Consider the following 128,986-nt stretch of genomic DNA (forward strand, 5'->3'; position numbering starts at 1 on the left):
CAAATGATCTGCTCGAACGTGAGACATAATCTGATATATCACAACCCCCCAGAGCAAAGCATGATATACAGATTACAAGCACATAACATTGAACGTTCAGTTACATGATTTAAGATATCACATATCCATAGAACACAGAACAATCTGTAAACAATACATATTAACATGAGAAACTACATTTTACGGGAGGAGGCTGCTGGGGGGGTGGTGGGATTTTTTAACCCTTACAGCTGCACAACCAGTAGTAACAGCTCAACACCTAGAATGAACATAGAACAGAAGCTGCTTAAATAGACTGCTTGAGATACATTGTGGGTAAGCGGGCGTATGAGAATTAAAATCATAGTGTGTTGCCATTTATTTGGGGGCGCACCACCTGCAATATCCTCACAACTCCACCAGTGGACTTCAACGTTTGACCCCTTATCTGCGAGAGAGATGAAGCTAGGACCCCCCTACATATTGTATTCATGTTAAATGTGTGTTTTTAGACATTTAACCGCTTAACCCACCAATACTTTGAAAACTTGATCGTGGCCTGGAACTTGGTCTGCTCTTTTTTTTCCCCCTCTACACCAAACCTCTTTGCTGAAAATCCCTCTCAGATCGTCTATTTTTGGATATTTTCGGCTAACGTTCGCCAAGAATACAGGGGAAAATAGCGTCCCTATATCACACAAGGATTTGGCGGGCCCCCCTGCAGTATCACTGAGGAGGACCCCCCTGTTGAAGACCCCCTGGCGTAAGGAGTCATATGAGCGAGTCTCTTGCAGAGATGATTCAGAGCTGCCTGCAGCCATGAAGACGGGAAAGTGTCTGTGACAGCCTCGCGGTGCAGGAGGTCTCTCTCTCTACTGTAGGTCTCTCCTCCTCCTCCTCCTGCCACACCGAGCACATCCTCAGTTCTCTCACAGCAGGCGACAGGCAGACGACAGCTCCTTGCACTGACACCATCGCTCATAACACACTGTACATCTGCCCCGGATCATCAGCACACCTCTCATTCACTTCACACAGTGAGCCTATACATAGCCTGCATGCATGGGCCCGGCCTCACAGTCTGTCTACAAACACACTAGAAATAGGACCGGATGTGATGAAGATGATGAACATCGTTGCTGTCAGGCAGAAACCTCCTATTTCCATTGTGTTTTTTTTTTCGTGAATTAACGGCCTACTTGATCTCACTACACCGTCACACAAAAGCATCAAAAGAAGCAGGTCCGCAAGTTCAAAACGCGGTTCGTAGCGACACGTTTTCAGCTTGAATTTGAATCCTGAAAAGTAAGTAAAGTTTCCACCCGACAGAGGTGATTAGACTGTATACTAACTTAGCAATACGTTTCACTTACAGTAACTCATTTACTGCCATTAAAAAACTGTGAATTTTGGGGTTGCTGCCACGATTTTCTTACCTTTTAACGTGGACGCGTGCGTGTCCATCGTGCACGACGTGATCCACTCACATCCACAAAAGACCTCATGTTAATCCATGGCACCATTGATTGCTGCACTAGCTAGCTAGCTGCGTAACAAGGAAGTGAATGCAGCAGGCAGTGTCACAGAGGAACATGTTGTCCCGCCCACCGAAATAGCATATGAGCTTCCGTTTCCGGTCCCAAACCGGAAGCACTGTCTTGGATTGTTTTATATAAATTAAATCAAATAAAATTATCTGGTTTCTCAGGCGCGGTGGCCATGTTGATATTGCGATGACGATACATTTTCGATGCGCTTCAGCCGCTCAGCTGACCACTTAACACGGTAAGTGGTCAGATGGGTGGGCCAATAGTCAACGATGATGACTATTTCTGTTTCCTGCAATCGAAGATGAAGTTTGAGATGTATTAACACTGCAATACATTCTACAGCATAATGTTTCTTTGTGTGGCTCTTAAATATGGTACAGTGTGCAAACGTCAGTTTTGTGGCTGTCGGTATGTTTTTCCCACAGGGGGAGAGGTGGGGGAGAGAGAGAGAGATTTTATGCATCTGTCTGTCTGTCTGTCTGTCTGTCTGTCTGTCTGTCGGTCTGTCTAAAAAGTGCAAGCAAAAGATTCAACCATACTTACAAAGACACCCTGCAATAAAGGTAAGTCATCTAAATTAGCGGAACACGATCACTGTGAAGCAGTAATAATAAGTCACTACACGCAGCCGGCAGTAATGCGACCTCTCTCCAGTGCGTGATCCTCTAATCAATTGCCCAACATACAGTAAGTACAGCCTTCTCCAGGAGTGTGCAGGCTGGTGGCGGGCCCAGCCCATGCCCGGGGCCCGCCAGAAAAGCCTCAGGGCGGAGCGGCGGCCGGCTGGGCTGTGGCCAGGGGCGTCACAACTGGGGGAAAAGTGGGACTGAGTCACTAGGGCCCAAGGTGGAGGGGCCTTAATCATTTTATACTTGGCTATTAGCTTAGCTATTGAAAAATAGCAGATCTACAAGCTCACAGCGCGGCACCGAGTGCCGCACTGGAAGCTTGTAGATGTGCTATTTTTGAAAAGTCGTGAAAAAATGTGTGCAAATCTTTGAATAATATGTATTTTTTATGCGAACGTTTGTAACTCAAATTTTGCTTCTGGGGGGTCCCTGGAGATGGGGGGTCTGTGGCCAAATACATATTATTTTGGGGGTCCTTCATATGAAAAAGTTTGAGCACCACTGACATAGAAACCTCGTTTTTTTTTTCTTCAAAAAAACCTTATAGGATTTGAACAATACAATAATCTTTCAAGATTTTTCAAAAATAGCAGATCTACAAGAGTGCCGTGCTGTGAGCTTGTAGATCTGCTATTTTTCATTAGTTAAAGCACAAAATAGTCTAAATTCCCATGCAGTTCCCAGTCTAAATAAACCCCTCCCCTATGAAGAACATTCATGGGGGCCCCGCAAGTGAACCCTTGTACCCATGGGGCCCAGAATATGGTGTGACACCCCTGCCCGGGGCCCACCAGAAAAGCCTCAGGGCGGAGCGGCGGCCGGGTTGGACAACAAGCTGTGCCTTCTCTTCTGAGGGCAACACTTCAGACGGCTGCAGCCTGCAGCAGCCATGATGGAAAGGAACAGAGAAGGAGGAGGAGAAAGAGAAAAGTGGGGGGGACAAAAATATCCCAAGAAAGTTGGTTCTATAATTGGCCTGGTGTCTCAGGCATTTCTTTCCTTTCTTTCTTTCTTTCTTTCTTTGTGTGTCTGAGCTGAGAGAGGAGACCAGCCCACATGGCAGACAGACAGTAATGAAGTACATTTACTTGAGTAGCCTATACTGTTATTTGAGGTGATTTTACTTTCTTCCATTTACTTTGTATCTCAGAGGCAAATATTATTAATTTCGTAAAGAAAAATGTAAGTGCACTTTTGGTACTAAAGTATATTTTGATTCCATTCATTTTTTTACTTCTACATTGTGCTATTTGTACTTTTTTTTACTTAAAAAAAGTACTTCTTCCACCACTGAGACCAGGCCAGCAGAAGAACCGCACGCACACACACGCACGCACGCACGCACGCACGCACGCACGCACGCACGCACGCACACACACGCACGCACACACACGCACACACACACACACACACAGAGACCACAGTGAAACCTTACACTCTTCCCCCGTCAGGTCACTCCCACTCCAAACCAACACCATCCAAGAAGGCTTCTGAAGTCTCTCACCTCACTCACACTTTTTGAACAAACAGCCGCACACACGGGACTGACTGGCACCCCCTGGATTATAACCCTTTAACTGGTCCCCTGATTCCTCCTCCTGCATGTTCCCCCCTGCTGCCGTACAGGACATTATTGGATTAATAGCACCTGAAGAAAAGATGCTGGCCCCTCCAACGCTGCTGATCTGACAGGGGCCCCCGAGTGTACGAGAGGCTGGGTGTCACAGAGAGGAGCAGAGGTGACCTTCGGTGACATTACTTGATAAGCCAGGTAAGGATGGAAATCAAGGCGTATAAAGGAATTCCATCTGTGTGAATGGCATGGTTCTTTGGAAAGATTTCTTTTTGAACAATGCAATAATTTTTCACGATTTTTCAAAAATAGCAGATCTACAAGCTTGCAGCGCGGCACTCGGTGCCGTGAGTATATTGGAGAAGTGCTCTGTAGTCACAAGCTGTTAAGACCTGAGGGTTCATTTAACACTGAGAGTGCACAGACGTACCCTTCTGGGTCAGAAATGAACCCTCACAGGGGTTTTTACTGTGCATGCTGTTTAGATAGATTAGATGACCACAATGTTAAAATGCAATTTACATAGCATGTAATTGTGTCCTGTAGTTTATACAGATTAGTATTTCGAGAGTGTATTGTTTTTTTTAGACTGATGCTATGGGTTCCTGGCTTACCTGCGATACCTAATTTACTGAGGCACTACACTGTACTCTCTGCATTTGATGTGTGTGATTATACCTTGCTTATTGTACTGTAAATCACTGTGGATTTGAGCATCTGCTAAATGCCTATAATTGTACATTGTAAATTGTAAATTGTGCATGTCCCATCAGAGAAGGAGAAACGTTTGGATTGCATGTCGGAAACAAACCGCCTCTGTTTTTCCCATTTTGGTGGATGATGAACGGAGGGGGGGTCGGGGGGTGGGTTTCTGGTAGAGACATCTAGATGGCGGTCCCAGGTGGTCTACCGTTGAGAGAGAGAGAGAGGAAATGGAAACAGGGCCTGGGGTTCGAGACCTCCCGTTTGTAGAGGAGGAAGGGAAACTTAATGCAGCTTTGTTATGAAGGCAAATTGATTTGATTTCTTCTTTTTTTGTACCTTGAATCAAAGTAGTGTTGTACACAGTAACAGCTACATGACCTTAAATCCCCTCCCCTCAGAGGATTCAATTGCAGTCGATGATTACGATCAGTGAGGGAAGAAGGTCCTCACATGTTTTACTTAAGTAAAAGTATCAAATACTGCAATGTCGATATACTCTGGTACAAGTCCTGTATTCAAAATGTACTTGAGTAGTAGTAAGTAGTACTGTAAGTACAAAAGTATCAGCATCAAAATATAAATTAAGGTACCAAAATGATAAAGTATCCTACTCATTGTGTAGATTGTCATGATTCACAACACAAGTTTAAAATCTATTAAATAAATCGTTTGAAAATTGCCGATCTACAGCTTGTGAGCTTGTAGAACTGCTATTTTTAAATGGCTGAAAATAGGGCTGAGGTGGTTAGTCTGTTTTGTAATAATAATCAAAATCTAAGTAACTGGTAACTAAGTTTTCATATGATTGTAGTGGAGTAAAAGTACAATATCTTCCACTGAGATGTAGTGCAGTAGAAGTAAAAGTATTGACATTTTTAAATACTTTTTTAAGTAAAAAATAACTCCAAATTGTGTACACTACTTTAGTACATGTACTTAGTTACACCATTGATTACAATGAATGGCCTTTATCTGGTCGGAAAGCGTAAAACTGTTCATTGTAATTATAGAAAAAGAGAAATCAGGGCTATGTGACAAGTGTGCTAAGTTGAATAATTAAAACAGAAACAACAAGGCACTAAACCGGCTTCTCTTCAGTTGCTTTCAGTAGGGGCAGTGAAGAGGTATTTTCATTGAATCTGTGGCCGGGGTGAAAGCGCTAAAATAAATGTACTCTCATTACAGGCAATTACAGTCGTTCAGCCCTGTTAGTAGCCCTGTTAATAGCACGGGCGAAACCACGTGGCTAAAATAGCCTGCTGGAATATCAGATAAGGTCACTTTGCAACGAGGGACAAAGATTACAATAACCACCGAACAAAACACTCTTTCTGTATTTTACAGGCTTCAAATTGTAAAACACAGGCCTACTGTAGGCATTCATTCAAGAGTCAGCCTAACTAACACGTTTATTAAATTTGACATATAAAGTCAGGCTATAGCTCCTTGTAATAACTCAAGACAGGAGGATGGGAGGAATACTGTGTAAGGCCTGGCTCATATACTTTGTCCTACGACGGTGTAATTGCATGCCAAAAATAGCAGGTCAACAAGCTCACAATGCACTGCGGTGTGGACACGTTGTGAGCCTGTAGATCTGCTATTTTTGGCGTGCGACACCATCGTGCAATGAAGTATAAATGAAGCAGTGGTGGAAAGTAACTAAGTACATTTACTCTGAATCAGAATCAAATTCAATTGTTATCACATTACTTGGTGGATAAAACATTTTTTTGATTGATTGATTGAAGGCTTTATTAGAAGTTTGCATAGGAAAATGTACAGATTCATGACGGTACAGTTCACTGGTACAAGGTCTACTAAAAGGAGATCCATGAAAAGACTAAGCTTATTTCAACAGGAAACCATTTAAGTATCTCATATAGCATTGAATGACAGACAAATAGAACACAGTACTATGCAGTAGATATAAAGAAAAGAAAAAGATAACAGTAAGTCTAAACAAACAGTAAGTATATACAAGGAAGGGGCAGGGGATATATAACATTGAATGACAGACAAATAGAACACAGTACTATGCAGTAGATATAAAGAAAAGAAAAAGATAACAGTAAGTCTAAACAAACAGTAAGTATATACAAGGAAGGGGCAGGGGAGGGCAGGGGAGGGTAGGGTTGGGCTAGGTTTTTACCAGTTGCGAACGGCTGCTGCCTGTAAGTGGTTTTTCAGGGCAATTTTAAAGGATGCTAGTGATCCTTTTGTTGTGAAGGGGCTCATCATGGCAGTTAAAAGATAGAGGAGAGGCATAAAGTGATTACAGTAGTAAAATGACTAGCTTCGGAAACCCAGCCTTTATTTGGTGATTTGTAGAAAAATAAAGCCTGGGCGATCGCGTTAAAATCACTGATGTAGGAAGTTTAGAATTTCCCTAACCAATCAGAGTGGAGGCGTTGCACCGAATTTGTTGACGTCATGACGCAGCAGTGTTCTCTGGGCTGAGCAGAGGGGGGTGGGGGGAGGAGAACACATGCTATTGGCCGGAGACTCCCGGTGAGATTCGCTGGGTTGTGTATCCCCGCCCATCTACCAGCATAGACTGTCCGCGTTACTATAAAATTACTAATCTGCATGATACAATTAATGTGACTAAAGTGCATTATAAATAAGTCAATGAATGTATGTTTTACTTTACTGGAGTATTAACAATTTTCAGTAGGCCTACTTTTACTTCTACTCCACTAGGCCTATACCTCAGAGGCAAATATTATACTTTTACACTACTACAATTATTTTAAAACATTAGTTACTAGTTACTTTGTAGATTTCTTATTACAAAACATACATCATTAGCCACTTCAGCCCTAATATACACATTGTGAGCTTGTAGATATGCTATTTTCAAAATATCTTTTACACATTGTATACATTTTAAAATTTGTGAAATGGAACAATCTGCATAGTGAGTACTTTTGGTACTTTAAGTACATTTTGATACCAATACTTTTGTACTTTACTTCCGGACTTTACTTCCATACTTTACTTCTGGACCACTGAAATTACGCTAGCCAAGGAAATAATAAGAGCCTTCATAGAGATAAGATATCTCAATGAAGAACAATTATACACAACAGTGTATAGTGTCTGAATCCTTTATTTATTGTCACTCTAATTCACACAGTCCTCTACTCCCTCCATGTGAGCTGTGAAGCTGTTGACAGCGTGACTACTCTGTTTGGAAACCAATCCTTGTGGGTTCACGCTTTGAAAATAAACCAATTCAATTCAACTGTAAATATCAAACGCGATAACAAATTTAGGAGGGTGTATAAATGTTTCACATGCTGTGCATAACAGACTCTGTGCAGCCCTCCACAGACATCCAGTGTGAGTAACTGCAAGCTGTAATTTAGGACCCGAGGCAAAGAGAAGAGACAGTGTTCTGCTTCATAAGGATGAGTTCCCGTTGTGTCTGAGGTCGATGACACATCCGTCCTAATGCCAAGGCTGCACAATCACTACTGTACAATACATAGAACAATAGTAATGTTTGAGCAAAAAAGGAAAAATGTGCCACAGAGGCACAAAATTCCAGATTCAGGCACTCAGGTGGATTGAGAAATAAAAAGCCTTTATTTGGGCAACAGCTAGAACATTAGAAGAAGAATTTACCTACGTCCTCCCACAAGGGAAATTCAGTTTTCAGCTTAACCCAGCTGACCCCCAGTGCTTCGCACAAGGCGCGCAGGGGGAGGGAGTAGTGATAGCTGGAGCGGGGAATCGTATCTGCGACCTCTGGGACCTCCGGAGTCCTAGGTGTGGACACTAACCACTCAGCTATCACTGCTTAAAAGACACCAACGCGTTTCTGCAAAGACCTTCTTCAGGGTGTTACTGAATAGTAATGTTTACAATATATCCGTCTAAAATGAAAAAATATAGATACATTATACAACAATGGCCAAAGAATATACATTTGGGCAATCATGATATATATATATTTTCAGTGGCAAAGAATGCATTTACTGTAAACTATCTGTGAATACTAGCCAGGTTCCAGACCCTGAATTGCTATAGCCACTCCCATTAAAACATTTGTTTATGGAGTGAAACGAAAATTGTAAATTCAGTCTGAGTGTGAATACCTTTTCAGGGGCCAAAATATATATTGCATGAGGAAGGTAGTGCACTCAAATCCGTGGACCAGGTGCTAGACAAGCCAGACAGACAGACAGACAGACAGACAGACAGACAGACAGACAGACAGACAGACAGACAGACAGACAGACAGACAGATAGATACCAATACAAATACAGCAGAGCTTTTTCAGCATTAGCACACAGAGTGCAGACTATTTTCTTTTGCCAAATGATATTGTATATTATTTTCCAAAACATATGTTGCTGTGTGTGAGAAGAATCTGAAGTATTTGTATTGGCAGACTTGTATTATTCAATAGTACTGTAGAATAAAGCCTGTAGTCGTATATTACTACAAGTTTCCTGCACTGCATAAATCGCTTCCTGCCTCGTTGGACAGAAATGATAAGCAATAAAAAACATTGTTATCTTTGCTTTCTTAGAGAGGAAACATAGATGAAATCAAACAATTGAGAACACATTAACCATGTATTCCAATATGCCTGTACTGTACATATCAGCTTTACATTTCGAAGACGATTATACGATTATTAGACTATAGTTTCTGACAGAAAGCTTAAGATCAAACTTTAGATTTTCAAGGATATCTCGTACAAAAAGTAAGGGTCCCTTTACGGGTCCATTTAGTTCCATTTGTACGCTCTAAGGGTCCATTTGGAACCCCCTTCGAGTCAAGGAACTTTGGGGGTCCCTGGACCCGACTATGAAAACCACGTACTCTGCTCAACACAAAATGCTTGCAGGCAGCATTGCTTGAAAACCTTTGGGCAACTGTACAGCGGTTATAAACTTGACTGAGAACCTGCGATGGTAAATCACTGATTATTTCCAATGACATCTCCACAGCGTGGAAAACTTGATGGTGGTCGCAGCCTGAGGGAACAGGAGCTACTGACCCGAGGCCAAAACCATGGAAGTACGACTGGGATTTAGGGTTAGCCTGGTCTTGATCATTCTGGCCGTAACTCTTTTAGGAGAGAGAGCAGAGGCGCAGAGCAGGGCAGGTAAGACCATTGATTCTGCATGAATGAACATTACTGAACACACACAAACTAAAGGTGCCAACCCAAACTGGTTCTTTGGAGTGATGCCATAGAATAACAATTGTTGGTTCTAGAAAGAACCTTTCATACCAAGGTTGTTTATACTTTTTATTTTAATTGTTCTATCCACATGTTTCCAAGTGAGCTTACTGGGGGGAAATGTGTGCTCCACTTCCTCCACACAGCCGATTCAACAATGCAGCAAGTAATCAACTTGCAGTGATTCAGGTGTGACAGGCTCACAGCGGTCAGAATGAAATGGCTGAGGAGCAGGAAGTGATGCCCACCTTTCACAAAAGGGCTCATGGGACAATGTCCCATGAGCCCTTTTGTGAAAGGTGGGCATCATAGGAAACTTGTGGATACAGGAACTGTAACATCTCTTAAAACCATATATACTTCATTGACCAGTGCCTCCCAGGGCTCTGTATCTAAAATAATAACCCATCCACAAGCTCACAACACATCTCAGTGCAACACGTTCGTTGTGAGCTTGTAGACTGGCTATTTTAGGTGAATGTTTGCGAATGTTCTTATTAAGACAGGGCCAAAATTGGAGTTTGGCCACAAAGAACTTTGATTTAAAAAATAATAATCTCCTGTACCAGAGGAACACAAATAACCATTCGCTAAATAAATTGGTTGTTTGGTGATGGTTCTTCATGGAACCATAGCCTTGTAAAGTACTGGCCTCCTGTCCAACTGGAAACCTCTTTAACCAAACTTCTTCATTAACCACGTGAAGAGTGAAAACATCAGGGGCCCTAGTATAAAGTCCTGATTGACTCCGGTCAACTAAGTATAGGGATTAAGTGGATAAAATAAAAATGTGCTTTTTGCTTTTCCCCAGGGTGTAAAAATGTCCACTACGACCTGGCCTTCATCCTGGACACCTCCTCCAGCGTCGGGAAAGAGAACTTCGAGAAGATCCGGCAATGGGTTTCCAACCTGGTGGAGTCTTTCGACGTGGCGGCCGACAAGACGCGCGTGGCCGTGGTGCGTTACAGCGACCGGCCCACCACCGAGTTCAACCTGGGCCGGCACAAGACCCTGGCGGAGGTGAAGCAGGCCGCCCGCAACATACGCTACCTGGGGGGGAACACCATGACCGGGGACGCCATCAGCTACACCACCACCAACATCTTCAACGAGAGGAACGGCGCCAGGCCCCCGGCCCGGGGCATCCAGAAGGTGGCCATCCTCCTCACGGACGGCCGAAGCCAGGATTACGTGCTGGAGCCCTCCAAGGCGGCCGCTAAGGCCGGGATCAGGATGTTCGCCGTGGGCATCGGGGAGGCGCTGCGGGTGGAGCTGGAGGAGATAGCCGCGGAGCCCAAGAGCGCGCACGTCTTCCACGTGCAGGATTTCAACGCCATCGACCAGCTGAGGGCCCGGCTGAGGAGGAGACTCTGCGAGAGTGAGTATAACCCCATCAAGATGGCATTCTATTAGCGAGTTGTTCTCAAAGAGGGGTTCTGTTAGGGTGGTCCAAATCAGTGGTTCTCAACCTTTTCAGGCTGCGACCCCCAAAAATAATCATAATTTGAACTGGGGACCCGATCTATTCCATTGTGAAAATAGAAGATCTAAATGCTCAAAACGCCTCTAATATTTGATAATTTGACCAATGTTTGACCAGAGGTACTAAAAAGTCCTAAAATTTTCACTTTAGAAATGTGCAGATAACCTCTATACACTTAAATGTTATGTTGGTTTGTTTACTGTTGAGTGAGAAAACAATGTTTCGATCATCTGGGGACCCCCCAAGATTATTTGGGGATCCCCCTGGGGGTCCCGACCCACAGGTTGAGAACCACTGTATTAGCAAGTTGTTCTCAAAGAGGGGTTCTTTTAGGGACCAAATGGACCCTTACATGCCTCGGACAATTACATTTGAGTGTGTTGGGGCACAAACAAAGCTTATTGCGTGGATTCGGCAACTTTTTGTGGCTCGGTAGCTTGGAAGAACAAATATTTGGACGTCCTGTGTTAATTTTCCATGTTGACGGTCCCTGTGCGCAGCCATATTTTTTCTGTCAGGACAGGAAAAGATAATATCACCATACCGGTACATACAATCCGTCTCACAAGCTCAATGCTGACGCATATTGTTTGCACTTGCACCTCAGATACAGTATACGGATGTGCCATTTAAAAACTTCAGACGTCCTGCCATTGGCAAGACAGTAGATTTTCAGGGGATTTGCAGAACATTGAGCTTGTATCAGCTGATCAGCTATTTTTGCTATTTTTATGGCCTTCTCTGACTTAAATAGAAAGGCAAAACAAGTTAAAATACTGAAGAGTTGAAACGGCTTACAGATACAAAGACAATACAGAGGGAAGAAATAGCATTACAGAAGCACCATCAATAATGAACAACATGATGTAGTATATGCCTATGCAAATAGCCTGCACTATGCAGAATAAAAAAAAAAAAACAAGGTCACAGTGTCATCGTATCCAGCCCAACGTGCAAACAAATACGTGAGCAAAAGGTATTCGGGTTATCAGTCTACAGTAGTTGTGAACTCTCTCCCTGTGGATCAGTGGGTTATCACCAGTCTAGCTGTGAACTCTCTCTCAGTGGATCAGTGGGTTATCATGTCTAGCTGTGAACTCTCTCTGCACTAATCCTTCCTCTGCCGTGTCAAACTCAACATCAGAGCCAGAAGTTGAGAGCAGTGTCACTGCTTATCGGTGCGCTAAACCATGCAATCATGCCGTTTCCTCTTTCCTCTTTATTTAGTGTTTGTGGCGAGGAGTGGCGAGGCATCCTTTGCTTTTCTGTCCGGCTAATTTTAGTCAGGAATTCGAAGCGCTGGCGTGTAGAGCATCCATCTCCTTCAAGAGAACGCAAACACACACACACACACACACACACACACACACACACACACACACACACACACACACACACACACACACACACACACACACACACACACTTTGCCACTTCCCCACACACACTTTGTCACTTCCCCACACAGCTATTTGAGAACCAAAAAAATCCACGTTTGTCTTTTTCTCTTTTCTTATTATTTCCAGTTAGCAGTGATGGGCAAGCTACTTGGAAAATGTAGTTACCTAAGCTACAAGTTACACTCGATTAAATATAGCTAAAGCTACAGCGAAGCTATCCCCAAAGAAATGTAGTTGCCTAAGCTACAAGCAACTGTACATGGCAAAAGTTGCTAACCTATAATCGACACTACTTTTATTTATTTATTTCTGTATTATTAAAATGTCTTAAGTCCTTAACTTGTCACCCTGGGGAGGGGGGTCAGACGTCTTGAATGTCCCCTCACTATTAGGGACATTTATTTATTTTTCCCATCCATGAGGGCAAGCTATTTGGAAAATGTAGTAAGCTACATAGTTACTCTGATTAAATATAGCTAACTATACACTACAAGCTATCCCCAGAGAAATGTAGTACATTTCTGTTAAGCTACTTAGAAATGTAGTTAAGCTATGTAGCTTAGCTACTTGTACAGTAGCTAGCTACTGCCCATCACTGGCAATTAGCACCTGTAATGGCCAATGCGAGCACCGTTGGCTCATTGTTCTGACAGTGTGTGTCTCTGTGCGGTAACAGATCCTTTCGCCCGTTTGGCCGTTCGCCCAAATCTTTTCCGCCGGTCTCACGCTCACCGCGCTGGTGGGAAGGTGGGGCTGTACTGTACTTAACTGTACAAAAGTACAATTTTGAGGTATTTTTCTTTTACTTTACTTGAGTATTTCCAATTTGCAATACTTTCACTTTGACTCCACTAAATCTCGGATCCAGATATTGTACTTTTACTCCATTTATATAAAAGCGTAGGTTTTATGTTAACGTTTTAACATTACGCCGGATAGACGCCCTGGGCGAACGGCCAAACGGGCGAACGGATTGGTATTCCTCTGTGCTGAGAGGTGGTTCTTGGTGCAGTGCTCTCTGGAGAAAACAAGAAGGTTGAGGTTACAGTATAACTGAGGCTTTCCAGTGTTTCACACCTCCGCACCAGACGCACAGGGGCAAGCTCATACCACAGCAATGTCCCCGCTTTAGAAAACTGTCATTTACAAGGCACTTTTGTGTGTGTCTGTGTATCCCACCACCCTCCTCATACAATTCATCTCTTGGCAGCAAATAAGCATGGGAGCAGCAGCGGGGACCAGGGGCGTCACAAGGGGGGGGGGGGGGGGGGGGGGGGGAGTGGGGCTGAGTTACTAGGGCCCAAGGTGGAGGGGCCTGGAATTATGTTGTACTTTAGCTATTGAAAAATAGCAGATCTACAAGCTCACAGCGAAAGGGACTGGCATTAGAGAATAAGCTCACAGGCTACAAGCTCACAGCGCGGTTTTTGAAAAGTCGTGAACATTTTTGCAAATCTATATTTTGATATGGGGGTCCGTGGACAAATACATATCATTTTGGGGGTCCTTCACATGAAAAGGTTTGAGCACCACTGACATAGAAACCCAAAAACCTTAGAAGGATTTGAAACATTCAAAGACTTGCACACATTTTCAAGATTTTTCAAAAATAGCAGATCTACAAGCTCGCAGCGCGGCACTCGGTGCCGCGCTGCGAGCTTACAGATCTGCTATTTTTCAATAGTTAAAGTACCCAGGCCCCAGAATTTGGTGCGACACCCCTGCTTGTCAGCAGAGCATGGGAGCAGCAGCGGGGAAAGAGACGCTCCAGTCGAGAGGAGGAAGCCCATGTGCGCTCATGCATGTGCAACACCACCTCTTTCGGGGTGGGGTGGGGTTTCGTGGTTAGGCTCGGTCGGTGGTTGAGGGGTAAAATAAGAGTCAAACTCAATTACATGTTTGCTCTGAGCCATCTGCCCACTTCACAAAAAAAACGCTGTGAGCGATGCCACCGTACGATGCTTTGAGGCGCGCATGCGGGGGGCGTGGCCGACTCCGCCATTGTGGGTTGTTTTTGTTCTGCAGTGCAGGCTACAGTATCGGGGTGTGTTCTATAGATTGATAACCCACACTGGTTCGTAATCTGTGGTTCAGGACCCACAGGGGGATCCCCACATGACTCTTGGGGGTGGGAGGTCCCCAGATGACTGTGAAGTGAAAATGTTAGGACTTTGAAGAGCTTTTTAATACCTCAAAAAGACGGAAATGAAAAAGACCATTCATTATATCAAAAGTAATCAACAAAGTATAGCCTACTATAAAAACTTTTAAAACATAAGAAAGAGGCACAAATTGTGAGAATAGACCATCTAAAGCTTGTGAACTTCTGCTATTCACAATATTTACTGTATCTGATTCTGAGGAACCGAAAAATGGAATGCCTCAACTCCAAAATTCCAAGTGCTTATCATCAGGGTGGGGGGTCCCCATTTCAAATATGATTATTTGGGGGGGGGGGGGGGGGGGGGGGTCATGGCCAGAAAAGGTTGAAAACCACTGTGAAAACCCACTGATCCACTGGAGAGACACTTCTCAACCTGACTGATAACACACTGTACCAGTGGAACTCCACGAGGAGAGTTTAGTCACTGATGAACCTCAAGAGTCACTTGAGCTGCACGAGGTGCTCGTGTATTCATTTGAAAGCCCTTAACCTTTGACGCTGCCCTTTGACACCATAGATTCCAATCCAGTACCAAGGGCTCAATAAAGCAGCTTGTTCTTTATTTATAGTGACATGATGTGTAGAGGAAGCCTTTGCGCATATAGGGAGCTGTGTTAAAGCACTGGTTCACAATGTGGGGTCCGGGGATCCCCTTGGGAAGCGGGGGGGAGGGGGTTCAAGGTGGTCCCCAGCAAAATTAGGAACAGTTAAGTCCTACTTAAACCTTCTTAAAGACTTGAGCGATTTTTTCAGATATTTTTGGAAATGTATTTTAAAGATCCTTGACAAATCTTCTCTTATCGGGGTCCCTGGCACAACATCTTTTCAAGTGGGGGTCCACGACTAAAAGGTTTTAGATCCTCTGGTAGGGGTGGGCGATATGGTGATAATTATCGTTGAGACGATACAATGTCTCCACGATATGCCTTTTTAGATGTATCGTATATATCGTGATACAAATGAGGGAGCCTTGTAAAAAATCCTGTTAATACAGAGGTTCATTGCAGAATTCAATTTAAACCTGCTTTTTGGTCTAAATCAGAAGTTCTCAAACTTTAAAATGTCAAGGTCTCCACTTAACTCTGACCGTATACAAATGAAACCAAATGGACCCGTAAGGGGACCCGTATACTGTCAGAGTTACATACTTGTAAAGTTCAATTTAGACCTCCCAAAAGGAACACAGAGAGTCTAGTTTTTGTCAAGTAACTTGAAAAATAACCATAAAAACCAATGTGAAAAAGAATTGTGATAAAATTGTGTATCGTGATACGGAGCTTCGGAAAATATCGTGATATTGTATTTTTCCATATCGCACACCCCTATCCTCTGGTGTAAAGTGATCCACGGCTTCAAAATACATTCTCTGAATGAGCAAAACGAAAAAAGCTTCATGGTCATCTCAGTGTTTTCCTTCTGTAAATGTGTAATCTCTAAGATCACCATGTTTTGAGTGTATTTCTAAGTACGTCGGTGGTCAATGTAAGTCTAGCTGGCTCGCCAAGCAATGCTGGTTATTTTTGCTCCCAGGAAAATTACAGCTCTAATGTTTCAAGTGGGTCTTCTTAACATCCAGCCAGCTCCATGTCCAAATGCTTTTCACTTTTTAATCAAACGTTTTTAAGTACAGGCCTCTATTTACTCAGTCCTATACACACTGACCGGTGCCTTTCAGAGAGCTAGCTGGCTTAGCATCACAAAACTAGGTCATAAACTAGACATATTTGACCCTATATAACCCGGAATGATGCCAGTTGCCACATGCTAGCGGCACAACAGATGCAGCAGTTGTCCAGCGCTGACTTCATTCATACTAAATCCAGGGGTGTTGCACCAAATTCTGGTATATATATATATATATATATATATATATATGTTTCTATGTCAGTGGTGCTCAAACTTTTTCATGTGAAGGACCCCCAAAATGATATGTATTTGACCACGGACCCCCATCTCAAAATATTTAGTTCCAAGGACCCCCAGAAGCAAAATTTTTGTTACAAATGTTCGCTTAAAAATACAAATATTCAAAGATCTGCACACATTTTCACGACTTTTCAAAAATAGCAGATCTACAAGCTCAGGCACTCCGCGCTGTGAGCGCTGTGAGCTTGTATATCTGCTATTTTTCTATAGTTAAAGTATAAAACATAAGGCCCCTCCACCTTGGGCCCTAGTAACTCAGTCCCACTCCCCCCCCTTGTGACGCCCCTGGATGGGGATATCAGAAGCAGAAGCATGGATCCACATCCCCCTTCAGCGAGTCCAATGCTGGACCTGTTCAACTCATCCAGCATGGCTTTACGTTGCGTCCATTTTAACTCCGGGGCACATTCGTAAATTATAGCTTCAGGGCCACAAGAGCAGGGAGTTGCTCAGCTATGCAGCATGCTTTGCTATGTAAGTCTCAGTGTTCAGCCTATAAGCACTGTCTTTAAAAAAAAAGAGTGACGCACTCGCACCCATTCACGGAAGTGTAATTTTCGGTAAAACTTTGGCTTTATAAACAATACAGACCAAGAATCCCTACAGTGTTCTTCCCGAAAGCCTGCCATTATCTCTTTTAAAGGACTTTAAAGGGACGTAAAAGGGTTATACGCAGACAGAGGAGGAAGAAGGAAAAAAGAGCACACCTTCAATTTCAGTTATAAGTAGACCGAAAATTCTGCACAAAACAAACAAAATATCACAATAGATGTCAGGGACAATGAAATGTACGTACAGTACAAAAAAAATATAACATCTCAACCGCTTCACCAAAGTCAGCCTGTGAATATAATACAGACACTTTAAGGCTGCAGTGAAATGCCTGTTTGGATTCTCTGGAAATAGACACAGCAGGAGAGTTCGCGTGTCACAGGAAAACAAGCCGTATCAACAGAATCTTCCCCATAAAACGGATCACCGCAAAGGTTGAAGGCTTCAAACTTGACACATTTTACACAGCTGTGATTTATGGAAATTACAGGGTTTGACGGCACATATTTTGGCAGATACATGATCCACTACAGAACTTTTGAGTGTCTGAGTATTTGATTTCAACAATAGACACTATAGAGTATAGACAAAATGTTGGGCCTACATTGAATGAGACTATTATGAACATGCCTATGCTGTACTTTAGGTATGTAATAGGCCTACTGTAATGACAGTTGTGTTCAGGTTTTGTGACATCGCCCATCCCACCTTGTGCATGTTAAAATAACCTTGAATCATTCTTGTATACGTTAAAAAACACAGAAGGCCTAGTGCATTGGCTGAAGGGGAACTGAATGACGGGGACCAGGAAGATCACTGTTGTTATGTTACTGTACTTTGTCCATCAACGTGTTAACAGACTATTCTGTGGCGAACAGTTGGTGAAAATGGTTTATCGTGTGATGCAGTGTGAGCCTTGTAGATATGCCATTTTTGGGGAAGAGATAGTTTAGAGGTAAAGTGAGACCTACAGTTAAAGACTCTCTGATTAAGTGGCATGTGTTTCTGGTTCAAGACAAAACCAATCAAATGAATTTACATTATGGGAGAAATAACCTGGAAAAGGAAACGGATATGGATATGGACACCACCTCCTTGGACTCCAGTTATGCACACGCAGAGACTGTTTCTAATTCAAGTTAATAGGCACTAAAGCTAGAGTAACAATCTCATTTGAAGTCTCTCTAAGGCTTAAGCAGTTGTTCAAAAGTGTCTTTAGCCATAAAAGTGGCATGCACCTTGACACAAATAGACAGAAAAGAAAAGGCGCCGCCAAACATAAACTTGACCCACAAGGCATCTCATGGTTTTGCCTTTCTCACTGTCACCACCAGCATCGCTTGGACAGCAGAGCCAAGCTTTTGAAACATGTCTGACTGTGTGGTGGGAGATCTAAAAGTGTTACCTCCAGGGGTCTGTGGCCTCAGCTCCCAGGGGGACAGTCTCTCAGTCTGTCTGGGCCGCGCTGGGTCGGATCACATGACACTCCTCCAAGTGGGACACCTGCTTCCTAAAACCATCAAAACATTGGGTGAAAACCTCATATGACCGAAATACACGCGCGCGCGCGCGCGTACACACACACACACACACACACACACACACGCACACGCACACGCACACACACACACACACACACACACACACACACACACACACACACACACACACACACACATATACACACACATATATATCGTCGTTGTCGGGTGAAAACCTTGTATGTCCAAAACCATTCGTTTTTTATTATCATTTAAAAAAATGAACTACACTAATGAAAACAGCCGATCTACAAGCACAGGCTTTGTGTGCTTGTAGATCTGCTGTTTTCACTACTTTTGTGTGACGGCCTTGCCTGATGAAGCAGGGCTTTACTTTGCGAAAAAACGTACACATTTGAAACTTGGAGATACAAGGTTTCCGCCTGACAGTGACGATATATAACAATTACAATATAGAAGACTACTATGCATTTATAGGCTATAGCGCCTTTATTCAAGGTGCTTTGCAAAGATTCTTTGCATTACATGCATTACAATCACCCATTCACACACACATTCATTCACCGACAGCGGAGGAAACCATGCAAGGCACCAACCTGCTCATGGGGAGCAATTCACCCTTTGTCAGCCTTCTAATTGGTCCCTGACAGACCAACCAGCAGGCTCTTTCTGCCTTGTCCCGCCCTGGTTCCGCCTTTTTTTATGTTGAATTTGCTAAAACATTTAATTTTTGGAACAAACTGGGCACCTTCCGGTTCACAAGCCGGACACTACCCCTGTGCCACTGCCGCCCCATGATGAACTATAGGCCATTCATTTAAGAACAAAACTAAAAAGTTGAAATATGGAGATACAGTACAAGGTTTCTGCCCCGACAGAGAACCGTCAGTCAAACTGCTCGTAAACACTTTCAAGAGCTTGTTTGCGTATTGTAAAACAGTCCTAGTATACTTTCAAAAGCACATGCAAGCTATAAAGATGTAACAACCGCACTTTTGTTCGCCACCCTATAGAGTATACTGTACTTCATTGCTTGGAGTTCCCCAGGGGGCCAAGCTAGGCCCTCTATTTTTTTCCGTCTACACCAAATCTCTGCCGAATGTTTGCTCAGTTTACAGTTTAGGCATTTAGCAGACGCTTTTAATCCAAAGTGACTTACAATAAGCAGATAACATCACAATAATAAACAAGATAATATGTCAGTACATCATCAACAATATAACAAATGCAAATGGATATCTATCTAGAAAAAACACAATATTATCAAAGTTCTAAAAAACCTAAAAAAAATAAAATAAAATAAAAAATGCTAACTAGCTTCATGTATGGTCATTGATTTTTTCTGTAGTGCTAAGGGTTTAGGTGGAGTCTGAAAAGGTGAGTCTTCAGTCCACGGCGAAGAATAGGGATGCTGCTGAGGCTCTTGCTATTAAGAAAGCATCATTCTAATCGTGCTGTATAATCGTGTTTATTTCCTGATGGATGGATTGCCACTCGGGGCTTGTTTTTGCTAAACTATTTTCCTTTTTGCTCCCCTCAGATGTGCTGTGTCCAAACATGAAGGTGCAAGCAGATCGCTTTAAGCCCGGCAGTACCAGTTATGGTCTTGAAGAGGTTCCAGGTATGTGAAAATGGCCGCTTATTTCTCCAAACATTTTCCACAGCCCCCCCTTTTTGTACGTATGCAGAACAACAGCGATACGAATTGCTGAGGACAAGCATGATTCAGGCAACACAAACTGATGTGCACAGTCCAGATGCTGGACAGGTTATTATTCTTTTGGAGGGCAGAGAATAACACAGAAGAAATAAGAAAACATTACTCACAGAATCTTCTAAATGATTTAAGGACACTCATGCACATTCATTAAGTTTGTTTAACTGATGTGTCGAATCTGTCATCAGAGTAAAGAAATGCTGAAGAATTCTTGTAAATGCGTGCAAAGACTTTGGGAAAACAAATTGGGGACGTCCTCGGGTGATACATCATGACAATAGATGGGGATACTAGAACCTTTCAAATTCTGTGACTTCCACATGCAGTGTTAAGATCAGTGGTGGAAAAATAACTACGGTACTTTCACTCGAGTACTGTACTTACAGTACCATAAGTACAATTTGGAGATACATTGAGAATTTTCCATTTTGTCTTACTTTATACACTTCTACTCCACTACATCTCATCTCAGAGACAAATTTGTACTTGTTACACTACTACTACTACTGTATGATTATTTGACAGCTTTGGTTACTAGTTACTTTGCTATTCAAAAACAGCAAAGAAAATTGCAAAGAAAATAGCAACGCATCATAAGCTTGTAGATCTGCTATTTTCACTATAGTTTAGGCCCCCAGGGAGACATCAAATTTCTCTTTTGGGTCTTAAGCTAAAAGGTGTGGGAACCACTGCTTCACAGCATAGCTACTGCAGCACACTCTCTTTTTACCGTAGATCGCATCATGCTTCTTCTGTGTTCATGAGTTTCTCAGAAATCTTTAGTAGCACAGCCAGATAGGTAGAATGTTGTCATAAGAATGTCTATGGGGATGTGGGTTCCTGTCTGTACCTCCCACACACATTCATCACGCTAAGAGGGAAAACAGACGCACGCACGCCACGCACACACGCGCACACACACGCGCTCACACACACACGGTGCACTTACGCATGCACGCACGCATGCACAGACACACACAGCTGCTTGACTCCTCTGCTACTGCGGACTTCATGGAATTGACAACAGTCAATACAGTAAATAATGTTTTACAATGTGCAGGTATATCTCTTCAAGTATAGACTTTAGTCTGCACATATGCTACCTATACAACCTATAAGACTGCTTCATCTGGGTCACTTACACAGCTATCTTAGACAGACAGACAGACACACACACACACACCTTAGATAAATGGACAGACACAAGGACGCACGGACAGACGGTTAAATTGCTATTGGTGGCCAAAGGGAAGTTTTGAGTGTAACACCAGAAACCGTATAGGTTCCGAACGGAACCATGTTTATTTAATACCGGAGGACAAGGTCCCCCATTGGGATATCAGCGCCATCTGGCGCTGCAACAGAGTAAAACTCATAAGCTCCCGTACGAGAAATATCATTTGTCGGTAGGGCTGTCAATCACAAACGAGGGCACCGCCCCCGAGTGTATATAAGCCCTGCGGGCTATCATAACTTCCTCTAAAGCCGCACCTCTGCGCCCGCAACTAGCGAACCGAGGGGCTTTATTCTGGGGGACCTTGTCCTCCGGTATTAAATAAACATGGTTCCGTTCGGAACCTATACGTTTATTGTCATACCTCCAGACAAGGTCCCCCATTGGGACTCATATACTCCCCGAGAAGTCATGAACCGACAAGACTGTCGTGCACACCGACCACACCCGGAAAGGAGGTCCTGTCAACCGACGTGACCCCTTTCAGGACTGATCCGACCCAGACCCACAGGGCCTGGGCGTGTTCAGACAGAAAAAGACCCTGACAGACCGAGGCCTGCCTTATGCACTAAGGGCAGACACAGGTCCACCTTATAAAATTGCAATAATATAAGGGAAAAACTCAGGGTCCCCCCACGTATTCTAGAGACAGCAACATGCTATCTCAGGAAGGGGAGAGAGCCGCCCCACTACATAGTAGGAAGGGCAGCAGCACCCAGAACCGTATGCGCCATAGCAGAAGGCGCAACGTCCAGGTGATAGTAGGTCGCAAAGGTAGACGGCGAAGACCAATTCGCCGCTGCACAAATCTCCTCAATGGAGACACCTTTGGACAAAGCCCAAGAGGTAGACACACCCCTAGTACTGTGGGCCTTAAGTGCTTCCGGCACTTCAGACCCAGACCGGGTGTAAGCCAACCTAATAGCATCCACAAGCCATCTCGACAGAGTGGGTTTGGACACCGCTTTTCGTTGACGGGCATTCATGACCACGAAAAGCTGAGAAGTAGACCTGCTGTCCACCGTCCTATCACAGTAGGCCTTCAGGGCCCTAACTGGACAAAGACAATGAAGACGCCTATCCTCCTCTGATGCAAACGGAGGAGGATGGAAAGCCGTCAAAACAACAGGTTCCTTCGGGACCACTCGGTTCTTAGGAATAAAACTCAAATGAGGTTTAAGAAGAACCTTGGAGTCATTATTGAGAAACCTCATACAATCAGGGCTCACAGAGAGCGCATGAAGGTCGCTCACACGCTTAGCCGTAGACAAGGCAAGCAAAAGAGCTGTTTTGAAACTTAAATGTTTCAAAGAGGTCCTCCCAATCGGTTCAAAAGGTGCCTTGCAAAGGCCCTCAAGAACCACTTGTAGATCCCAAACAGGAAACAAGGCTCTGGTCACAGGTCTCAAATGGTCCACACCATGCATGAACTGGACCACCTCAGGGATTTTAGAAAGGCCTTTGCCTGCCACCCCCAGGTGGCAGGCATCAATAGCCGCTAAATAACCCCTCAGTGTAGAGAACGCCAGACCAAGGTCCAGGCGGTCCTGCAGGAAATCTAACACCTTCTGGGCCGAAGCTATATGAGCCACCACAGGTGGCTCCTGTAGCTCACACCAGTCCAAAAAGGCATTCCATCTTCCATCATACACAGCCCTAGTAGAGGGGGCTCTAGCACTCTGAATAGTGGCTACAACCATCGGTGAGAAGCCTGCTGCAAGCAGGTTCTCCCTCTCACGGGCCAAACCCACAGGTCTAGGCCCCGTGGGTCTGGATGGAAGATCTCGTCCCCTGCCTGGCGCAGCAGATCCCTGAGCAAGGGAAGCCGCCAAGGGGGTTGAGAGAGCAGTGGGGTGATCAGAGACCTCCACACTCCCCTGGATGGTGTCACCAGAAGAACCTCCTGGTTGGAACATCTGATCCTCTCCAGAGTGGGAAGAATCAGTTCCAGGGGTGGAAACGCGTAGAGAAGACCTTGTGGCCATTCGTAAGCAAACGCGTCCATCCCCAGAGGAGAAGGTCCCCTCACTGAAAAGTAAAGGGGGCACTTCGCGTTCTCCTGGGAGGCAAAGAGGTCGACTCGCGGTCGACCGAACCTGGAGAAAATCTGCCTCACCACCGCAGGGTGGAGAGACCAATCCTCGTAACGAGGCTCCCCCCTGGACAACAGATCGGCGCCGCCGTTCTGAAGGCCCGGGACATGGGAGGCTCTGATGGACCTCAACCGAGGCAAGCACCAGAGGGTCATCTCGCGCGCCAGCTGATCCAGCGTCCGCGAGGAGAGGCCGCCCTGTTTGTTGAGATAATACAGGGCCGCCGTGTTGTCCGTCCTGACCAGGACATGGCAACCCCGGAGAAATGGTTCGAAATGCTTGAGCGCCAAGTAGATCGCCATTAATTCCAGATAGTTGATGTGGTACTCCAACATGGCCTGGGTCCAAAGACCCCTGGCTGAGCGCCCCTCGTGGGTGGCGCCCCACCCCGAGCGGCTGGCGTCTGTGGTGATCACCTTGCGTGACACCACTTCGCCCATGGAGACCCCACTTGTCAACAACGCCTGGTCCCTCCATGGGACCAGAGCGTCCATGCAGACCTGGCTGACTGTCACCTTCCTGTACCCTTGCAGGGAAGGAATCCTGAGCGCCAGTGACCACCGCTGGAAAGGTCTCATATGAAACCTGCCCAGACGCAGAAGTTGCACTGCTGAAGCCATCAGCCCAGTCAACTTCATGCACTCCTTGTACCTGACCACCTGGTTCAGTCGGAAGGAGCCCAGACAAGCCAGAAACCTGTCCACCCTCTCCGGGGAGAGGCGAGCGGACATGGTGGCCGAGTCCAGAGATATTCCTATAAAGGAAATCTGCTGGGAGGGTAACAACATACTTTTGCCAAAGTTGACGTTGAAACCCAAGGCCTTCAGGTGTGACAACACCAGATTGGTATGGCGCGCCGCTTCTGAGCAGGAGGCGGCGGATATCATCCAATCGTCTATGTAGTTCGCCAGCCTGACTCCCTGATGCCTCAGTGGAGCAATGGCTGCCTCGGTCACTTTCACGAAAACCCGAGGGCTCAGAGAAAGACCGAAAGGGAGGACCGTGTACTCGTACAGGCGCCCCTCGAAGGCGAACCGCAGGAACTTCCTGTGTGGGGGATAAATGAGGACGTGCTGATAAGCGTCCTTCAGGTCCACTGAACAGTGGAAATCCCCCTGTCTCACTGATTTCATCAGTGACTCTGACGTCAACATCCTGAATTTGAACTTTTTCAAGTGCTTGTTCAGAGCACGTAAGTCCATAATCGGACGCAGCCCCCCTCCTTTTTTCTGAACCAGAAAATAACGGCTCCAGAAGCCTAAACGGCTCTGGTCGCGTGATAACTCCACTATAGCGCCCTTGCGCAATAGTGAGCTTATCTCCTCCCTCAAGGCATCGGCCTTCAAGCCGCGGGCTCGAGTATAAATAACCTTGCTGGATAGGGAGGGTTTTTTCGCGAACTGTAGTCTGTAACCCCGTGTCACCGTCCGAAACACCCAGTGATTCGGATTGCAACGTTTCCATTGCTCTGCACACTGTGCTAACGTGTTGCTGAGCAACGGAGAAGCCTTGGGGTTGTACCGCCTGAGCGGAACTACTGGGCCGGGAGGGAAAGGTTCCATATCCGGGCACGTATCCGTATCCGCTAGACGCCGAGCCGGAAGGCGCGGAGTCACCGGCGGAAAGAGCGTTTCCGTTTCCGGTACGCTTATTTCCGTATCCGGTGGGGGACGAACACGTGACCTCCGGGCCGGAAGGCGCGGAGTCACCGGCGGAAAGAGCGTTTCCGTTTCCGGTACGCTTATTTCCGTATCCGGTGGGGGACGAACACATGACCTCCAAGAAGCCTCGCTTGTTAATAATACATGCGACACACAACGTGGAGCCCGGGGGACAGGGTTCATCGCATAAGTAACATAATCCCCGGCTCGGGGAATTGTATTTACGTTTATAACCTGTGCTAAGGCCTTTATATGCTTCCTTGCGGGAAGACGAGGCCGACCCTGGGTGAAATGTGTTGGCTTCTTCCCTGACGCTAAGACCAAACTCCTGTCCTGAACTAGAGTCGGCATAACAGTGCCGCTCGGTGGAGACAGAGGGGTATTGCACACTAGAGAGACTATACCACTGTGAATAGGAATTAGCTTGTCTGGGAACATTTTGCAAAGAGAAATATTCTGCTTGTAACCTGTCTGCATGACTGGAGGAAGCGATATTATCTGAGTGGAAAGAAATTCCAGCCTGGACTTCTCTACACTGGTTAAATTCATGCAAAATGGGGTCGTCTGTAGTAAAGCAGGTGGGTTTGAAATAAACAGGCATTGTTTCATCAACACACTTTTTATTACAGGCACTGGAGGAGAGCACAGAGGAGGAATAAACATTGATTTCTTGGCATGAGAAACATAGTTTGTATTGTCCAAACGTCTGCGCTTGCAAGGGGGGGTCCCCTGAAATTTCAGGGGGACCCCGCCAGGGTCCAGTGTCACTTTCGCGGCGGCTTCCCACGGGCTTTGTGGGAGCTGGCCGGTATCCCGTGCCTGGGAGGGTGGCGGGATTGAGAGCGGGCCTGAGCCCCCGCTGCAGTGCGAGGGGGTCCCGCGGAGGAAGAAGAGGGGGTCCTAGGGGGATTGTGTTTCCCCTGCTTGGAGGAAGAGCGCCCCCTGTCAGCCTGACCAGGGGCCTTGCTCCGTCCCTGTCTCTTTTCCTTTCTGGGTACCTGGGGGTCCGTCGTGGCTCCCAGGAGCTCCAGAGTGATCTTCTTATCCGCCACCTCCTGGCGGAGAAGCTCCAGTCCACCGCCCATGAGGAAGGTAGGGTGGCCGGGGAGGTCTTGCAGGATCTTCCCGGTCTCCTCTCCAGAACTGCCAGGACACTGTACCTTGTCTAGCCACCTGGCACGTTCCACCTGGATGCAATAATCCATGCCATGTCCAAGCCACTCGATCGCGTGGACATTCAAGTCCATCAGCATGCGCAGCGACTTGTCCATTTCCTCCACCAACACGTCAGGCACCTCCCGCATCTCGCTGAGGAGGCGCCTGGTGGAGGAAAGCAGCAGCTGGGTGGCGTTCATCGTCCTGGCTGCCAGCGCGGACGATCTGTAAGAGTTCCTCACCCTTGAAGACTGCTTGTCGTCAAAGGGGATGGCAAACCCAGGAGGCTTCTTACCCACGGCCAGATTGAGGGGAGGCCGGCCTCCAGGACCGGTCCGCTCATGGTTGGGCTTGAGGCTCCCTACCAGGGACTGGGCCATCAGCTTGTCCATGGGAGGGCACAAGGGGATTCCCGCCTTCTCTGAGTCGCGGTAATCGACCAGGAAGGGGAGCTTGGGGGGGTCCTTGTGTGTAGTCCAGGTTGAATGCAGGGCCTCTGCAAAGCCTGGGACTAGTGGTAGCTTTTCCATCCGACGCGGGGGAGAGGACTCCAAATCCTGGCCCAGGAGAGGAATCCTAGCCCGTGGTCCGAGTGGCGCATCTCCGAGTGGCAGCTCCAGGCCACAACGGATGGCGGCGCGTTCCAGCACCGAGAGCTCGTCCATGGGGATGGAGTCTGGGTCTTGCGCCGCTGCCCCTCTCGCCCCAGCCGGCATGGAAGGGGGGAGAGAGGCAGAAGGGGCTTGGGAGGACGCGGCGGAGATGGAAGCCTCGGCATGAGGAACCACCCTGGCCGCGCCTCCGCCCTGTCCGGAGGGGAAAGAGGACTCGTCCTCCTCCGAGTACTCACCCTCCGTGTCCAACTCCTCCATGTCGTAGTCCTCTAGCTCCGGTTCGTCTCCGTCGCTAGCATGCCAGGAGACGGGGCTAGGTGGCCGCATAGCCCGTAGCTGGGGGACGGAGAAGGAGAGAGGAATGTCCCCGACGACTAGAGGGTGGAATTCCTTGGGGGGGACGATCCACGTTGTAGCTGGCGGAGAAACAACGTGGGCGGTCTTGCATGTTCTCTTCTTGGGCACGGCACCAGTCGAGCCCGTCGGAGAAACAGCAGTGGAAACAGGGGCCGCAGACCCGCTAGCAACGGGGCTACCGAAGCTAGCAGAGGGCGAGGCCGCTGGAGGCCTAACCACGTGGCGAGAAGCAGCGCTGTGGCGTACAGCGCTGTCCGGCACACGAGGAGAGGTGTCTGGGAGGGTTCCGGCGGAGACCGTGGTGTGAAGGCCGTAGCCTGCGGCAGCGATCTCGCATCGTGCCTCGAGGGCTGGAACATCGTACTGGAGGCATTCAGCACAGTTCACCCCCGTGGCCGGGGCCGGAGGGGAAGAGAGGCCAAGGCGTGTCCTACCCCCATGCAGACAATGCAGAACGGATGTGTATCTTCATTGGCGATGAGGCCTTTGCAGCTGGGAAGGCCGCACTTCTTCGGTACCCTAGCTAGCAGGCTGCTAACTGTAGGTCGACGAGCTGCCATCGTGAGCTAACCGAAGCTAAGCGAAGCTAAGCTAAGGCAGGGAGACACGTGGCAGAACGTACAGAGAAGAAGTAAAGACTCAAAGCGAAGTGAAGAAAAGAGACCGAACTGTTAGGAAGAATAGAATTAGAACGTACAGGAGAATAATCTCTAAAGGCCAGTGGCCGACTTTCCTAGTCAACGCTTAGGCTAAACTTTAAAGAAAATTATACTTATATGGCTGAGTTCGCGACACTAGTTGCAGGTAAGCAGAGGTGCGGAAGAGGAAGTTATGATAGCCCGCAGGGCTTATATACACTCGGGGGCGGTGCCCTCGTTTGTGATTGACAGCCCTACCGACAAATGATATTTCTCGTACGGGAGCTTATGAGTTTTACTCTGTTGCAGCGCCAGATGGCGCTGATATCCCAATGGGGGACCTTGTCTGGAGGTATGACAATAAACTATAGGTTGGGTTCGAGGGTGACGCCCCAGAATTTGTAGCTACAGATTGAAATGGCGCTCGGTCAAAAAGTTAACGATAGCCATAGTGTGATAGTGTGATTTGAAAATATGCAGTAGCTAGTTTGACAAAAGCAGGTGTTTATATGGTGTTAAGAGAAGACTGAAGCGGTTCCCACTGACGAGACTAGATCACGTTGTCTCCACGCAGCATGAACAGTGCCAATTACGTGGTGGTGCTGTGTAACTCCTAACTGTAACCAAATAAAGGACAAGTCAAGATAAACCACTAAAACCCAACTATGGTTTTTCAGCAGCCTGAGAACTAAACTTTTTGTTGTTGTTGATTGTGTTGTAAAAGGAAAATTTAAATAAATCAATGTTTAGTCCATGCCATTGCCAGCACCATATCCAAATCCCCTTTCAACGCAAATAGTTTCACGAGAATTAAAGCTTTAGGGATAAAGACATCAAATTAAATAAAGAGATATTGCCTTTTTTTATGTTTAGCGTTCATAGCCTAACGGAGATCCTTTAATTGGCTGTTTGGTCTCCACAAGTTGTACTAAATCTAATCATACCCCTTCTTAAGTCTGAGGGCTCGGGAGCTTCAACTCGCTGTCACACAATATTTGAATTAGGCAAATCAAAGGCAAGCGGTAAAAGTTAAGATCAGCAATTTGTGGCTGAGAGCTTTGATTTTGTCCCTGTAGTCAGAAGCACTGGACAGAAAGTACTCCTTGTCATTAAGAGCTGAGCCTCCTCTGGAAAGCTGCAACTCTTAACGTGACATTTCTATAAAAGAAATGTCAAGTCTAATTGGACCTGATTGTATTTTGACAGCCAAGGAAACCAGTGGGCAGAGAAGACAGGCTTATAGCCAGACTTGTGATATTGACAAGAAAGAGAGAGAGAGAGAGAGAGAGAGAGAGAGAGAGAGAGAGAGAGAGAGAGAGAGACCATAGTCAGGGTGTCACAAGGGGGGGGGGGGAAGTGGGACTCAGTTACTAGGGCCCAAGGTGGTGGAGGGGCCTTAATTATTTTATACTTTAGCTATTGAAAAATAGCAGATATACAAGCTCACAGTGCGGTGCTGTGACGCGAGCTTGTAGATCTGCTATTTTTGAAGAGTAGAGAAAATGTGTGCAAATCTTTGAATATATGTAATTTTCTTCTGGGGGGTCCCTGAAACTAAATATTTTGAGATGGGGGTCCGTGGCCAAATACATATCATTTTGAGGGTCCTTCCTTCACATGAAAAGGTTTGAGCACCACTGACATAGAAACATAGGTTTTTCAAAAAACCTTGGAAGGATTTGAAATATTCAAAGACTTGCACAAATTTTCAATCTTCAAAAATAGCAGATCTACAAGCTCACGGTGAGCTTGTATATCTGCTATTTTTCAATAGTTAAAGCACAAAATAATGCGTTCCCAGTCTAAATGGGTTAAACCCCCTCCCCCTATGAAGAACATTCATGGGGGGCCCACAGTGAATGCTTGTACCCAGGGCCCAGAATTTGGTGCGACACCCCTGGAGACCATAGTCATTGAGGCTCTTATCCACTGACACATCTTCACTAGTGGTTGTCTAGTCTAGGCCTGTGGTTCTCTAACTGTTTTGTGTCAAGTTGGCCCAAATCGGTATGGATTTGGCCACGGATGCCATCTGAAAACAAGCAATGATTTGAGTAAAACATTTTCACATTTTGCAAAACCAAATCTGTGACGCACCATATGAGCTTGTAGATCTGCTATTTTTAAACAAATGAACCAATGTTCAAGGCCAATGGTTCTCAAAGTGGGGTCCGGAGACCCTTGGGGAAGTTCCAGGGGGCCCCCAGCAAAATGAGCAACAGGTTCAGCACAATTTTATATACTGTATACAAATATTAAAAAAAATAGCTAGAATAGCAGTTCGACAAGATCACTACATGTGTTTTTTGCTATTTGTTTAACATTGTCAGTGTCACCTACCGGTATACTGTATAATGACATGCCTCAAATAACCTTGCCTTTTTTAGGCAAGGTTGGAAGTCATTATTTTCACTGTTTTTGTAAGGGTTAAAAGTGAGTCTAATGAAAGGAAGGTATAAGAATAACTATTTAGATTATAGGGTTCACTCGCTCCACTGTAATTTCTCCATCTACTGTATAGAGTTGTAGAATTCTGTACTTCTGCTCTAATCGGGGGGGGGGGGGGTCAGGACCCCCAGGGGGTACCCAAATGATCACCTTGCCGTGCGAGGCGTTATGTTGTGGGCTTGTAGATGGTGTAGATCTTGTAGTTCGGTTATTTTCAGTTTCAGAATAGTTATCTGTGGAACCAAGTCAAGCTAAATGTGAAGCCTACAAATCCATGTGCTTGTCAGGGCTCAAATATGATTATGTTGTGGGGCCGTGGCACTGAAAAGTTTGGGGAACCCTTCGTCTAGACTAGGGGTTTTCAAACTCTTTTGTCTCAGGGCACCCCTGTAAATATTCTTTTCATCCGAGGCACCCTTACATTATAATTTCCACTCCCAGCACCTTATATTTATAGCATATCGTCGTTGTCGGGTGGAAACCTTGTATGTCCAAAACCGTTCATTTTGTATTTATCATCTATAAAATGTACTGAACTAGTGAAAACAGCAGATCTACAAGCACACAACGCCTTGCGATGTGAGGCGTTGTGTGCTTGTAGATCGGCTGTTTTCACTAGTTTTGTGTCTTGTATGATGAAGCAGGGCTTTGCTTTACCAAAAGACGTACACATTTGCAACATTTGAAACTTGGAGATACGAGGTTTCTGCCCGACAGTGACGATATTTTTGTGATTATGTTGCGAGGAGAACGTTGAGATAATAGCCATTTGGTTAGAACTGACTGGAAATAACTTTGTATTTAAAGTTTAAAATGATACTAAATATTTTTTCAAGTGTCCAAATAAATTCCAAATATTATCAAATCATCTCGCGGTACCCCTGGACTGCTGTCACGGCACCCCAGGGTGCCCCTTCACCCACTTTGAAAACCCCTGGTCTAGACGCTGACACATCAGTGATATTGAAGACACTTACAGTACTTATTTTTCGAACTCTCTCTTTTTTATGGGAGTAAAATCCTATCACACAACAATTTGGCCCCCCAGTAAGTACTCCTACAACCCCCTAGGGCAAGGGTCTTCAACAGGGGGTCCGGGACCCCTAGGGGGTCCTCAGCGTTACTACAGGGGGTCCTCCAAATTGACATGAATCCAAAATACAATGATGATCGTGCAGATTTGTGCTGCCAAACAATGACACTATGGATTCTAGGAAAAGGTTGTGGGGGTCCTTTCTTCATCTCTCTCTCAACTAAGAATCCTTGACCTGAAATTGTTGCCCTAGGGGTCTCGGGTCCCCTGTTATAGAACACTGGTATAGATTGGAAGAGAAGCCTCCATCCAGCTCTGTCCCCACAGTGGGCTTGGTGGCTGCAAGCTTAGCAGGTTGAGCAGCAGCGGGGTGCTGCCAGCTGTCCCCCATCAAAAGAATGCACTGTGAAGGAACGCTTTTTTTGCCTTTTTCCCAGTCGCTGAACTCATCTGGATTTTCCCACAGATCGCCCCTTTGGTTGTTTTTTGGCTGTTCCAAAATAACTCTTTTTTTGGGTTGATTATACATCATCCCTTGCCAAGGGCAAAATTACAGGTCTGTGCATGCAGTTCGTCGCAAACAGCCACAGAAACACAGTGTTGGGGGGAAGAGAGAAAGAGAGAGAGAGAGAGAGAGAGAGAGAGAGAGAGAGAGAAGAGAGAGAGAGAGAGAGAGAGAGAGAGAGAGAGAGAGAGAGAGAGTATTTTGCATGGTGAAGCATGGTGACAGAAGGGAATACAGGGCTTGTAAAGACACAGCTGGCATGGGGACCTCGACCCATGCATGCACCCCTCCTCCCGCCTGGTGTTGCCAGGTTTTGTGAGAGAAACAAGCGCAGGCGTGTCTACGAAAAATAATCTCAAAAGAAGCAACTATATAAGTTGCATCATGATCGCACGCACGCACGTCTTTTTCACTTTTGTCTGCCGTTGGTGCCCAGTGCTGCAGTGCACAAAGTTCTTGCATTAATCCACCACTGATAATAAGCAACACTTTTGGCAACACAGCCTCCCACGCTAGGATGGGGGGTTGGGGGGTGAGGGGACGCGTCACACACATCAGATGGAGAAGTACCGTATCAGTTAACAGCAGGACTAGAGCTCAGCTGCTCCGACAGACTCAGTGGTACTTAGTGGCCGATAAGAGGGTTGCCGTGCCATCTCTTGTCTCCTCCTCTGTCATTCCGTTTGTTGTGACGCCATCGTTTCCGGTTGTTATTTTCTACCCTGTTGCTAATGGCACGGGGGTAGCCTGGCTAGTATGTGTTGTCCATGTGCCACCTGTCTCCAGTCCAGACTTAGGCCTATTTCCAAATTGCCCCAGTGTAAGCCTGTGGAGCACTATCACGTTACCGCCTTTAACATGTGGTGGTGGTTTGCGCTATGGCCCACAGACAATACACATTATGGAAAGTAGCCTGCAGCAGGGGTGTTCAACCTTTTCTGGCCAAGGACCCCTTAGTTGAGAGAGAGATGCAGCGTCATGCAGGGACCCCCACAACCTTTTCATAGATTCCATATAGTTTCATCGTTTGACAGCACAATCATCAGTGTATTTTGGATTCATGTCAATTTGTGTTTTCAGGTATTTAACCACTTGAACCGTCAATACTTAATAAACCTGTCCTTACACTGTACTTAGTCTGCTCTTTTTCCCCTCTACATCAAAGCTTTTTTGCCAGAAACAGCTGATCTACAAGCTCACAACAAGGCAGCTTGTAGATCTGCTATTTTTGGCTAAAGTTCTCAGAATATGGATGCTAGAAAAAAAAACGTTCTATCACGCAAAGATTTGGAGGACCCCCTGTAGTAACTCTGAGGACCCCCTAGGGGTCCCGGACCCCCTGTTGAAGACCCCTGGCCTACAGTATCTTTACAGTAGAAGCTGAGCCTTCTCATTACTTACGCACTTGATTCTTTTTTGAGTATTCTGAAATCAGTGATTATTACTGTTTATTTACACACACTCTCACACACACACACACACACACACACACACACACACACACACACACACACACACACACACACACACACACACACACACACACACACACACACACACACAGACAAAAAAGATTCGAATTCTTCTCTTCTGGGGGTCCCTGGCACACACTCTTTTCAGATGGGGGTCTGCGGCCAAATATATACATATCAATTTGGGGGTCCTTGACATGAAAAGGTTTGAGAAGAACTGACCTAAAACAGTTTCGTCTCATTGCGAACTTTTGTCCTGAACTAGGCTTTAAATTGCAGCAGCAGGACTCTAATCCAGATGAGCAAGGCAGTCAGAACAGTTCAAACTGAAAGGGTTTATTAAACAAGGGAGCTGGCTGGCAAAAAGAATAATCACTATTCCAAGAGACAAACAGGAAAGGTCAAACACACAGCAGAGGCATAACAGAACCTGAGGCGGAACTCAGAAATACAGGTTGCAGGCAAACAGTAGGTTTAAGAAGCCAAGACACCATAACAAACCTGGCTGAGAGTGAGCAGCAGTGAGTGCGGTTTTATAGAGACAGGCTGATGATGGAAGTGATGACAGGTATGTTGGAGAGAGAGAGAGAGAGAGAGAGAGAGAGAGAGAGAGAGAGAGAGAGAGAGAGAGAGAGAGAGAGAGAGAGAGAGAGAGAGAGAGAGAGAGAGAGAGACAGGGCATGTAAATGTGTAGGGTGGTTACGATGTTGGCTTGGTGGGTTTCCCGGTAGAGGGAGGTCAAACGGGGGTGAGTGTAGCATAGTGCTTGATGACCAAAAAGCCCTAATATCTTCCCTGCATGGGCAAGGGAGAATTCCCCTTTATACAGATGTTAGCTTTCCATGCGGGAGACCCAGGTTCGAATCCCGGGTGTTACATACATGGTAAATTGGTGCAAACATAGATTGTGCATTACATTCACTCACCGATGGCAGAGGAAACCATGCAAGGCACCAACCTGCACATCGGGAGCAATTATAGGGGTTCAGAGTCTTGCTCAAGGACACCGGGTGTTACATACATGGTAAATTGGTGCAAACATAGATTGTGCATTGCATTCACTCACCGATGGCAGAGGAAACCATGCAAGGCACCAACCTGCACATCGGGAGCAATTATAGGTGTTCAGAGTCTTGCTCAAGGACACTTTGACACTAACTCTGTGGAAGCCCGGGAACGAACTGGGAACCTTGTGGTTCCCATCCGGCTGCTCCACCGGCCACTCTACCCCTGAGCCACTGCCGCCCACCTTGGACATGGAGTCCATTGTGTTGTCAGGTTCTGCAGTCAGAACATGACCAGGGGTAGAGGAGCAGACCATGACACGGCATAGTCTCTACTGAAACTACCTCAGAATGAGACTGAGGTAGGATTGGCAGCCACCTGGTCATCAAATTATTGGCTTATTATTTACGGTAAAATCTCAATATTTCGACGTCCCTTTAGTCCGACTAAGGGTTAGGGTTAGGATTAGGTTTAGGTATCGTTTCACTGAGGTTAGGGTAAGGGTTAGGGTTAGGTTAAAGGAGTAGTTCACCCCCAAAATGACTTTTTTTCTATTGATTACTCATGCCATGGAGAGAAGAGTTCAATAATATTTTTAGTTTTTTGTCGCATTCCTAAGACAAAAATGTGATAACAATAAATGTACCCCCATTCGTTCCGGATGGGGACCCGTTTTGAAACGGGTCCCCATCCGGAATCAATGGGGGTAAATTTACTCTACTCTCCATAATCTCCATAATCAATAGAGAAAAAGTCATTTTGGGGGTGAACTACTCCTTTAAGGCATAGTAGCGATCACCAGGTTAACATTCACCAGGTTGGCATCCACCAGCGTCGGCAGGTTAGCATTTCACCAGCGTTGGACGAATGTGACGTCGAACTATCGAACACCGTAATAACGCTACGCTCCCTTTACTAGTACAGACAGAGCCCTGACTCTGTCAAACAAGTCCAGGGTTTGAGTGGTTAATGATGACTGCAACACAACAGAAGCACCATGCAGCCTTCATCCTGATGCCCTCATCCTCACCATGGCTACCGGTGTGTTTCTTAAACAAAGGCGTGTCCTTTCCAAACCACCTAAATATACAGGCTGTGGTTTGGGGCCACTTCAAATCAGATGCTCACTATAGCACACGACACACACGCACACGCGCACACTCAGCTAAATCATCAGTGTTCCGGCCTGTAACTCTATAAAGGTTCATTCGGTTCTTAATTGCAAGAATATTTCAGTGTCTCTTTTTTTCTGATGACAGTAATGTATAAACACATCTGTTGAACAAACTTAATGACTGTGTGCTTGACGTTCCTTAAATGATTTAGAGATACCGTGGGTATTTTTTTTTCGTTCGTTCTTTTTTTTTTTTGCTCAAAGGGAATAATAATAAGCTGTCTCTACCATCAGTATTGCTATAGAAATACATACAAAATCTGTGAAAACGCTGTCCACATTATTTGTTACAAGTAATAGTCCTATGTTGAGTATAGGCTAAAAAGTTGTAGCTGATATGGTGGGCTGATTTTAATAAATGAGCACTTTTTCCACTACTGTCCACACCCGACATTAATCAAAGTAATGCGAGCTTGGTGCCAGTCTTGACACCGGGCAATTTGCACACATGCGCTCTCACACGTGCACGGACATGCGCACACTAGTTTACCAGTGACATAATTGTATACTGGTAGCCGTATCTTCTGGCAGCACATCTAAAAGAAGCTAGTGGTGAATGGGCTGGTTTCCATTCAGTAATAGTGTGAGTTTAAGCTTCGCCCAAAAAGCCACAAATACAGCAGGCTGCAGGGAGTGGTAGATGCTCGTTGACCCACTTCAGCTCTGGCAGCGCCGTGGTGTTTGACACAACCACAACTAAACTCCACACAACTGCACTTCCTGGTGTGATTGCCAAGCACACTTATTAAACTATTTTACAGAGAAACCCACAGTATGCTTTCTTCTGTAGCCTTAACACTGCAAAAATGCCCTGATTCAATTAAGAAAACTAGCCTAAATTGTCTCATATCAAGCAAATAAATCTGCCAATGGTGTAAGCATTTTTCTTGCTTAAAACTAGCAACACATTCCTTCAAATGAGAACTGAGAAGACCAAAAATAAGACTAATATGCTAAAAACAAGGATTTCTTTACTTTTTTGAAAATCTTTTTTTTTGCAGATATGCATTTAGAGCCTATTAGATGTGTGATCTACAAGCTTGTCGATATGTTACTTGGTTGAATGTTCACCCCATGCAGGATAAGGATGCTAGGTAGCCTTGGATCAAGAGTATCATAGATGTATTTTGAGTCTGACTTTTACATTCCTACAGTAGGCCCTCCAACAATGTATGTCAAAATCGTTAAATATATCTATGATCTTGATCCAAGGCGACGCTAGGGTTCAATTGATGAATGAGCCCCAAAAGTGGGCAAAAACCCAAAGTGTGTGTTTACGTGTGTCCGTGTGTGTCAACTGCACACCAGCAATTATGGGTTTGTTTGTGTTTTATTGCAGGGTTTGACCTGATGGAATTCTTCAACGTGAGAGACATTCTGGGGACCAGAGTTGACGAAGGTCAAGGCCAAAGCTCTTATGTTCGTATGGGGACCATGCCCATTGTACAGCAGACTGAGTAAGTGACCAGAATAGATTTACAATGCTAATCATGGCTTTGTCATGGCAAACGATGGGTGCACAGTGCACCTGGCACTGCACTTATGCTACAGGCTAATGTAGCATTTTGCATTACAGCAATAATATAGTAATAATAACTAACAGTTAAGGCCCATTCCCACTGGGCCAGATAAACATGGGCCTTTAGGTCTACACAACATTACAGCTAAGCTGACATACATGGCTTTTTTATTTGGAGAGATGTAATGTGCACTGTTTTAAACCGTAATTGAGTCTAACAGTACACCCTTTAAGGTGTAATTTCTAGGCCTATATTATAGTAGATTACGGAACCTACCACTTGTGTTTACATGCTGAATTGAGGCTCTGCAGTCTGCACCACAGTGTTGTTCACTTGCATCATGAGTCCCTTTAGTGAGTATTGTAGTTACAGTATAGGCTACTGTAGGTGCTTTAAGTGATATTTTGGTTGAACATTTTTATATTATACCAAACAGACACATTTTTGTCTGCTCATTTGTTTCAGCACTTCCAAATTAACTTGTTTATCGAGTATGAAGTCTCTCTCCTGATTGTAACAAATTGTTATTATCACATGGAAATAAAAGGCTGGAGAGACTACAACAACAATTTGACATTAACATCAAAATAAATATCAATAACTGGACCCGACCATAGAACAACTATTTTATTTTCAAAACCAGTAAAAAGAGGGGCCACCAAACCCTATAGTACAGTAGACCATGTTAACACAACTGTAACTCTAACTATGAACTATGGGGTGGTTGGAGGCTGGTCAGGATGAAAACAACTGAGGCCCGTAGGAAGTGGTGACGCAGCTTTATAGTCCACAGCCTAGTCACAGGAGCCAATCACCAGCCAGGTCCACCTAGTGGCCAACCACTCACATTCAGACACCACTCAGTCACCACTCACACCAGCTGGTAGTCAATCAGCCACTCATCAATACTGGATCATACACAACGATGAGGGGAGACATGCACAAGGAAGACAACACACAAGGAACTACACATAGGAACACATAATGACTGCCTAGGATCATAACAGTTGTAATAATAATAATAATAACAATAACCATGGTTATGTAATGTTGCGTTGTGTTGCGTAGCATTGCGTTGTCATTGGGCCACATGCCCAAAGCAAAATTATTTCTGATTAAGATAAAGTCAATCTTCTTTCATTTCACAGAGATGTGTTTCCTCAAGGACTTCCAGATGAATACGCTTTTGTGACGACGTTTAAATTCAGAAAAACTTCCCGACGTGAAGATTGGTACCTGTGGCAGGTCTTTGACAAATATGGAATCCCACAGGTGAGTAGTACAACAAATGACCCAATATAGGCTATTCAAGCTTTTGTATCCATTTAGCCAATTAGTCTACACTGAACTTAGTAGGGCTGTGATGTTATGCTCACCTCTTTATTGTGAAAAATTTGTTAAATGATATGAGTGATATGAATCTGTTTGGTAATTTTCTCTTCCATTGAGAAATGTATGTGTGGGGAGGGGGGGTATAGTACCTGTAGCATTTTACAAGTGGCACTGCATGAATCTCAAAATGCAACATATATATCTTCTCACTAAGCAGACTTTACATTATATAGAGTAACAATAGGCCTATAATGTAGTGGGGGATACAGGTTCAAATCCCGGATAGGTCACTGCAGCACTGTAACCACTTGAACCCCAGAATCCACATTCTGGGGGGGATCATTAGCCAAAATATAGCAGATCTACAACCCTACAATGTGTCGCAACATTGCGCGTTGTAGGCCTGTATATCAGCTATTTTTGGTGAAGAGATTTGGTGTAGATGGAAAAGAATGGTACAACTCAAGTCCATTTCACGACTAGAGGGTTTAATTTATACCAACAGTATTCACTCTTTTTTACACCATTCATTCTGTGACTGTTTCATATACCAGGTGTCGATCCGCCTGGACGGTGAGAACAAGGCCGTGGAGTACAATGCCGTGGGGCTGACCAAGGATGCGGTGAGAGCTGTGTTCAAGAACCCAGAGGTGGACAACCTCTTCGACCGCAACTGGCACAAGATCGGCCTCAGCGTGGACTCCAAGTCTGTCTCCCTGTACCTGGACTGCAAGCTCATCCAGACTCTGCCCATCGAGCTAAGGGAGGACATCGATATCCAAGGGAAGACAGTCATTGGGAAGAGGTTGTACGACAGCGTACCTATTGATGTGAGTCTTAAAAACGCTGACTGTGTAGCAATAAATGTCAAAGCAAAATGTGAAAAGTGAAGCAAAAGCGGAATAGCGGTGTCATGATAAAAATGGGTGTAAATTCACGGAGCTGCATCAGTGTTAGTCTCATCTAGAGCTACTGTAGACTGAAACTGTGTATTGGTCTGGCCAATCTAGAATTTTTGGATGACAAACGACATCGGTATGAACAATTTTCAACTTTGAACCTGCCTTCTATATTTTGGCTCATTATTGGTGATTTTTTTAATTAAAAATAAATAATTAAAAACATTCAAATAGAGACAACATAAAAGGTGACAGGTGTTGTTTTGTGAGCTTGTATATACAGTATAGGCTATTTTTATATTTTCTATTTTTGCAAAACGTTTTTCAAATTGATTAGTACAGTATTAATGTAGCTCTTTTTGAAAAAAGTACTGGTCAAAAAATGTGTAAACCGGTGGTCGAAAAAAAAAGAAAATGGGATCGTCTTCAAAACACAAAAATCTGGCTTCGTTCTACTGGGCTCCTCTAAATGAAAAGTGTAGCAAACGGAGAATGACGGCATCATGATCAAATGGAGGTAAGTTTGGTGTCGTGATCAAATGGTCCAGCGAAGCACATGGCGTCTCATTAAAGGGTTGCTTCATGTTCAGCTCACGCCGAGATGTCCTTTCCCGCATAAAGTCCAAGGTGATGGCGGTGTGTTTGATCAGTTCATGCAGTGAGTGTGTGCACTCCTCCTCTGCCCCTCCAGTTTGACCTGCAGAGGATGATGATCTATTGCGATTCCAAGCATGCCGAGCTGGAGACCTGCTGTGATCTGCCCACGGGACCGGTGAGTTTTACCCTCTGCGGGTTATCGTTACCTATCAAGTCACGGTGCTGTCATGTTCGTCACGTAGCCTATCTCCTGCACATCAGAGTAACACGTATGCTTAGTACTGTGGTTCTCAAGGTGACCCCCAGGCAGTGGTGGAAAAAGTACTCGCATAAGTAAAAGTATCAATACTGCAATGTAGAAATTCTCTCTTACAAGTAATAGTCCGTAATTCAAAATGTACTTGAATAAAAGTATGAAAGTATTGGCATCAAAATGTACTATCCATCTGTCATTCAATGTTATATGAGATACTTCAATGGTTTCCTATGGAAATAAGCTTAGTCTTTTCTAGGATCTCCTTTTAGTAGACCTTGTACCAGTGAACTGTACCGTCATGAAACTGTACCTTTTTCTATGCAAACTTCTAATAAAGTCTTCAATCAATCAAAAAATCAATCAATCAAAGTAAAAGTACAAAATGTTTGAAAATAGCAGATCTACAAGCTCACAACCCGTCGTGTTGCGACGTGTTGTGAGCTTGTAGATCGTCTATTTTCAAATAGCCAAGGTATAAAATCGAAGTGGATTAATGTATGTTTTATAAATTATAATCAAGTAACTAGTAACTAAAGTGTTCAAATAAATGTAGTGGAGTACAATATTTGGATCCGATATGTAATGGAGTAGAAGTAAAAGTATTGGAAATTTGAAATACTCAAGTAAAGAACAAATAACTCAAAAGTGTACTTAAGTAAATGTACTTTACACCACTGCTCCCAGGGGTCCTTGAGGGCATTCCAGTAGCTTTTGTGTGTGTGTGTGTGTGTGTGTGTGTGTGTGTGTGTGTGTGTGTGTGTGTGTGTGTGTGTGTGTGTGTGTGTGTGTGTGTGTGTGTGTGTGTGTGTGTGTGTGTGTGTGTGTGTGTGTGTGTGTGTGTGTGTGTGTGTGTGTGTGTGTGTGTGTGTGTGTGTGTGTGCGTGCGTGCGTGCGTGCGTGCGTGCGTGCGTGCGTGGTTATTAGCGCTTTCCCAAGCCTACGTATTTTTCTTTAACTTTGGCCAAGCTCGTTCATACTATGCCTGATTGTACACACGTGGAAGAATCCATTTAGGAATCTCCTGCCAGTGGCCTTGTGGCCGCGGAGCCACTTTCCATGCAGGCATCGTCTGAAACGGTCCGTAGTCAGGGTGACTACAGAGCGGTCGGTCACCATGCACATGTGACATCATCTTTTATTTTTGGCTGTTTCAGTGCCACAAGAAAGTGGTGACGGAGGCCCCCCCGCTGGAGATCCCCACCCCTACGCCCACGGCGCCGGAGCAACGGCAAGGCCCTGCGGTCAACTGCTCCTGTCCTGCTGGGGACCAGGTGACGTTCTGCTGTACCTGTTATGCTCATGACTCTGTCTATCCTTCATCCTAGGGCTGGGCGATTATGTTGAAATAATATCTATATCCTGATATGAGACCATAGTAGGGGTGTAACGATACATTTAATTGCGATACGATACGCATCACGATACATTTGACGATACGATACAGGGACAATATTGGTTCATTCATGATGATACGATTCGATTCAATGATTTAAAATCGATATAGTAACTATTTAGCAAAGAAGTTAAATATGTGTGAAATGTGTCAATAGTGCAAGCTTTTTAAGGGAAAACTATTTTTATGGATATACCGGTAAATAAGTAAACACTGTGATTCTCTAGCAAATACATGGAAATTATATTTCAACAAATATGGACAAATCTGCACCTTGACATGAACACAAAGATTATTTATCGATAGACCAGGAGTAGCTATATGGAATGGAATTAGTAAAAAAAGAAATTAGACCCCTCTTTTTTATTTTCACTCTTAAGGCAAAATACTTAGTTTCCATACAATCGATTATTTGCATTGCAAAACGATTCGATACCGATTATATGCATTGTAAAATGATACGATACAAAATGGTACGATATTTTGCTTTTGCTTATCGATATAGTAGATCATTGCAAATTAAAATAGATTTTTCGATTCAGTTACTATATTGTTACACCCCTAGCTAGACAATAGATATCTTCTGAGATTTTGGATCGTAATATCGGTGATCCAGCATAATACGTTTTGGTCTTTTCTTGGTTTTTATCACCCTATTTTATACTTTCCAAAAGTGACAAAAAAAGAAGTAGCCAATCCACAAGCACACAACGCAAGCAACGTTGTAAGCTTGTCGAGCAGCTATTTACGCGATTTTAATTATTTTTAAAGAACATGTATTGTATCATCATCACAATATGATATTATCTCCACAATATCAATATAAGAATATACTGATATTTGCTTGTGTCCATATTGCCCAGCCCGACTTCCTTTAGCATCACATCTGCCTCTTGTGCAGATCAGTGGAAATGTTTCATTTCACTGCCTTTCCAAAGATGTTTTTATTTCCATTTCCTATACAGGGCGAGCCTGGCGTACCTGGCGTTGCAGGTCCTAAGGGTGAAAAGGTCATCTACCGCTCCTTTTAAGTAATATTGTGTGTGACATTTCTTTCTGTTATAACTGCTGTTTTTCACCCCCTGGTCTTTTGCCATGCCTTTTCATTATGTGACGTGCCTACCCTTTTTTTAGGGCGACACTGGCCTTCAGGGCGCCGTCGGAGCTGCAGGCCCCAGAGGACTAAAAGGAGAAGTTGTATGGAAAACATAAATGTGCTTATTTATTGTAGTGGATAGTTCTTTTTTTTTTATCCTGGAGAAATTAGCTAGCTAATTAAAATCCTGCATGTCATTGATAGTCCTAGGAGTTCACATTCATTCATACAGATCCTTATTTAAAGGAAATCGCCGTGAATTTGTGTTGTCCAATGTTCAATTGGTCCTTGCTAATGCTCATTATAAGATGGTACAATCTCTCCCTCTGAGCGGGTCGGTGGCCTTGAGGAGTGTCCGCCCTGAGATTGGGACATCGGGGTTCATTCCCCGGTCAAGTCATACCGAAGACTATTAAAACGGTACCCAGTGCCTCCCTGCTTGGCACTCGGCAGCAAGGGTTGGATTGGGGGTAAGTCCCTGCGACATACTAGCATCATGCCCAGGGGGTGTACTCAGGGGCGTCACAAGGGGTAGGAAAGTGGGACTGAGTTACCAGGGCCCAAGGTGGAGGGGCCCTAGTAACTTTAGCTATTGAAAAATAGCAGATATACAAGCTCACAGCGCGGCACCGAGTGCCGCGCTGCGAGCTTGTAGATCTGCTATTTTTGAAAGGTCGTGAAAATGTGTGCAAATCTTTGAATATGTATTTTTTAAGCGAACATTTGTAACTCAAATTTTGCTTCCGGGGGGGGGGTCCCTGGAACTAAATATTTTGAGATGGGGGTCCGTGGCCAAATTCATATCCTTTTGGGGGTCCTTCACATGAAAAAGTTTGAGCATCACTGACATGGAAACTTGGGTTTCTTGCACACTTTTTCCACAATTTTTTAAAAATAGCAGATCTACAAGCTTGAGTGCCGCGCTGTGACCTTTTATATCTGCTATTTTTCAATAGTTAACATTCATGGGGGGCCCGCAGTGAATCCTTATACCCAGGGCCCAGAGTTTGGTGTGACGCCCCTGATTGGGGATAAGTCCCTGCGACATACTAGCATCATGCCCAGGGGGTGTACTTGTACAGTACGTCCAGCTGTCTCCCACTATGGAAACAGCAGAAAGGCTCCTGATCTATGCAATAAGGGCCATGTGGCTCAAGAACCGTCGGTTCCCAGGGCTATACTTACTTACCATTTCTGTCTCCTCGCTTTGCTTCTCAGAAGTGAGCTGTGCCCATGACCTCATCGGGTGAGATTCCAAGTTAATGGAAACTACAGCCTTTTGTATTCCTAGAAGGTTAGAATGCTGATATGAAAGCTGCACTGTTGCATGGCAGGCAGGTTTCTGAACGGTCTACGGCACCACCTCTAACTGATGCAGAGCGAGTAGACAGTAATTATACCATCATGTAATGAGCATTATTGAGGACCAATTAGAATAAACTGTACAGTTGGAAGTAGGTTTAGTGCTTGATCGATTATATGCAAAGCTGTAGATTTAGATATTATTCTGGAAAAGGTCATTTAATATGTAATCTGTAAAGTTACATACAGTAATGTACATTATGTGTACTTCAAAAAAGGCCTTTCAGTCTTGTCAGAGTGCATGTATTTCCTCTTACTGTCCTCCCCTGCTTCTCCTCGCGCCTCGATAATAATTGATCCTTGTCGATTGATTATTTGCAGGGCAAAGTCATCTCTGTCAAAGGTGACAGAGGCGTAAAGGTAAGGAAGCCTTTCGCCGGTCGGCCAAAGAGCTCTCTCCACTCTCCTCCTGACAGTGCATGAGCTTATGACGGCTTAACCCAACTACTTTTCTATAACGCCTTAACCCAACTACTTTTGTTTTTCTGTTTTGTCACTACATGTACATTCAGATACAACATTAACAGAGACCTTCAGTTGCAAACACTTTTAACCTGACCTCCTTATTTTGGGACATAATTATTTTGTCATCTTAGGCTCACTCTCAGGCTCATTGCAAATTTGTCATGTGATGAAGTACTTAGAACTAGCTTATAAGTGGTTAGCACTGTTGCCTCACAGTAAGCTGCCATAGCTGAATGGGTAGAGAAGGTCCCAGGTTTGATTCCCGAATTTCCCGGCCTGGCACTGTGTCGAGGAGGTGTCCCTGAACAAGACACTCGACCCCTAATCCGCGGGATTAAATATGGATCAAATACCTGTAGGTCTAAATCTGTGTTGGAACCCTGATGGGGGGTCCTTTCCTTGTGGAGTTTGCCTGTTCTTGTTTGCGTTGGGCTTCCTCTGGGTACTCCGGTTCCCTCCCAAACCAACAGACATGCATGCCAGATACATACTGTACTGCCTGCCAGTGCCCAGTGCCCTTGACCAAGGTACTGGCATTACATCTGTGGTTGGTCCCTGAGCTCTGCTCTGTGGCTGGCTCACTGTTCCTTATGGATGGATTCAATGCAGAGGACTAATTCCCCCGTGGAGACAATGAAGTCAAATCAAATCAAGGGCTAAATAGTTTGAGTCGTTAATAGTTTGAGAAACAGCCAGTCAGCTGTGGAAAGAAAAGTACTCTGATGTTTTACTAGAAATACCACAATAGGAATACTCACGGTAGAAAAGTAAAAGCACTCTTTAATTAAATGTAATTTCTTTGTGGATTAAAAAATAATAATCTACAAGCTCACAACGTGTTGCATTGCGAGATTTTCGAATTGGTGAATTATAAAATAGGGCTTAATTGGTTAATGCATGTTGTGTGACAATAATATAGTGAATCTACAAAGTAACTTGTAACTGAAGTTTTCAAATAATTGTAGTGGAGTAAAAAGTAGAATATCTGCCTCTGAGATCTAATGAAGCAGAAGTACTGTATGAAGTATCGGAAAAAAATGGAAATACTCCAGTAAAGTAAAAGTACCTCAAAGTACTCAAGTACAGTAGTATTGCAGGCTACCATAAAGACGCCTGAGGGCGACATTGCCCTTTAGGGCGACGTCGCACCATCTGTCTTGGCCATCGGTCTTGGCCATATATGGATAGAGGGTATGCGTGTGACATCATCATCATACCCGGAAGTTATGCGGGAACGCCTACTGAGTGGCAAAGACGGACCATGCATCCATACAGAAAGGTCCTATCTGATTGCATTAAACAACGTTAAAGTCACTTTGCCACACACTTTGCCATTCGATTTGCCATTCACTTTATGCATGCGCATACCCTCTATTCTGTTAGTGTGGTTTTCCTAACAGGGCATCATCTGGGATACAATCCCTTTCGTGCCCATATATGGAGATCCCTAGCAGAATCCCTTTTATGCATCACTGTGATGTCACCTTTTTATGCCCATATACTGTATGGAGATCCCTGCTCTGAGTATCTGACATCACTATGATGTCACCTGTGATGTGTCAGGCGAACCACGGTGTAGGGTATTACCCGTCCAGTCGGACGGACGGATACGGTCACGCAGTGATGGTTCTGATAGTAAACTGCGACCTATGGTCGCGGACAACATCTACAACAATAACAAAAAAGAAATGCTGAAAATGGATATAATACTTAGCATTTTCCTTATACCTCTCTTCTCTCAGGGCGGGGAGAGGCGAGGAGAGAGAGAGAGTGAGAGGGTGATTACTTATAGATTCCAGTGTGTCATTGTCAGAATTACAGGACAGGTTACCACAGAGGATGTGTATAGCAGAGAGAGAGAGCATGCCCACGCTCACGCCCACCCTGTTTCAAATCACATACCCGGTGCTCCCGCGGCAGTGCCAGCTGGGAGCCTCGTGGTATAATTTCTCTCCCCTCAGACTAAATCCTAGCCTGGGCATGCATCACACAGCAGCTGTCCAAGAGAAGCAGCGGTGTAAAGTAACCAAGTACATTTACTTAAGTACTGTACTCATTTTGAGGTATCTGGACTTTACTGGCGTATTTCCAATTTCCAGTACTTTTACTTCTACTCCACTACATCTCGGATAGAAATGTTGTGCTTTTACTCCACTATAATTATTTTAAACTTTAGTTACTTGTTACTTTTTACATTTGAATTATTATTACAAAACACACATTAACCACTTCAGCCATATACATTTTGGCCATTTGAAAATAGCCAATCTACAAGCTCACAATGCGTCGCATCGCGACGCATTGTGAGCCTGTAGATCTGCTATTTTCAAAAGGTTTTTATACATTTGAAAACATGAAATGTTATGTTCTGCACAATGAGTACTGTGGTTTACTTTTGGTGCTTGAAGTATATTTTTATGCCAGTGCTTTTGCACTTTTACTCAAGTACATTTTGAATCCCGGACTTTTACTTGTAAGGCCACGGTCACACCAAAGTATGGTTGCCAGCTGGTATGTGGGTTCTGCCAATGCATTACAATGGTAATGGGGCAGATTCTTTTTATCTGCTCCATTACCATTGAAATGCATAGGCAGATCTTCTTTGGTGCAAGCATACTTTGATGTGACTGTGCCCTAACCTAACAGAGTATTTCTATATTGCAGTATTGATACTTTTACTTTTACTTTTAACATTTCAGTACTTTTTTCCACCACTGAAGAGAAAGATACTTAACAACGGCCACAAGTGGTCTGGAAAACATGGCTTTCTCTCTCTCTAGCCCTCTGTTTCACCCTCTCCGCTCGGGTTGTAATAGTGGTGGGAAATGCACCTGTAATTTGTGCTATTATTATTACTTAATAATACAGGTGATTATGCAGTAATAGCATATAGTTATAATAATTCGTCAACCCCATAAAGGAACCTAGAGAGTCCCTGAAATCCACTTTGAGAAACACTGAGCTAGAAGATACTACTACTACTACTACAAAGTATAGAGGGCATTTAAGGGGTTGAAGTATTACGTTGCAGCACTTAAATCAAGTTTAAACACATAATTCACCCACACTCGCATGGCCGTCGGCCATGTTGACACACAATCGGCCACGGGGGATAAAAAAGACAAGGCTTTCTATTTCCTCAAGAAAGTTCTCACACTAACACAAGTGAAATGCCAGTGACTCAAAAGAGCGACACTCATTTCATCATACTGAGATTTCTTGTCTTACTTTTTTCTTTTTTTTTCTTCTTTTTTTCTTTTTTTAATTTCTGAAAACCTCCTGGACGCTGCGTTAAAAAAACTGGAAAGTTTTAACACAGTTTATAATTTTGTACAGTATCCCTGTTGCTATGTTCCGTTTCTATTTCTATACCCCTGCATGAGCCTTCAGTCCACCCCCACCCCTCCAGAGAGGGATGTTCTTTTTGTCAATGTTACCCTATAAAGCAGCCTGTGTGTGTAGTGGTTAAGACAAAATGTCAGTGTTGTTTGTAGAGTTGTGTGGGGGGTGGGGGGGTGGGGTGAGAAAGATTGAGCGCGTCCCACTCCCCCCACGCTCTCACTTTCATCGCCTCTAATTATTTGTTTTTAAGAGACGAGCACAGGCCGTTCCCTGAGTACCAGCGGAGACTTTTTTTCCTTTTTTGTTTTTGGTGACAGCGTTTTCATTACAGGGTGCAGTGGGATAAGGGACCTTTACTGATCCGTGTGCAGATGAAATGACGTGCATTAAAATGATATAAGCCCCTAAAATAATTAGAGGGCCACATTTGGTGACTTCTTGTAAAGTGGTTTATGAAGCGCGGTGAAGTCTCGTGGTGGGAGGGGGGGGAAAGACATCGTGGTACTATGCAATTAAAGCACGACTCGTTGCTTTTCTCATTTTTGCATTCCAAGAGATTCCTTGGCACAGGATGTGTGACATCAGTGTACAAAACCGTAACTGTGCAATGTTAACAGAGACAATAGAAAGGCATTGTTCCTTGAGTCTCATTGTTTGAAGGCGTTTGAGTTTGACCGCTGCGGGTCTCAGTGGGCTATCTTGATAGCGTTGTCTGGCACTCTAACCCTTACTTTCATGTTTTGTTTGTTTGTGTGTCGCGTTTTCCCGCCTTTGTAAGAGAGGCGTCTTGTGTTTGAAGTTAACCACTTCAACCGTAGTGTTGTCCCTTTTCTGGGCATGTCATAATAGGTCATCGTTTGGTGAAAATGTTAGCCCATCCACGAACTCAAAGACATGTCGTGAGCGTGTAGATCTAACATTTTCGGCAAGGAGAATTGATGTAGCATGGGGAAAAAAGATGGGGCCAACTATAAACCCCTGGGGGACACTGGTTGACGAAGTATAGCGTTGATGTCAAGTGGAAACCTCATATGTCCAAAACTGTTACTTTTCAAGATTACAATTCTAAAATAGTAGATCTACAAGCTCAAAATGTGTCGCATTACGTTGAGTTTTGAGCTTGTAGCTCTGCTATTTGAGCTTTTAAATTTTTTTACATGTAAAAAGTAATTTGGAGATACAAGGTTTCTTCCCGACAGCATCGACAATATGCATGCAAGGTTTAAGTGGTTAACTTTCTGTGTTTGTCTCATGCTGATACTGTATGTTGTCTCATGTTTAATTTGTCCACTGTCCATTAATACACCTCTAACTCTGTGTCATTGTGTCAATAGTTCTGTGTCTGCCATTGTGGTGACTGACGATGGTACTAGATCACCCTAAACCACGTTGTGTCATAAAGATTATAACCAGGTTGGCTGAGACGTTCTCACAGCACGTGTCGCCATCGCCCGCCATCGCCTGCCGCCATTTTCACGTGCATCACAATTACCTGGCGGGTCTTAACAAACACGTCTTTGTTCTAACAGGGCGACACAGGCGACAGAGGCTTGCAAAGCGCTCCCGGACAGAAAGGCGAAAAGGTTGTGCCAACCCCGAACGGGATTGAATTAATTGTTGTATTTGTTTTTGTTTTTATCTGTCTGTCTGTCTGTCTGTCAATATACTAATAGTTGTGTTCATATTTGACAGGGAAGCGGTGGTATACCAGGCATTGACGGGCTATCAGGGGACAAAGGAGAGAGAGTAAGACATCGAATCCATCTGTGTACAGCACCTTACAGTCTTAAAGCTGCAATCCAGAACTTAATTGTTTAATGAATAAAGTGTAATTTCACAAAACCAACGGATTGGAAATTAAAGCGTTGCCTTTGCAATGGTTTATAACCTCAAACCTTCTGTACTGTAGTGTAGATGTTGTAAAACCTAAATATTGCATTACACCACTGTGTTATGATGTGAACTATAGTAATGTGTGATTGTAGTAAACTGCCTTCATTGTCTTTCTTGTTTTTTTGTTTATTTAATAGGGTCAAGTAGGAAACCCTGGCGCTTCAGGATTGCCTGGCCTAGCAGGACAGAAGGTGAGCCAACACAACAACGTCTGTCGTCCATTTTTAATCTATTCACAATCCCAATAGTGCACATGTGTTTGGCATGTTGATGGGGGGGGTGAAGGTAATTTTGAGGAAAAAAAGGCAGCATTCCGTTTGTCCGCGCTGCCATCAGAGACAGTCTTGTTCAGCAAGTGAGTGTACATGCATTTCTTTCTGGACAATTACCTCTCCGCTCTGCTATCGATTTCCTGTGAGAACGGGATTGGCTTGGTTGGCGTTTTGCCTCGGATGGGGGGAGAGGGAGAGACAGACAGACTGTCAGTCAGCCAGACAGACAGAAACAGAGGGAGAAGTAGAGTTCTGGACAGTGTTTGGCCAGTGAGAGGTGAAAGGCTGCCCTTTCTGCCTAATATTTAATCTGTCTGGTGTCTCCGAAAAGATTTTCAAGCTTTGACGATCACCTATTTTTGGCGAGCATCGCCATCGTGCGATGGCATATCATTTGAACAAAAGGACAACCTTAAGTTAACACAAAAGTTCTCTTGGGATGCAAAAATATATTAGTATTTACATAGTGAAAAAGGTGACATTTGAGAAGAGGTGATAAAAAGACTTGGACGATGGGGTGCTGAGTGACTCTCCAGTTTTTTTGTGGAAGTCTATGCTGGCCTCTCTGTCTCTAACTGACTCTAGCTTTGGCAAACCCAGGGTTCCCACACATCTTTACCAATTCATTTCCCAAACTTTTCCCAAACTTTCCCAGAATATTTTACCCGATTTCCAGGACTATATATAACAATAATTCAGCTCACTAGCGAGTCGCTTACTCCTGTGCGCAATGCCCAAAGACAGGTAGTGTATGCCAGTGGTTCTCAACCTTTTCAGGCTGTGACCCCCGAAATAATCATATTTGAACTGGGGACCCCGGCACCCTGACGAGCACTAAGAGCAGAGGAATTTTGTATAACACGGTTTTATTGTGAAAATAGCCGATCTACATGCTCACAACGCCTCGCAACGTAGATCTGCTATTTTCACAATTTCTGCCTCTAATAATAATAGTATAAGAGGACATGCACCTACGGTGCCATCCCCCTATAGCCACGCCCTGAAGAAGACACCCTTTGTGTCGAAACCGGTCGGCTTTATTGGCTTTTTATTGTTTTAATATGTAATAGCCCTAGTTGTCAAATAAAGGCTTTTTAATGCGTTCCTTGGCTCTGAGTGTGCGAGAAGAACTTCCCGATGGGACCCCATGCTGATTTGATCCTATATTAACTTCTAGCACCTCAAACACGACAAGACTGGAGATACTACACATGCTACACTCTGAAGCACTCGGCGCACCTTGTTTCATTGTTCTGCCTCTAATAATTCACAATTTGGCCCATGTTTAATTTGTCATTTCAGAGGTATTAACACAATCTATAACCAAAGACAATGCATAGCTATTTTTCCAGGACCTTCCAGGACCCTTGAGCAGTTCCAAAACTTTTCCAGTACTGGAAAAATATTTTTCTAATTTCAAACTATTTCCAGGAATGTCATGACCGTGGGAACACTGGGCAAACCTTATGAGTTTAGAATGCAAATCATTGTAATTTTTGTTCGCAAAAAAGGAGTGCTCAATGCCATCATCACATATTGAATTGAGCTTTCCTTTTTTGTAAACTTCAAGTTGTCCTTTTTCTCTGCATCAGGTGTTTATTTGGTATTTTGGTTAATTTGTATGTGTTTGACCTTCATATAGGCGGTGAGTTATTACAAATCCACTTTTAGTTCATTTATTATACAGTGGCGTGAACATTGTAAAATCAGGAAAAGGAAACATGCATTTAAAGTCAAATGAATTGAACTTTCCTCTGCCAAACAGAGGAGCTCGGCTTGAGGGAATGAGCGCCCTCTTGTGTTCAAACACAGGAAAATGCCATATTGGAGAAATTTGATAAGACATTAGACAAGTATTTAGACAAGTGGTTCACAAAGTGGGGCCTTGGGACCCCCAGGGGTCTTTGAGGGGATGCGATGGGGGTCCTCAGCTAAATTACTCATTTGTGGGAAACAAATGGTCCATTTGGATCTGTACAGGTCCATTTGGTTCCATGTGTACTCTGTGCTTAACAACCTGTCCTTGCAATAAAAAAAAGGTTTGAGACCCACATGTTTAGTCATTGTGCTCTGAAACTGAAACTAACAAAGAAGCCTAGTTAACCCTGGCATGACACTGTTTGAATGATAGCAGGTGACCTGTTCCGTCCTCAGCGGCTTTTGCCTCAGAAGAGAGTTAGAATGAGTTCAGCAGAGGTCAAGGTTCTGTGGGGTCAGAGGGTCACAGTCCTAACAGCGGATGTCCCCCTGCAGTGACAGCTGCTGTTGCCGTTTTGGGTCTTTATTGACCTGTTAGTTAGTTCAACCCTCACACAGCACCTCATGGTTAGAGCTCCCATGCTACTCAGTAAGCAGCATGAACTGTTTTTGCTCAATTGGGCGCTTTTCGACCGGCAATGAACTGGGTTCGGGTTCTTTCTCCCACCTATGGGGTGAACCAGAGGTGAGCTTTTCCACCGAGAACCGAGTTGGTTCCGAACCGTTCGGAACGGGAACCACAAAATCCTTGTTTCCTCTGGTTCAATCTGGTTCAATCTGGTTCAATCTGGTGGAAACGCAAGCCACGGTTCCGAGAAAGTTGAATGGCACTGGTTCTTGAACCAAGGTTCTTTTGGTGGAAAAGACCCCAATTTGGATTTAATTGAATGAATGGATTAAATGAATGCATATTGCTGTTTGGTTGCACTTTCTATGAAGCCCAAGTCTATAGTGCATTATGAACACTTTCATAATGCATTTTAATCTGCTTATATAACACTGTATAAGCATAGTTATAACTAGAAAAATATTGTTCCTTCGAAACAATTGTGGGCTCGCTTCAAGCCGGAAAACAATGGCTATAAAAGTACAAAATGTCAAGATCGCAGGCAGTGCTCTCTTTGACGTTACTGACGTCAAAGATTGGTCCATTTTGTTCCAAAAATGTGTTGTGCAAAAGTTGACCCGCTGGTGGCGCTATAACAGGCCAATGTAAGAAGGGTGGTATCTGTTCCTTGACCTATTGGGAATGTGCTTGCAAGATTTCACGCACATTGCAGGCTGTGTTCATGATTTGAGGTGTTTTTGGCTTTGGCCACTTTATCGCTGCTTGCAGCTATATTCATTATTTTTTTTGTGTGTGTGTGTGTGCACTTCATAGGCATATTAGATAAAGGTCCTTAGATTGTGTGTAGAATGTTTCATGCAAATTGCAAAAAAAAAATCCTAACGGGTTTAAGCGTTTCACAAACTGCTCAAAATGATATAGCGCCCCCCTTTGGCCAATTGGGGTAAGATTGGTTTTAGTGATATTTGGACTAACACTCTACATCTTTGCCAAATGCCATGAACATGTTACTTTGCATGTATGATTTAGAGGCAGAAGAATAATTTGCATAAAACTGCAATATTCATTGAATTTATTTAAAAAAGCATGTTTCAATTTTAAAGAAATCCGATCTGACAGATCTTTAGATATCGGTCCAAAGTTCACGTAAAAAAAGTTTTGTGCACGTGGAACGAAAATTTCAGAATAAAAGCGGGTTTACGCGTTTTACAAACTGCTCAAAATGGCGGAAAATTGAAGGGCGGAGCTTACTTAACAACGACACAGATGTCTTCCGCTTGAGTCAAAGCACGCGTGTAACAAGTTGCATGTCTTCAAACGAAACGAGTCATGACTTATGCCCGTTTGAAGTTTGAATTTTCAAACGCTTCGTATAGCGCCCCCCTTTGGCCGATTGGAATAAAATTGGTTTCAGTGATACTTTGACTAACCCTCCACATCTTTGCCAAATGCCATGAACGTGTAACTTTGCATGTATGATTTAGAGGCTGAAGAATAATTTGCATAAAACCGCAATATTGATTGAATTATTAAAAAATTATATTTCACTTTAAAAAAAATCTGGTTGATCAATCTCACCGTATTAGTCCAAAGTTCATGTGAAAAAAGTTTCGTGCGCGTAACAAAAAAAACCCAGGAGGAGATAGATTTTTACTGTTTTTCATATTATTCCGAATTGTGGGAGACCTAAAGGTCAGAGGTCAAAAGTTAGAGGGTAAAAGTTGTTCGGCATGAGGAGACGCATACGTGTATACAGGTTTCATGCCTGTACCTCAAACACAGCATGAGCTATACCTGTTCAAAGATCGCACTTTCGAAGGCTTCCTACAGCGCCACCATTTGGCCGATTGCTGTAAAAAGTAATAGCGCACTTCGCCACTGTAAACTGAACACATTGATGTTTTTATTTTCATTTTCTCACTAAGTATGTAGGAGTAGAAAGGAACCGAAGTTCCCGTCTACTGTCTGACTGACTGACTGATAGATAAACTAGAAAAATATTGTTCCTTCGAAACAATTGTGGGCTCGCTTCAAGGCAGAAAGCAATGGCTATAAAAGCACAAAATGTCAAGATCGCAGGCAGTGCTCTCTTTGACGTTACTGACGTCAAAGATTGGTCCATTTTGTTCCAAAAATGTGTTGTGCAAAAGTTGACCCGCTGGTGGCGCTATAACAGGCCAATGTGAGAAGGTTGGTATCTGTTCCTTGACCTATTGGGAATGTGCTTGCAAGATTTCACGCACATCCCAGGCTGTGTTCATGATTTGAGGTGTTTTTGGCTTTGGACACTTTATCGCTGCTTGCAGCTATATTTATTATTATTATTTTATAATTTTTTTGTGTGCACTTCATAGGCATGTTAGATAAAGGTCCTTAGATTGCGTGTAGAATGTTTCATGCAAATTGCAAAAAAAAATCCTAGAATAAAAACGGGTTTAAGCGTTTTACAAACTGCTCAAAATTATATAGCGCCCCCCTTTGGCCATTTGGGGTAAGATTGGTTTCAGTGATATTTGAACTAACCCTCTACACTATTTTGTCATGAAAATGTGACTTTGCATGTATGTTTTAGAGGCAGAAGAATAATTTGCATAAAAATGCAATATTGTTTGAATTATTTAAAAAAGCATGTTTCAATGTTAAAGAAATCCGATCTGACAGATCTTTAGATATCGGTCCAAAGTTCACGTAAAAAAAGTTTTGTGCACGTGACGCGAAAATTCCAGAATAAAAGCGGGTTTACGCGTTTTACAAACTGCTCAAAATGGCGGAGAATCTTAGGGCGGAGCTTACTTAACAACGACACAGATGTCTTCCGCTTGAGTCAAAGCACGCGTGTAACAAGTTGCATGTCTTCAAACGAAACGAGTCATGACTTATGCCCGTTTGAAGTTTGAATTTTCAGACGCTTCGTATAGCGCCCCCCTTTGGCCGATTGGAATAAAATTGGTTTCAGTGATACTTTGACTAACCCTCCACATCTTTGCCAAATGCCATGAACGTGCAACTTTGCATGTATGATTTAGAGGCCGAAGAATAATTTGCATAAAACCGCAATATATATTGAATTATTAAAAAATCATTATTTAACGTACAAACTTCTCACCACATAGCCTGTGTAGATATAGGTTCAAAGTTCATGTGAAAAAAGTTTTGTGCACTTGACGCGAAAATCCCAGGAGGAGATAGATTTTTACTGTTTTTCATATAATTCCGAATTGTGGGAGACCTAAAGGTCAGAGGTCAAAAGTTAGAGGGTAAAAGTTGTTCGGCATGAGGAGACGCATAAGTGTATACAGGTTTCATGGCTGTATGTATAACACAGCATGAGCTATACCTGTTCAAAGATCGCACTTTCGAAGGCTTCCTACAGCGCCACCATTTGGCCGATTGCTATAATAAATAATAGCACACTTCGCCACTGTAAACTGAACACATTGATGTTTTTATTTTCATTTTCTCACTAAGTATGTAGGAGTAGAAAGGAACCGAAAATCCCGTCTACTTACTAAATAAATAAATAATGACAATATCTAAAGTGTGCTCGCCAGGTACTGGCGAGCCCACAATAATGACAATATCTAAAGTGTGCTCGCCTTATAGGCGAGCCCACAATGAGCAATGCTTCATAACAAGCGTCATAACAATCATGAACAATACAATGAACACATTCTAAAGCATTTTAGTGAGCCATAAGGTCAAGAATGAATGCATTATAACGTTGTTGTCGGGTGGAAACCTTGTATGTCCAAAACCATTAGTTTTGTATCGTTTTAGAAATGATTTAAACTAGTGAAAATAGCAGATCTACAAGCACACGACGCCTCACACCGTGAGGCATTGTGTGCTTGTAGATCCTGTATGATGAAGCAGGGCCTTACCTGACGAAAAAAGAAAATTTGAACCGCGGAGATACGAGGTTGCTGCCCGACAGTGACGATAATGTACCCTGTATAATTACATTTATAAACACTCATTATGATAAACATATTTTATAATTAGTTATGAGGTCAAGTATAAATACTCTGTCTATAATGTGCTTATAACAACAAACTGTATAAAAGAAAGCGTTTTATAATACTTCAGAATTGCTGGTCCCTCGCAGACCTATGATTTGGCTTTTTTTGCTCCACAGGGGGTCCAGGGGGATTCGGGGCGTGCAGGCGGTCCTGGTCCCAAAGGTGTATCTGTGAGTACATTGTGAAGAAGTGAAAGCATTAGCCTGTTAAATATCATGGATGATATGATCATCGCTGTGACCTTGTGTTTTTCATCCCAGGGTGAGCGTGGAAGCAACGGACAGGATGGACTTCCCGGGTCCAGGGTAAATAATGTGTCCTTTTTTCCTTCACTTCACTAAAGATAATGTTACCCATCCCCAGGGGCGTCACACAAGGGAGGGAAAAGTGGGACTGAGTTACTAGGGCCCAAGGTGGAGGGGCCTTAATTATTTTTATGCAGATATACAAGCTCACAGAGCGGCACCGAGTGCCACGCAGCTAGCTTGTAGATCTGCTATTTTTGAAAAGTCGCGAGAATGTGTGCAAACATATGTATTTTGTTAAGCGAACATTTGTAACTCAAATTTTGCCTCTGGGGGTGCCCTAGAACTAAATATTTTGAGATGGGGGTCCGTGGCTAAATACACATCATTTTGGGGGTCCTTCACATGAAAACGTTTGAGCACCACAGACATAGAAACGTAGACATAGAAAGAAAGGTTTTTCAAACCTTCGAAGTATTTGAAATATTCAAAGACTTGCACAAATGTTCACGTTTTTTCAAAAATAGCAGATCTACAAGCTTGCGCTGCCGTGCTGTGAGCTTGTATATCTGCTATTGTTCAATAGTTGAAGCACAAAATAATGCGTAATAATGCGTTCCCAGTCTAAATGGCTTAAACCCCCTCCCGTATGAAGAACATTCACGGGGGGCCCGCAGTGAATCCTTGTACCCTGGGCCCAGAATGTGGTGCGACACCCCTGGCTCTATTACCCATCCCTAATCTGGGGGGAACACTGGGGCAGAGAGATTTGTGGGTGTAGACCAGTGGTTTTCAACCTTTTTCATATCAAGGTTCAAAATTATTTATTCAGCATTTGAGCCACAGACCACCATTTGATGAGATTTAGCCTCTCAGACCAAAAACTTTGAATATTTTGATGAGATTTTGTCCAGAATTTTGTATTTATGTGGTGTCATAGGAGAGATAACAGGCAAACGCTGATCAAAATAATTAATGTTCTGCATTCTCTAATTGTGTTGTAGACTAAGTAATGCAGGTGTTTAACAATAATTTAAGTATTGAGAACGTAAACCTATACACTCTCAGGAGTTAAAGATCTATAAGGGTTCATTTGATTACCAACTCTCTCTCACTCGTTTAGCTGGGGACCACCTGGAACCCCCTCAGGGACCACTGGTGGTCCCCGGACCACTGGTTGAGAACCACTGGTGTAAAGGGGAAGAAAGAGCGGAACAAGTACAAAGCCAAGCCCCTGGTCAAGTTTACTTAGTGCAGTGTTTCTCAAAGTGGATTCCAGGGACTCTGTGGGTTGCTTTAAGGGTCTAAATTGACCCATACAAGTCTGTAACTCTGACAGTGTACAGATGGAACCAAATGAACCCTAATGGGTTCATTTGGTTCCATTTGTACACTGTCAGAGTTAAGGGAAGACCTTGAAATTTGAAAGTTTGAGAAACACTGACGAGCATTGGTTCTCAAAGGATGGGGTACCAGCTAAATTAGTTAATATAGCATCACCATCATTTTCACCACTTAAACCATATTATATCTTTGGCTTTTCAAAAACAGAAGATCTACAAGCTCATAGCGCATCATTTCACACCACGCTATGAGCTTGTAGATTTAGAAAAGAATAAATCTTGAAAATTTGGCCAAATCTCTTTTTAACTCTAAGCTTTTTTTGGGGTCCACAGCCAAAACACATAATCATTTTGGGTTGTCCTTGAGTCCTTGACATGAAAAACATTTGAGACCCACTGACTATAAGTGGGGTTCAAGTGGTGTTCTGAGTGTTCAATCTGCACTGAATGGATTGCTCACACATCAGACGTTTGGCTGAAGACGGGGTTAACTGGTAGAGGCCATGTGTGTCTCAGAGGAGAGGGAGAGCTGAGCGGCCGTAATGGCACAAACAGATGTGGTTCTTCCTTGATTCACTCTCCAAACTTCCTGTCTGGGAACCTGTGGGGGCGTTCTTGGACCATAATGCACCTCATTGAAGGCCAGCCATGCACCACCAGCTTTTTTGTGTTGATGTCTTTCCTCGAGACTTCTAAAAAAAAAACTATAGTTTCCTCCCCCTCCCTGGGTCCAGAGTGCAATACGGAGCGACGCGCCACTAAATCAGCCAAGCGTTTATTTCCCAGCGTTATCGATGGCCGCTGGGGTGAGGGTGATATTCGATTTGGTCTGATGTGTGCCTTGCATGTCCGTTACATTTACCTGGATGAGCAAAACAGAAAAAGTCCAGTTGTTGCCAAGTCTGCTTATTATAAGCGACTTTGGGCTTGTTTTTCCTGTAAAGTCACTTGTAAATATAGAGGGTATGCACATGCATAAAGTGAATGGCAAATCGAGTGGCAAAGTGAGTGGCAAAGTGAGTTTAGCGTTGTTTAATGTCTTTCAATGCAATGAGATAGGACTTTTCTGTTTGGATGTATGGGCTGTCAAGGCCAGAAAGTAGTTTTTTGCCACTCAGTAGGCGTTCCCGCATAACTTCCGGGTATGATGATGATGTCACGCGCATACCCTCTATTGGTAGATGCAGGTTGCGTTTGTTTTTTGGGCTTGTTTCTATAGTGTAGCAGCTTATTTGGGCTTGCTTTTAAATGGTTTTCAAACATGTTACTGTCAAAGGCCCCCCAAATGAATATATATCTGTCATCTGAAAATATGTTGTGCCAGGGAAAAAAATGATAAATTCCAAATATTAAACGTATTTTATTTATTTTAGCTGTAGTTGAACCCTATAGTCACTTCCTTTAGGCTTGTTTTCCGCGTGTTTCTCTCCCGGCATCTAGCAACAACACATGGAATAGTGCAGGCACGTGCACATGTAGACACCAAAAGGGGGCTTGAGCCACTGCCCTTTTACCCGTCTGTAAAAAGTGCCCTCTCCAGACCATGAATAAGTACCGAAAATAGCCGACCTCCAATCTTGGAGGTCGGCTATTTTCGTTGATATTTTCACCAAAAGGCCCTTTTAGAAATGTCAGACCCTGCTGCCTCTCTAACATTCTCTGCAACGTCCCTGGAAGAGTGTGTCCAAGGTTCTGTCATGAGGACACGTCCTCCTAACGGCTGTGAACGTCCCTCCCGGTTCACCTGCAGATGTACTGTATAACCCATTTAGGCCTAAAATTATTGGATGCTTTAACTATAAAAAAATAGCAGATATACAAGCTCACAGCGCGGCACCGAGTGCCCCGCTGCAAGCTTGTAGATCTGCTATTTTTGAAAAGTTGTGAAAATTTGTGCAAATCTTTGAATATATGTATTTTTAAAGCGAACGTTTGTAACTCAAATTTTGCTTCTGGGTGGTCCCTGGAACTAAATATTTTGAGATGGGGGTCCGTGGCCAAAAACATATCATTTTGGGGGTCCTTCACATGAAACAGTTTGGGAACCACTGACATAGTAGTCTCTCAAGAACAGACTAACTGAGCTCCATGTGAAAAAGGACCTTTTCTTTGACGATGGCCAGCCAGATTGCTGACATAGAAACATAGGCTTTTCAAAAAACCTTAGATTAACTCATTCTGTGCCAATGACGTTTTTTTTTCAATAGCCCTGGGTGCCAATGACGGTTTTTGTGTTTTTTGTATAGATTTTTTTTTTTTTTTTTCCAAAAAAATTCAAAAAAAAAATCAAAAAATCCTGGCACAGCTACCTTGGAGCCATTTTGGCATTTGGCACAGAAATTAAGGATTCAAAAGGCACAAGGGGGGGGGGGGAGTGGGACTGAGTTACTAGGGCCCAAGGTGGAGGGGCCTGGAATTATTTTATGCTTTAACTATTGAAAAATAGCAGATCTACAAGCTCGCAGCGCGGCACTCGGTGCCGCGCTGCGAGCTTGTAGATCTGCTATTTTTTAATAGTTAAAGCATAAAATAATTATACACGTGTACCCGTTCTGAATGGGATAAACAGCAGCGCAGGGATTGGTTTGCAGTATGGCTGCTTTCTCTCTCTCTCTCTCTCTCTCCCTCCCTCTCTCTCTCTCTCTCTCTCTCCCTCTCTCTCTCCCCTGATGACCCCCGTGTTTTGAAGCGCACTGTGAAAGCAGGACGTTGGCGTTCCATTGCGATAATAAAAACGTTGTTGTTGTTGTTGTTGTTAATATGAAAACCTTGTATATTCCCGAATACTATGGGGCAGAGGTCCCGAGATGAGCGCGCTCTACTGTCAATTCAGTTGATTCTGAGGACAGATGGGTGCAGACTCTCAGTGAACTATAGTCTATAGAAACACCTCGTGAGTGAGTGCAGACGTACTCTTATCTATAAAGCTTGTATGTTCAACAGAGTTATATGCTTCTTTCCCACCGGACGCGATAAAGATAACGATAGCGATATGTCGGCGTTCACATGAATTATGACGGCTTTATCGTTGTGGTGTGGACGCTACCATCCACTTCAATTGAAAACGATAACGGTATCTTCATCGTTATCATGCCCAGTGGGAAAGGGCCTTTACTCACTAGAGGAAATGGACAAAGTAACTTTTTTTCCAATGTAGTCTAATGTGGTTATTAATTTTAGGCCATGGCTACACGGAGCTGGATTTTTCAGATATCTCGGTTTTTCAGACATCCACATAGAAAAATATCTAGGTCCACACGACAAAGATATCTAGGTCTAACAAGCACACACACAGTAAAGTCTTCAGAGATATCCGGGTTCCCTGTCTACACGGATCCAGTGAATCGGATATTTTTCAATCTCTCCACTTTTATTTATCCGGTTTAAAAAATATCCAGCTTCGCGGCCAAAATATTCAGCTTCATGTGGCTGCAAGCCCCAACAGCACAAAAAAATGTCTAGCTTCAGAAATATCCAGCTCCGTGTAGCCAGTCACAACAAGCACTTGTTAATACCGAAACCCGTCGTGAGCTTCCTGTAGACGCGGCTATTTTCACTACTTTCGTGTGACACTGTCATGCGACAAAGCAGAGCATTACATTTACGAACTAGAGTTGAATATTGAAATATTGGAGATGCAAGGTTTCTGCCCGACAGCGATACTATATCGTCACTGTCGGGCAGAAACCTCGTATCTCCAAGTTTCAAATTTGTACGTTTTTTTCCCCCCCGTAAAGTAAGGCCCTGCTTCATCATACAAAAGTGTCGCACAAAAGTAGTGAAAATAGCGGATCTACAAGCACACAAGGCCTCGCGATGCGAGGCCTTGTGTGCTTGTAGATCCACCATTTTCACTATTTTGAATCATTTAAAAAATGATAAATGCAAAACGAACTTGTTTTGGACATACAAGGTTGCCACCCGACAACGACGATATGCTATGCTGACGCCAGGTGCACCTCGGATGGTTTCAGAGCTGTCACGTTGTTACAGCTGTCAGTGGACAGGTACTCATTGCAGGCAGTCAGTATAGCTTCCTGTCTGTGAAAACACTTACCTCTCAGTGGAAGGTGAGAGAGCCAGGGGAAGTGGTGGTTTAGCGGAGAAGGGGAGGGGGGGGGTCGGGCTGGGGTCAGCACGCTGTCGTTCAACGAGGCGTGAAGGAAGACGTGGTTGACAGACAGGTGCCACGCGTGTTCAGCACCTCTATAAACCAAGGTGACCATTCTACAAACACAACCCCTGAATGAGATGATTCACAGGCGCCACGTTGTCCTCTTGACATCCCCCACTGTTTAACTTTGTTCTGACCTGTTACGAAACCCTTCTGGGTCTAGAGGTTTTAAGGTTGTAACACATTAAAACACAGGGATGCTGAGCATTGGAGGAGCAAATGAAGGAGTCAGACACAATTTAAGAGTGCAAAGGTGCCAAGTGTTTACGCTTTAATTAGTATTTATCGGTATTTACAAAGGTTCTAAAACTGTATGCACAGGCATACAAACAAAGAAAACTCAAGCCACTACCAGGGGACGCGAGTGTTGCCAAAATAACGAAAATAACGAAGCAGCTAAGTGAAACAAGCTAACTATCTAAATAATAAGTAATTAGTCTAGTAAAACAAAAGCCTGCCTACCTACCGGTAACTACTCTAACCAAAAACAAGTTCAAAAGTACATAAATGGCAACAACCCCTTTTGGACTTTATCCAATGTTGAGCAACAAATGACTTCTAATTCCTAGGTTTTCTGAAAAACCTATGTTGCTAAATGCTATATATCAGTGGTGCTCAAACTTTTTTCATGTCAAGGACCCCCATAATGATATGTGTTTGAGTGCAGTCCCCATCAAAAAAGAAATAAAAAAAAGTTTCAGGGACCCCCCAGAAGCAAAGATTTAATTTAAAAGAATGTTCTCTTAAAACAATATATCATGCATCAAAGATTTGCCCAAAATGTTCATGATTAAAAAAAAAAAATAGCAGATCGACGTAGCGTGTCATTTCGTGCCGCGCTATGAGCTTGTAGATCTGCTATTTTTACATAGCTATGGTATGAAATAATGTTTGAAGTGGTTAAAATGAGGATTGTGATGCTATATCAACAATTTTTTTACTTAAATGACACAGATGCTTTCCTGATTTTAACAGGTTATTCGGACCCCCGCCAGCTCCAAGATGTCATACGCCATTAATTTTACTTTTGTTTCAAATTGCAGGGGCCGGCAGGCACCGATGGATTTCCTGGGAAATCAGGCCTTTCGGGGAAAGATGTAAGTTTTGAAGCTGTCTCCCGACAGCCCCCCCCTCGGGTCATTCATTTTTACAGCCGGAGGAGATTCTGTTTTATCCCTGCTTCTTCTAGTCAGACTGAATCAAGTACATGCATTTCCCCTTTTGGGAAATGTAGAACGATGTCTGTTAAACCAGTGTTTCTCAAACCTTTACATTTGAAGGTCTCCTCTTAACTTTGACAGTGTACAAATGGAACCAAATGGACCCGCTAGGGTCCATTTGGTTCCATTTGTACACTGTCAAAGTTACAGACAAGTAAGGGTCGATTTAGACCCCCATGAAGGAACCTAGAGAGTCCCTGGAATCCACTTTGAGAACCACTGTGTTAAACAAACCAAACCTGGCGTCCCTATTTGGGGAGAATGTATTTGTATCAGTCAAAATTTGACAATTTCTTTAAAAAAAAGGGAAAAAAGAAAGACAAATAATAGATTTTTACACCTGTGATTTGTCTGTGACAGATTTGATGCCTCATCTTTGCTAAAATCATTCATATTGTGTCTAATATCATTAGGGTTTAAGAGGACTGACCGGTTTACCCGGGACCGGTGGTGTAAAAGGAGAAAAGGTACAGTAGTTTTCTGTCATCTGTGTGTGTAAACTTTCCCACCGGGTATACTTGATACTTCCAGGAAAAAGACAAACGACTTAATCGTTGCGTTATTAAAGTCGGGGCTGTCATAAATCACGGCAAAGAAAGACATTATCTTTGGTTCCTTGGCTACTGTCTCTACTTTCCAGACATTCCTCCGTCTCCCCCCATCTGCCATCAAAGACAGCCCACTCATTTGCCTGACAAAATAAAAATTATAGCCGAGTTCATTTGCCTGTCTATAATTACTGGGTGACGATGGCACACACACACGTACCACACCCACATGCACATGTATGCACGCACGCAGGTTTGTATCACTAAACTTGGGAGGACATTCTTTCTGTATGCCATTCTTACCATTATTTCCTTTTTTTCTTTTTAAGATTTGTTTTGGGGCTTTTATGCCTTTATTGATAGTACAGTAGACTGGTAGGAAACAGGGAGAGACACGCGGCAAAGGTTGTCCGATGGGGAATCGAACCGGCGAAGCCGCCAGGCATCCATGCCTATGTGGCAATGCCTAAGTGGTATGCGCCTGGACCAGTAGGCCAGCGGGCACCCCCATTATTTGCCTTTTTAACCCTTAAACCTTAAAGCCGAAAGTAGCTGATCTATATGCATGCTCACAATGTGTTACAGCGTGATGCGTTGTGAGCTTGCTCCATCCCAGTCCAGAACCAATGCACACCCTCTTAAACCTAACCTTTACATTCTTAATCCTAAACTTAACCCCAAACTGTATTGGTCCTACTTGTAAGTCTAACTTCCCAACAAACTGTTTTAAGCATAAAACAACCATTTCTCTTGTGAGGACCAGGAACATTGTCCAATGACTATTTACTCTCTCTCTAATTCTATCATGCTAGATATAATTACTATACTTGCATTACAAATATAGTAGAGATTTACAATGTATTATTATAATTATGGGATGATACGCTTCCAAATTGTCTTGGCTCTAATTAAGCAATATTACACGAGCCCTGCCCTGCCCTGCCTACGGAACTCGCCTGTCGGCTCGTTCCTGCGGCAAGGCTGTTGTGCAGGATAACCGTGTTATATGCACACCCTCTTGTGTAATATTGCGATTATACAACTGTTCATGCCCTAAAAAAAAAAACACGTAAATTTCATTTCATTGTAATTAAGATATTCTATATGAATTTGTAATTTTTTAATGCCATATTTGGCTACTATGTCCCTGAACGTCACATGAAAACCGCTAGCCTAGCCGCCTAGCATAGTGTGGGGAGAGAGGAGCGCTTGCTGTCTTTCTTGACCAACGCAGCTGATTTCTTTACTTGATGAGAGACAGTGCATCTGTGCTCGTTATATGCACGGTTGGAGAGCCTGTTTTCCATTGAGAGCCCGACTACCTGTTGTATAATGTTCATTTTATTGTATTTCTTTCTGAATTGTATCACAGGGAGAGAGGGGTCCTGCTGGAATGCCTTCGGATGGTGTAAAAGGTTCAGACGTAAGGAATGATTTAACAATAAAAACGTTGATCAAATACTGTACTTAACTTCCCTAATAACTGGAAAAAGTCTAACCACATGAACCCTAGCGTCCTTATTCTGGTGGGAACTGAACTTGTAGATATGCTATTTTCTGAAAATATTTATATTAATTGAACCCCAACATTGTTTTTGGACTTATGCTGTTCCCTGCCACGCTTTCAGAGATTTTCACTAACCTTTGCAAAATTATAGAATACTCCACGATGCTCCCGGCAGGGCTCAAAAGATGCTCGTGAGTGTCCTGGAGTTGGAAAATAATCCCTGTCCCTGTCGACGATCCTCTCAAAAGATATCCGTTTTCACGTCCACCTCATTTCCACCACTTGTCCCATACACCAGTGGTTCTCAACCTGTGGGTCGGTGACCCCCAGGGGGGTCCCCAAATTATTTTGAGGGGTCCCCAGATGATTAACTTAATGTGCAACATTGTTTTCTCACTCAACAGTAAACAAACCAACATAAAGTTTCAGCGTATAGAGGGTATATGCACATTTCTAAAGTGACAATTTAATGAGTTTTTAATTGCGACCATCTTCTAGCGCCACCATGAGTAAAAATACATTTTTGGACACTGCTCCTACAAATTCTGTCAAATATGATGATTTTGGGGGGTCGCGGTCTGAACTTCTTTTGTTTTCAAAAACAAAAGTGAAAGCTGTTTTTGGTCCGGTGACGTCATCAATGTGTCAGGTGACCTTTCGGTTACCCCGGAAATAATTGGTGACCCATAAGCTAGAGAACAGCACCATCCAGAGTCGGAGGCGGCAGCCTGGACCATTGGGAATAACTTGTGGAACTTGGGAATCCGGTCAATAAAGTATACAGGGTTTACGTGGTTACAAAGACAACCTATGAACTTAAACTGTAAAGCGTTAAATATCACAACGCTGCATATGTTCCATGTATTTGACCTCTCTTTGACCTCTCTTCCAGGGCCATCCCGGACCCCAGGGCCCCCCAGGGGCCGACGGACTCCCGGGACCACCTGTAAGCATCTTGATCTATTACCTCCTGTCCAGACGCTTCCTCTCTGCATGATGTTCTGTCCTTTTTGGACAGGACCGTGTGTTTCGCTTTGTAGGAAAACCACCTGTTGTTGTTATGCTGCATTCACACTGAGAGAAGCCAAGCTAATGGTTTGCTTGGTAATTCAATGTATTCTCTATGCAAACCAGCTTTAAAATTGTCCAAGCTTTTTTTTCCAGCTTGGACATTTTAAAAGCTTGTTTGCATAGAGAATACATTGAATTACCAGGCAAGCATACCATTAGCTTGGCTATTCTGTATGTGAATGAGGCATTACCACTGAGAGGTTCATCACACATGCAGGCCATGGAGTCATGTGTCCTATGCAGTGGTGTAGAGCAGTGTTTCTCAACCTTTTTTCTGCATGGGCACACTTTTCATATCCCAAGAAAGAATCCATGGGCACACCAACATAATACGGAGGTGTAAATATCGTCACTGTAGTGTCGGGAAGAAACCTTGTATCTCCAAGTTTCAAATTTGTACGTTTCTTCGCAAAATAAAGCCCTGCTTCATCATACAAGGCTGTACAGTAGTGAAAACAGCAGATCTATTTTTTTTTATACTTTTTATTTTAGTGATTTCAAATTATTAGCCCGAGCCTCCAATATGGTGTCGGTGCTAGGTCTCAGCAATCATTCCCTTTAGTCATTTTCAACATTTTTACTAAAAGGCCCTTTTAGAAATGTCAGCCCCTGCCTCTCTAACATTCTCTGCATGTCCCTGATATACTGTATGCTTGACTGTGAACATGTTTCTATCCCCAGGGACCACCTGGTATGCAAGGTTTACCCGGCGAACCTGGAGAGTTTGGACAGAGGGTAAGCGCTTCCTCATTCTGGTACAAGAATCTGTGTCATGGTTCTGTAAGCATGGCTTCCCTGCAGTGTATGTACGTATTTATGTATGCATGTATGTTTGATACTGTATGTAGTCAGTTACTGAATACAAAGTACAAGGCAATTATAAGAGCATAATTAACTGCCGCGCCGTCATTTTAAAAGGCCACATGTCCGTAAGCTTCTGCTAGAACTGCCGGCTCTACTTATTAAAGTACTGTGGTCCTAGAGTTTACAGCTCAGTACGAAGTAATTGATGTAGCCAAAGCTTTGCTATTTTTACCCCTTTTCCAATGGGATTATGCAAAGAAAAAGCCTTTTTCTTTTTTACTACTCTTAATGCTTATGAGACAATAACAGCTGGAGCTCTTTAATGTTGTGCATTTTAAATGTCAGGCTATTTAACTCCCTCTTGTTTGTGGGCTTTATCTCCATATTTCCTCATTCTACACAGTAGACTACTGGTTCTCAACATGGGGTCTGGGTACCCCTCGGAGTACTTAAAGGACAACTTTAGTTTTTTACAACAAGGGTTCATATTTTAGATTGTAATTAAAGAATATAAAAGATGAGTGTTAAAATTATTTCATTTACTTCTTTCTATGGTTTTAGAGATTCTTATTTCAGTGGTTGGGGGCATGCGTACAAGTGGCTAAATATGTAATTTTACACAGAATAAGCACATTCCCAAGATACAACGCAACCTTTCATGGTTGGATGTGACTTATGGAGTGTTACTGTAAATAGCAATAAAGAAACTGCTGGCTTATTGTCTCTAAAAAGACATATTTAGCCACTTGTACGCATGCCCCCATGCGTACGCACATTTTAGCACGGTAAATGCGATAAAACAATAGAACGAAGCAAATGAAAACATTTTAACACTCATTCTTCTTTTCTCTAATTACAATCTAAAATATGAACCCTTGTTGTAAAAAAAACAAAGTTGTCCTTTAAGGAGGTTCCGGCAGGGGTCGATATTGGGAACCAAATGGACCAAATGGTCTGTAACTCTGATAGTGTACAGTTGTGTAGATTTTGGGGTCACAGAGATGAAAACACAAAGTGGGGTCCAGGGATCCTCAGGGTTCCCTAAGGGGGTTCCAAATGGACCCTTAACAGGTCTGTAACTCAGAGAGTGTATGGGACACACACTTTACGGGCCCATGTGTACGCTCTGAGACGCGCGATGTAATGCAAATCAAACTGCGGGGTCCTTGAAATGAAAAGGGCCAGGAACCACTGCACTAGTGGATACGGTTAGCGACAAGGTTCACGTCAGCAACAACTGTTCAGCTGTTCTCAGCTGTGAAACCAATTTAGCCGGGAACCTCAGCTGACCAAGAGTGATGTGGACATACGGACACATGTAGCGGAGTATACATCCTTTTCTTAGAATGAAGATATATGGATATATATATATGGTTTATTTCCTCAGAAGCAAACCTCAGGGCATGCCCCCGCGGACATCAAATGGATTTTACAGTTTGTAAATTTACAGTGTGGCTGCAGCGTCAGTGTGTTTAGATTAGAAAAACACCCATTTCCTCTGCGCGGCACGTTCGGCCCGGGCCAACCCCCAGCCCGTTCCTCCTTTTTTCCTTTTGTAGTTTTCCCTGGAGGTCTCGGCCTAACGTTTTATTGCTCCGAAGGGCTTTCCAAGTGAAAAAAACAGACCGCGAGCAATGACCTAGATTCTGTACGTTTATGCTTGTTTTACCACAAGCTCAAACAACTGTTGTGCTCGAGCTTGTTGCTTCACATACCGTGCGTGTGTGTGTGTTTGTGTGTGTGTGTGTGTGTGTGTGTGTGTGTGTGTGTGTGTGTGTGTGTGTGTGTGTGTGTGTGTGTGTGTGTGTGTGTGTGTGTGTGTGTGTGTGTGTGTGTGTGTGTGCATGTGGTGCGTGTGCATGTGTGCTTGCATGCAGGTCAGTAGGTAAAGGAAGAGTGATGTCATGTATAGTTAGTGCTCTCACTCGGAAGCGCCCACTCATATTGTTTTCCCACAATATTAAATATACGTTTTGGAATATTGAACTTTGTTGATTTTATACTGTACTTTAATGGAGAGGCAAATATGGAGCCCTGTTTTCTATTTCAGTCCAGTACTGATCCAAAAGGGTTGTGAGCTTGTAGGTCTGCTATTTTCACTTCTTCCACAAATTTCTTAGGTTTTATGCAATTCTGTGAAATTCTCCAAAAAAATGTTTGTTTGTTTTTAATTCATGAAAATGTGTGTATTAGTTTGGACATTCTGCACAATGAGTAGTTGAGTACTTTTTGTGCTTTTACTCAAGTACATTTTGAATAGGGCTACAGTCTCTAGAGTATATTTACATTGCACTATTGATACTTGTACTTAAGTAAAACATGTGAGTACTGTTGTATTGACAGTATAACAGTACATTCAATACTTTAAGGCATGTCTGTTCTTCTCTGAGTTGATATACAGAGAAGGGCAATCTCAGTTGCAGTGCGGGGAGTCTCCTGCAGATGGCAGTGTATTTCCAACCCCAACCTAAGAAAGACTGATATTAGCATGTAGCTTGCTAGATCTGTTGACTGTTTGTACAAACAGCTTCAGTTTGGTAAATCCTATATGAATCATGCCTTGAAAGAAAGAATGTATATTTATGTATAACTTTCTTGTGTTTTAGGGAAAGAAAGGTGAAAGTGGATTACCTGGAGTGGACGGGCTTCCTGGACCCCCTGTAAGAACAACATGCATTTATACCTAAGTGTTTGAAATGAATGTTTTCACACAGGCACACACACACACACACATACGCACGCACGCACGCACGCACACGCGCGCACACACACACACACACACACACACACACACACACACACACACACACACACACACACACACACACACACACACAGTGGAAATGTGTACTTTATGTGTATTATCAAAATATTATAGACCTATTTGACTATTGTGTTAAAGATGTGTATCTACCCTATATACACATATTACACACAATACAGAATAAGTGTAATATTTGTTTCTGTTGACTAAAATGTACTAGTACTAAACTATAGCATACTGCAGTGTAGCCTCATATGTGGCTGCCCTGTGCATGGTGTATATTTGACAGAAGGGTAATTGGCTTAGTTAAGTTAGCACCTAAAGGTCATGTCAGTTACATTTCACTAATTGCTCCCTGACGCAAAATGTTAATGCTGGCCTGGGCCTCAAGGAACCAGGCTGCCCACTGAACTTTTAAATTAGGACAATATCCCCCTCTAGTGGCTACTGCTTGGTACTGCTTTATTTGCTTTGCTGTGCTTTATCAGGATGTAGTTTGATTGAAGACTATTAGAAGTTTGCATAGGAAAAGGTACAGTTTCATGACAGCTTTGCCTTTTCGGCTTTCCGGCTTATTTAGTATGTATGCATGAAGATGGCTGTGTCCAGGCTTCACTTCATTGTCTCTGCCAGGCCGAAAGGCATGGCCGAGACTATATTTTCCACCCTGTTTGTCTGTCTGAACTTGGCACTTTTGGCACGATGGCAGCGAAACTATGCACGCACACTCCCTGGGGGCCAGAGCAGAACCTCTGCCCCAATTTTTTCCCATGGGCCTGTTATAGCGCCACCAGCAGGTCAACCTTATCTAAACACATTTTTGGATAAAGAAAATGCCTCAAATCGTGAATGTAGCGTTCGAATGGCCAAAGAAGACATGGCATCATTTTCACATTGGCCTATTATAGCGCCACCAGGAGGCCACAATAACTTACTTGACCTGGCAGAGACCTCAACAGTCAAACATACACTGCATAGTGTGTACAGACACTTTCTATGAATCCATTCATTCTACAAGTGTACTCTGCTGTATTATTTCTGCTTTCTGGCTGTATAGCGGATTGCTACTGAACTATTATAGCACAATGATTATGTTTGCTTACATTGTACATATAAACTTGAGACAAAATATGTTTTTGTTGTCCTGTCTCCCCCCTGAAGTTAAAAAGAAAGCTCAAGCCACGTTTTTATTTGTGATTGACATGATTTGTTTTACATGTGAAGACGATGGGAATTTATTGTACATGCAAGCAGCATCACCCCTAGTAAAACTATATTATACCTACCATTTATCACAAATGATACATCCACCTATCACTGTAGTTAACATATGAAATGGAGGCATGTGGAATTTGCAGTTACATTTGGGTGTTTGTACAGTATCTGCCTGGTTTCCTGTAATTACTAAGCACGGTCCAGCAGGCTGTTACTCTTAAAAGTTCCCAGAGGTGTTACTAGGCCTACCTCAATTATTACATAACCATCTAATCAATTATTTTAGATAATACAAATTATTTAGCATTTTGCTCTGATTTTGTCTTTACAGTCGCGCCCATTTACCCTAATACCGGTATATAAATCAAAATCATCTAAGAATATTTAGCTTGCTGCTTAGCAGAAATTATATTTTAAAATATAATTTCATGAACGGAAATACCAGCTTCCGTTACTCGGATTTCAGGAGGTGTAGTTGGCAGACTAGCATTCGTATATAGGAATAGTTGTCTGGCTTTGTGAGACTAGGAACAGGTTACAAGGCAGCCAGGAAGACACCAGAACAATACTACAAAATAAGAAGAGATAAGAAACACATGGGGAGAAAAAACAAAACTAATACAGAACATGCAGTGCTAGAGAAACATGACTAAACACCTAAACTAAACAGGGAAGAGAGGACAAAATAAATGTGTTATTTGAAATAAAGGCTATAGATATAAAAGGAGTGTTTTTCAAAATCCTTTTTCCCAGCAAGTCCGCAGAAAAAGGGTGCGTGGACGCGACACCGCGTCTACGGACGCGACACAGCGTTATTTTTTATAATTTAATGTACCCTATAAAATACCATGCATATTGCATACATACATACATACATACTTACATACATACATACATACATACATACATACATACATACTTACATACAGACAGACAGACAGACAGACAGACAGACAGACAGACAGACAGACAGACAGACAGTCAGTCAGTCAGTCAGTCAGTCAGTCAGTCAGTCAGTCAGTCAGTCAGTCAGTCAGTCAGTCAGTCAGTCAGTCAGTCAGTCAGTCAGTCAGTCAGTCAGTCCATACACAAACATGCAATGTAGTCTTTTTGTTAATCTTCTCTTCTTCGTTTGTTAGGGCCCCCAGGGGCCTGTTGGGCCACATGGAAACCAAGGGCACACTGGACCTCCTGTAAGTCCAACAAAACTCATTTATCTGTACATAAATGATGTTACAAAACATAGAGCATACCAATATTATTTACTTTCTTTCTTTACCAAGGGTCTCCCTGGCGAGATTGGATTCTCAGGCAAACCTGGAGAGACAGGAAAGCCGGTGAGTTGGCCCTCTTATCTCCGCAAATAAATGCGTTATTCTTTTCATTCATGTCCTGGAACGCATTATTACTTTAACCATTATTTGATGCTTTAACTATTAAAAAATAGCAGATATACAAGCTCACAGCGTGGCACCGAGTGCCGCGCTGCGAGCTTGTAGATCTGCTATTTTTGAATAATCTATCTTTTTTAATATATATATATTTTTTTGCAAATCTTTTAATATATCTTTATTAAAGCGAGCTATTTTTCTCTTTGTTTTTCTCAGGGTATGCCTGGTAAAGATGGCTTGGATGGTCTTCCTGGTAACGATGGAGCTACGGTGAGTACCTATTCCCAGTGGTCTAAAGTACATTTACTCAAATACTGTACTTGAGTACTGGAATTTTTACTTTACTGGAGTGTTTCCGATTTTAAACTTTTACTTCTACTCCACTACATCTCTTGGGCAAATATTGTACTTTTTACTCCAGTAAAATTACAAGTTTAGTTACTAGTTACTTTGTAGATTTGGATTATTATTACAAAACACGTGTTAACCACTTCAGCCCTACTATATGCGTACTTATGGCTATTTGAAAATACCAAGCTCACAACGCGTCACTTTGCAATGAGTTGTGAGCTTACAAGTAGATCTGCTATTTTCAAAGCATTTTTTATACATTTGAAAACTTGTGAAACGGGACATTCTGCAAAATGAGTAGGCTACTTTTATTTCAATACTTAAGTACATTTGCAGGTGAATAATACTTATGTTCTTTTACTGAAGTACATTTTGAATTCCAGACCTTTTTTTTCAGTATTGACCCTTTTACATAACTAAAAAATGAGGGTACAAGTTCTTTCACCACTGGCTACTTTCCCACGTTGGTGTTACAGGCAGCTCATTGCTGATGCCTGTCGTATGAAATTTGCTATATAAATAAACTTGACTTGACAGGCGACAGGGGACTATATGCTGTAGCTGGGAGGCCTGTCAGTTATACTGCTATGTTCTGACCAGTATGATGCATTACCGCACTGCCAACTGATGCAATTCATAACTCAACAGTTTTTTGTACAGTCCTGAAAACCACTATCCTTAGTTCACCGAAATGCCCTTGGGCTCTATACTGTACTAGGCCCTCTACTGTTTTCATTATATAGGCCTATTACAAAATATCTTATGAATATAAAAAAATAGACGATCTACGAGCTTGTACTATAGATCAACTATTTTTGGCAAATGTTAGCCATAGAGTAGGAATGCTAATGTTCAAGTGGTTAATGGGAGTTTATCCTTGCCTGATTATTGTACCCCAACTGAGCCTGACGTTCCCTACCTGGCGTCTTGCCTTGCCTTGTCTTGTCTTGTCTTGTCTTGTCATGTCCTGTGTTTTACCTGTCACACCCCCTTGTCCTCTTCTTACACAAGACTCATTATTTCACAACTAATGCTGGTCCCTGCACACTCTAGCTTTTATTAGTTCCCTCACTTCCCTGCGTACTGTTCAGGGTTCCCACCGTCATGAAATTCCTGGAAATATTTTGAAATTAGAAAAATATTTTTCCAGTACTGGAAAAGTTTTGGAATTGATCAAGGGTCCTGGAAGGTCCTGGAAAAAATAGCTATGCATTGTCTTTGGTTATTAGGGCCCGAGCACACACAGTGTGTGAGGACCCTATTGTATTTGCAAAGATTATTATTCTTCTTCTTCCGCCGAATTAATCGCGTTTTTGAGGCGCCAAACGTACTCCAAAAGTTGCGCAACTTTGCAAGCACATCACAAGTGGTGAAAAATTACGTAATAAAAATAAAATAAAAGGGGGCGTGGCCTAATGGCGCAACAGCGCCCCCTACAAAATTTCAACGCATCAGCCCCACTATACGGTTTCACCCACAAGTACGAAAATCGGTACACACCTGTATCATGTCCGGACTCACAAAAAAGTCTCTTGGCGCCATGTCCGAAACCAAACAGGAGGTCAGCCATTTTTACTAATTAGTGGCGTTTTGGCGCATTTTTGGCCGTTTTCACGTGTCGCACTTTAACGAACTCCTCCTAGGGGGTTAATCGGATCAACTTCATTCAACTTCGCTCGGCATACTCAAGACACCTTAACGATGAAAAGTTGTGCGAATCGTGAGTTTTCGGAAAACGGCGTGACCGTGGCGAAGCGTCAAACTTCCTTCGCCAAACAGGAAGTGCCCCCTCTTCTGATTGGCCGAAACTTGATTGTTCCTTTTTTTGGCTGTTACTCATCAACCGTTTGTCGTACAGAGTTGTGGCTGGTATCATATGACTTGACTAAAGCCCTTTGCACACAGGACAGTTGCGTTTTTTTCGTTTGCGGCATGAATAAAACGCATTGGATTTGGTGTGCAAGGCTGTGCGGAATCGGCACTGCGGATCCAAAAAGTTGTCATAAAAGGAGTGATTAGTTTTTTACCGCATGCGACAAGACGCACGAATCGAACTGGGTTCGATCGAGAAAAAAACGCACGGCGGCAGCCACTCGTCGCACGGCTAATTCGGAGCCGGTGTGCATGAGGTCATAGAGAATCATTGTTTTCTTTTAAAAAAATTATATTGTCCGTTTTATCCGTGCGGTTAAACGCGCCTGTGTGCAAAGGGCTTAAGAGTCCTTCACCTTAATTGGTTTAACTTAGCCCCGCCCCCTCTTCTGATTGGCCGAAACTTGATTGTTCCCTTTTTTGGCTATTACTCATCAACCGTTTGTCGAAGAGAGTTGTGGCTGGTGTCATATGACTTGATTAAGAGTCCTTCACCTTAATTGGTTTAAGTTAGCCCCGCCCCCTCTTCTGATTGGTCGATTATTAATAGTTCCTATTTGCTATCTTTTCAATGGTTTGTAATAAGTGCAATAGTGTAACTGTGTCTAGGTGTGATAACTGTAATAGTGTAATAGCGCAATGAGTGTAATAGTGTAATAAGTGTAATAGTGTAATAAGTGTAATAGTGTAATAATTGTAACAGTGTAATAGTGTAATAAGTGTAATAGTGTAATAAGTGTAATAGTGTAATAGTGTAATAAGTGTAATAGTGTAATAGTGTAATAAGTGTAGTAGTGTAATAGTGTAATAGTGCAATAAGTGTAATAGTGTAATAGTGTAATAGTGTAATAGTGTAATAAGTGTAATAGTGTAATAAGTGTAATAGTGTAATAGTGTAATAAGTGTAATAGTGTAATAGCACAATAAGTTTAATAGTGTAATAAGTGTAATAGTGTAATAGTGTAATAAGTGTAATAGTGTAATAGTGTAATAGCACAATAAGTGTAATAGTTTAATAGTGTAATAAGTGTAATAGTGTAATAGCGCAAAAAGTGTAATAGTGAAATAAGTGTAAAAGGGCAATAAGTGTAATAGTGTAACCGCTGCCCCTTGTGACGTGGGTAGAGCTGCGAGGGCCCGGTCATCGCTGCTTGCAGCTTTAATTGATTTTGTTATTACCTCTGAAATGACATTGGCCAAATTGTCAAATATTAGAGGCAGAAATTGTGAAAATTGCGCATAGGAGTAAGCGACTCGTTATTGAGCTGAATTAATGTTATATAGTCCTGGAAATCGGGTTAAATATTCTGGAAAAGTTTTGGAAAAGTTTTGGAAATTAATTGGTAAAGATGTGTGGGAACCTTGTTACATTTTTCAATTCTCAATCTTCTGTTTGTTTATGTTTCCAGTGTACCTGCATCTTAGTTTCTAGTCTCTAGTTTCACGCCAGCCGTCTGGCTCAGCGGTTGTTATTGAGAAATGAAATAAAGTTCACGCAGTGCAGCAGGTGCTTCGAGCCTTTGATTAGGTCTGTTATAGAGCGGAGCGGTCTGTTATCCTGCAGAAATAACACACAGCTGATTTCAGCGGCTGACCAATCAGAATCAAGCTTTCAACCAAGCCGTGTAATAAAGAACGCTATCGTTCATCAGTGTGGATGCGTCACGTCATTCTCATTGTAGTTATCGACTTATCGTTGTAGTTATAATTCTTGGTGTAGAAGGCCTTTAAAAGAGCTTGATGGGAAAAGAAAGAAAGAGACCATGGAAACTCAACATCACTTATACAATTATTTTAGCATGAGCTTAGTCCGTTGCTCTCCACAGGTTGGCTGAGGGAGTGTAGCACCCAGGATTACATTAGACAATTGGCATGGGTGGAAAAAAATGGGTTGCAAAATCGTGGGTTAAAAATTATCAAAAATAAATAAAAATAAAACACAATACAATAATCGTATTGCAGAACCATATTTATCATGACATTGTCCTCCCTCATATACTAGGATGATTTAGCTTTTGTTGAGCTGCAAATTCAGTACCACTTAAACCCTCTATGAAAAAATAAATAAAGGCGGACGTTCCCCCCAGAATAGGGATGCTGCTGATTCTAGTGATAATTACATTAAAAGTGGCATTTTAAGTTTTAATCACAATGATTTTTGCCACAATAATCGTGACATGTCATTTGCATATCTTCCCATCCCTACAGTAGGTGGTGCTTGTTTCAGGTCCCTGCTCTATGATACTTTACCATAAAATGTCACTATATCTATATCTATATCTATATCTATTACTATATCTATATCTATATCTATATCTATTACTATATCTATATCTATATCTATATCTATATCTATTACTATATCTATATCTATATCTTTATCTATTAATATATCTATATCTATATCTATTACTATATCTATATCTATATCTATTACTATATCTATATCTATATCTATATCTATTACTATATCTATATCTATATCTATTACTATATCTATATCTATATCTATATCTATTACTATATCTATATCTATATCTATATCTATATCTATTACTATATCTATATCTATATCTATTACTATATCTATATCTATATCTATTACTATATCTATATCTATATCTATTACTATATCTATATCTATATATATTACTATATCTATATCTATATATATATATATCTATATAATGTATATCTAATTTCTATCTCACACACACACACGCGCACGCACGCACGCACGCACGCACGCGCGCACACACACACACGAGCTGTCTCACAAGTACAGTGCTGATACCTGGATTTGGGCCATGCTCCAAATATCCCTCAATGTGTGTCTCCAGGAATGAGACACTGTACAGTGACACTGCATGACAGAACAGCAATGTGCATATGACAGTGACTCTGCTTGCAATATCCTTCAGTGGACATCAGTCTTTTCAGTTGAACATTGGCAAGATATGGAAGTCATTCTTCAATGTCCTTCAATAGAAGACAGTATTTCAGTACAATAAAAAAGAAAAAAAGAAAAACACTATATTTTCAAATGAGGGGGATATGGACAGAACAAGAGAACATGCAGGGAAAGATATGTTGGCATACAAGATGTGTGCATTAAAGTATAAAAGTTTGAGTGAGTATTTTTGGAAATATATAGGCAGCCTTGCTTGTGAACCATTTACGGGAATTCAACCCATATGTACAGTTTGTATTAATTTCATTGTACCTGTTTGTTTTGTGTGTGTCTCTGTTTGTTTCTAAAAAAGGAAAATAGGGAAGAACTGTATAATTGCTTCACAATAAAGATATCTGAATCAAGTTTGAGGGAGTAACCCTCCGATTCATACTCTCATACTCATCTACATACTACAAGCTCACAATGCAACATGGTGTGAGCTTGTAGTTCGGCTATTTCTGGCACGCGGGACGCGACACCATTGTACGACAGAGTAGGCCTATAAGTTCTGCATATCCTTCCCTTACCCCTTCTCCCTCCTTCCGACGGCTGTGGTGACAGATTGTGTCATCCTCCCCCCGCCTAGAGGCTTCAGTAAGTATAACTATATATATATAGTTGTGATATTGATAGAATTGTTGTGTCTCTCTACAGGGAACACCAGGACAGCGCGGAACAGATGGATTTCCTGGCAAAGCTGGCCCTAAGGTACGGTGACACAGTATACATGCATTATACGACACGTACCGCATACCAAGCATGCCTCATCAAAGTATATACCGCTATTGCAATTCAACTTAGCTCACATCATCACAGGTTTAGATTACTTTGTGTTGTACACGATCCGTCTCTAAAGTTTGAAGAAAGGCGTAAAGAGAAAAACGTTATCAGATATAGTAGGGTATGTGCGTGACATCATCATACCCGGAAGTTATGCGGGAACGCCTAATAAGTGGCAAAAACTACTTTCTGGCCTTGACAGCCCAAACATCCAAACATAAAAGTCATATCTGATTGCATTAAACGACGCGAAACTCACTTTGCCACTCACTTTGCCACTCGATTTGTCATACACTTTATGCATGCACTCACCCTCTATAGCAGGGTGAAATATTGCACATAACATAAGGTGCATGGTTAAAGGAGTAGTTCACCCCAAAAATGACTTATTTTCTATCAGTTACACACCCCATGAAGCCTTGAATTAATGTTTAGTTTTCTTTTTTTCGGTCGCATTTCTGAGACAATAATCTGATGACCGGTGGAGTCTCAGAGTCGGCGGGGACTCCTACCAGTAGAAAATAAGTTTTTTGGGATGAACTACTCCTTTAAGATAGCAGTGGGATGTGGCAGTAAAAAAACAACTATAGAAAAAGAAAATAATGTCCTACATCCTATGATACCCAAAAGGGTGTGGTATTGTACTTCCTGAATGCTCTTTTGTCTCATCCCCCAGGGCGAGGATGGACCTCCTGGACCCAGAGGACCTCTAGGGGAGAGAGTGAGTTTATTCTTTTGTGTATTTGGTTTGTAGAATTTTTTCATTTTTTTTTCATGTCATGCAATTAGGGCATGTCATGCAATTATTACATAATCGTCTAATCGTGATTATTTGACATAATCGTGATTATTTTTCATAATCGTCATAATCGTTTCCATGTTTAAAAATGTTCATATATTTTTAAGAAAGTAAAAAATAGTGGAAATAGCAGATCTACAAGCTCACAACGCGTCGCATCGCGACGCGTTGTGACCTTGTAGATCGGCTATTTCCACTATCAATGTTATTTTTTAAGTAGAAAGTTGTCAAATATGTCCATAATTTCTTTGTATATTTAGGTTATTTGTCATATCTGCCATATGCAACTTCAAAGCCTAAAAGCCAAACAGAAATGTAGTTATCAACGACAAAAACACAATTAAATCGTTAATCGCAATAATTTGAGTGACAATTAATCGTCATGTAAAATGTCATATCGTGACAGCCCTACATGCAATATTATATTCATATTAGGGCTGGGATGCGATTACAAATTTTAATCTAATTAATTACAGGCTCTGTGATTAATTAATCGCAATTAATCGCATTTTAATCGCACATCGATATTTGACCTGAGAAGCTTTTTTTTTCAAGTAAAACACATTTTGTTGTACGAGTGAATCAACGAGTGACTTTTTTAAATCTAAATTTCGCATCCACTGGGCCAAGCAAAGCGCTCTGATCGGCTACTTCTCCCTAGCTTTGCGTTTGTTGTCTCTTCTTGGTTGGTGCATCGCTATGATTGGTATGCCCGAAACTGAAGGTTCTGTGGTGCAAAAACTAAGTGCGATTAAAATGAGTTAATTTTTTTAATCGCGTTAATTTTCTGTAATTAATTAATCGCAATTAATCAGTTAAAGTCCCAGCCTTAATTCATATATCAACATTTCTGTTACAGGGGGTAGCTGGGTCACCTGGACAACAAGGAATTGTCGGAGGAAGAGGAGACAGAGGAATGCCGGTGGGTTGTGTTGGGTTTTTCATCAGTATTTTATCATTATTACAGTATGGTACTTTGGGGAAAGGAAGCTGTTACGAACCATAGATATAAAAAGCTAGATACCTCATCCACCGCTGCAGTTCATTGGAGAGGGGGAAATCTCGCTCTTTCGATGGGTCATTCTTTCGACTATGAGCGTCGGCAGGTTAGCTACTCACCCGCGTCACGGTTACTGAGGTTAGGGTCAGGGTTTGGGTTAGGTTTAGGCATAGAGGTTAACATTCACCCACGTTGGCAGGTTAGCTACTCACCCACGTCGGCATGTTAGCTTTTCACCAGGTTAACATTCACCTGTGTCGAAAGAATGAACTGTCGAAGAGATGCTATGTCGCAATGTCGACACGCTCCCATTGGAGAGACCTGTAAAAAGGTATTGGGGGAAGTGCAGAAGTGTTGAAGGCACGCTACCACTCAAAGTGACTACTGGACGATCACAGCGTGTCTTTTCCGGGACTTCTATTCAATTCAACAGAGCTTTATTGGCATGAGGAAACAAACATTTACATTGCCGGAAGCTTGCCTTAAAAATTGACATAGGCGGGGACCCAGTCACCAAAATATTTTTAAAAAGAAAAAAAGGTCTGCTTTAATTAGCATGTGAGGGGTCAAACTAGGGGTTCTTCATGATTCTGAATCCAGTGCAAGCATTTGTTTTGCATGAAAAACATTCCTTGGGCTAGATTTCGGCCCCCCAAAACTGTGAAAAGTGATGAGTCATCACTTTTTTTCCACTTTTCACAGTTTTGGGCTGCCGAAAGTTAACCCAAAGAATGTTTTTCATGCAAAACAAATGCTTGCAATGGATTCAGAATCATGAAGAACCCCTAGTTTGACCCCTCACATGCTTTTTCTTTTTTTTTTTATATATATTTCAATGGGAGTCAATGGGACAGTGAATATATGAATGGCCATAACCTTTTTTTGCGATGTTTCCGGCAGAGCAGGCCTCTCATTCTGTGGAGGCTCATTCTTAATGACCAAACTAATACATAAAACAGAAATATAAAGTATGGCAGAAAATCACAGGTCCTACCCTATTCCTTGAGCTTTTGGGCTTGTGGGTCCCCGGCTACCAATATTTGTTTTACAGACCCCACAGAGCCGAAGGAGGCGTCTACCTTTCTATGTCTATGGTTACAACTATAACAACCAAGTTGAATAATCTAAAAGTCCCATTAGCAGCCGCTAGAGGCCATATTATTTATTTTATTTTATTGATTACCATATTAGTCCCGCAAGGGAAACAGTTTCAGCTTCATCCAGCTGATGGCTGCTCAGATGGAAATGATGAGCTCCCAAGGGGCTCAGTCTTCAACACAGGGAGGTGAATCGGTGACCCTCTGATTGGAGGCAGGCCTTTGCCCTCTGTACCCGTTAAGCCAATGGTTCTCAACCTTTTCAGGCCGCGACCCCCAAAATAATTATATTTTAACTGGGGACTTTTACTTCTACTCCACTACATCTCAGAGGCAAATATTATACTTTTATTTTCATCGCGATGCCTTGTGAGTTTGTTATTTTCAAACATTTTGTACTTTAAGTACATTTTCAAGTACATTTTGAAATCCAGACTTTTACTTGTAAGGGTGCGCACACACCAAAGTATGGTCGCCAGCGGATAAACAATTTTTGTGCGCGGCTGACTGAAAACGCACTCTCTCAAACCATGGGGCTTAAGTATGAATTTGTTCTGAAAACTGCAGAAAAATAACTTAAAAAAATAACTTAAAATGTTTTACATCATTACAGGGAGAAAGAGGCAATACCGGAGCGACTGGGCCAAAAGGTGATAAGGGCGACAAGGTAAGAGAGAAATTACTTTAAATTGTAACTAAAAATCAACTAAATCTCTCCCTTAAAACCCCCCCTCCCCCAACACCCCCACCCATTACCACCGTACACTATTTTAAGGTGGGATTAATTTCAGGAGCATATGCTGCCATAATGGCCGAACCCTTGTTCCGTATGGTAGCGCTGGGTCATTATGGAGACATCATCATCCTCGCTCATCACTCTGTCACAGTAATGGCCGCCCTGAGGTACATTGGGCGGTAATAAGCTAATTAGCATGCAGCGAATGAACACGCTGTTGTTTCTCTCCCCTCAGGGCGATGTCGGTGGCAGGGGGCTTCCCGGTATACCAGGAAATGTGAGTAAAAGTTGCTGTCTTTTTGTAATTGTTGCAAATTAATGATGATAATAATAATAATAGTCGTGTCTGCGTTTTGTTGTGTGATAGTGTAAAGCAACTACTTTAAAATACATATCACATATTATGCATGTTTTACTTTTTCAGTATTTGCAGTTTTCAATACTTTAACTTCTACTCCACTACATCTCAGAGGAAAATACTGTACTTTTACTAAAAATATATCTAAAATTATTGTACTTTTACTAAAAATATATCTAAAAATATATGAAAACGCAGTGAATTTTTACTTTGTAGATTATTATTACAAAACACACTAACCACTTATATTTCGTCCATTTGAAGATGGCCAATCTACAAGAGCATAAATATAACAGTAATATATAATATGTACTCTTTAAGATTGCAACTGTACAATAAAAACATCATCAGGTCAACTGTGCCCCCTACAACATGTGATTATCTATTATTTTTGTTTGTATTTTTCTCGCCCTCCCAGGTGGCCAGTGTTACCCCAGAGCCTGGAGAGCCAGTAAGTAATCTTGAGTGCTTGCGCAAAATAATAGGCCTACGTCTAATGCAGTAGTTCTCAACCTGTGGGTCAAATTATTTTGCGGGGTCCCCAGATAATTAATTAATGTACAACATTGTTTTCTCACTCAAGGGTAAAAAACAACAACATAAGGTTTAAGTGTATAGAGGGTATCTGCACATTTCCAAAGTGACAATTTAGGGACTTTTTAATATCTCTAAAATGACAAATTAAACATTGGCCAAATTGTCAAATATTAGGGGCAGGAATTGTGAAAATAGCCGATCTACATCACAACGCCGTTGTCATGTAGTTCTGCTATTCTCACAATAGAACCGTGTTATACAAAATGTAATGCCTCAACTCTTAGTGCTCGTCAGGGTGGGGGGTCCCCAGTTAAAATATGATTATTTTGGGGGTCGCAGGCCTGAAAAGGTTGAGAAGAGAACCACTGGTCTAATGAATGGATACTTAAATACTGTCGGACCAGAGGTACACTGTCATTGTTAATTTAAAAGGGCATGCTGTGATTTTGCTTTGCAGGTTGTTTTTTAATGTAATTCGAGGGTTGAAACAGATAGCGGTTGACACCTCGACTGACAGTTAGTGTTTGTCTTCACCTTCAGGGAACACCTGGAGAAAAGGGAGAGAAGGGAGACGCAGGAAGACCGGGGGAAACGGTGAGTTTTTGGCTGCTTGTTTTCATCCTCTGATCCTTGCTTGTATGCATAATATTATCCTACTTTCTTTTAGACTTATATGCAAAGGTGTAATGTGCTGAAAAGTCCACCAGATGTCAGTAGATATCCAATTTGTTCTTAGCCAAAATGTGCATGGCTGCTATAGTATACTGTGGGTCTGGGATAGTCCCATGCATGCATGCACGCACACACACACACACACACACACGCGCAAGTTCGCAGGCAAGTATGCACACACAAACAAACAAACAAACACATTTTTTAGGTTCTCAACCTTTTTACACCAAGTACCACCTCATAAAATATCTGTCTCTCCAAGTACACCATAACAACTGATGTTAAAATACAGGTGCGTAGACCTCATCCTATTCAGCTTGCACAGTTAACACAGGGGGCACAATTAGTCCTTGATTTAATGGAATTTCTTTTATTTTGTTACATTCCTACATCCGATGATAATCCTTTCTCAAATCTTCTATTATCGGCTAGGTGTGCTGTCATGCTCATTTTAGCATGGCTGGAGAACCTTCTGACCAATTGCTTGGTCAGAAGAACTACCTGTAGATTAATATCAATATTTCACTCCACTTGCCTTTTTTCTTCTTTTTTGGGAGGCTCCTCTGTAACACCAGAGAGGGGCTCAAGTAGCACCAGTGGTAAATGTAGCACAGCTTGAGAGAACCACTAATATATGCCAACTGTACACGCAAGGCTCCAAACAGGACTTGTGTCCTCCTTTAATTTCACCCCAAACTGCCTGTGGTTGTGTGAAGGCACCCTGTGGAGAAAATGAAATCTCTGTTCCATTTTTCCTGTCACAGACCATCTCATACGGGCCTCCATGTCATATTGTGTGGATATTATTTTGTGGTACTTTATGTACAGTATGACATCCATTCATTTTCCATTACCATTTGCAAATTACTGCCTTCATGTAGGAGGAGAGAAAAGAAATCCTTTACACAGTACCACTCGCTCACTGCTTGTGTGTGTGTGTGTGTGTGTGTGTGTGTGTGTGTGTGTGTGTGTGTGTGTGTGTGTGTGTGTGTGTGTGTGTGTGTGTGTGTGTGTGTGTGTGTGTGTGTGTGTGCAGACTGTGCACGTCTAACGGAGAAGCGCTGCCTGAATCTCATTAACTCCCCTCGTGTCCATGGTGGAACTGAATGAGTGAATCCGGATACTTTGAATGCACAGTATGAGGCAAGCCAGCCTCATACTGTGCATTCACTCACTCTTTCCTTCCCACAATATGAGTCTGGACTTTGGTCTATAGGCAGCTTGAACAGTGGGCGGGAGTACTTGCCTTGACAGACAGACTCCTCTAACCAATCAGCGTAGCAAAACATCTGACGTCACCACAGGGCAGCCAGTCGGAAAAACGGAAAACACGTCTTTCCGGCCGATGAACTCCGCTAGCGCATACTCCTGTTCCTTTTTAATTGTTGTAATTGATTCCAACTGTGAAATAACTTGCTTGTTTTATCGTTTCAGCGTTAACTGTTACACTTGTTGCATCGAGGGCAGCCATTGTTGTTTTGAAAATGCCGCAGTATGTATTCTATGTCACCGTCTACTCATGGACCATTCAGGGGAAGCTTTTCACTTGTTGTGTGGACAGCAGTTGAAACGCAGTCACTGATTGGCCCGATCATTTTCTGATTTCTCATACTCGGTGCCTATAGGCCGAAGTCCAGACCTAATACTGGGGAAGGAATGAGTGAGCGCAGTATCAGGGCTGGCTTGCCACGCTACCATGGACCCGGATCAGGTGTACTGGTGTTGGAGGGGGGGCAGAGTAGCCATGCCTGACACTCATAAGCCTAATATTTCCCCAAGGTGGTGGAGTTCCTCTTTGGTTGAGCGCTATTATGTCTTGTTGTTTGACGCGCATGTAAGAGCAGTGGTTCTCAATGTTGGTTCTCAGTGTTGGAACCCCCTCCTTGAGGGGCCTTCAAATGAACCCTTATTTGGTTCCATTGGTACGCTCTCAGAGTGGAGAGTAGACTATGAACAGGGGTTGCTACACTAAATATTAACAGTTTTATGGTGTGTCTTTGATAGGGTCAAAGAGGCTTACCTGGTGAACAAGGCTTCAAGGGACTTCCTGGACCACAGGTAAAGAGCTCTTGACCCCTTCTGCTCCACGCTCAGCGTTTTGGAATACGTAATTTCAATTTGCAAACTGAAATTATACATTCGCTGAACTTTTGCAGAATACATAATATATATTCTAGAAATATCATTTGTAATACTACATAATATCGCAATTGCTCTCATTTAAAACCAGGGGCCAAAAGGTGACACTGGACCCCAAGGAGAGACTGGACGTGTGGGCGACCCTGTGAGTCATCAGATCTGCTTTCAAAATTCAACGCTGCTTGTTGTTTCCGATATACTGACGTCACGTCAATGTGTCATGTGTTCCTTCTAGGGCCCCCCTGGGGTGGCCGGCACCCAAGGTGGCCGCGGATTGCCAGGCAACGTGGTAAGTAAATGTAAATGTACGGTCTGTCTGTGTGTCTGGTTGGCTTATGTAGCCGCGTAGTAGGGCATTCACGAATAGTGATTTTTAGTATTCGAATTATTCGACCTCAAAGTATTCGAATAGTCGAATATTCGACAGGACTGGCCAAACTGTCAAATATTAAGTAAGCAAGAGGCGAACATTGTGAAAATAGCAGATCTACATGCTCACAACGCCTCGCACTTACCTGCGGAACCGAGTCACATTAAATGTAATACCTACAATTCCAAGTGCTTGTCAGGGTGGGGGTCCCCAGTTCAAATATGTTTATTTTGGGGGTCACAGCCTAAAAATGTTTGACAAGTTTGACAACTCATTCTTATGACTTCCTATCTCGCCAAGCTTTATAAACTATATATTTTTTTAAAGATAAAACAAAAAAAAACTAAAAAAAAAAGCGAATATTCGACTTTGGTGAACAACATCGAATAGTGACTTTGATATTCGAATAGGTGAATGCCCTACCGCGTAGAGGTAAAAGGCCTTCAGTGGCCAGCGCTCGGTTCAGGTGGGATCAGGTGGTGACTCCATGTGTATGACTGGAGGCATGTGGGTCATCCACAGAGGTTCCATGGATTCAAGTTCTCCGTCGCCACGACTGATTTAAGTCATTTGAAAAAATACTGTAGTAGGCTATCTACAAGCTTATAATGCTTGTAGGTACAGTACATCAGCCTATTTTCGGTTATTCATTATTGTGGGCTCGCCTGAAATGGCGAGGACACCATGTTATCTTCATTATTTATTCACCAAGGTCCGCCATGACAGTACAAAGGCAGGGCCCTTATAGCCAATGAGGTGCAATTGAGGTGCGGAAAAACATCTGGGAGTGGTGTTAGCTGGAGTATTGGTTGAGCTTCACATGACAGTTAGTACGCTGCAGAATATAGTCACGAGCGAGCCCACACTGTTTCGTAGGAACAGTATTTCCAGTTTTAACTCATTTCTAGCCGATCCCGAGTATACTCGTGAAAAATACTCAAGTATTTAGAGTGCCGATCCCGAGTATACTCGCGAAAAGTACTGTATATAGCTGGCGTTCTTACCCGAGGGTCCGTTGGAAACGATTGGCACGATTGGACTCGCTGATTCATCATCATCACGGATGCACGTGCACAAAATAGTAATCCCTTAACATGGAGGCCGACGGGGAATCTCATCTTTAATGTCCATTATCTCGAAACAACACTTTTAAAGCCAAGGATGGTATTAGATTCTCGCTAATAAAACACATGTTGAAAGGCATCGATTGGCCATTACACAACCGCATGTTGATGACGATCGCTTCCGGTGAATGACGTCATGACGTCAAACCGGAAGTGTTTACGCTATGGACTTCTGGCCTTCAAAATAAGACAACGGTCATGGATGCAGGCTCGCTGGACATGTTAACCCGTTCATTTCTGGAGCACTAAATGGGTTAAGATGTTATTTTAAGAGTATTTAAAGTGTTCAAAATAGCACTAACACTAGAATACTTGTTCAATCTTCCAGAAAACCCCAATGATCTCTGATATTTCATAAAAGCAAAGGACAAAGCCTCAATCTGCAATTTCTTCAACTGGCTGGTTCTATAGCTACCAAAACAGCTTGTTTATGAAACACAGTGCCAGTGTGAGGACTGAGGAGGAGGGCTCCTTTCACGCTCTTGCACAGAATTGCACATTAGGACTTGGCCTAACAAAGCGTTTCAGTCGTGAGATTTCATTTTTTGCTTTAATCCGTGAGGTTGGCAGTGACAGAGGCCGCAGTACCCAGGGGGATTGACAAAAGAATACATTGGAAAGACAAAAACAAAACAGAAAAGCATATGTCAGTCACAACATCATCCAGCATCATCTTCTCCTGAGTTACTTTTTTAGTAAAGCTTTACCCCTTTTTACCTTCAAAAGCAGCCTTGTGCCCCGCCCCTGGGCACAATAATCGTGATATGACATTTTCATATCGTCCCATCCCTAATAACTGCATGTATGAACCATGATCGTCTGTTGCAAGCGTGTCTTGACAGTGAAGGTATGCGGTTTGACCGTGAAGACAAATAACACTGTTCTCCTCCTGTCTCCTTGCAGGGCATCCCTGGAATCATGGGGCCTCCCGGTCCAGCTGGCCAGAGAGGAGACAAGGTCAGTTATCCATCACTTTCATCAAGGCTGCATGAGGCCAGGTTTTGGTACTGAAACATCTGAGGGGGTTTTCAATTTGGTTTCATCATTGCCAGAGAGAGAGAGAGAGAGAGAGAGAGAGAGAGAGAGAGAGAGAGAGAGAGAGAGAGAGAGAGAGAGAGAGAGAGAGAGAGAGAGGGGGAGAGAGAGAGAGAGAGACTTAAATGAAAATGAGTGTTTGATCTTGTGCGTCCTTCAAGGCAATGCATGCTTATTTCTACAGCAAAAGGCAATTAAAAGTAGAGGGAGAGAGGCCAACTTAAATGAGTGTTTGACTTTGTGCGTCCTCCAAGGGAAGCTAGGCTGGTTTATTTGTTTAGCACAAGGCAATTCAAAGTGTTTTACTCAAAGCTTTAAGCACGGAGACATTGGGACTTCAGCATTACTAAAGGAGAGATTGTTCTCAAATCTCCCTCAAGCCAAGCAACAGCTATGGCATCCATTTTGCCTGCACTGATGCATTAATGTTTCATTCATAACATAAATCCTGGTTCCATGAATTAATAGATAAGCCCTGTAGTAAACAAAAGCTTATGATATTCACACGTTTTTTGAACACGATAATCTTCACAAATCAAACACACCTTTTTATGTGCTATATCGTATACAATTGATTTGTTTTGATTTGTTTTGATTTGATTTGGATCTCTTTTAGCCATTGGCTACTCTTCCAAGAGTCCAGCAAACACAATACATTACGTTACAGCGTTACAATAACGATAAAAACAAAAAATTACAGCATAAACATCAAAATACAACTATACTCTCTCACACACACACTCACACACACACTCGCACACGCACACGCACACACACACACACACACACACACACACACACACACACACACACACACACACACACACACACACACACACACACACACACACATTTTGATGTTTATGCTGTAATCTTTGTTTTTACCTACTAGGCCTTAGGCCTATCGCACCCCTAGGATGCCTGTGGTGGACTATGCATGGCAGGGGCATCCTCCTCCCTGAGCCAGGCCTAGACCTGAACGCATACCGCATACACATATTCGTAAAAACAAGATAATTCTAAATCACTCAATAAAAAGTCATCCTAGTTATCGTTGCAACAAGTTCCATAATTTAACTGCTCTAAAAAGTTCTACTTCCCATGACATTTTTATTCAGGGTAAAACATAGTGATCTTTGTCTCTTGATCTTTTGTTGACCTGATGTCCATCACGTACCAATGTCAATCTATTCTTGATGAATTTTGGAAATAAATGCAAGAGACTGCTGTCTAACTCATTCAAATACTGTGGGCCATCCCATTATGCTGTGCTGTTCACTTGTGCCTATTTCATATCCACATCTTAAAATCATTCTTGCAGCCTTGTTCAGTGTAATCTGTAGTCTCTTCAGGTCTCTTTGTGCTGCATTGCCCCAGACTGCACAACAATAGTTTATGTGACTGTAAATTAGGCTATGGGATATAAGTGTCCTTAGATAGAAGCCCTGCAATTCTGTATTTTAACACCCAATAACTTGACTTCTGAAACCTCATCGATTTGAACCTCACCATAGACTCTAATGGCCACAACCTCTTTCTCTTTCTATTTGTACATAATGACCATGTTCTTAGTTTTACTAGTGTTTAATACCAGTTTGTTACGCATTAAACTTTTTCATAGATTTCTTAGAAGGCTTAAGTGGTTGATGTTATTGTTTGACTGTGTGGTTGGATCTAGGGTGAACCAGGTAAAGAAGGGAAAGTGGGTTCCTCGGGACCACCGGGAGACCCAGGCGTGACCGGACCCCCTGGACCAACAGGGAAGGGCAAAGATGGACAAAATGTAAGTACAGATGAGTGGCGTCAGTTCAGCAAAAGCTAGGGTATGGCAAAGATGGGAGTCCTCATGGATAAGAGGCATTACATTTTGTATAAGACGGTTATATTGTGAAAATAGCAGATCTACATGCTCACAACGCCTCGCGTTGCGAGGCGTTGGGAGCATGTAGAACGGCTATTTTCACAATGTCTGAAAAGACGCATTTTGGCCGTTTTTTACACAGGTTTCTACGGTTTATTGGTCTGGATATGGCAGCCTGGAACGGTTGTTCAAGTGCAGTTAAACTTGGCATGTTAGTAAATGTGCCACAATTAACAATAATGCTTTGCACCTGTGCAGCTGACCTGCGGAACCTGGGAATATAGCATATTGTCAAGATGGGGAGAAGTGTGGAGAATAGTTAAAGTGACCATTTTGTTACATTTTGCATTTGTAGTTATTTTACTGTAATTTAACAACATAATAACCAGCGCAGATAGACAAAGAGACATTCATGGATTTATATTTAAAAGTAACTTTTATTTTCCCCCCTGGACCCAGGGTATGGCAGCTGCATACCCCTGCCATACCCAATTGATACCCCTGGTACAGATATACTTTATTTCTATCGCAGTCAATTGAAAACATCAATATTCTGTGACCGTCCTTCATGTGCTTTATGCACTCACTGTAACGTGTAAAGTGTAACTTTGTGTCACCTAGACTGAAGAAATATGAACGTGTTCGCTTGGCTCACTTCCAATTAGTCAATTAAGGAATGGGCCGTGGTGTTAAGTGCGTCTGTCAATTAGTTCTCCCTACCATTTAGCATTTTTGTATTGCTCTACTCTATGTCGTCCCCATGTGATTCACTTGAAAACGTTTCACATTAAAGCTTGATTTATGCCTCGGCGATAAAGTGTCATGTACTGTACATAATACATTATTTTTTGGCCAAGCAACATGTCACACGACACTTGGCCGCTGAAACATATTGTCCACTTTTAATTTAATTATAAGCAAACAAAAATGTCTAAAGATTTTACTTTTCCTCCCCAAAATGTCAAAAGTATTTCCAAGTCGAAAAGAAACCCACACACTCTTCTCCAATTATTTTATGAATGAATTTATTTACGTTTCGAGCACTAGCTCTTCATCTGGTCCAAATCTTGGATACATCTTTTTCCACCAATCTGCAATGGGTCTCGAGAGAAGGGTTCCTATTCCTAGGTGGACAAAAAGTGGACTTAGCACGAAAGGGATGTTGTGCATTGGTTACAGTCTCATTATCATTTATTTTATTCTGTAGCTCTTTGGGGATGTGCTTTGGGCTAAAAAAATCCCTTAATCTGAGAGTGCGAAAAAACCTTTGGAAATCAATAAGGGTGTTGAAATTGCCTTTTGTGGTATAGGTACAAAAGAGATGCCAAGGGCTAACTTACATGGGGTTCTTATGGAAGAGCTAGTGCTCATAACTTCAATAAATTCACTTAATTGGAGTGTGCGGGTTTCTTTTCGACTATGCTATTTTCCACCCAGCACCTTATTTAAGAGATGTGCGTATTTTTTTCTATTTTATAAAAGTATTTCCAGACGAAATGTCGAGATATTCCCCCAACTTATTACAAACAAAGTAATAAAATAAAAAAACATTAAACAACGGCGTGGTTACGCCAGACTAGCTCTGTAACCACAAGGAAGGCCTGATAGCGTCCCATTCACCTGAACGCACACATTTACTGTAGCCGCTGCACTGCGGTGTTTGCTGATCATTCTCTCAGCTCAGACATGTGGTCAATGTGCTGACACTGCAAGCAGAAACAACATTGTTAAGACATATCATCCAAAACACAGAGCTCTGTGTGTGCTTTACTGTTGCCAGGTGCTAGCCCTCCGGCTGCACCATGCAATTATCTCACTACAGTAAAATAGTGGTTTCTCAAAAGGACGCCCGCAGAGGTGTCACACCAAATTCTGGGCCCTGGGTACTTTAACTATTGAGAAATAGCAGATATACAAGCTCACAGTGCGGCACCGAGTGCCACGCTGCAAGCTTGTAGATCTGCTATTTTTGAAAAATCGTGAAAAAAGTCTTTGAATATTTTAAATCCTTACATGAAAAACCTCTCGTGTTTCTATGTCAGTGGTGCTCAAACCTTTTCATGTGAAGGACTCCCAAAATGATATGTATTTAGCCACGGACCCCCATCTCAAAATATTTAGTTCCAGGGACCCCCCAGAAGCGAAATTTGAGTTACAAATGTTGCTGATTTGCACACATTTTTAAGACTTTTCAAAAATAGCAGATCTACAAGCTCGCAGCGCGGCACCGCGGCATGTGAGCTTGTAGATATGCTATTTTTCAGCATAAAATAATTAAGGGCCCTAATAACTCAGTCCCACTCCCCCCCCCCCCCCCTTGTGACGCCCCTGGCACCATGCAATTATCTCACTACTGTAAAATAGTGGTTTCTCAAACGTTTTTTTAATTTCAAGGACGCCCGGTTTGTTGTGCATTAGGCCCGTGTTTTTCAAATTGGGCCATGCGGGGATACTACATGGGGCATGTGGGGAAAAAGAGTAAAATGTAAAAACGTATTTTACCATTATGTTTAATGATGAAAACAACCTATCATCAAAACGGTACTTACTGAAATTTTTATGGCTACAGTTTAAAATAAATCTTCTTAGGAGGCACTAATTGCAGCTCTTCCACTCCATTTATTTTTTGTAGTATTATATTATGTAATATTCTTCAAAAGGTGAGCTCTGATTCATGATACCGATGATTGATTTTCTCTTTTCCTGTACTCTCTGTACTCCGCCTCCTTCCCGCTTCCGTTTCTTCTTAGCAGTCGCGTAACTTTGCCCTAATGTAAATCAAATTATTTAAAGCATATCTTGCTGCCTAAATGTTTTTTTTTTTAAATATTATGTTTGTGAACGGAAATGACGAACAGATGACTATAGCTGCTGGAATTTGCTTTCAGGGAGTGTAGTTCCAGACTCTATATACAGAAGGAGATTGTGGAATAGTATTATGGCCAGGCGAGAGTCGCGAGACTAGTTCCTAAGTAACTATCAATCATTTAGCTGGGGACCCCCCCATGGAACCTCCCTCAAGGACCCCTGGGGGTCCCCCAGGCCTGCAATTATGTGCATTACAGTAAAGAATGACACAGGTAAACCCAGACGGAGGTTCAAGTGTAATTGATTTATCCTCAGAGGAGCTTCTAATTGCAGTAGTTCTATATGCTGTTGGGAACTGATGGATGTCATGTGTGATGCTTACAGGGAGATCCAGGACCTCCAGGAATTCAGGGTCCTCCAGGGCTGAAGGTAATGGGATTTTATTGTATAAGTTTAGGAGAAAGCGTGCGCGTGCGCGTGTTTTTGTGTGCGTGTGTGTGTGTGTGTGTGTGTGTGTGTGTGTGTGCGTGTGTGTGTGTGTGTGTGTGTGCGACTGTGCGTGTGTGTGTGCGTGCGTGCGTGCGTGCGTGCGTGCGTGCGTGCGTGCGTGCGGCACACGCGTTTGTTCAATGGTGGATATGTGTTTCTGAGAATGTTTATTACGCGCGTGTGTGTGTGTGTGTGTGTGAGCATGTGTGTGTTTGCACTCTGACTGCAGGCAGGTAGGCATGTTTGAATGATTGTGTGTGTGTGCGCGCGTCATTTTTGTAGTATTGTCTTAGGTGTGTGTCTTTTTTCTTTTTTTGCATGCACAGGTGCTTTTCTGTCAGTGAGCATTTTTTCCCCCACATGGGATGAAGAAAACGATTCCTTTTTTTCCCCTTTTCCGTTGAAGGCACCAAAAGCAATTTCTATGAGCAGCATGCTGTGACCACTGCATTGATTATAGCCACAGCTTTGTTATGAGGAGCTTGATCTTGGGGTCATGGCAAAGGGAAGGGGAGACAAAGATTACTTTTCTAGATTTATTTATTATTTATTTATTATTCTCTGTTTCTCTAACCAGTGCTTCTCCAAACCTTTTAATTTCAAGCACCAAAGGGACGAAGGACTCGCACATCGCAACAAATTCAAGGACTACTCCTCCTTAGACAGAGACTAATGAAATGTAGATGCTCAGCCCTAAAGTGCTCAAGTGCAACGTTATTGGACAAAGAAGGCCATCGACATTGGTGCATTTTAGGGTTGAGCATTTAACCAATTTAAGATGTTTTTATCTTTTTTTTTTTGTGGTCTGGGAGTCCTTCACCTCATCAGTCCTTCACCTCCTCAGTTCTTCTTAGTTCCCGCCATCAACCTTAAAGGAGTAGTTCACCCCAAAATGACTTTTTTTCTATTGATTACTCATGCCATGGAGAGTAGAGTTCAATATTATTTTTTGTTTTTTGTCGCATTCCTAAGACAAAAATGTGATAACAATAAATTTACCCCCATTCGTTCCGGATGGGGACCCGTTTCGAAACGGGTCCCCATCCAGAATCAATGGGGGTAAATTTACTCGAATCAAATTTTTGTCTTAGGAATGTGTCAAAAACCAAAAAATATTATTGAACTCTACTCTCCATGGCGTGAGTAATCAATAGAAAAAAAGTCATTTTGGGGGTGAACTACTCCTTTAAGTTATAAATTACTGAGCACTAAGAAAGGCGCGACAGTCTACCCTGGACCTAATTTAAAGCACCCGCATAACTATTGATTTCCATTTGTACAATCTCAGAGTTACAGATCTGCAAGGCAGTGGTTCTCAACCTGTGGGTCGGGACCCCCAGGGGAGTCCCCAAATTATTTTCGGGGGTCCCCAGATGATTAACTGATGATCAACAGTAAACAAACCAACATAAAGTTTAAGTGTATAGAGGGTGTCTGCACATTTCTCAAAACATCACCTCACCTTTAAAGACATGATGCTAATATTAATAAAGGTCTTCCTTCATGTGACATGGACTATCACAGACAGTGTAAAAAAGTTGTATCATAATGTAATGAGGGGGAAATTACTTTTCTACATTCATCCAGCATAATATGCCTTCAGTGTATGTTTGCTCAGAGACATCCACATGTAGGTTGGCGTCAGTGTTGTAAAGTAAAGTGCATTCAAATATTGTACTTTTACTCCACTACATTTATTTGAACACTTTAGTTACTTTGTAGATTTGTATTATTATAGCAAAACATACATTAACCACTTCAGCCATATATCAATTTACAAGCTCACAATGCGTTGCATCGCAACGAATTGTGAGCTTGTAGATCTGCTATTTTCCAAAGAGTTTGAAAACTTGAAATACGGGACATTCAGCACAATTAGTACTTTTACTTTTGGTACTTCAAGTACATTTTGATGTCAACACTTTCGTACTTTTACTCGAGTACATTTTTAATTCTGGACTTCTACTTCTACCAAAATACCTATGAGAGTGGAATCCGCGTTCCGCCAATGCATTTCAATGAGAAGGGAGCGTTTTTTGCAGAAATCCTCTGCTGGCATGAAACCGCTTCACTCTCATTGAAATGCATTGGCGGAATGCGGATTCCACTCTCATAGGTACTTTGGTGTGAGGGCACCCTAACAGAGTATTTCTACAATGCAGTATTGATACTTTTACTTTAGTTTAGTAGAAAATGTGAGTACTTTTTCCACCACTGCATGTATGTTGGCGTGACCCTGACCTCTCTACCCTCTCAGCCAATAATGCTAACTGTCCTGTTGTTTCTAGGGTCAACCAGGATCACACTAACTGTCCTGTTGTTTCTAGGGTCAACCAGGATCACAGGGGCTTCAGGGACTGCCAGGGGACAGAGGCACCCCAGGAGAAGGCAAGACGGGGCTTCCGGTAAGAAAAAACATCATTATCCTTTTACTGCTTTCCTAATGAGCCTGATTTATAGACACAAAGAGAAGTCACAGTGTGCTTCATCCTCCTCAGAGTCAAACAGACTCTTGAGGAAGACGGAAGTCAAAACGTCAGTCAGATAACCAGTAGTGCACCTAAGGTCTTGGCCATATATGGATTCTGTTAGTGTGGTTCTCCTAACAGGGCACTCATCTGGGATACAATCCCTTTTATGCCCATATATGAGATCCCTAACCGAATCCCTTTTATGCCCATGTATGGAGATCCCTGCTCTGAGTATCTGACATCACTGTGATGTCACCTGTTTAAGCTCATATATGGAGATCCCTGCTCTGAGTATCTGACATCACTGTGATGTCACCTGTGATGTCACAGTGATGTGTCAGGGGAACCACAGGGTCAGGCGTTACCCGTCCGGACGGACGTCTACGGACAAGCTGTGACGGTTCTGATAGTAAACTGCCACCTACGGTCGCAACAATAACTGGGCTCTTCTCTTGAAGAGACCAGGAAGCATCACCTGTGGTCTTTGTTTCTCATCGTATATTTAATCTCTGTCATCTCTCTCACACACAGGGCCTACCAGGAGCTGCAGGGAACCCTGGACCTGCTGTAAGCGCTTTTACCAAGATGGACTTTTTGTCAAAAACATACTGTGTGTCTAAACGCTGTTGACTCTTATATGACTCTAATACTGTGCCTTCTATTTCTGTCATTTTCTGCTTCAGGGCCAAAGGGGTCCAGCAGGCATCGCTGGACCTTCGGGTCCCGCTGGACACAATGTGAGTACAGACAAAGAATATCGTTGCTGTCGGGCAGAAACCCGGGTTTTGAGCTTGTAGATCTGTTCCTTTCCTACTTTTGAATTTGAATCCTGAAAAGTTAAAGTTCGGGACATGAGGTTTCCACCCGACAGACGATATACAAGAACACTTCAATCTAGAGTGTTCTTGCACATTGATATTTACCATGTTACTAAAGGACTTTCAAAAGGAGATTCATTTTGGGGTTTGTAAAGTACAACGGTGTGATGTCATCAAGTTGTACTTTACAATACAAACCCCAAAATCAATCCTCCAGTTCTAGGCAACACAGAAGGGGGGTAACTTTTTTTCTATTTCCACACAACTCCCCTCAAGTATATTAATGACATAGTTCAATATTGAAAATGGGTGGTCTTCCCCTTTAAGCAATTACAAGATGTCTATTTGGGTTCATAAATGATGATAATTTACTATCATTTTGTACTTAATTGTCTTATTATTTTACCTTCATTTTATGGTTAGATGTTATGGGATTTATTAAACTGACAGATGAATCAAGTCTGAAAAGAATCATTAGCAGTTAATCTGTTGCATTATATCACATCACCATGTATAAGGATTTATGAAAACGGCTAAAACAAACCTCATTGCCTTTGTTCCAAATAAAGGGATTGCCGGGCAGACCAGGAGAGAAGGGATCACCAGGAGAGCCTGTAAGTATTGGCATGGTCTTTTTGATTGATTGATTGAACACTTTATTAGCAGTGGTGGAAAGTAAGTTATATTTACTCAAGTGTAATACGGAAATTTTTTCACTATACTTTCAATACTTTTAATTTTACTCCACTACATCTCAGAGGCAAGTATTGTATTTTTACTCCACTATAATTATTTGAAAACTTTAGTTACTTTCTTTTGATTATTATTACAAACCCACTTCAGACCTATATATATATATATATATATATATATATATATATATATATATATATATATAATGGCACCGAACAAACACAACTAGTGCAAGATTATTGCGACCATCAGGTCGCAGTTACTATCGAAACCTCCACCGGCTGTCTGTCTGTCTGTCTGTCTGTCTGTCTGTCTGTCTGTCTGTCTGTCTGTCTGTCTGTCTGTCTGTCAGTCTGTCCATCACAAGTCACATCACACTTTTGCCCTACTCAAATCTCTGCCACCATTGCCCCGATCCATGCCAAACTTTGCACACACACTCCTTGACTGCCAAAACACAACCATCGTTTCTAGCACCACCATGAGGCAGATTCTTACGAAACACATTTTTTCCCCTAAATTCACGCAAATCGGTACACAGTATCTCTAAAGTCATGTCATCAACATGGATCTGTCCCATTTCCCATATTCCCTCCTGATTGGCCTTCTAAAGTTTGTGTATGCGACCTGATGGTCGCTTATCTCCCGATTAGGGAGTCTTACTGGTAATTATAAAAGTAGACTATACTTAACAATATCGTCATTAATTAATTAATTAATTAATTCATTCATTCATTCATTCATTCATTCATTCATGTCTTTGTCCATCCATTCATCCGTTTCTCAGGGAAAGGGAGCAGACCTGTCTGACTTGAACCTGAAGGTAAGGAGCTCACATGCTGCTGATATTAATCAATCATTCAATTACATTCATCAAAGAATGACATCAATGACCCAGGCACCTTAAAAAATAGGACTAGTGACTCAGCACACTCGCTATACAACCAATACCACCCTATGCCACCAGGCTGACGGTATACGATAGGTTGCACATTTGGGCGCAGAGATCATTTTCATCAAGTACTTTGACCTTTTACACACCTCCATTCAGCATGTACAGTAGACTCTACTGAGTAGAGGATGTCTCCACTTATCCATGACAGTCTAGTACAGTGTTTCTCAAACATTTTTCATTTCAAGGACCCCCTTAACTCTGAGAGGGCACAAGAGCTCATTTGGTTCCATTTGTACACTCTCAGAGTTACAGACCTGTAAGGGTCTATCTAAAATCCTCTCAAGGTCCTTGGAGACTGGACACCACTTTTGACAACCACTGGTCTAGTACTTTGTGTACTTTAGTTGATTTGACTTTATTCATTTATTTGTACAAGACAGCACACATTAATGAACAATATACTATACATGATGTAGTGTAGCTTAAATACGCCTGATTTATGCAAGAATGCAAATATCCATCAGTTGTCCCCATATGTGAAACAAGCAACATTGCAAGAGACACAATAGTGAAAACAGTATGTATGTATGTAAGGGGTGTATTGTCCAAGGTTGTAGCTGATATTCTACTCAAATGATATTGTTGTCTGTGTATTGTCTACTGTATGTTGTCTAGTCTGTGTCCTGATAGCTGTATGGCCGCTGAAAAAGAATCTATTGACGCTAATAGCTTGCCTCTGCTGCTGTGCTCTAGGATGTGTGTAATGACTGTCCTGCCGGACCCCCCGGGGCCCCCGGGCTCCCTGGCATACCAGGGGACAAAGGCTTGACCGGACCAGCAGGGAAGAGCGGCCAAGACGGCTACCAGGTAAGACACAGGCCGTTAATCATGACATTACTCTGCTTTTAATAGTGTAAATCAATGGTTTCCCCCCCAAAAAGCTATTTTCACTATGTTTGAAATACAGCGGCTGATTTGGTTTATTCGTAACGTAATGTAATGTTTTTTTTGTGTTTGGGTCCATGGGAGACACCAAATTCATCTTTTGGGTCTTGAGCTGAAAAGTTTGAAAACCCATGGCATGAACATGGTGTAATAAGTATAGCCTAGTATAGCCTAGACTTAAATTTTGCCTGACAGTGTGTCACAATGTGTTGCGATGCATTTTTTATACATTGAAAACTTGTGAAATGGGACCTTCTGCATAATGAGTACATTCTACTTTGATGCCAATACCTTTGTAGTCTACTTTTTTTAGTAAATGTTTTTCCATACTATTACTTGTAACAGAGTATTTCTTCATTGCACTATTGATACTTTTACTTCAGTATGAATACATAGTATGAGGGTACAGTATGAGCTGTTGTCATCTGTCACCCTTGCGTGCTTGACGGATTGGGGAGGCTCTCTCCGCGTCATTAGGCAGGTGTCCTCCGGAGGGGTGCGGTGAGCGATTAGTGACCCGGTGACAGTGTTGTTGATTGTAGCGTGTTCTGTGACAGAGACTCATGGCCTCGCTGTGTCATTTTATCACAGGGCCCGCCTGGACCGGTCGGACCTTCGGGGCCTGCCGGGGCCGAAGGAGCCAAGGTGAGTTCCCAAAAACGCCAATTAGGGGCCGTGTGTCGGAATCTTTGTATGTTTGTGTGGACAGGAATGGTGTGAATTTAGCCTTGCATAGCCAGATGAATCTGCCATTGCAAAGAACATTTGCCCTCGGCTTGTCTGGCTATGCGAGGCTAGTAGGAAATAGGTTATCATACCCTGAAGAAGGCAGTTAAGCTGTCGAAACTTTGTCTTTCGCATCTCTGTGTCCAGAATAAAATATTGGCACTTTGGCTACCAGTGTACACAGCCACTAAATTATTGAAGTGTTAGTTTTATTTACAAAATGTCTCATCATTAAAAACAATAAAAGGATATTTTCTTGAAAACAATAAAAGCATTTTTTCTTGAAAACAATAAAAGGGCGTTCTGTTCAGTCTAGTATGTGTTGATTTGAAATGCTTGGGGTATCTATATCTGGAATCATTCTCAGTTCTCGTGTGCTGTATTTCTCAGGGTATCAAAGGTGACCGAGGCCCTGCTGGTGGACCTGGAGACAAAGGAGACAAGGTCTGAACATTTTTACACTCTTCTGAATATATATTCATCATAATGAATGTGAAAGTGTGGTAATCTCTTATGGACGTTGTTGTTTCTTGTATGTTGACAGGGACATCCAGGGCCTCCCGGCCACCCAGGAGCTGCTGGCCTGATGGGACAACCTGTAAGTAACACTGTCCTCCTGACCTATTTTGTATAGAACTGTGCAAACAAGTCTATTGTCTCTTTATAAGGATTTGATAGTGGGACGAGCACTTAAAGACCCATTGTTTTAAAGACCCATTGTTTTGAACATATCAATTGTTGGATAAAGTTGTTGTACAGTTGGATTTGTAGATGGCGTTGCTATTTGCAACTTTTGGAAGTAATTTTTTTACACTAATGTTTAAAAACATTCCCGACCTACACAAACCTATTACAGCCCCAGAATACAGCAAATACATTGATATTTGTTTTTAGTCTTCTATCAAGAACTGTCTCCACTGCTATTAGTTCTTTGTTGTTTTCGGTGATCCATTTTGTTTGTATCACTGATTGGGCCTTAATCCGTTTCAAAATGGTGAAGTCACAAGTAAACAAACACAGAAACAAACAAAACGATTAACGTTATATCCCGTTCACACTTTGTCATCAGACCGGTATTATATCCTCTCCTTCCCACGTTAATATCCTCCTTTTCTCTCCCTTCAGGGAAATGATGGACAGCCTGGCCCCGTGGGGCCCCCGGGATCCCCTGGAGAAAAGGTCAGCCTGTGTGCACGCTGTGGACTGTAAGCCCAGAGCACACATTACCCATGTGTCATCATTATTGTACAGACCCTGGTCCCTCTGGCAGCGAGGTCAACCAGGCTGGGGTAATAGTAGCCATTCATCATCGGTTGTTGTTGTTGGGTTTTGTTGCCCTGATGTTTTGTGTTTGTGTGTCTGTTTTTACCAGGGCAAGGAGGGTCTCAAAGGAATCCAAGGACCGTCGGGTCTCCCTGGATTGATGGTATGTGGAGGAACATGGATTTGATGCACACAAGTATTATGCCAATTAAACAGTGTCACCGTCACAGCCTCCATTGCACTGTGGTCGAGATGGGTGGGCGCCGCGGCCCATTAGTGGGCCCACAGGTTGAGAATCTCTGAGCCTAAACTGATCATTATTTTTTTCCTTCAGGGTCCGCCTGGTAAAATGGGAAAAGACGGCCGTCCCGGAGAACCTGGAGAGTCGGTGAGTACGCTTCAGTGATACCAGAACCACTCGCTCATTAGGAACTTGAACCCCAGCCTCCCTGTTCCGTTATAGTATGCAAACATTCAGTGAAAATAGCTGATCTACAACCCATCACAATGGCACGAGGAACAACTAGTTAACACAAAGAAAAATACTCTGGGAACTCTCTTTACTGCCTCCCCCTGGCCAGCTGGGGCGCCTGATGGAGGGGAAAGGAACCGGTTTGAATAACGTGCCCCTTCCACGCGTTACATGGTGTCCAACCGGGGAAATCCCCCCTGTCAGGTGAAAAGAAGCGGCTTCATGCATAGAAGGAAGCATGAGGTCAGTCCGTTGCTCTCCCCAGGTTGGACAAGGGAGTGTAAGCGCCCAGGATTACATTGGACAATTGACACCGGGTGGAAAAAATGGGTTACAAAAATAGTGGGATACAAATTTTTAAATTAACTCTAGGAATAATATACACAGGAACACTATAGGGTTTCACAAGTCAGAAACAAACACTGTAACAACATCTATAAACTGGTAAAGAACACAGAGAACTGAGGGTTTAAATACACACAGTGATAACCAGACATACAGTAAGTGAACACATAATATGTGACAATCAACACAGGGAGCTAGAGGAATAAAAGGACACAGGTAAACAACAACTGCTACAGTAAATACAGGACAGGACACAAGACAGGTAGCCGCAAATAAGGAAAACAGGACACACTAGCAGATCACTACACATTAAAGGTACTTATTTGCAAAGTAAAACCCTAACTAATAATACAGAAAATGACACGGATCGTGACAGAGGTACCAATGTGGTTTGGTGAATGGTCTCTGGTGTCTTGGGTCAAGGATGGTCAACTGCGAGCTGATTCATTGAATCCTCCTTGGCTTAAAAAAAAAAAAAAGAACGTCCATTGAGGAAGTTTGAACTGTGATCATTTAGGCTGACTCGTGCTCTCAGTTGATGTACAGTAGGCAACCGATGACACAATTATGACAGTGGAGAAGCTTGTGAATTGTCACAAAATATTACCTCATTGTAATTTGTAACACAATCTGGAATTTAAGAAACATAAAAAAAAGAATCACATGCATTCTGTATACAGCCTTTTGATTGATTGATTGAAGACTTTATTAGAAGTTTGCATAGGAAAAGGTACAGTTTTATGACAGTACAGTTCACTGGTACGAGGTCAACTAAAAGTAGATCCTAGTAAGCTTTTCGGTCTTATTTACACAGGAAACCTTTATGTATCTCATATAACATTGAATGACATACGGATAGAACACAGTACTATGCACAGTCAGAGCGTTTCGGGCAAAAATCGTGCACTTTACGATAGAAGCATGTCATTTGGCACACAGTTGGAACATACCATATGGAACATTTTTGGCTATAGGGCCATCTCAGATTTGTCTTGGGAAACTTGTGGGAGCCAATCAAAGTTGCAACAGCCCCTCAAAACTGTGAAAAGTGATGACATCACTAAACCATAGTTATATGGGGGCCGTTTTTAGCCCAAGGATTTTTTTTCGTGCAAAACAAATGCTTGCATTGGATTCAGAATCCCGAAAAACACCTAGTTTGACCCCTCACAAGCTACTTAAAGCATATTTATTTTTTGTATTATTTTACTGTACGGTAAAGTCTATGAGAGCCCAACTTTGATTGGCTCCCACAAGTTTCCCAAGACAAATCTGCGATGGCCCTATAGCCAAAAATGTTCCATATGGCATGTTCTAACTGTGTGCCAAATTTCATGCGTCTATCGTAAAGTGCACGATTCCATCAAAATTCTGCACAAAATGCCCAGACTAGCAGTAGAAATCGTCAGAAAAAGTCAAAAAAACAGTGCAAGAAAATATATAGATATTTACAATAGAAGGGTCAGGGGGAGGGTAAGACTAGGCTAGTTTTAAAGGATGTTAGGGATCTACACTCCTTATTTTGCAAGCATTATTTTAATTATGTATTAAAACTTTGTTAGTTATTTGTCATTTTATTCAGTGTAGATGAAGAACGTGTAGTACACCATCCCTGTCGTTAGGTGGTGTCTTGTATGTAGTAAGCCACCAGTGAGCGAGGGAAAATAAGAGATATGAAGTTGAGTTGGCATGTTTCAAGGCTGAAGTCCTCAATGCTTACTGGTATATTGAGTGAGTCACCATCATGAAAGTTTGTTTTCCTCCAATTGTGTTATGTTCATTCTTGCCCTGAAAGTCGAGTTCATGATGAAATCCAGCAACGACTTCACCAACATTGTAACCTGGTACAGTATATGAACTGCCTTAATAAAACCCATCAAAGTGGATCTCGACCCCCGGTACCCCTGAGGCGAAGCGGAGCAGAACCTGAACCCAGCAACAAACTGTAATATTGCTGTCTGGAAGAAACCTTGAATGTCCACATTTCAACTCTTTATGTGTTAGCATAAATGGCGTTGTGTGCTTGTAGATCGGCTATTTTCACTTCTTGTGTGCGACACTTTTGTATGATGAAGCAGGGCTTTAATTTGAAACTTGGAGATACAAGGTTTCTGCCTGATAGTGACAATATCTTCAGAGGCTCACTAAACAAATGGATGCTTTTGCTGTCATTTCAGGGCAAGCAGGGAGAGCCTGGCCCACAAGGCAACCCTGGACTCAGAGGTCTCCCAGTAAGTACCATACTCACAAACTGTTCAGATCAACCCAAAGTGAAACCGTCCAAGCAAATGAATGGAGTGGTAATTGTTGTATGTGTCCATACAGGGCTTCAAGGGACACAGAGGAGAGCCTGGCCCTCCTGGATTCAAGGTCAGTAATATTAAAGTCCACAGGTTTTATGTCTGCTCTCTCCCGCTCTCCTGATACTGTATGATTCGGTTCAGAATCAGATGTCTGAACTACGATGAAGCAGATTTACTGTTCAATCCAGTGCGCAGTGCTTCAGATTACTTTATTATTATCGCCGCCAGGCCAGGGCAGAGGATCTTGCGTTCGTCCCTGTAGCTGTGTCTGTCCGCAGTTAACACAGCGGGTGCCCACGAGGTGTCAACGCGACAATTTCTTTGATGTCGCTGGAGGCCCACGACGCGTTGGACGCGTTTACTGTAATTACAGTATAACTTTATATCTCACCGTTAGGTCGGGGCTACGCCTGGATGTAGCCCATTAGCCGCTAGTCGCTTCGAGTCGACACTGAGAGCATCGCGCGGCCGTTTTTCTCCGTATACTCCAATGCATTTCCCCATCTTTAAAGCCCTTTATCTCCGATGTTTGTTTTATGGCTAAAACTGTGGCCGCGTGCGGCAAAATGTCAAAATTTTGATCGGCAGTGAACAGCTATGATCAACACTAGCCCATACAGTAAAGTTACACAATAACATCCTGTCTGCGCTCATGTGACCAAGTGACGTCATCACGCATGCATTGACGCAACAGGGCCTCGTATTCTTCTATGGAAGTGCTATGGGGGCACTCAGAGGGGATGACTGGCACCTCCTAGTGGGCAGTCATGTTAATGGAGTAGTTCTATTGATTACTCACACCCTGGAGACTTGAGTTCAATAATATTCCGAAGGTTTCCAAATCCAGTGCCATGCATTTGGGTCCCCATCCAGAGTCAATGGGGGTAAATATACTATAATCACATTTTTGTCTTACGAATGCGACAAATACAAAAGAATATTATTGAACTCAAGTCTCCATGGCATGAGTAATCAATAGAAAAAAAGTCATTTTGGGGTTGAACTACTCCTTTCTACTCTTTCAAATAAGTTGACTGATCTGCGTCATATTTCATGTGCAGTAGGCCAACAAATTTCTAAACAATATAAGTTCTCCACAAAGATATTATCGAACTCAACAGATGGCCATGGTTGAGGGTTATTATTCCAGACATCGGCAGGTGGTCTTTATGGACATTCTTTAGTTTACGGCCACAAAGTTTACATTCTTGCTGATAACATGCTGGTGCACTTGGCTGAAGTCTGCAAATGTAGTTGGCTGACGTAAAAAGGCTTATGAATCCACATAACCAGAAAATATCTAGGAAAGCGGCACCGGACTGCCTGTTTCCTATGGTGTCTAATATGCACTGATTTGACCCGGGAACATCTTGGCACATGATCAAAAAGTAACGGGTAACGTCGCCGTAGTCAGAAGATTAGTAAATCCCAGATTGTAGATTTAACAGCCATTTACGGTAATTATCCAACACAGATGAGCAAGAACCGAATCATACAGCCATAACGTATGCATATGGCATATCATACAGTGCCGCAAAATGTCAAGATGAAACCGTGCATGTCACCCCGACGTTTCCGAGAGTGTTCGTTCTTTACACATACTTTACTCTTTGAGAGGCGACATCGCACCTGCTGGGTTAGTCTGTCTCTCAGCGCACAGTCGCGTGCGCACACACACACACACACACACACACACACACACACACACACACACACACACACACACACACACACACACACACACACACACACACACACACACACACACACACCCTGAGGAAAGATTTGTGCCACATGCACCACGACCAATAGCACAGCTCATTACTGCCAGCTCTGAGTCACACAACGTGCCCATGCCAGCCAGGCAGACAGACGCTCAGCCCTAGAGCGAGCTCTGTGCAACGGAGATAGCTCTCTGACAGCATAGGCAAACTTATTAGAGAAACTGTGAAGTGAGTTTCTTTCACCCAAAAATGTCTCACAGACGGGGCAGAATCAACCCTAGCTGTTCTCCTTACGAATTTGATCCAATTACCGTCAATCAAATTGACGCTGTATTCGATTAGATTCAAAGCGCTCACTTTGATTTATGCGGTGGAAATCGTTTTGGCACGCCACACTGCAACCTTTGACTCAGTGATTGATTTAGCATTAGAAGAAATATTGCCGAAAAGGCATGCGCTTTAATATAGTTTGTGCCGCAATATCAATTTATGTGGAATCTTACGGGTCTAGGGTTTCATATGAAATTGAATAAGGATATATGGGTAATACTGTACATCAGAACTTTAGAACAAGGACACCAGCACACATTTTAGAACGGATTCTACATTTGCTTATTGTTTATTTCGGCTCAGTGGGCCTTCCTTGATACACTGAGAAAGGCCCACTGGGCCCAAACGTCCGTTTATTTAGCTGCTGCTGGGGGGAACCCTTTAATAAACAAAAGAAGAATCTGTTCTAAAGTGAGTGCTGGTGTCCTTGTTCTAAAGTTCATTGATGCCTGAACCGTGCACCCATATTGTTGAACTACTCTTTGACGGGTGCTCCTCTTTCCTTTTCTGAAGTAATACTGTACATTGTCAAGTCAATTTTAATATTTTAAATGGTTTGGCCAATTCGTTTAGTGTTAGTTATTATAGAGGGTATGCACGTGGCATCATCATCATCATCCGCAGAAGGTATGCGGGCGATAGCCCGCACATCCAAACAGAAAAGTCCTGCCTGATTGCATTAAATAATGTTAAACTACGTTAAACTCACTTTGCCACTGACTTGATGCATGTGCATACCCTCTATATTTATTTTAATCATCATGTATTCTATTTCATTTTAGTTGAGGTCATGGAATTGTGGTGTTTTTTCTTTTTTTTTTACGGAGCCGTTGTAAAGTAATTTTCTTCTGCTGTCCAATAAAGAGGAATTGAATTGAACTTTTTCACCAAACTCTCTCTCTTTACAAACAGGGTGAGGATGGAAAGCCTGGGTTGCCAGGGCGCGAGGGAAAACCCGGAAAAGAAGTGAGTCTGATGCAGTAGAGCAGTGGTTCTCAAATGAGCTCCAGGGGGTCCCCAGCAAAATGAGGAACCAGTACCACTTTAAACCTATTTTAGACTTTAGCTATTCGGAAATATCCGATCTGCAAGCTCCCACCGCGTTACATCGCGAGTCATGATGATGCGTTGCCGTGCAGATGTTGTGAAACATTTGGAATTTTTAAGCATTTTGAAACAAATCTTCTCTTATGGGGGGTCCTTTGGCACAAAATGTTTCCAGATGGGGTCCGTGGGTCAAAATCCTATGAATTTGGGGGTCCTTGACGTGACAACGTTTGAAAACCACTGCAGTAGTAGTAGATCGGAAGTCAACACAGCGTTTCATAATCCGCATTGACGCCAAACAACACGTGGTAATGTTTGTTTTGTTTTGTTGTGAAGGGCACTAAGGGTCCTCCAGGGCCTGAGGGAATGAACGGTCCGAGAGGAGAACCGGTGAGTCATGGCCGGAGGAGATGTGTGTGTGTCTGACATTTACAACTGAACAGCACACGTCTGAATGACTGATACATAATGACAGTAAGTGACACTGATGTCCCATTGAATCTCCCTCTAACCCTATCCCCATCTGTGCTCTGTCTGTCTGTCGCTCTCCCGATCTCCCTCTCCCTCTCTCCATCCCCTCAGGGCAAAGCAGGTGAACCTGGGCCAGGAGGAAAGCCAGGCTCGCCGGGAGCTCCAGTGAGTCATCATCTCTCTCTCTTCTGCTTTATTTAGATGGAACGGGGTGTTTTTGAGAAGGTGGAACTATACGTGCGACACACAGAGCCAGGGCTCCGCTCCAAATCCGGAGGCGTTGAGACGCAATCAGTCAAGCGAGCTTAAAGTCTAAAACCTCGACATGACTCGAGTTATCAAAGCGATACAGGAATGAATGTCGAGGTGCCATGATTACACCTGGAACACATGATTATTCATGAGAGTGATGAAGTAGCAGAGATCAAGGTGGAACTGAAGACCAGGGGCGTCACAAGGGGTAGGAAAGTGGGACTGAGTTACCAGGGCCCAAGGTGGAGGGGCCCTAGTAACTTTAGCTATTGAAAAATAGCAGATATACAAGCTCACAGTGCGGCACCGAGTGCCGCGCTGCGAGCTTGTAGATCTGCTATTTTTGAAAAGTCGTGAAAATGTGCGCACATCTTTGAATATATGTATTTTTTAAGTGAACATTTGAAACTCAAATTTTGCTTCTGGGGGGTCCCTGGAACTAAATATTTTGAGATGGGGGGTCCTTCACATGAAAAGGTTTGAGCATCACTGACATGGAAACATAGGTTTCTTGGCACACATTTTCACAATTTTTCAAAAATAGCAGATCTACAAGCTCATAGCGCGGCACTCGGTGCCGCGCTATGAGCTTGTATATCTGCTATTTTTCAATAGTTAACATTCATGGGGGGCCCGCAGTGAATCCTTGTACCCAGGGCCCAGAATTTGGTGTGACGCCCCTGCTGAAGACACTAGCCAGAAAGAAGTCTGGGTTAACTGCAGGGCAATCTGGCTAGCCATCGTCAAAGAAAAGGTCATTTTCACTAGTCTGTTCTCGAGAGACTAACTGCAGGGTGGCTGGAGGCAGATTTTTAGATCATACGACTCTTATAGAAAGGGAGAGACACTTTGATAAAGATGTGCTTAAACACATTAGTCTTGTGTTAGACTTGATTGGAAGACTGATACAAGCGAGCATCAGATAAGATTAGATAAGATAAGATAAGCTTTTCGCATGAGGGAATTAATTCAGTGTTGTAGCAGCAACATCAGTAAGAGGTACAGGTCAGATTATTAGAGAGATTAGAAGAAGAAGAAAAAAAAAAAGGCGCCGGGTCGTTTTGCTTCCTTTTATGTCAAATGGTAGCAGGGAATCATAGCTACAAATTGAAACGTTGGTTGTACAGTTTGTCCCACCAGTTTTGGAGATATGGCTTATAGTGATGTCTTGCAGAGAGATACATACAGTATCGTCGTTGTCCGATGGAAATGTCCAAAACCTTCCATTTTTTTTAAATGTTTTAAAATGTTTTTAATGCTATTTTCACTACTTTTGTGCAACACTTTTGTATGATGTAGGCCAGGGCTTTAATTTACGGGGGGAAAAAAAACATTTGAAACTTGGAGATACAAGGTTTCTGCCTGACAGTGACGATATCCCACAAGTAGGCAGGTTGAGAACTTATGAGAGAGGGTGAAGAGACAGAATATTGAGCGTCAGATTGGTACTAATTATTTTATGATATTTTGATATCAAGAACTTCAGCCAAAATGTTAATCATGCTGAATCCTGTGTGGCGACTGAGGGATTCAGTGTGCGCCAGTGTTTCATTTGTAAATTATTAGCTGCCAGAGTTCATGAATCAGATTAAAAGTCACGGCTCATGAGCGCAACCATTTTTCCTAACATCGAATAATAAAGGGTTTAAATTGTGTTTCATTTCATCCACGGTCGTTTTCCATTGGAGGAAGGGACATTTTAGGGGAAAAGGTAAAAGTTAAATTAATAATAAATAGCCTAAAATAAAAGGGTATTGTAATGTGCATTTTAGGTGACAGAACACCCTACCTATGCTGCTTCTCAAAGTGGGGTACACAGGGACCCTCTGGGTTACTTGAGAGGGTTCCAAATTGACTCTTCACCCTTAACAGGTCTGTAACTTTTGAGAGTGTACGAATTGAACCAAAACTACCCCAATACGGGTCCATTAGATTTCAGTTGTACAGTTACAGTATGGCGGTCATTGAAATAAAACATTTAAAAAAGTTTGAGAACCGCTGCTCTAGATTTGCCGGAGCCCATAGCAGGCAGGTTCCGGAGCTTGGCTCGGGCCAGCTCTGGCACAAATGAAGCCCTGGTGTGCGCCATGTGATGAGCAGCCATGTTTTCTGCTTCAATAACAGGGTCAGATGGGAAACAAAGGAGAGCCAGGGAGTCCAGGGTTACCTGGCTTCAGTGGACCTAAAGGCCCTGCGGTGAGTCTTCCCTTTTTCCTACTTTGATAAAATGTAAAATAAATCAATGTTATTTGCAAAGTGTCTTGGTGATCTTTTTCAAACAAGGTGTTTATTCCAATCCTCAGGGTCCATCCGGTCCTGTCGGTCCGGAGGGAAAGCAGGTAACTGTTAACGACGACACGTTTACATGTACATCATTTAAAGTACATTTAAATGATGCATCTCTGTATTTATTTCATTCACGCTGTTATTGGGTGTTTTTATAGGGGATGCCAGGCAGAGCTGGTGATCGGGGCATCAAAGGAGAGAGGGTGAGTATTAGAGATGTTCCATCCCGATAGAGATTCCAATTCCCATAACTTGCATATCGATCGATACCGAGTATACTGATCTGAAAAGGTACTCCCCAGGGACGTGCTGGCCATTGGGGAAAGCGGGACAACTCCCGAACGGCCGGTTCATTCTCGGCCGGTCCAGGCCGGGCCATTAGGAAAAAAGTAAACTGTTTGCACAAAAGTAGTGAAAACAGCAGATCTACAAGCACACAACGCCTCGCACCGCGAGGTGTTGTGTGCTTGTAGATCAGCTGTTTTCACTAGTTTAAATCATTTTTTAAATGATAAATACAAAACAAAAGGTTTCCACCCAACAACAACGAAATATAGGCCTAATTCATGTAATTGGCCCACTGGCTTGTCACTTGTCATGATCTGAAATGGCAAATCTTTGAGTAGCAGCAGCGCTATAGAGAGAGATCTCTCTATAGCGCACAATGAGGGCCTCTCTAACTCTTTTTCCCGGGCTGAATCAGGGGTCCAGCACGTCCCTGGTACTCCCATAACAGAAGGGGAGACCCCTGTTGCTGAACTCTATAGCAATGATTGCTGTCAGAATAGAGAGCTTTTTAAATACCTTTTATAGTGGCGTCAGATAGGATCGTCACAGCAACATCAAACCGGTCACTTACAGTAAGTGGTTCTCAACCTGTGGGTCGGGACCCACAGGGGGGTCCCCAAATTATTTTGGGGGATCCCCAGATGACAGTAAACAGACCAACATAAAGTTTAAGTTTATAGAGGGTATACAGTATGCACATTTCTAAGTATGCACATTTCTAAAATGACACTTAAAGGACTTTTTAATACCTCTAAAACGACAAATTAAACGTTGGCTAAATTTTCAAATATTAGAGGCAGAAATTTTGAAAATAGCAGATCTACATGCTCACAATGCCTCGCAACACATTCTCAACAAACCGTCTTATATAAAATGTAATGCCTCAAGTCTCAGTGCTAGTCAGGGTGAGGGGGTCCCCAGTTAAAATGAATAGTTTTGGGGATCGCGGCCTGAAAAGGTTGAGAACCACTGACTTACACTATACCATCACGTGCATCTATTTTCAGGGTGACCCTGGCAACAAGGGCGAAAAGGGACAATCGGGAGAGCCAGGTATGCCTGGCAACCCTGGCATGCCTGGCAGGAAGGGCCACACGGGCATGATGGGCATGTCAGGACCCCCAGGGGAGCAAGGCGCTCCCGGGTCGCAGGGGTCTTCTGGAAACCCTGGCCAACCAGGGCCAAGGGTGAGTCAGCACTCTGAGAACACACTGGTTAATGGTACAGTAGCCCTTTATGGGTCTGTGACTCTGAGAAGGTACAAATGGAACCAAATGGACCCGTTACGCAGGGGTGGGCAACTTTGATGATGGCGAGGGCCACTATATTTTCACCTTCACTCCAGGGGGCCACATTGCATATTGCTATGTCCTACTTTGTCATTCTAAGTGTATCTCATACAAAATAATCAAAAATAGCAGATCTACAAGCTCAAAACGCATCGCGCTGCGATGCGTTTTGAGCTTGTAGATCGGCTATTTTTGCTTCTTTTGAATTGGAATCCAGAATATTTTTTTTCTTTTTTAATTGGAATCCTGAAATGTAACATTTTGATTTAATTTCAAACGCATTTAGTTATATACTAATGTTAACTTGTCTTTATGAACCTAAATACAAAAACAAAGGACATAAAAAAATACATTTTAATACTACTATACTAGTCATTAAGCTACTAATATAGACTGACGGAATTAAAGCAGGTCATGGTTGTAATTGTAACAGCTGAAATCAATAATATACCGGTATCAGTATTCTGGTATTAACCAGTGGGCCGCATTAAGTGAAGGTGGGGGCCGCATGTGGCCCCCGGGCCGCCAGTTGCCCATGTATGCGTTACGGGGTTTGTACTCTCTCAGAGTTAAATTAACCCAGAGGGCCCTATTTTTTTGCAAGGCGTCTTATGCTTCATGACTAAACTTATCAGACATTGTTTGGAAAAAAACATTTTTAAAATAGTGAAAATAGACGATCTACAAGTTCACAATGTGTTGCCGTAGATTGGCAATTTTATATATTTTTAAATAATAGGCGCTGCGCAAATAAATTAAATAAATGGTCTTGTTATTGTTCTAATGAGAGATGAGAGAGATGCATAATTCCAGTTTAGGACGTAAAAGCAGACATGTAAAGGTGTCATTGTGCTCATGCACGCCCCCTGCAGGGAGAGTCGGTATCACTGGAACAGATGAGGAGGCTCATCCAGGAGGAGCTGTCCAAGCAGTTAGACGGTGAGACCTGCATCATTCACTTAGCTGTACTGAGCTCATTGTGGCTTCTTGTATATGTGTGTGTGTGTGTGTGTGTGTGTGTGTGTGTGTGTGTGTGTGTGTGTGTGTGTGTGTGTGTGTGTGTGTGTGTGTGACCTTTGTTGAATGTGAATATCGTCACTGTCGGGCAGAAACCTTGTATCTCCAAGTTTCAAATTTGTAGTTTTTTTTTTTGTAAAGTAAAGCCCTGCTTCACCATACAAGACTGTCGCACAAAATTAGTGAAAATAGCAGATCTACAAGCACACAACGACTCACGGTGCGAGGCGTTGTGCGCTTTTAGATCAGCTATTTTCACTATTTTAAATCTTTTTAAAGATTTAAAAAAAAAAGTATAAATACAAAACAAACTGTTTTGGACATACAAGGTTTCCACCCGACAACGACGATAATGTCTACGAGTGTCATTTACATTCTGTGCGTTCTGAACTTGTTTGGACGCATGCACTGAGACTATGATAGAAATTAATTAATGTTCCACAAGGATGAAGGATTTGAAGAGTTGACAAAGATTTATTCCAAAGAGGCAAATAGTTGAACATAGTGTCAGCATTCACAGGATCAGGGGAGAAGGCCTCCTGGCCTCTCCTCTCAGCCCCTCCGGGCACAAGCCTCCCTAGTACCATTACCATACAGCTCTTATAGTCCAAGATGCTCTTCTAACATGTTAACATGGTCTTATAAGGATATGTTCTAAACATAAAGACAACATACAAATAGTTATACAGGGTACAGATTTGCTGACAGAGTGAGAGAGCAAGCATAGGTGGGGGAGAGAACTCAGCTGTTAGATTGACAGCTGCAGGTACAGCTAAATGAGTAGCCTTGTGAGATTTAGACTTTAGATTTAGACTGTATACTTGTTACTCTATAAATATTTCTACCACATTCCATCCTTTTTTTTTTGTGAATGAATAATCTATTCATTTACATACAACAGGATATTTATAGTGCCAAATCAATAGACATTTCAGACAATTACATGTTGATATAGCAATTTAAATAATTAATTCACTATTCCCGACCTACGTTAATAGTTAATACTTGCAATGCATGACTTTTACGTGGATTAAAATCGTCTGGCTACGTTAATAATCACTTCACGACTTTTACATGCATGGTCAATCACAGTTCAAACTTGACTTGTACTTGGTATCTTATGTTTTATATAACATTACCAACTGGCTTGCTTGTTTGCACTGAAATATGCGAAAATTCGAATTTTAGTAAATGTGAATCTATATTTGTTTGTACTTTGAAACTCTGTTTTACAAAATCAAGAGCCCGCATGCACTCCCGTCCTAGAGAATATCTTTCGTCTGGTTACGGTAATATTCTATATTTATCCTAGTCCGGAGCTGCCCGACAACTCTGCAATTGTTGGAATACCAGAGTTTAGACCATAAAACCAAATATTCTCACATTAGTGGCAAATGCCTTGTTGACTCATATTTTAGATATCAACTTTTAGCTAATTACATTACTCAGCTTAATATCAAACACATAGTTGTTGTAGTCTTCATGGCTTCTCTCCGTTCCTCCCATCTTCATCGGGCTTATGGCATGTGGCGGTTAATGTCTTTGCTTCAGCGATCTCCACTGGTCTGGTGGGGTCCAGCGCCCAGTGGCTCTCACACCGCATGTGTGTCTCCTTGGCTTGGTATCCTGCTGTGGCAAAAGTCTGTTGGTGTTCGACGTGGTGTCGATTCCGTCACCTCTGCTGTCAATCTGTGTGATTTGGTGGTAGGCTTGCTTTCCTTGTTAGCAAAGCTTCCCTTTGTCCATGATGTTGGAGCTGTCTTCACAGGAAAAATCGATCCGCGAGGTTCCATTCTTGTAGATCTGCTTGAAAGTCAGTTCTTGTTGAGTTTGCATATAGCTTGCAAGTTGCTTCTGTAGTAGTCTCCTCTTTGTCCTTCATGGTGGTGGACCTGCTTTAGGTCTGCTTTCAAAAATCTCCTTTTCAAAAAAGTTCCTTCACCCCAGAGTTCTTTTGACCAAGTATCCATCTATGGTAAAGATGAAATATTGATCCACCCAGGGACGCCAAATATGATAGAAATTAATTAATGTTCCACAAGGATGAAGGATTTGAAGAGTTGACAAAGATTTATTCCAAAGAGGCAAATAGTTGAACATAGTGTCAGCATTCACAGGATCAGGGGAGAAGGCCTCCTGGCCTCTCCTCTCAGCCCCTCCGGGCACAAGCCTCCCTAGTACCATTACCATACAGCTCTTATAGTCCAAGATGCTCTTCTAACATGTTAACATGGTCTTATAAGGATATGTTCTAAACATAAAGACAACATACAAATAGTTATACAGGGTACAGATTTGCTGACAGAGTGAGAGAGCAAGCATAGGTGGGGGAGAGAACTCGTGAGATTTAGACTTTAGATTTAGACTGTATACTTGTTACTCTATAAATATTTCTACCACAATTATGATAGAAAAATATTAATATCCAGTCAGGGTGAAGTCAACCATTTATTGAAGAAGATTCAGCATCAGAGAAACAGCATTATCAGCATCAGAGAGCTCTGGCCTGCTGGCCAGAGCTTTGCCCTGTCGGGCAGAAGACTTCCCTAGTACCATTACCATACAGCTCTTATAGTCCAAGATGCTATTCTAACATGTTAACATGGTCTTATAAGGATATGTTCTAAACATAAAGACAACATACAAATAGTTACCCAGGGTACAGATTTGCTGACAGAGTGAGAGAGCAAGCATAGGTGGGGGAGAGAACTCAGCTGTTAGATTGACAGCTGCAGGTACAGCTAAATGAGTAGCCTTGTGAGATTTAGACTTTAGATTTAGACTGTATACTTGTTACTCTATAAATATTTCTACCACAAGACACAAGTTTGTAGGACATCAGAAGCAACAGAAAAACTATCTGGGCCCTTGTAATGTATCTTACAAATCTTGAATACATTTAAATGTGTGTCCGTGTCCGTCTCCAGCCAAACTGGCGTACATCATGGCCCAGATCCAGCCGGCCCATGTGAAGAGCACGGCGGGACGGCCGGGGCCGCCCGGGCCATCGGGCAAGGACGGAAGCTCCGGGCGACCCGGCCCTCCAGGAGAGCCCGGCATGCCCGGACAGAACGGAGGAGAGGGAATCAGAGGTCCAGCGGGCCCTAAAGGTCAGAGGTCAACCGTGTGTGTGTGTGTGTGTGTGTGTGTGTGTGTGTGTGTGTGTGTGTGTGTGTGTGTGTGTGTGTGTGTGCCTGTGTGTGTGTGTCTCTCACTGAGCTTCTTTTAAAGCAAACATTTTTAAAGGACGACTTCACCACTCTTCAACCTGTCTTCGTATAATTGGTCTGTGTCTCATAGTTCAGAAACCTGTCTACCAGTGACGTCATCGATGGGGAATCCAAGCTAATAGAAACCGCAGGCTTTTCTATTCCTGAAACGTTACCATGCTATAATGGAAGCCATTGTTCTCGCGATAATAAAAATCGAAATATATATATTTTTGAAGCAGTGTAAGCCGCTTCCAAGGAGTGGCTTTGTGTGTCCCGTTCATGTCCATATATGGTCATTCCAGTGCAGAATGAACAGGTTTTATCTGTCCCGTACGTCCAGAATATGTGTGTAACGTCCGTCCCGGTCTGATGATTGGATGATTAAAAATGTCCAATGAGACCATACTTTGAGGATTGGTCAAGCTTCACATGACAATTCGGCCCTCCAGATAAAATCATTCATTCATTCAGGATTGGAAGAATGTATAGATCACAGAGTTCATAGCTCTAGAACACATAGAATAAAAGTTCACCGCTTCACTTCGAACCGAGGTTTGATTTTTAATCTTGTTTTTAAAAATAAGTCTGCCTAACGATGATGTCACTGGTAGACGGGTTCATGAACTTCATTCAGTGATTGTATGAAGATCGGTTGAAAAGTTGTGAAGACATCCTTTAACTTAAACTTTGCTTCTGGCGGTCCCTAGAACAAAATGTTTTGAGATGGGGATCCATCCACGGCCAAATACATATCACTTTAGGGGTCCTTGACATGAAAAACTTTGAGCATCACTGATATAACAACATAAGGTTTTTCAGAAAGGATACAGTATAGAAGACATTTGTAGAATCGGCCTCAAGTCTTAATGGGTTACATTGATACAGACTTCATAGACCACAATTACATTAGTTAAAACATTGAACCAAATCTACCTCATTTAGCATCACTCATGGCTGTGCAACTTTGATAGCAATAATAATGCAGTAATCATGGGGATCATATGGTTTGTTGATTCCTTGTAGGCGAGAAGGGATCCAAGGGAGAGAAGGGAGATGCTGGTGTGGGTGACAGAGGAGAGCAAGGTCCCATTGGTCCTATAGGTAACTTTAACCTTCTTACAAAAGTCTTTTGAAAAATGTGTGTGTTTCTATTTCTATGCATTTGATGTATAATTGATGTTGATGTATTGGTGTATTACCTTGTTCTGTTCTTGCTTATTAAGTGGCTCTGGATTAAGAGCTAAAAGCCTACATTGTAATTGTAATTGTGGTGTCAGGCTGATAGTGGGAAGTGCAGAGAATGTTAGAGAGGCAGGGGCCGACATTTCTAAAAGGGCCTTTTGGTGAAAATATCGAAAATAGCAGACCTCCAAGCTCACAATGCGTCGCAGCGCGACACGTTGTGAGCTTGGAGGTCGGCTATTTTCGGTACTTGATACCACACTAAACTAAGCATAATCAAGTCAATACTGGAGATGTGGCGTAAGTATGGCATGGATTTCTACACAGAGAGGGCAATTCTTTCAACATAAGATGCTGCATTCAAGTTCAGGAGAGTTTGGACAAGGCAATTCTATTGAATGCTGCCTTCAGGTGTGGCATGGAAAGAGGGCATTTGCATTTCTTTCACCATAGTGAAAACTGCATCCACGGTCTGGAGAGGGCACTTTCTTTTACTGACGGGTAAAAGGGCAGGGGCTCAAGCCCCCTTTGATGTCTACTGTATGTGTGCACATGCCTGCTGATAGTCTCTTTCTCTACCTCTGTGCCACCCGCTATAGGTCCCGCTGGCATGCCAGGCTACGGCAAGGACGGGAGCCCGGGACAGGCCGGAGCGCAGGGAGAGCCAGGGAACTCAGGCCCCCATGGTCAGATGGGCCCCCCGGGACCCCCGGGTCAGTGTGACCCCAGCCAGTGTGCTTACTATGCCAGCCTGGCTTCAAGACCACACACCAAAAACGTCAAGGGGACTTAAAACACAACGGAAAAACACCCCCTCCCCTCCACTTACACACACACAGACACGAGGAAGCTTGAAGTCCAGCTATATTTATGAACTTGGACGTGTCATGGTGTTGGATCAAGAACTTTTCTAACTTTTTAAGGATGATGATGATGATGATAACCTCAAGGTGGAAGGGCTGAAGCAATATGTGCTGCCGGCGGTCAGAATATTTGTTTCGTTTAGTTTTTTTGTTTTTGTATGAAGGTTTGGACGGGCGGGGAATGAGCAGGGTGCGTGATCTGTTAAAAACCTAATACGGGGAATTAGCGGGCAGCTAGATTTGTATTATTCCTCCCTCCCTGTTAATTACTACTTAGAAAGAACTGTTATTCAAAGGTTGGAACTAGGACCGGCCACAGTGGTGTCTGACCGGACTTAAACCGGGATATCTAACGACATGGTCAAGGTAGTCAAAGGTTTGTGCTGGGTTGTAAGGCCAGATATCTTTGCACCTCACAAACCTTTGACTACCTTGACCATGTCGTTAGATATCCCGGTTTAAGTCCGGTCAGACACCACTGTGGCGGGTCCTAGTTCCAACCTTTGAATGACAGTTCTTTCTTAGTAGTAATTAACATTGCTCCCTCCCTCCCTCCCTCCCCCAGTCTAGTCTTTCCCCATATGTTCATTATTGAGAGATTTGTTTAATCATTTAGACCTGGGGTCTTTGACAGGGGGTCCGGGAGAGTTACTACACATTTTTGTGTGATAGGTTTCTTTTCCCCCCTTTTTTTACATGAACCTTAGCCAAAAGTAGCAGATCTCCAAGCTCACAACGCCTCGCAGGCGGCAAAAGAGGTTTGGTGTAGTGGGAGGATAAAAACAGCAGACCAAGTACATGTTGTATTGAGGGTTTTAAGTGGTTAACTGTCTGAAAAAGCACGTTAACATGAATCCAACACAACGCTACAAAATGAAGTCTATGAATATCTATGAAATCTATGAAAAGGTTTCATCTTCAACTCTTCAACACAATTTTATACAACATGTATTGGGGGTTGCTGCTTCATCTTCCAGCTAAGGGGTCCTTGGCCCTGAAAAATGTTGAAGACCCCTGATTTAGACCACTTTGAGTCTCAACCTAATTTCAAAGACTGCCAGTTTTGATATGCATTAGACCACGTTACCACCGTTTAATGTAACTCTATGGAACCAAATGGACCGCTATGGTTCCATGTGTACACCCTCAGAGTTAAGCCCAATGCATAACATACTCCATCCGCCGTCCGAACGGCATTAACTGCAAAATTACGTCTCTCCGAACTTTTATTCGGATGCTATTGCATCACCGAGATGTTCTGACTATCCCCAAGAAAGTTCAATGATCGGTCAGAAGTTTGGGTGGGTGTTATTTAGATCAATTTGTTACCACATTCAGCTTTGTTCTGTAGCAAATGTTTTGAATGAGACATTGGCTGCGGAGAGAGGTACTAGTCTCACAAGCCTGTGAAATCCCTCTCTAGTGACTAATGCAAAAGTCGGACTCACAAGAAATGGCGAAGGATCTGCAGGTGTTAAAACCACTGCTTCCAGCGCTGACTGTAGACAACAGCTTCATTGGTGTGAGCTGCAATGTTGCTGAGCAGATTCATTGTTCAGATCACTACAGAGTGGGTGGATTCTAGAGATCAGAACTCACAAGAGTTCAGTGGCAGTATATATCAGCATTTGTCTCTTGATAGACCAGTAGAAATTAGTTTAGAAGTCAGTGTGACCATTTTGAAGCATATGTATGGGTCTTTACAGACCCATAAGGGTCCTATTTGGTTCCTGAATATTGATCAATTAACTGGGGACCCCCTGGAACCACCCGAAGGACCCCTTGGTGTCCCTGGGACCCCACGTTAAGAACCAGTGCTAATAGACCAACAATTCCCTCTCAATCACCCCCTGGGACTGAGGATTTGGGAGAGTGCTATCGTATGTCAGTATTTATTTCAAAGGTCTCACCAATTTCCCCCCATCCCCCCCTTTCTGTCTCTTGCTGGGGTTTTTGTGCATCTTTTCTCTTTTGTCGCATCAATAACCATAAAACGGTTCGACCGCTAAGTCTACTGGTAATTATCCAATCAAGGCAATCCAAATCCAATCGGTCAGAAGAAGTGCGGCGAGCAGTGGAAAGCGTAATTTCAAATAACCAGACAGTGATGGAGTGTGCGGTGGAGTGTGTAGAAAGATGTGGTGGAAGAATTGTGCATTTCTTTGTCTCAAAGTACTAATGCAGCCCTACACCACACAATGGTGCTTTTTGTGGAGAGTCGAGGACCAGAAATGTCCAAAACAAAGTGTACAGTGTTCAGATGTGTTGCAGTAGTTAACATACTATATTCTTCAATACAGATTGGTTAAAATAACAAATTTATTTATTCAAATAAGTCCCAGATTGCAGCTTTAACATGATATTGTCACTGCTTGTTACAGAAAGCAAAGGCCGCTTTTTTCCATCTACACCAAATCTCGTCTGGTTCATTGTGTCATCAAAATCCCAACACAAGGCCATGAAACTTCATATGATTTGACCACATTCAGGAGAATAATCATCTAAAGATACTGTAAAAGTATCCAGGAAGGGAAACCTATCATTTTGTTTTTAAGAAATATTAATATGTGTATTTTTTTATGTATTATGATGAGATGGGTTAATTTTGTCTTCTAAAGCATGTGCTTTAGCAGCAAAGAGCTTAGAGAAATTAGAGGCGGAAGGGGGGAGTACCGTATTATCTATCTGCCTCTGTTCACATTTTATTTTTGCTTTGAAATCTCCCTGTTCCAGGCTGTGCGTTTTCTATGGACTTGCCACTTCCTCTCTGGTGTGTGTAGCTCATTAACCAGCAGCCCTGTGACTCAGACAGGCTCCGGGGGCTTTGCTCTGGGCATCCGCTTTTTGTTATTTTGTACCTTGGAACCGCAAAATTAGAGAGTTCCTTCCCTGAATGCTGATGGAGCGAACCATTGTTGTGTGTGAACCATTTTGAAAGATGCTTTCACCCCTCAAGTCCCGCCTGGACCAATTTACTCCTCTCTCTGTCTGAGTCTCTCCCAAAATCTCAGATGTGCTGTTTTCTTCTTCTTTTTTTTTTTTTTTTTTAACAGAGGAAAGTGGAGCATTTTTCAGGGAACCAACGACAGTATTTTTTTTATGAGGGGTATTTGGGGTTTTACAGTCTGGATAAAATGATTCAGGGCTTTGTGAGCAGGGGTGTCACACCAAATTCTGGGCCCTGGGTACAAGGATTCACTGCGGGCCCCCCATGAATGTTCTTCATACCCATTTAGACTGGGAACGCATTATTACACATTATTTTGCGCTTTAACTATTGAAAAATAGCAACTATACAAGCTCACAGCGCACTGAGTGCAGCGCACTGAGTGCAGCGCACTGAGTGCTGCGCTGCGAGCTTGTAGATCAGCATTTTTTTTTTATCGTGAAAACTTGTGCAAGTCTTTGAATATTTCAAATCCTTCTAAGGTTTTTTCTTTTTTTGTATGTCAGTGGTGCTCAAACAAACTATTTCATGTTTCACCCCCATCTCAAAATATTTAGTTCCAAGCAAAATTAGAGTTACAAATGTTTGCTTTAAAAAAATACATATATTCAAAGATCTGCACTCGACGACTTAAAAGGTCGCAGTGCGGCACTCGGTGCCGCGCTATGAGCTTCTATATCTGCTATTTTTCAATAGCTAAAGTATAACATAATTAAGGCCCCTCCACCTTGGGCCCTAGCAACTCAGTCCCACTTTTCCTCCCCTTGTGACGCCCCTGTTTGTGAGCTTCAGCTTGCAGCGCAGTCTGAACTGTAGAAAACACGGTACTGAGTGAAGATTCAAATGCATTCATTTTACAGTATTACATCATTTTACAGTATTACATCATTTTACAGTATTACATTGTCGCTGTCGCGCAGAAACCTCCTATCTCCATGTTACAACTTTTTATTATTTCTAGTTTTTGGAAATGAATGCCCTTCTTTGTCTTCCGGCAGTGTCCCACAAAAGTAGCACATATACAAGCTTGTAGATCTGCCATTTTTGCAATTTTTGAATTTGAATCCCGAAAAGTAGCCGTTTTGGAAATAACAGAATGAAGTTTCCTCCCTACAGCAACAATGTGCTACATTCACGATAGACCAGATCTGTTTTTCATGCTTCGTTCTTGAGCGTTATTATTTTGTTTCATGTGGTGTGTCTATATTCTACAGTAGGCACTGCTCCCACAAGACCTAATGTTTGGTTTAAAAATAGGTTGGCTATTAATTGGTTTGTAAGTTGGTATCATTATTATACTGTATTATATCATACCAGCAGGAACGTATAGGGAACAGCTATGCTATACAAGTATCGGGATTCAGAAGACTCTTCACAGAAATGGCAGTTGAATTATTGTGGATTACAGTGTATTCCATGGTGCTACGCTATCTAAAATGTCTGATAGCTTGTTCTCTGATGTCAATATTGTGTTACACACGTTGCACAATCGAACCATATCAGTATTGATTTAGCTTGGTCTTGTAAATGCTTATCTCATGACTGGGCTCGTACCAGATTGGATGTTTTATTTCAGCGTGACTCTCATCATAGATTTCATGGTGTATTTGTATACGTAGACCGACTGTGCCAAATATAGGGATATGATTTACACTCCTAAATTATTCAAACAAATAATAATTAACTGAAATATATTGACTTGACACAGACCAGTGTTTCCAGTAAAATTGGTGCTTTTCTAAAGGAATGGTATATTTGTAATAATTGGACAAAAGATACACTTGTACTGTACTGTATATTGTAATAAAGACTGGAACGGATTCCATTTTATAGAACAGGGTGTTTTCTTGACTGTTTGAGAGTTGGCAGCTCTTATCGCCCCTAGTACACATTCATTCACTGAAATAAATCATCACACAATCAGATAGAGAAACTCTGAAAAGTGTCTGGATCAATGAATATTCAAATATGCAAATATCACATAACTCTTACAATATGGTCATTCACAACCACTGCTCAAAGCAGCATGGTTTCAGCAGGTGGCAAATTTGCATATTGGACCATGATAGGTCCATGGCCTTGGTGACATCACACAGCCGGGTCAGTACTGACTGACAAGCTTCTCTGTACTTTCCCCACTAAAACCTTTTTAAAACTTTTCAAAGAAATACCCCAGCTAAAATAGCAGATCTACAAGCTCACAACATGTGGCACTGTGTGACACCTGAGCTTGTAGATCGGCTATTTCGGCCACTGTTGCACAACACTGCCACACAAGCCAAAGTATAAAAATCGCACATTAAAGGACATGTCATTTTTTTCCTTCTAGTAAGTAGTACTTTTTTTATTTCAAGGTTAAAATACAAAAAAACTAGTCAAAAGCACCAAAATAAATCTGCTGTGAGAGATGGTGTAATGGTCTAAACATTAGACTCTCATTGCAGAGGTTCTGTGTTCACATCTCAGTCCTCTGACATTATAGCTCTAGTCTTTTGACATTTTAAAGTTTATAATTCAAATTTAAAGGAATACTCAAAACCTTTAGAAAGATCTGCAGTGTTAGACAGTGTAGTGGTCTGAAGATCAGACTCTCAGTGCATAGGTTCCATGTTCAAATCTCAGTCCTCCAATGTTCTTCTAGTAGTACTTGTCATTTTCAAGGTTAAAATACAAATGAATTACTCAAACGCACCACAGCAATCCTGCAGTGAGATATTGTAGTGGTCTGAAGATCAGACTCTCAATGCAGAGGTCTGTGTTCAAATCCCACTCACCCTGCTAATTGCTGTTCTATTACTTGGATCTTTTCAAGGTTAAAATACAAAATAAGAACTGAAAAGCATCAGCACATATTTACAGAGAGAGATGGCCTAATGGTCTAATGCTTGGACACTCAGTTAAGTTGTGCTATGTTCAAATCCCACTCAACCTACAGTCTATCTCTGGAGTATGTTGACCTTTTTTTAGGCTAAAATTGTCTCAATTTCTTCCAGTGCTCTCAAGGCATGTGAATAAGATTTTTTTTTTCTGTAAAAGTTCAGTTGGACAGAGTTCTTTCAGATATAACCCCCCACCTTTAGCTCTCAGGAAACAGGGGGAGGGACACCCCTCCACGATGGTCCTCCGTGTACCTTGGGCATGGGACTTGAACCTGTCTGAAACCTGCCTGTAACAGGGACAACCGTCCAAGTGACCATACCATTGTGCCAAGGCACCTTTGGGCCCTCAGCAGGTATCTCCTGGTTCTTTTGAGTTTGCTCTTGTATTTTAGCCTTGAAAAGATCAAAGTTCACAAGCAATGAAGTGTAGGAGGACTGGGATTTGAACATGTGACTTCTGTATTGAGAGTCGGATCTTTCAACCACTACACCATCTCTAGGAGCAGGTATATTCTGGTGATTTTGACTACTTCTTTTGTATTTTAACCTTGAAAAGGTACATGTAACACAGCAATGATCTGCATGAGAACCTGGATTTGAACATAAACTCTGAACTGAGAGTCTGATCTTTAGACTACTAGACCATTATCTCATTTAGAGCAAATGCTTTTGACTAATTCTTTAGTATTTTAACCTTGAAAGAAATGTTAAAGAAACACAGCAAAGTAGGAAAAGTAAGATTTGAACATGGAACCCCCACACTATGAGTCAAATCCTTAGACCACTACACCATCACTCATTACACATGTGTCCTGGTGCTTTTGAGTACAGTATTTTCTGGACTATAAGGCGCACCTGACTATAAGGCGCACTGTCAATGAATGGTCTATTTTCAAACTGTTTTCATATATAAGGCGCACCTGACTATAAGGCGCACATAATAGACGCTACCGTTGCGTTATGCATCCAACAGATGGAGCTGTGCTAAAGGGAATGTCAATGTCAATGAATGATCCATATATAAGGCGCACTGGACTATAAGGCGCACTGTAGTTTTTTGAGAAAATTAAAGGCTTTTAAGTGCGCCTTATAGTCCGGAAAATACGGTAATCTTTTGGTATTTTAGCCAACATTCTCCAGAGATAGACTGAAGGTTGCGTTGGATTTGAACATGGCACCACTTAACTGAGAGTCCAAGCATTAGACCATTAGGCCATCTCTCTCTGTAAATATGTGCTGATGCTTTTGAGTTCTTATGTTGTATTTTAACCTTGAAAAGATCCAAGTAATAGAGCAGCAATTAGTAGGGTGAGTGGGATTTGAACACAGAACCTGGGCACCTAAAATCTGATTTTTAGACCATTACACCATCTCCAAACTAAAATGTTGGGTGCTTTTGAGTAATTATTTTGTATTTTACCCATGATAATGTCAAAGTAAAATGGCAATGTAGGAGGACTGAGATTTGTACATGGAACATCAGCAATGAGAGTTTGATCTTTAAACCACTACTCCATCTCTCACTAACTTTTCAGTGCTCTTGAGTAATTATTTTGTATTTGAACTTTGAAAAGGTCCAAGTAAAACAAAAATGTGGCAGGAGTGAGACTTGAACATGGTACCTCTGAACTAAGAGACCACTCCTCAGTCCACTAGACCATATGCAGGATTGACAACATTGGAACGTCAGAATCAACAAGATTTCGATTTCTATATATACGTTTTAAGGGGGTAGGTGGGAGATTCCCTAAACGGGGTCTGAGGGTCCTCCCAACTTAATCCTAACACACACACACACGCACGCACGCACGCACGCACGCACGCACGCACGCACGCACGCACGCACGCACGCACGCACGCACACACACACACACACACACACACACACACACACACACACACACACACACACACACATATATATATATATATATTTTTTTTTTTAGTTTGATAGAATTTTACACTAATGATTCGCCATGCAACTTCTTGCAACAAAACTGTTCTAAGGTCAACCATACACAGGCCTGTTGTCCGGGATAGTGGATACATATTTAAACGTAGCCTACTGGCTTGTGGTTTCACCTCTACTGTGATGCTCCTAGCAGCTTGGTGCTGTGCAGACTATGGACTGAAAAATATATATATTTATAGGGGTGCCCTGAGACAAAAGAAAAGTTTGGGAACCACTGGTCTACATAAATGTTCAAGTCCTGGTCGTCCTGTGGTTCAATGCTGGAATGTTTAACTTCAACTACCAACTCAAAGCTAACATATTAAATAACACTTCAACATTACTAAGAGATGTCTTGTAGGCGTATGCTACAAACACAAACATAGCATGTTACTAGGAGCGATGCATGCGCCGATCAAAAATGATGTCATGTCAGAATCAAGGCGAAACACCTTGAAGAAAGATACTCTAACCATCACACTCTCAGCATAGTGATTTCATGTTCAAGTCAGTCTTTCTATAGTTCAATGCAGTATTTCAGCTTAACTTTACTAACACAAAATAATTGTTGTGAACCTTGAAAATGTCAAAGTACTATAGAAAGACTGAGATTTGAACATGTAACCTCTGTACTGAGTGTCCAATTCTCTGACCACTACTACACTAGTCTCCTGCTACACTGTTTTATAGGAGGCTTTATAGATTTGAACATGGAAACCCACTGCTGAGGGTCTGATCAGCACTATACCATCTCTCACTGCAAATGTCAGCACCAGAGGGAGGAGTGCAGTTCGGGAAGTGACCTCAATAATTGTCACATAAAAGCTCAGATAGGTGTCATCTTTCCATCCTGAATGACAAGCATTACATCAATATAAGTCTCACAGCCTCTATCTGCCACCCACCTGGATACAGCCTCTATTTGCCATCTGGATGGCGTATTATGTTCGTCATTCGACTCTCAGTCTGATGTTCCCGCTAGTTTGCCGTTTCGAATCTCACTTCGGGTAGCCAAATTCCAATTTAACTTTTCATTTTATTTTCTCACTTTAAGATTAGGAATAAGCTTAGGTTTTAGGAATAATTTTACTGTGGTAAATTTCTTGTTATGTTAGGGAAGGGTCAATCTTTGAATTTTCATGCTTGGGGAAGGTAATTGATTTTTCCCCCCATTCGGAGGGAGGGTCATGGCATTTTATATCAGGGCGTATCGTATACATTTTCTCCAGTAGTATCCCTCTTTAAAAAATGACCTGTCCCTATAATTTATAAGATGAAATACTGTAAGAAGATACAAGGTTTCCGCCTGACAGCGAGATGATATTTTATTGATGCACAATTCACATTTCTCGACTGTGAGCCGTGACGTGATCCGACTGCAAGTCCTCCTGCTGGGGCATCTGGACGCGTGCCAAAGTCCAAGCAGCCATTCATTAGAAAGGTCATATTTGCAAAGTGAATGTGGTGTTTGTGATGCGCGGAGGAGGCCATGATGTTGACTAAGCATGACTGTAACCAGGCAACGTCGGAACGCCATCCAACATCCACACACTCTCCTTTGTTACGTGCACACATATACTGTACATCAAAGGGGGCTTGAGCCCCTGCCCTTTTATCCACCTGTAAAAAGTGCCCTCTTCAGACCATGAATGCTGTTTTTACTCTTGGTGAAAAAAATGCAAATGCCCCCTTTCCATACCATACCTGAAGGCAGCATTCACGAGAATTGCCTTGTCCAAACTCTCCTGAACGTGAACGTAGCATCTTATGTTGAAAGAATCTGTGTAGAAATCCATGCTGTACGTACGCCACATCTCCAGTAACGCCTTGATTATACTTAGTTCAGTGTGGTATCAAGCACTGAAAATAGCCGACCTCCAAGCTCACAACGCGTCGCAGTGTGACGCGTTGTGAGCTTGGAAGTCTGCTATATTCAATATTTTCACCAAAAGGCCCTTTTAGAAATTTGAGCCCCTGCCTCTCTAAAATTCTCTGCATTACTGGTGTGCGGATTTTTATTCTTGTTACAGCGTGCATTTTTCAAACACAAGAAATGCAACATTTCCAAAACATACCACTTTATTGCATCGTTTGAAAACACCATGAATGTGAAAGTCTGGTCAAAACAAAATCATACGTTTCTGCTGTAAATCCTTAATCTGTACATTGTAATATGTTGGGAGATGCAAGGTGCAGCATCCATTCTCATGGTCGCCCTAATGTAAACAACACCACTCTTTTCAAAGGACTTGCATCAAATTGTCTACTGCACCGGTTTATATTAACTGGACAGTTCATACTGCTTCTGAAAAAATACAACATCAACGCATGTTATTATTTCACAGCACAGTAAGAAGAAGAGCGATAATGAGTGAAATTCTCTGTGAGCTTATTCAAGGAATCAGACCGTACATAGAATCATCACAAGAAATGTGCCTTTTTAATACTTTACAACATTTTCCAATGCCCAGCAATTATAATTTGTGTCTGGACAAGTCATGGGCCTGTAGGC

The 128,986-nt window shown here is 42.7% G+C and overlaps 1 protein-coding gene across 1 annotated transcript; it reads left to right on the top strand.

Annotated features, from left to right (window-relative positions):
* Positions 1-9,465: 9,465 nt before the first annotated feature.
* col22a1 (collagen, type XXII, alpha 1) lies at positions 9,466-118,627 on the top strand (the record flags this gene model as incomplete). Its single annotated transcript, XM_080735391.1, has 56 exons — positions 9,466-9,559; positions 10,449-11,015; positions 20,205-20,285; positions 37,110-37,227; positions 38,439-38,562; positions 39,177-39,452; positions 40,213-40,293; positions 41,529-41,645; positions 42,733-42,777; positions 42,902-42,964; positions 44,547-44,585; positions 49,562-49,615; positions 49,725-49,778; positions 66,472-66,525; positions 67,332-67,385; positions 70,061-70,114; positions 72,573-72,626; positions 72,717-72,770; positions 73,041-73,094; positions 78,655-78,708; positions 79,457-79,501; positions 82,290-82,343; positions 82,648-82,689; positions 83,189-83,221; positions 83,848-83,901; positions 85,984-86,037; positions 86,210-86,263; positions 86,354-86,407; positions 88,516-88,569; positions 90,326-90,430; positions 93,701-93,745; positions 96,133-96,210; positions 96,808-96,843; positions 96,960-97,013; positions 97,664-97,708; positions 98,575-98,610; positions 99,436-99,549; positions 100,219-100,272; positions 100,744-100,797; positions 100,898-100,951; positions 101,479-101,532; positions 101,726-101,779; positions 101,951-102,004; positions 104,611-104,664; positions 104,759-104,803; positions 107,703-107,756; positions 108,174-108,227; positions 108,420-108,473; positions 110,685-110,756; positions 110,864-110,899; positions 111,005-111,049; positions 112,142-112,321; positions 113,296-113,362; positions 116,368-116,550; positions 117,676-117,753; positions 118,434-118,627. 56 exons carry the CDS (start codon positions 9,466-9,468, stop codon positions 118,625-118,627), a joined length of 4,488 nt encoding a protein of 1,495 aa, XP_080591517.1.
* Positions 118,628-128,986: the final 10,359 nt, after the last annotated feature.

This window comes from Nannobrachium achirus, assembly GCF_963921795.1.
Source record: "Nannobrachium achirus genome assembly, chromosome: 10".
NCBI classification, from domain to species: domain Eukaryota; kingdom Metazoa; phylum Chordata; class Actinopteri; order Myctophiformes; family Myctophidae; genus Nannobrachium; species Nannobrachium achirus.